The following is a 144,179-nucleotide window of genomic DNA, read 5'->3' as shown; positions in this document are numbered from 1 at the left end:
ACACTTGACAATGCATCTCAATATATTCATAGTTAAAGAGAAGAATGTAAATATAATAATGTGAAATGTGAGTATATTTTTCAGGATTGGTGGTCTGCATACATAAAATATCCATATGCCTGTATACATTCACACATACACGAACACACACACACACACACACATTTTGTAGCCTTTTTGCTGCATTTTTCTGGACATGTTCCAATTTATTGATTTATTTAAATGCAGGATCCAGAATGAACACAGTAGTTGATAGTGTCTGATCAGTGCAAAGAACTTTCTGGTTCTAGACGCTATACTTATTTTAATATTGCCCAATCAATGAATCAATCAATCAGTCAATGATTTTATATCACATTTAATAAATAATATATATATATATATATATATATATATATATATATATATACTCTTTCTCAGGGATTCAGTTATTATGTGTTCATATTAAGTTAGGATTCATTTCCTAGACGTCAGATTCCACCAACCTACGCTCCATTTCTAATCCTTTCACAAAATAAAACTGGTGTATATGGCTTCTGACCTTTAGCTTTATAAATATCAGGTGAGAAATGTTTCTCCATTTCTCCACCCTATGCTAGTGGAAAACCAGAATCCTATTCACATAAATATTTACTGATGACATTAATCTTCATTTGATTAAAATAAACAAACCCCTTAGTCTCCCTTTCTCAGCGGAATGAAGTTTTCACAGCGTTAAATACATCCACTGAGTTAGAAAGGTGAAGGCATGTTAATTTCTATGACTGACAGACTTGTTAAAATTGATTTTAATTGCAAGTTTTCAAAAACTACATTAAAAATTAAATAACCACTTGTTATACTGGAAGAAATATATTCTCTTTAAGTCTAGACATTTGAAATCATGTATTCTAATGGGTCTCAGGAGCATTTGGATATTTGTAGGAGCACTTTTGGTTGTCACAAGGAATATTTGGTACATAGGTGTCCCACCAGACACTCAAACAGGTGAAGAAAAATATGTATGTGATTACCTAATCCTAATTCTAATAACACGCCCTGGGTTGAATAGTGTCTTCCAAGAATGCATGTCTATCTGGAGCCTGATTCTGTTTTACATATAAATTAAAAGATGTTTACAATAACAAGGAATGAAACTATCACACAAATCAAAGGAAAACTGTGTCCTCGTGTGTTAATATCTTTACCAATAGCGGGCCCTCATTTCAGAAATTTACATCTGAGATGGTTTCTACACTCATGACTTATTAAGTCACCAATAGGATGGACTTGCATTTAAGAGCTCTTTCATTCTCAGCAGCTATCTCAGTGGAGGCATCTCACTATACATTGTGGAAAAGACTATTTATTTCAGATCAACCCATTTTTTAAAGTCACTTTTCTTTATTTCTCCTTTTTTACATTTAGATGGTTATATTGATTACTGATTATTAGAATTATATGTGTGAGGTAGATACATTTCACATTGCATTGTATGATAGCAAAGGGGATGGTTTACAGAACATTTGCTATGTTAAAGAGGTATTAGGTCACAATGGTGCCATAGGTCTATATTGCTCACTCCTATGGTGGTTCCAAACCCTGAAATGTATTCAAAATTTCTCTAGCATTCTGGTCAAGGAACTAATTATCAATTCACCAAGGCTCCTGGCTTCAGTGTTAAGTTTTTACTTAAATTGAATTAAATGTGTCTGAGCCATTTTTCTGAGCTCAGTCCAATAGCTCAAATGGCAATTCTTATAACTACATTCTTTTTTTGCTATCCCAAAGCGTTTTTTCTGGGGGTCCTGCTTGATGTTTGCCATTCCAGTCCTCACCTCTCTCTTTACCTGGTTCCCTATGGAGAAATAATTCCCTATATGCTCTATTTGCTTGAAAATTATCATTGAATATTTTCTAATTCTGAGTTCTTTATTGTTGGGTAGAGTGGACATATGATCATATTTGCGTAGGACAGAATGGTATACAACTTCTATAGATAATTCAACACATGTAATATTTTAGCATCTTTCTTTTACAACCATGGAGCACAAGTTTGAAAGACAGATGTCTGTGCCTCCCTTCTTACTGAAAAACAATGAACAGTATAACTTCCTGAGGAATCAAGAGACCTTTAGCGATAAAGAGTCTGACCGCGTTTGATGTTTGACTGCTGACATCTCCAAACTCTCATCCTTCCATCTTCCTCTCTTGCTCCACAACCGAACATGTCAATAAGAAAGCCCATGAGCTCTCTCATGTAGCACCAGCAAGAAGTTCTAATCACATGCCCTGGGTTGAACGGTGTCTTCCAAGAATCCATGTCTATCTGGAGCCTCAGAATTAAATGTATTTTGAAATAGGGTCTTTACAGATGTAAATCGGAGAGGGGCATGGAACAGACTTTCTCAAAGCTTTCATAATAAACTAACCCTACTGCCACTGATATCATGTCTAGCCTCCAGAAATGTAGAGAAAAAGGTTTCTGGTGTTTATGCCACCTGGTTTGTGATAATTTGTTACAACAACCCTAAAAAATAATATGACATGCAAGCCCCGGTCCATGTATGGAAAACCTTATCCTGGGTCCAGCACCTAATCACAATAAAATCCAAAGCCAGAGGGAGCCTTCCTCGCCCCCCCCCCCCCAACAAGCCCTTTTTGGATTTGCTTGGGAGCCTGCTCTGTTATTTCCTGAAAGCCTCATTAGGTAAGCAATAAATCTCTTCAAACCCTCTCGGTGTACATGTGGCATCATCAGCTTCAAAGTCTGAAACAAATTTTGGTTTGGAGGTCCATTTCACTTCCATTGGAAAGATAATATTACCTGTCTTTTAAGTCAAGTTCTCCCACTGAATGACTATACACATTTAGGGAAGCAGGTAACATTTGGGAATCTGTCCCCCATTCAAAAATGGGTAGGTTGGACCATAATCAGGATCACCAAATACTAGTACAAGCACTGCACTCTTTCCAACTAAGCTTAATGGAAGCTACCTTTACTTCTCCACCAAATACTCTAGGAAATTACCCCTAATATTTCTGTCCCCAGGAGTCTTTATAAGTATGGATGCCCATCACTAGTGGTTTACCACTAAAGCACTTCTGGCTATTATTTTATTTTGTCTTGGCAAATATTTCCCCCAAATATTTCTCCCTACCACTTCTACTTTAGTGTCGATGACATGGTCTACAACCTAGTCCTTGCCGATATGTACTTATGCTTTCATGCTGACCTACAATCCTCAACATAGAGAATTTCAACATTCACTAATGTGTCAGTAATTGTTATTTTAACCTGGCTAGCTGCAGGGTGAAACACTAGTGGATGCACAGAAATTGACAGTGCTTATGCAATTCTTCTAATGCTGCATAATGGTGGTGGTTACTATTTATTGTAGGTGGTTTACGTTTTGTGCAAAAATGGGCTGTTATGAGTGCATTAGACAACAAATGCAAAAGTCCATTACACATGTAGCATCTTCAGACATGAAAAATTGAAGTTTAAAAGAAACATATGTGAAAGGAAAATAAAGAGAGAACTGAGAGCTAAGCTGACTCTGTCTTCACAATATGTTCCCCATGGCTAAGCTGCAGGGCTGACCTTCTAACTCCTACATTCCAAGTCTGCATTCAGAAATAATGAGAGGAGTTTCTTTGTGTGACCTCCTCCATGACTTCTATCTCATTTTATGTGCAGGTAAAACTAACAGATATTAACTAGATATAAGAGAATATAATCCTATCTAATAATAGACAAACATGGTAATTGAGCGTACCTTCGCTATGCCTCCCATTGGCTAATCAGCGAGATATGCAAATTAATCGCCAACAAAGATGGCGGTTAATTTGTATATGCAGGCGCAAAGCGGCGGAGCAAAGACTTAAAGGCGTCTCTGGCCGCAGCAGTGAAGGCTTGAAGGTGGCTCCGGCCGGAGCGAAGGCCTGGGTCCCGGGTGCCGGAGGAAAACCGGTGCCGGCAGCCAGGGGAAGGGAAGGCCTATTGCACGAATCTTTTTGTGCAACAGGCCTCTAGTAAATAAATAATTAACAACATTTTAAGAAAAAATCAACAAGGTAAGGAGTCGGGTTTCTTTCTGCTTTTCTCCTGCTCAACAGTTGTAGACATAACCACTAAGTTACCTCTCTGAGTCAAAAATTGCTCCTCTGACAAGAAGCAGGTAGACTTGAAAGTACTATAAGACCTTGTACAGTTCCCTGAATTTCTTTGATTCAACTGGTGTTATATTGAGATCATTGAGGGATAGCATGCAATAAATATAAACCTTCCAGCCCAGCCAGCATAGTTCAGTGGTTGAGCATTGACTTATGAACCAGAAGGTCAGAGTTCAATTCCCAATTAAGACATATGCCCAGGTTGTGGGCTTGAACCCCAGTGTGCGGCATACAGGAGTCAGCTGATCAATGATTCCCTCTCATCATTGATGCTTCTATCTCTCTCTCCTTCTCCCTTGCTCTCTGAAATATAAATATAAATATAAATATAAATATAAATATAAATATAAATATAAATATAAATATAAATATAAATGTATATATATATTAGAGGCCCAGTGCACAAAAAATTGTGCACTTGGGGTGGTGGTGTCCCTCAGCCCAGTCTGCACCCTCTCACAGTCCGGGAGCCCTCAGTGTATGTCCTATTGATGGCTTAGGCCCGCTCAGTCTGGCCTCGCTCTGTGAGAGGCAACTGGGCAGCCCATCAGGGGATGACGTTGCCCCCATCAGCATGCCACTGCCGCTGAAGGCCTCCCTCTGTGGGAGGAGACAGGGCAGACCCATTACTCCCCATTGCAGTACCCACCCTCTGCCTACTGGCAAGCGCCTTGGCTGGCCTGGCACCGCCTGCTCGCTGGCCCTGCCCCCTGCCAACTGGTCATTCCCCATTCAGTTGCTTTGCATATTACTCTTTTATTATATAAGATGCCTTTCGCCGAAACCGGTTTGGCTCAGTGGATAGAGCGTCGGCCTGTGGACTGAGAGGTCCCGGGTTCGATTCCGGTGAAGGGCATGTACCTGGGTTGCGGGCATATCCTCAGTGGGGGATGTGCAGGAGGCAGCTGATCGATGTTTCTCTCTCATCGATGTTTCTAACTCTCTCTATCTCTCTCCCTTCCTCTCTGTGAAAAATCAATAAAATATATTTAAAAAAAAAAAAAAAAGATGCCTTTCCTTCAAAACTGACTTTCATTGTGAAAGATGAAATAATACATTAGAGTTACAAATAAAAAGATAAAGAAATATGAATAAGCTTTTGTCATTTTATACTAGACTGAATAGAATTCAATGTTACAAGCAATCCCTGCTACTGATGATAATTCAACCTGCTACTGATATATATTCAGTTACCAATGTGCATTTAAGAAATGGTGATAGTGTCATTTTCTATTATGCATTGATCATTTAGAAAACAACTTTGCAGTCATTAAAGTTTGCGTATAAGGATCCTGACACTGACACTGCATAAATTTGTCATTGGGAGGGAAAGCGTAATACTATCTGAGACCTTTGTAACACAAAATGTGGGATACTATAAGCAAACCATTTTTCTTCAATTGACAATGTCATTCAGAGATTCCATAGTTTATATAGAAATTTACACTTCACTATTGCATGTACTCAAAAGGTTTATTTTGCCCTCTGAGGAGGTTACTTCTAGAGTGTGTATGTACCACTGGTTCTAATTAAGTAAAATGAGGCTACAATTTTCATAATTTCTTCTCTGTTTCTTCTGCCCTTTTCATCTATTATTGAATCTGGACAACATCCTCTTAGGCAGTGGGCTTTCTTTGTTTTATTCCTCCAATTGGAAACCCAAGGTAGCCAGCATGAGCTTGTTAATGCATGAATCTGATAATTTATTCTCTCTAATTAATCTCTTTAATGGTTCTTCCCAGCCTGGAGATAATGGGAACACTTTAGTACAACACAAAGTTGATTTTATCTAGCCCTTGTCTATACCTTTAAATTTATCTTTACCACTCCCTCTCCATCAGCAATACTAACTACCTCTAGTTGCCTAGATCAGTGGTCGGCAAACTCATTAGTCAACAGAGCCAAATATCAACAGGACAACGATTGAAACTTCTTTTGAGAGCCAAAGTTTTTAAACTGAAACTATATAGGTAGGTACATTGTTATTAACTTAATTAGGGTACTCCTAAGGCTTAGGAAGAGCCACACTCAAGGGGTCAAAGAGCCGCATGTGGCTCACGAGCCACAGCTTGCCGACCACGGGCCTAGACACACCATGCCGCTTCATGCTAAATGACCTTGCACCTGCTGTTTATTCACTGTTAACCCAAGGCCTTTCTTCCCATTGCCTACCTATCATTAGTTAAAATCCTATTATGTTATGGAAGTCTGCTATAAAATCTTAAGTCAAATTGCTTTCTTCTTCCATATCATGAGGTACTTTTATTAATGTTTGTTTCACATCGAATATAATCATGACTGTATCTGTTTACATGTTATATGCTGCACTACAAGCCTTCTTCTTCTTCACTGTCCCCAATTCCTTGCTTAGTGTCTGGCACACAGTGAAATTAGTTGAATGGATTTATAATGGTAATAATTAGCATTTGTTGAGTACTTAACATCTGTCAGTCAATGTCATCTATTCTGAGATATTTCCATGTATTAACTCAATTAACCTCCAAAAAACTTTGAGATAGGTACTCTATTTTCAAATAATGATTATTATATGAATATTATTCAGATAAGGATTCTGAAATTAAGGACTTTTCCCTAGGCCACAGCTGGGAATCCAGGCTATCTGGTTCAAGGGCTTGGGTTCTCAGAGATCACGAGACTAAGGAAGTGTAGGAGATTTGATACAAGTCCATTCTAACATTAAACAAAAATATAATTAGAACCAACCTCTTACAGTTTCCAATCCAGTGAACTTTATCATAATATAAATTCTGGCATCTACTTAATCACACATTAAACAAATTTCTTGTGATTTTAAGCATTTTATTTCACGCAGATCTTTTTAAAATAAACTTTTAAATTTTAATAAAGTTGTATTTTTATGGTTTTCAACTTCAAACTTATATGATAAAATCAACTTTCCCAATCAGAAAGCATTTTATTGGCTATGGTTCCATGTAAGTAAGTAAAACATAATGACTGCACGGCCCATAATGACAATGGATGTGAGGTCAGGTCTAGGATTTTAATACAAAGAATTCTATGAAGAATCACAACAGCAGGCATGGGACCAATTCCCACAAATTTAGGTTTCTGCCTTCTGCCTTCTGGCCCACAACATACTCCATGCCTATAACAACTAGACTTGTCTCTTGGCCATGAAAGCAGACAGATGGAGAAAGATGAGTGGCGGAGCCAAGCCCCATTCCAGCTTCCTGTTTCTGGATGGCTCCTGAGCATAGAGGCACTGTTTCTTCTCTCCACTGCAATCCATACTTCAATTCCAGAACCATCCCTTAGAGAATGATCTAAATTAATTAACCCAGATTCGTTTTGTTTAAACTTCCTTTTTAAGTTAACTTTAATTTGTTACATTTAAAAAAATTGATTTCAGTGAGGAAGGGAGAGGAAGAGAAAGATAGAAACATCAATGATGAGAGAGAATTGATCAGCTGCCTCCTGCACGCCCCCTACTAGGGATGGAGCCCGCAACCCAGGCTTGTGCCCTGACCAGGAATTGAACCGTGACCTCCTAGCATGTAGGTCGATGGTCCACCACCCAGACACACCAGCTGGGCTTGTTTAAACTTTTTTGCTAAGGGAGGCAATAGAGGAGAGCAGAGCACTGGATTTGAACCCAAGTTGCACTGCTTTCTGAAGATGAGCCTTTGGGCAAAGTGCTTAGCTTCTCTCCTGTTTGTAAACAGGAAACACAATATTCGTTCCCTGGAGCATTTGTATTGTGCTTAGCTAACAAATAATTCTCTTATAGCAAATGAAACCCTAGCAGTGACTATGTTTACTGATCATTTCAAAATCAGCTCACAATAATCAGAAACCCCCTTATCTGCTTAAACTCACCTTTTCAAAAAATCCATCTGAAAACCTACCAGGTACTAATTCCTCTATTCGCTTTTTAAACATGACAGGGTGATGGTTTTCTATCACTGGATTCTGGCTGCAGGAGCTTTATATCCTGTTTCAGGATCTGCCAAGATCTGCAGGATCTTGTTAGCCAGTAAGTGACAAATCTCCGTTTCCTCGTTTGCAAAATGAGTTGGAAAGATAGTCACTAAGTTATTTTCTGCTGAAAAATAAAAATGGCTTGATAGCTTGATATGCCCTGTTCTCTTTGTGTGTCTATTGGGAAAATCTCATGAACTCCTTTGGTCTCAGTTTTCTCATCCACAAAGTGGTGATAACAATTGTGTCTACTTCAGCTAGTTGTTTTAAGAGTTAACAACAACAACAACAAAACACTACGTGAATACGAGTGAAATGCTTAGCATGGTACTAGATTATAGAAAGTTTTCAATAAGCAATAGTCAGATCATGCGTAGGAAATACTTCTTAAAAAAGTTAACAGTCTGTCCCCTTTGAAGGAATAGCTCTCCTCTTTGAAGGATACATTCAGGTACTATCTATACAAGGTTGCCAATTACATCATTTACTAAAATCAAATTATTCTGGACAAACACTTAATTGTATTGGAGTAACTAAATTAACCGGCTGCTTTGGAATCACAGAGATCAGCTTTCCCAGGTTATCTTACAGGGACATAGATTGTGTCTAATATTAAGAGCAATAGAAAAGAAACAGGAAGTACCCCAGGCTGACATTGTTAAATATATTGCAGATTCTGTGTTATAGTCATAGATATTTTACAGTTAAAAATAATCATAGACATCATTTAATTAACAGGTTACAACTTTCCTGTGACTTGACTTCTAAAGTCTTTTAAGAAACTATTTATTTCATTCATATAAGGAATCTATAGAAAAATATACATGAACAAACAAAACAGAAATAGGATTATCGATACAGAGAACATACTGATGGTTTCCAGTACGAGGGGAAGAGGTTTGGGGGAGACTGGGTGAAAAAGGTGAAGGGCTTGAGAAGCTCAGATAGGTAGTTACAAAACAGTCATGGGGAGGTAGAGTACGGCACAGGGAATATAGTCAATAACTAAACGACTATGTAACCCAGGGATCCTCAAACTACGGCCTGCGGGCCACATGCGGCCCGCCGCCAAAAAACATTTATCCGGCCCGCCGGGTGTTTTTGCCGCCATTATGTGCATAGGAATTTGTTCATAGTTTTTTTTTAAACTATAGTCCAGCCCTCCAACGGTCTGAGGGACAGTGAACTGGCCCCCTGTTTAAAAAGTTTGAGGACCCCTGATGTAACCATTATGTTGTATGCCTAAAACTAATAGGGAATAATAGTGAATATAAACTATAATTGAACAAAAGTATACCAAAATTAAAAATACAAAAAAAGCCATCAATGGGCAATGGCAAACGAGTTACAGAAAAAGACAATTCAGAAAATGTGGAGGTATGCAAACCATTGTCTCTATTATTTTAATTTCCATAATCTTTAGTCTATTCCAGCAATAGGGACTCTTATCGACCTAATTGTCTTTGCTTAATTACCCAACAATGAAAATACAGTTCTTGGCCCTACACTATTTTTTTGCCAGTTATTTAGGTTCTAACAGAAGTCTAGGATGCCTGAAGTAGTTCCTATGATCCATAAAGTGATAGTATCTTGGGGTTCACCACCTTTATTTGCAATTGTACCAAGTGACAAAACTTTGATTTCTGAATAACAAAATACATTCCTTCTGCTAATTGAAGGTTACACGAATGCTCCACATACTCCAGAAAACCTGCTGAGATGCCATCTTATCCCAACAGTGTCCTGGCTTCTGGATAACAAGCTGAACATGAGTAGCACGCAAGTGTTAGCTGTCCATAATAGGAGGTCACCTCCGCCCTGGATGCTGCATAGGGGACACGTGGGAATGCATGACTCATGAGAGGTCTAATTTTTCAACAGTAGCTTTGGAACCTTGCTCTTATCCCCACAGAGAAGATAAAGAAGCTATAGCCACTTCCTATATTATAAAAACTAGCAAACTGTAAATAATTTCTCCTAAATGGTAAATTATTTTAATAAATTGAAATTTCATTTTATTTTGTTTTTAAACTTTTTTATGAGCAGGTGCATATGTGTGTATCTGGGGAAAGATATTGTCTCTCTACATTTCAGTATATCCAAAGCCACTTGAATATTCAAATGTAAATTCATTCATTCATTTAAAAATAAAAAGTACCTGGGAAGCTGGATACTACTCTATTTGGTCCCATCTGTCAACCAAAAGGTAGAGAAATGTTCTCTGATAAAGCAGGTTCCAATCTCTTATGCTGAAAGCAGGGTAAAATATCTGTTTAACCTACAGTTACTTTTGTGTTGTAGAGAGGGTTATAAAACTTGGTTAAGAAGTTGTCTTCATAAGTATGTTTGAATTAGACTCCAGTTGACTTGGTCTCCCATCACTAATTCCAACTGGATTAGTAACCATATTAAGGAAAAAAATAGTTTTTTGATAGTTTGTAGCAGCCCATGGTCAAAGCAAACTCTGTAAATTTGGTAATGAAGTGTATGCCAAGAATCCTGCTCTAAAAACAAACTACAACTAATCTTCCTTAAGTTCCACACATCGTCCTCTATGCACTACCCAGATCCAAATACACTAATTCTTAATCTTGTTTCTAGCTTAGTTGTGCCAGAATCATTCTCTTTAAATGACAGCAACTTGGGACGGCTTTCCACCCAAAGCCTCAGCGGAACATTCCTTCTACCTAACCCAGCCTAGGTATCTCCATCTACGTGCCACATCAGCATGAAAGATACATACCTACCTGCAATTTTCAAAAGATAAAACAGATGTGGTTTCCTTTTTAATATAACAAGGATTATTATCACCTTTCTCAATTCCATGTCTTTCCTGTTTTCATTTGAGTTTCCAAGATCGAACACCACTTTCCATTCCTTAATCATTCACACTCAATATAATTCAGTTTCCCTTTTTAAAAAACAAACAAACAAACAAACAAACTTTCAGCTCAACTGTTCTAATTTGCCATATTCTAGGATCGGTCTGCAAATTGCTGAATATATCTCACCCTCTAGGGTTCCATTTTAAACAAATTCCTACAATATAACAGTTTGATATTAAAACACATATTATGATTTTCAGAATTGGAAACTCTGGGAGTCCACAGTTAAATGTCTTGAATATGCGTTTATCAAGACATTCATCTGAAAATGAATGTCTAACTTTGGAATGAAGTGAGTCTTCAGCAGAGTGAAGTATGCCTCATTTTGTAAAATATAATTTTTAAAGCATTCCATGCTCAGGGAATACAATTCTGGCTAAGCTTCTGGGGGGTGGGGGAGAAATACATTGTGAGCTGCATTTGCCTGCAGAGGAGGCTACACTGATACTAACACCTCCTTCCAGATGGTGCAGGGAGAGGAACCCACCCTTTGGTGTTTAGGACAAATGAGAGTCGGCCGGGGAGCATCTCCCAGGGAGAATAGAAGTCCTTCTCTGCCTCTATATCTCCATAGGGGCATGTACATGCTATGAAATTTAAATGTGAAGAAACATTTCCCTGAATTTAAATTCCTTTTCAGAACTTCATCCCTATCATCAATTTTTCCTCCTATAGGAAAGCTTCAGTTCTACTTCCTGTCACAGAAGGAAGCTTGGCGCCACATGCTTCCGGTACTTTAGTAATGATGTTCCAAACTGGGCATCGAGAGCCATTTGGTGCCCTACTGCATCTTACTTTTTTAGACATAAAACAGAGGCTTCTAACCTATCCAGGATGTTGGGCGTCAACCCTGCTAAGGAACGTAATGGCACTTGAAAATTATAAAGCCTTATAGCAACTGCAAGATTTTATGATGGAAATAGTTATTTTCCACAACTGGTTTTACCATAACCATGTAAAAGGTACTGTGTGATATTAGAGAAGATCATAGGATATACAGTCTAAAAAAAAGACTTCTTTTAGAGTATAAGCCCCCAGAGAAAATCACTTAACCATGTTCTAGGCTATTGTGGTAAAAACACAACTAAAGAAAAGAATCTGGGCTTTCATCTTTTGACCTTTATAACCATTAGCAAGTTATAATTAAAGTATCTTTATCCTTTACTATTGACTTCAGAAAATACATATAATAAAGGTTCATTTTTATAGGAGAGTGTGAAAATCGGTTCAGATTTGAGTCTGATTATATCAATCTATCCTTCAAATACTGTTATTGACAGTTGACCTATTGAAAATAACTCATACAACTTAACAAAAGGAAGATAAATAACCCAATAAAAATATGAGCAACAGACTTAAATAGATACCTTTTGAAAGAGGACATAAAAAAGACCAAGAGACATATGAAAACATGTGCAAAGCTACTAATTATCTGAGAGATACAAATCAAAACGACAATGAGGTGCCATTTCACACCTGTCAGAATGGCTACCATCAACAAATCAAGAAATGACAAGTGCTGGTGAGGATGCTGAGAAAAAGGAACCCTCGTGCACTGCTGGTGGGAATGCAGACTGGTGCAGCCACTGTGGAGAACAGTAGGGAGTTTCCTCAAAAAACTAAAAATGGAACTCCCATTTGACCCAGTGATTCCACTTTTAGGAATATATCCCAAGAAGCAAGAAACACCAATCAGAAAGGATATATGCACCCCTATGTTCATAGCAGCACAATTTATCATAGCTAAGATTTGGAAACAGTCTAAGTGCCCATCAGCAGATGAGTGGATTAGAAAACTGTGGTACATCTACACAATGGAATACTACGCTGTGGTAAAAAAGAAGAAATTCTTACCATTTGCAACAGCATGGATGGAACTGGAGAACATTATGCTAAGCGAAATAAGCCAGTCAGAGAAAGATAAATATCACATGATGTCACTCATTTGTGGAATAGAATGAACAACATAAACTGATGAACAAAAACAGATCCAGAGACAGAGTAGCATTGATCAGACCATCAAACCTCAGAAGGAAAGTAGGGGAGGGTGGGGGTATAGGGGAGAGATCAACCAAAGGACTTATATGCATGCATATAAGCCTAACCAATGCACACAGACACCAGGGGGATGAGGGCATGAGGTGGGTTTGGGGGGTGGGAGGTCAGAACACATATGTAATACCTTAATCAATAAAGAAAAAAAGTGAAAATAATAAAATGGGGGTGATAATTATACCGACTTTACTGTGTGATTTTTAAGATTAAATGAAATAATAATCAAAAAAAGAAAAGAAATCATTTGGGGTAGCTATTCCTTTTGTCACAAACATTATTTAAAAGGTCTACTGGCTCCTTTGTAAGCATTCTAACCAAATGTTTAAGGAGATACTGGTTCCTTTGACCACATATCCTATAACTGCCTAGGCTGGATATTTCATATAATGTGGCTTTCACCATCTAGGTATCTTTCCACAGACCCTACCTACTTCTCAGCCGTTTTCCTCCCAACTAAGGCATGCTTCCATTTGCTGAAGTAACTTTTACAAATGAAGAGAGTGCTAGGCACCCAAGGATACATGCTTCAGGAAACACACTTTCTGGTGACAAGAATGGATTCACTCGAAGTCACACACACTTACTTATGTAGTCCCTCACCTGTGTCGCTATATCTTCAATGGAGAAAGCTGAGTGTGGGCGTTTCTCACCCACATGCAAATGGAATGGCAATGACTTACTTGAACTTTTTCTGAATCATCTACCACTCACAGCTCTTTACATTATAGAGTTTAATAGTAGGGCACCATTTAACTTTAATCGATATTATACAGACATCTTTATCTTCCTATACAGATTTATAGGCTATGTTACAATCCATAGTGATATATGGATAGATGAACATATAAAGCATCTTTTAAATTTTAGTTAATGCCCTGGCTATGTGGCTCAGTTGGTTGGAGCATCATCCCATGCACCAAAAGGTTCTGGATTAGATGACTGGTGAGGGAACATACCCAGGTTGTGGGTTAGATCTCTGGTGGGGGCACATGTACCGGAGTACAGGACACATCTGATCTCTCTCTTTCTCTCTCCCCCTCCTTCTCTCTAATAATAAATAAAAATTTTCGTTAATGTATTTGAAGGAAATATATCAGATATCAAATTAGCTCATCTCTCTCAAATCTTTCCTCAATACTGAAATCACCAATATCTCTCATGCATCATTTTAGAGCAAGATTTCATTGCACTTTTTTTTTAACCACCAGTTGTAAACCTCATTTAAGAAATATCATGAATATTTTTTCAAAAAGGAATAAGTACAAGACCACAATAGGGGAAAGCATACACTAAGGCCAGATATGTTGTGGAGATCTAGACTTTAATACAGTCCCTTGCTTTTAAGACTTGTTTGGTTCATAGTCAGGGTCACATAACCACCCCTTTTGCCATTAGCCAATGTTCATGGAGATCTTCTTATGCAGCAAGCATTACGCTACACCTTTACATAATCAGAATGATACTATATGAAGTACATTCTCTCATTACTACATAGTTCACAGATGTTATTATTGTAGCTGCTAATACCACATCTCAGAGAGGTTAAATATATTGTGTGGTGTCACACACACATGTGGTTAAGCTGGGATTGTAACTTCAGAGCTGCTATATAACATGTCAGTATTATCCAATTGCCAGCAGATATTCTCACCATTACTCTCACTGAAACACACCTAAATTCCATCTTCGGCTGCTTGCCTTTCAGAATCCAAAGTGGGCTCTGGCTACCATGACCCAAGCGTCGGTGATCTTAACATTCCCGACAGCATCCCACAATTCCAAGCGACTTCCCTGTGTAACAGATAGAGCTGTTTATGACATGGCATGTGCTTTATACCTTCCTAGCCCACCTGTGAATAATCTCATTTTCCCTGGGGGGAGGGGAGCACAGTTTCTGTGCAGCTTGGAACAGAGCTATTTAAAGGAAATTGAGTAATTTCTCAATGTGAAGTAAAAATGATATAAAAATTTAATATAAGTCCTTTAAAAGGAGAGAGAAAAATTCACTCCAGGGAACAATGGGAGAGTTTTCTGGCTCTCCTCATCTCTCTTTTGGATGTCTGGTGTGCACAGTCCAGTGCTGGGAGAAAGTGACTTTGGCTTTCACTCTCTGGAATGAGCAGACTATTGTCTGCCTGTCTGATGTCCTTTCCTGGGCTCTTATCACAGTTAAAAACAGGGATGAGGCTGATTGGGGGTTTTATGTGTGCCGCGTGTTGGCCAATCCCCACAAAAGGTTGCTTGCCTTAGAGATGTGCCCAATGTTTGAGGGCACGTTTCTCCTAAGCTGCCAGGGAGATGGAGGATGGAGCAAGCCTGGTGTGCCAGTCATTGCCTGAGCTGTTCTGGGCTGCAGTCAGTTTGAAACCGATGAAGATGTCACACTAGTAATTTCAATAGGTGACAGCTCAATATTGACCCAGACATATGGCTGCAAAATGGGAAAGGGAATGGCTTAACCCTGGAAACTCTTTAGTGCTCTTTCCACCGATACTGGGAGTTGTTTACAAATGGGAACATTCAGAAAGGTTTGAGCCTTTCCTTCTTCATTTCTCTTCTCCCCTCACCACATCCTGATGTTTTCCTAACACATAATGGTTGCATGAGAATTACCTTCCGGATATAACAACGCAGTGTTAGGAAAGGAGACTCACAAAAATGTCCACTTGGAATAGCACTCTGGAAGTTATGTGTGATCATGTGACCATATCTGTCTTCTATTGTGTGCCGGTTATATTATGTACATGAAGCATATTTGCCCCCAAATGTAATTTATTTGACCTTCAGAAGCTCTGCCATGATCTTTCTGGCAGCTATAAAGTATGATATATTATTACTATTATTATTATTCACAACTACTACTTAACACAAAACTATCAACAAAGCCTCTTAGCAAATATCATTTCTATTTAATATGCATTACAAATACTTGAGGCAGGTATTACTAACAACATTTGATCAAAGAGGAAATTGAGGTTCCGAGAAGCTAAGTTCCTTGGACAGGGTTACGTAGTTAGCAAGTGGCAGCCCTAGAGCTGTACCTCAGATCTGTGGACCTAATTACTCTGCTGTCCCTACTACCACATGCTTCTTAAAAAATATATTTGTTAAAAGGATTTGTGTTCAAAAGAAGACAACTGTGTACTGGAGGGTGAATTTAAAATTAGACTTTTATTTTTAAAGCTGGCCCAGACTCAGAAGTGAAATATTTTGTGTGATCTTCTGGGCTAGAGACATATTACTGAATTGCTAAAAAGAACATCTCAAAAAGCACAAATGCAGAATGATTCAGAGAAGCACATGTGATCCAGAGACCTCAACTCAAGCTTCTGAAGACTTGCTGGGGTCAAGACAAGAGATTGATGAGACTTCCTTGTGCTTCTTTTTCCATTGGTCCCCACATGTCTGTCTATATTTTCCTGGCACCAGAATGAGCTCTGGTTATGCAGAATGAAGATGAAAGGCAGGCAGGGGTAGAACGAGGCAGTGGGGACATGCAGAGGAAGACAGTCTGCCTTTTAGATGGAGCCTTAAGTAGCGTTGAGAGCAGTAGTAACTCCTGTCACCTGATGAAGCCGTTGCAAAGCCTCACAGATAAGGCCCACCAAGGGCCTCCCATTGACTTGGGCACCATGAAGTGAGGGATAGCACCTTACTTTATCTGTGACCCCAATGCTCAGGATGGTGTGGGGTACTTAGCAAGTGTTGCCCCCCCTCCAGTCGTGACTCTGTCGGATCTGAGCACTGATGATACTTTTGTAATGAAAGCCTTCAGGGGAACATATCAATTAAACAAGCTCTTTGGAGGTACGGAGCATGGTGCAGTGCTTAAGAGCACAGTTTAGAAAGGAAGTTGGTTTTAACCCAGATTCTGCTCCTCCCTCCCTAATTGACATCCATTCCCTTTATCTTTGCCACAGCTACTTAGCTCCCTTTTCTCAACCTCTTTATCTTCTTTTTCTTCTTCTAATGCCCTTTACTTTTCCAATTCATAGTCATATTTATTATTAGAATGGATATAGGAATGAACAAATGAATGAATGATCAGGTAGGGTCCACAGAATGGTGCAAGCAGAAAAAAATAAAAGTCATCTTTGTCTATTGAATGTGAAGTATTTATATAATGCGAAAGGAGTAGAAATACACACACACACACACACACACACACACACACACACACACCCCTACCATAAGTTTTTCAACAAGAAGTCTTAATGAAAATTATGGCTTGGCCTAATTACATGCCTGAGCTTGAGTTACCTGTTATAAAAATGAGGGTTCTCATCATGATTCTAACAGAAATAGCCAAATAATATACAATATAAAGTTATGAGAAAATTAGACTTTTTATGTTAACAGTACCATTGTAATTAACCTAGTTACTAATAATAAGAAAGGAGGAATGGGGATATCAAATATTATAGGCATGTCATTTGGGCAACTTCGCCAGGAAGCTACAACTTTACACTCCCCAAGGGATAGTACAAAGGGAAGGTAGATACAGGCCCAGTAAAGTTGGGGGGACTAGTGTAGGTGCTTGCTGCCAGTCACACCTGGGAACAGAGGTCATTGCCTAGAATGGGCACGGTCACTGCAAGTATGCAGAACTTTGAGATATGTAGTTCCCTGAATAAAGAAAGCTCACTCTCTTGTGCTCTTGGTTCATCTTAGAGTGTAGTGGTTGTCTCCTGGCTTGTGGGGCTCTCTTGCTCCTGTTTCCTGACATCCTCCCATGTGGTCCATGGCCTGGCCATGCATACCCCCCACAGAATGGACTAATAGACTGCAGCTAGCCTGCTGCTGAACTGGACCCACTGCAACATGCAATGGGAACTCTGGCTCTGATTTCAGCTCTACTGAAATCCCAGCTACACTTCTTCTGTAATTGGAGTGAAGAAAATGGGGCTTTGGAAACCCAGGAATATAATTCCATGCACATAAAAATCACTCATCCTCCTGAATCATAAAACACTTTTTCTCAAGATATCACAAGGACCCCATACCCAGCACCCAGTAAGGAAGAGAATACCCCAATTTCTCCAATAACAATACTTCTATAATGATTGATGTCTATTTTACATGAGCACTTTATAGGCATAAAATCAGTGAAGTTATAAAAACCAAATAAATAGAGAAAGAAATGTCTAAATCAAAAGTCCATGTGTAGACTAAATGCAATGGGTACAAACTTGGTTAAATATGGCATCTATAAATGCATGTCTCCCTCTTCCCTCCTGTATACATTGGTGGGACCAATATTGTCCCAGGTCATAGTCACACTTTAACAACCTTTTATTGCTCACAATTAACTGCCAGGATGTAGGTGTTTTTAGTTTGTTTATTTTTTTCTGGAGTTCAGGGCCAATGACAGTGTTAGTGCCAAGTAAAAGGTTTAGAATGAATGCCTGACCAATAAAGGGCAGATAATGTTGAAAGCAGTGCAAACTAAGTGTCATTTCCATAATAATTCCTAATTCTAAGTGGTACTAACCTAAAGGCTACTGAATATGTTTTTGCCTTATAATAAAAGGAGTTTGATTTCTTACCATTGAAAACACTGCAAAGGGTTTATAAATTTATTGCAGATGAAAGGAAGTTGTTTTCAGGGTTTATAGATTTTTTAATAAATATGTTGTTTTCTCAAATAATCTATGAAAAACAGATGGGTCAAATATGCGAGTCTTATTAGTACTCTGCAGATGGGGAAAAGTGCAACTTTCTCAAAATTTATTATGTTTCTGCCAGCATGTAGACAGTTTATTTTAAAAACAAGTGCCTTATTTTTAATGTGTGTGGCTAACAATAAAATCTGGATTCTATTTCTTTAGATTCATTTCTTTTTACTCTAGCTAATTTAAAGGAAAAGAGAAGAGGGTGTCTGTGGCTACATACACCTGAAAGTGATATAATTTCACAATGTTACCCCAATACATTTAATACATTTTTTTAAAGAAGTTATTAAAGTACTACAGATGGAAAGGCTTTTGTCTTTAAGTTACAGACTTGTTCTCATGGCCTAGGCAGTATTGCAAAAATATTCCCAACACCCCTACCCCTGGAAATAAAATAATCATAAAATAAGTCAAACTAAGAGCTTTAGCAGCCAGCTAATATTCACCAGTCCTTTCTTGTTTTGCCTATTTCAGCCTGGTGGTCCATGATAAAACTCACGACTCTGAGCTCTAGCACCCTAAGTGAATGCCGGTTATTGAAATGAATTTAAATCTCAATTATAACTAAAGTTCATAGTCTACGTGAAGATTTTTCTTAAGCCTTTCCTAATACATCCCAGGCTTCTGGCTTATGGGCCTCATTACATTTCTCAGCTGCCCTAGGGACTCTCAGGCTTTGGAGAGCTAAACAGCATTTATTGTTCAAGTCTGGCTGAAGAGGCTCACTTTCAGGCAGGAGAAAAAAATGTACACAAGCACCGATAAATTAGTGAATGTAAAGACACTATAAGACCTGCCCATCCACATGCACTGACGATCCAAGGAGCTCATCTTCAGTAGTGGAGAATCAGGAGAAGTTTCATAACAATGAAATTCACCCAGTACTGGGGAAAGGCTGAATTTAGAAAACAGAAATGGGGAGAAGGACATTCTGGGAAAAAGAATAACATATGAGCAAAAAGCTTATGTCAGGTAAGGAGAGTGTGCCATGTGTTGTGTGTCAAATAAGTAGCAAAACATTGACCCCTCTGACCTTGGGGCAACCTAGCAGGGTCTAGGGTGGCCCTGTTCCCAGGTCAAGCACAATAATCAATACCTGACACTCACTGCTCCCTTAGGTTATGTGAGTGAGACCAAGGAGGTGCTCTCAGTAGCCAGCTGCCAAGACATCGGCAGCCACTGTGGAAAAGTGGTACATGGAACTATGAAGTGAACTGCATGGCAGGAACCCGAGGCCCTCAGCCAAGGGAGCATGGTTATGCAAGGTAAGTCTAGGTGGAATCACTCCCCCCCCCTCCTTTTTTTTTTCAGGAAGAACAAGTATAATGAGGGCTGGGAAAACTGAGCTATCTTAAGGCAAATTATGAATGCAAAGGATAATAGCATCTCAGGAAGTAAAGGAAAACTGACTAAATCCCTAAAGTAAAAGAAAACCAGAAAATGGAACACACGGGGCAAGCTCAGGATAGAGAAGTGACACTGAGACTTAAACTTTCAAAGTGCCCATGAAGGTCCCTAATGCCTCCGATGGGCAGGTCACAATCTAGCAGGAATCGCTTGGAGAGGTGACCGTCATATATGGAGTATAGCAGAACCCTTGGCATCTTGAACTGGAGAGTGGAAATGAGGCCTCGTAAATGTACAGATGAGATACTTCTTAATTTGCTTAGAGTCAAAGACTCACTTTATTCATGAAATTGACCAGTTATTTCTGGGAATCTCTGGGGTGTCTCACATTGCTCAGAAAATATCCACTCTCTCTGTCTTCTTGATCAAGGCACTGTGCTACAGCCTGCACTTGGCAGTGAGCACCCGGAGAATGCTGCTTAGAGGGACAACCACCCCTTTTTTGATGGCCCTTTAACATCTCCCATTGACAATGTCACACTAGCATCTGAGATAGAATAATCATTGACTCCTTATTCCTGCATTTGACATTGACAACTGGACTCCCACAATATTGTGGCTCACATCCAGAGTTAATTACTCTTTGATTTCTGTTCTCTTTTTTATTTTTATTAATTTCAGAAAGGAAGGGAGTGGGAGAGAGAGAGATAGAAAAATCGACAATGAGAGAGAACCATTGATTGGCCACCTCCTGCATGCCCTCACCCTGGGGATCAAGCCTGCAACGGGAACAAACCATGATCTCCTGGTTCATAGGTCAACGCTTAACCACTGGACCACACGGGCTGGGCTGATTTCTGTTAACAACACTACAGACATTCAGTGGGACCAACTCCAAAAGTTCTTCATCCACTTTGACTCTTTCTTCTATCCCAAGAAACTGTGTACACAAATATACATCAGCCTCTTCTAAATGTTAATCCTCTCTTTCACATTCTGCCTTTAACCATCCCACAAATTATATTACTCGAAATACATTAAAAATCCAAACGGTTCTTAACCACTTGCACCTCTATCATTATAGTACATAAAATTATCATCTTTCACATATATTATAATAGACTGATAATTGTGCTGGGGTTCTTGTCCCAGCATCAAGAAGGGTTCAAGGATCTGGAAAAGGCTGTACATAGATGACATAGGAATCCAGAGACTAATAAAGAGTCCGGAGACGAGATATAATTTTGAAAGGCTTTGGGGGTCAGAGGACCTTCAGCTAAAGGAATTGAATACTACCTCCTTGTCTAGGACCCTTGCTTTTATTAACACAGTTTGTCCTAAGGCAAGGTGGAGATAATATACTTCAAAGGGTAAGGTTTCAAAGGGTACAGAAGCATTGTCAGTTTGGGGGAATTAGCCTATGGCTGTTCAGGTGTTTGGCCAGTAGGAGGCAATAACATGTAGATTAAGATGCCCTTTAACTGTCTGGCAGCCACAGTCAGTTTCCTATTCAGGTTTAGGGAAATGCCTTTAGCCATTCCCAACAGGTGACTACATGTGTGACTCAACCCTGTTGAGTCCCCAAGTCTCATCAACCTTTTGATGAAACTCTTGAAATTATGACATGCTGGAATTGGTCTACGGCATAATTGTCCTCTGACCTTTCACCTTCATCTCTCTTCAATCTATATCCTACCCCACTCCTCCCACTTTAAGGACTTCAACTCTCATCTCCTTCTCCCTTTCTTGCTTCTATTTAGCTATTCCATAGACTTTGATGTTCCTCAAATGCACTTACTTCAAGGTCTCTCCATTTGTTTCCTGGACCTGAAAATCTAAATCTTTGTTCTCAGTCTCTCACCTCCTTTTGGTCCCTTTCATCTTCTTAGTGATGCCTCTTCTATCAGTTTAAAATTTCAAGGCACTGCTATGCCAGAACTATTTGTGTGTTTTTTTCCTAATTTATATTTTTCTATAGAACTTATTATTATTCAACATAGCCTTTACTTACTATTTTGTTTTACTTAGTAGTTTATTGACTGTCTCTGTTCACTAAAATATGAATTGATAAGGATCAGGGCCAGAATTTGTATTTGTGTAGTTCTCTGCCATATTTCCAAAGTCACAATTTTCAAGGTGGTCAAGACATGGAAACAATGGAAGTGTCCTTCAACAGGTGATTGGATAAAGAAGATGTGGTACATATACAGTGGAATACGCTCAGCCATAAAAAAAGACAAAATATTGCCACTGTGACAACATGGATGGGCCTAGCGAATATTATGCTAAGTGGAATAAGTCAGTCAGGAAAAGCTAAAAACCACATGACCACATGACTTTATTCATATATGGGGTGACCAAATTAATATAAAAGTGAAACTTATGGACACAGACAACAGTGTGGTGGTTACCAGAGGGAAGAAGTGGGGGTAGCGGAGGTTGGAGAGGGCCTAATATAAGAAGACAGAAGATGGTTTGACTTTGAGTGGTGGGCACACAGTGTAATAAACAGATTTTGTTTCACAGAAATAAATGTATGCTTGAAAGCTCTCTTGATTTTTATTTGCTAGTAAAAGCATGGGAACTCCTGAGAAGGCATTCTTACAACTTTTCATCCTGCAGGTAACCTACCTGAAAAAAGTAACACTTTGTTAGCATTACTGGAAAAAGACCTACCTCTAGTTTCCACCAAAATCGTCAGCTAATTAGCCAACAGGAAATCGGGCAGCATGATATTCTTTTTCCAAATCACAAGAAACCAGTTACAAAATTCTTAACTGGTAGGGACGAGAACCAGCTTGTACCAGCCTGCAAGAGAACAGTCTGCACACCTCTTCCCACCTATGTTCAGTGACATCACACTGGTAAGTAAAATGAGCCATGGGGCGGGGGTGGGGGGGAGTATTTACACCACAGAAACAGGAAAAACACTACAAATCAGAGCTAGTTTTCCTCCTCAGAGAGCTGATTTCCCAGCATACCATTAGCTCTACCTTGTTCTTTCCAAGGGTATGAAATAAGCAACCACTCATTCACCAATCTGTTAGTGCCGTGCCTTCTCTGTGCAGGACACTCCATGTAGGGGCTGATCTCTGAAATAGATGCGTCCCAGTAGGTTGAAGAGAATGCTTGTTTCGAATTGTATTAGTGCCTTCAAAATTTCTGGTTTATGGGTTAGTGGTTTTTTTTTTTGTTTGTTTTTTTTTAACAGTAAACATGCACTGTGACATATTTTGCTTTACTGCAATGATATGTCATTATATTTGCAACATGAACATGGAGCTTAAAGATGTAAAATGTGAAAAACCAAGCATAAGGGATTCCCATGATATTTAGCACTTTTGTCACTGGAAAAAAATAAGTTGAGAAAATTGAGGTCCTGCCAATAAGACAATTGTTTTACCTAGTGGGGAAGCCAGGAAAAGAGACTGACACAATAAGAACTGATTTTTCTCTCAAATGGTGCTTCAGGTATACCTGAAATTTTTTAATTTAATGTTTGATAAACTGGAATATGGCAAGAAGATGCAGTCTCTGATTATATTCCCTGTGATTTCTACTTATCACCTCTCAACCCTCAACTAGGTCATGTGAAGGAGGCTCAGAAAAATTGACTAAACCTTCTATTATACAGTCAGAGAAGCAGCAAAATCACATTCAGAATGATTGTAATAAGAAGTAACTGCCACTCATTTATACATATCTTTATTCTCTCTTCCTTCACAAAGTGATTATAATCTTAATTTGTTTCTGAGTTTCTACTAATGACTTTGTTTATGACAATATCAAATGTATCTTTAAAAGAAATTTAAATCTGAATGTAATAAAACTTTTTAAAAAACTAACTTAATACAAGGCAATTTTTAAAACCCGATAACATCGGAAACCTTAAAACCCACAGAGTTTTACATGAATATCGATTGTTTTCTATGTTGGGTACTGTATTTCACCCTGACCTTCTCAACTGTGGCAACTATTCAGTTTAAATGACAGACACAATTCTTCCATAAAGTGCTAAATTCTTGGAAGTTTTAAGAGTATAAGTTCTGAGTCTGATTTTCTGTATAGAAAACTTATTAAAGTGAATTTCCATGAAACAAGATGTACCAAGCATAAATATAGCCCATTTCAATGTGCTATTCTCATTCTTCACTGAGAATTGTGTAAAGTACAACTCAACCTACTTTAAACTTCACTTTCTATTTATTTATTTTATTCCACGAGGCACCAATGGAAAGCTCTTCACCCAAAGTGCAAACCTTTTAGGATGAAGCCAACCTCACAAAAACCAGGATGCTTTGAAAAAATAAGATCCTATAAATATCCATGATTAGAAAGCCCTTTGACTATACCCTACCTTATCAAATACACAAAGTTGATGTCCTCTAAGTATCTATGATGTAGGTCAGAAATATGTCTTTCATCTGCCTGTGATGAGCAGAACTCATATGTTTTTGCAAGCAGGTCCCTGGCCTTGCATTAATTAAGCAAGGCTTGTTTCTGCTCCATTAAGGTTCCTCGCAGCAGGGTTTAGGAGGCTTTCCAATAGGGCTCTTGCTTTCTCTAAGCCGGGCCTCCTCCGGTCCAGGAGTGAAGTCCTGAAGCGTTTGTTAGCTATGCTTCTGACTTTCTGTCAAGGGCTTTTTATATCTGTGGATGAAGTCCCTTCCTTGGGTAATTGGAAAGCCATTGTTTATGTGATGCCCAGCCTGACAGACTTGATAGACATAGATAAGATTCAGAACTCTGCCTTGGGCTATATTTACCTGTAGACTTAACAAGTTGTGAAATCATCTTGCTGCTATTTTTATTTATTCATTGCAGTTTTCTTAACTATTTTTGCATGTGGTGGGACGGGTGGGATTGACATTTGACTCACAGACCACCAGTCTACATACACATATGGTCAAACATCCTGCCATTGTGGCTGACATTTGAGGTCAGAGCATATATAATGAGATAAAGGGGGCAATTGATCTTAAATATTTAAAAGTACTGAACAATAATTTTTATCTTTCTTCTGATTCTACCAAGGCCAGAACAATAAATACTTCAGTTCATTTGAAGGGATAAGATTTGCACAAAGACCTGTCTAACTTGGTTTAAAAAAATGAACTGTGTGAATACTTTATCTAGAAATATTAAAAAACTCCTTTTCTTCAAGAAATTTGGAAAATATGAGACAGATTACTTCCCAGCAGCTCAAATGCTCCCTCTCCCTCTGCTAAATCTCTATAGCAAGTTAGGTATGGCGAGTAATGGGTTGCAAGACATGGCCTTACTCTGAGGAGATGAAAGAGGATTCTCTCCTATATTATAGCTATGGCAGCCTTTCTATGTTAGCATCACTAATGGATTTTATGTAACTTGATAATTAGCTCTGTATCCCACACATATGCTCTTCTCAGTACCTAGAATATTATTTAACCTGTAGAAGACAGTTTGTTAAATCAATTAATTTAGAAATTATGTCTTTATTTGTTAATTATTTTTATGCCCCTACTATGTAAAACAACCATCTCTTTGAGATGGGTTTGCATGTATACCTACCCTAATGAAGGGAAATGGTGATTAAGGGACTCCATTAATAAAAACTTTTGCTCTGTGAACTCTCATTAAGAGGATAAAAAGACAAGCTGTAGAATGAGAGAACGTATTTGCAAACTACATATCTGTCAAAAACTAGTGCATAGAATACATAAGATATTCTCAAAACTCACAGTAAAAACAAAACAAAACAAAACAACACACCAAAAAGAACAACAACAAAAATAACAATCTAATTAGAAAAATGGGCCAAAGATATAAAAAGGCATTTCACTGAAGAGGATATAAATCTGGTAAATAAGCATAAACAGTGATGTCAAAATGTCAAATATCACTAGGATTTAGGGAAATAAAAATTAAAATCCTAATGAGATAATTAAGGGGAATGCTTTTGACATTGGTCTTGACAATATACATATGTGTTTTTGATATGACACCAAAAGCACCAGCAGCAAGGGCAAAAATCAACAAGGGGGGACGCAGCTGAGATTTTACACTGGCATAGTCACTCACAGGCCTGGCTGGCTGTCAGTTCACATTCTGAGGACCCAAGGCCAGGACACAGTGGGGTGGCACTCAGATGGCTGGCATATGCAAACGTGAAAACCTGTGGGGCTAAAACCAGTGAAATCTGTAGGGGCCTGAAGCAGCTGTCCTGGTTTCTTTAGTGGCAAAAGCTGGCATGGTCCTCTGCAGAGCGGGACCCTGGGAACCCTGGTTGCTCCCACAGCACAGGAGAAACAGTGGCCCCTGTCTGGCCTCCTGGTTCCTAGCCTCTCTGTACATATCAGCTTTGCCAGGCTCTGTGTGGGCTGAGACCCAAGAGGGTCCTTCATGCAGTGTCCCTAAATACTGAGGAAGCTCGCAGGCCACCCGCTCTCCCTTTCCCAGCAAGGGGAGCTCTTTCCGCCTTTCATACTGCAAATCAAAACCACAATGTAATGCCACTATACACCTGTTAGAATGACTGACTACTTTAAACAGACAAGAGATAGAACATGTCAAGTTATGTAGAGAAAAGAGAACCCTGGTGCACTGAGGATGGCAATATAAATTGGTGCAGCCACTGTGGAAACCAGTAAGGAGACTCCTCAAAATTTTAAAATAGAAGTATCAGGTGATCCAGCAAATCTATCTCTGGGTATTTATGTAAAAGAAATGAAAGCACTATCTCAAACAGATATCTGCACTACCCTGTTTATTGTAGCATTAGTCATAATAACCAAGACATAGAAAGAACTTGTGTCAATCAACTAATGAATAAATAAAAAAATATATAAATATATAATTTATTTTATTATATAAATACAATAGAGTATTTTTTAGTTCTAACAAGAAGGAAATCTTGCCTTTGCAAAACATGCATGAACCTTGAGGGCATTAAGCTAAGTAAAATAAGTCAGACAGAGAGAGACAAATAAATACCACATGATCTCACATGTGGAATCTAAAACCATTCAACTCAGGAACAGATAGTACAATAGCCCCCCCTTATTTAAGGGGTACATCCCAAGAGCCTCAGTGGATGCCTAAAAGTACAGATAGTACTAAAACCTATATATACAGACCTATGATAATACTTAATTTATAAATTAGAATAAGAGGTTATCAGTATGAAATGAAATGGAACAATTATAATAACATACTGTAATAAACATTCTGTGAATGTGGATTCTCTCTCAAAATATCTTATTGTATTGTACTCACCTTTTCACTTAAAGAAAGCAATAATTTATGGCTTCTCTTTGACATACTTGCATTACCATCATCACTACTCTTGTGCTTTGGGGCCAATATTAAGCAAAATAAGAGTTATTTAAATACTGTGATACTGCAACATTCAACATGATAACTAAGATGGCTAAGTGATTAATAGGTAGGTAGCATATACAGTGTGGATATACTGGACAAAGGAATGACTCACATTCCAGGTAGGGTGGACTAGGACAGTGTAGGAATTCAACATGTAATTCAGAATGACATGCAAATTAAAATATTAATTCTTTATTTCTGGAATTTCCCATTTAGTATTTTTTGGATGATGGTTTACCATGGATAATTGAAATAGTTGGAAGGTAAAACTGCCGATAAGGGGGGACAATTGTAGATTGATTGTTACCAGGAGCTGGGCTGAGAGGAATGGTAAGTGAAATATTGGTCAAAAGGTACAAACGTTGAATATGATGAATAACTTCTGGGGAATTTAATGTATAGCATGATGGCTATAGTTAATAAGACTGTAGTGTATAGTTGAAAGTAAGAGAGTAGATCTTAAATTTTGTCACCATAAGAACAACAAAATGACAATTATGTGAGTTGAAGCATGGGTTAACTAACCATATTGTGGTAAACATTTCACAATGTAGACATGCATTGAATTATCACATTTTACACTATAAACTTACACTATTTATATGTTCATTATAGATTAAAGCTGGAAATAAAAACACAAATATGTGACCTCCATTTAATACAGCAATTGCAGTTGCAGGAAATGGATTAAAATTCTATGCCCACACAAAAACCTGTTCATGAATGCTTATAGCAATTTTTTAAGTATAATAGTTCCAAACTGGAAAAAAAATCAAGACATCTTTCAATAGGTACAAAGCTAAACAAACTGTTGTATATCCTTACTACGAAATACTACTCAGTTGAAAGAGAATGAATCAACTGCTGATGCACCCAATAACTCAGGTGAATCTGTTGAGAATCACACTGAATGAAAAAGAGAGAGGGAGGAAGAAAAAAATGGAATAGGAAGTTCAGAGAGAAATAGAGTTGTGAGGAGTTAAGTTCCCTGTTGCTCATGAAAATGGTACAAACAGAAGTTGCTGTTTCCTTCTTGTTTTTAAATTTTGTTTCAGCTTTAGTTCACATTTGTTACCAGAACAATTCTCTTTTCACTTGGGTTACTTACATGAGTCTTTCTCCCTCTAAACAAATAGCCTAACTCAAAGAAGACAATATCCACCCTCTTGCGTCCATAGAAGAACTAAGATTGAAGGCAAAGGAGTGAGACCCAAACACTTAAATAAAAACACCTTCAAGTGGTGTTTTTGTTGGTTCGTCTTCCTCTTGAGTGCTGGTACCGTTTCTTTATCTTCCCATTGCCTCCTCATCTTTAAGAGCCCTTAACATGCCTCAAAACACCTCCAAACCTAGGTTCTTATGTGACTCTTGAAACAAAGGGATCTCTCAAACACAGATAACATGGGTCCAATTTAGCTTCATCAACATACTGTGATGAAGTTGTTACAAAACAAATAAATAAAAAACTTTCTGGAAGCTCTGGAGTTGGGAATTCAGAAGAGATCACTGCTATACATTCAACCCAGTAGAGGCAAATATTAACAGGAAAATGTATGCGCAATTTCACCTGCCAACGTCCCCAGGTTCTTATAACATTAAAACAGCATGAATGACACAAGTACAATTTCCCAATGAAAATGGCAAGTACAAATGTCTCCCTAGCCACAGATGAAGCTTAATGTCACTATAATTGGATGTGTGTGTGTGTTTTTTTTCTTTTCTCCTCAACACATTGAAACCACACAGAAGAATAAACAGGAGATTTCCATGTCATAGACCTGGACAGGCCCTAGGTGCAGGCTCAAGTGGCCTTGACTGGTGATGGCACATCTAGCTACAGACGATGCTGCCACTCAGGCCCAGCTCACAAATTGCCCCCTGTTGCAGTCACTCAGACTTTCATTCTTTCCAACCCATTTGTTCAGCCAAGTTCAACTTTCACAACAGCCCAACAGAAAATATGTCTGTGTTGTCACCGCATCAAGCTTTGGAACCTCACAAGCTGGCTACCTTTCCCAAACACTTTGTTTCACATGAATGACCTAACTGGTGCCCCAGTTTCAAAAAAAAGGCAGAGGGCATCACTCTTTGTCCGTGTATTTCATCCTGAATCCAGGGCAGGCCACTCTGCCACTCTGTCCCCTCCAGGGGCAGAACAAAGAAACATCTGTTCAGAAACAGCTGGACTCACGCTCCTCCGCCTGAATCACCACTAGTAAAAGTTTTATGAGGTGGGTACCTTCTCCCCCCGCATCCTCCAGCTGTAACTGACTGAAGCCCAAATGAAAAGAAAGAAATGTCTAGACATTTAGCCATGCATTGGCATCCACATGGGGGCGTTAGGGAGAGAAGAGCAACTCTCGGCTGTATCAAAAGGATATTAAAATCGTCTGAAATGTAATTAACTATCCCACAGTCAATGAATCTTTGAGGGATTCTAAGGGAGAAAGTTACATCTCTCACTTACCTGTGGCAAATTGTTGGTGGGCCAGTTTCCCTGTTTGCTCAACTTGAATCCAGTCACTGTATTGAGACTCCAAAGTAGTTTCAGGATGTTTCCATATTGGTGATCTAGATACGTTATCTCTCTGCATCCAGTAACTCCTGTATGAAACAGAATAAAAGGACACAAATATATGGTAAGGGAAGATGATTTGACTTGGGGCTTACAATGCAATATACAGATCACGTATCACAGAATTATATGCTTGAAATCTAGATAGATAGATAGGTAGATAGATAGATAGATAGATAGATAGATAGATAGATAGATAGATATTAGAGGCCTGATGCATGAAATTCATGCAAGAGTAAGCCTTCCTTCCCCCAGGACCCAGGCTTCCCTCGCAGCCCCAGCTTTGTTCAGTAGGTCGTCTGGAAGGACATCCAAAAGGATGTTCGATCTAATTAGCATATTTTGCTTTTATTATTATAGATGTCAATGCAATAAATTAAAAAATAAAATGATGTACTTAGGAATATGTAATCCTCAATAAATATTGGATAATCAATTAGGTTTTAGTTCCCATTACTCTCACTAAATAATATTTGACCGTTTCTATTATTTTTTAAATATAAAACTGTATTGAATGTTAATGTGGTTTTGCATCTGCAATTACATCTAGCAGAATGTTACATTTTTAATAACCATTTATTTGAAGTTTGCTATATATAAGGCACCATTAAGTGATTTACATGATTATGTAATTTATGTGGGGAAAAATGTTGTGTTTCAATGTAAAACCATACATTGTCCATAGTACATCCTTCTGTTTATATGATTCTGATTCCATAGAAGAATTCTACAGAATTTACAACTCTGTAAATTGTAAATAACTATTAGCAGTACAAAGTAATTCTTCACTATAGACAAACAAATTGTACTTTGTGCAGTCAAGGGTCAATAGATTTCCCTCTCCACTGTGGAAGAAGCCAGTTTTACTTCCATTTGTATTTTAATCTCAATATTCCTGATTTATAAAATGTGCATTTATTTAGTTTTTTCTTTTATTTAGTTATAACAATCTTGATTCTCTCGTTTAATGAGCTATGTGAAATCTTTACTACCTGTTCATTTTATATTTGTATGTGTATTATGATTTTACCTTTTCTGAAATGATCTTTACCATTCTTAAAAAAAAAAAAAAACTCTGACAGATTGTTTAGTACAGATTGTTTAGTACATTTTAAAGCCAAGTCCGGAGGCTCAGCAAGGTCCTGTGACTGGCCTGAGAGCCACAAACACCCATTGGGCATTCCTGACTGTTAGGCACTGTGATAGATGCTGGGGATGCAAAGTTGAACAAGGTTGTCTTTATTGCCAAGGTCAAGGAGACCAGAACAGGTCAGGTGCTTCTATAGACATCCAGGACCTAAAGCCATTTCATAAATCACCACTGGTCAAAACGCACCACATGCTATATGAAATACTGAACTCAAATAGATTCAGTGTTATGCCCCTTACTACTTGCACTCATTCTGTGAATTCTAGATAACTAAATTCAGGAATCCAGTAGATGTGTGCAGAGAAAGATATTCAACTGTGTTCTTTTAGTCCTCAGAGTCACCTTGTAAAGTAGGCTTTCTTCCCATTTTTACAGATAAGAAAAACGAAGCTACAGAAAGTGATTTACAGTAGAAAGAAATAGAGGATCACACAGTTCATGTCCTCATTCTATAGATGGAAAAGCAGAGCTCTGGGAAACAGGCTAATTCTCTTGAATCTCTTGTTTTGTTAGGAGCAGGTTCTGTCTCAAATTTCATTGTTTCTATTTACTTTTGCATTTTTTCACTTATCTGGGACTAGTATTGTAGGAAAATGGGGCACAAACCTATTAAAATAAGGGAGACAGGTAAGAGGCAAATTATTAAAACTTGCTCAAAACTATCAGAATGCACCAAGGGCTCTTTCCAACCTCACTCACCCAGTTATTATTCATCCAGCACATCTGAGGTTTAATGTCTGAATTAATTTTTCTTTCTGCTTTGTTGTTATAATTGTATATGCTTATTTATCTCCTACCTATGCAATACCAGGAGACATTTTTAGTATTTCATAAAGAAAGTGACTACCATCATCCACAGTAAGACAAAGGCAATCTCAGAGGTTAAATGTCTTTATGGCTGGATTTAAATCAACTCATGCTATTCTTTCATAACATCAATTTGAAATGAGAATAGAAGGATATAGCTGACTGAGTAATAAGACTATGGAAAACACACTAAGGATCAGTAAATCAATGGACTCTGTTCAGTTGGCACAAAATTCAAATGATGGGGTTTGTGTGACACAAAGAATACACTAGAGAAGGGAATCACTTCACCACGCTCCTCTGTGGCCCATAGAGTTTGAAGAACTCAACAGAAACCCACAGATCTGGAGAGCTTTGCAAGTAAGTCACCTTTTGCTCACAAATTCAGGTACAGGTTCCCACTGTCAGTACCCACAGGAGGACAGGACTGATTTCTTATTCTCCCAACTTGCAGAGTAAGGCAGAACATCTTGGCAGATCTCAAAATCTCCAGGCTGAGTATATTGCTTTTCAAACACTTGTAGCCGTGTAGTCTAGAAACTTTTGGAACCACATGATCGTTAAACCATTTAATCAAGCAGATTCCAAGTTTGTGTATTTATTTATTCATTTATAATTTATATTTGCTATTGAATGTATTACAGATTCCCCCACATTGAATCCCTGATTTCCACTCCCACCCCTCCCCAGGCTTTAACCACACTATTGTCAATGTCCATGGGTTATGCATATATGAATATAAATTATTTGGTTAATCTCTTCTGGACACACCCCCGCCTTCCATCTGAAATTTGTGTTTGTTCTTGCCCACCTCACCCTAACTCTTCTTATCTTTCATCCGCTCCTCTATTCTCTCTTCTTTCTACCATTTTTGTTTTCTCTCTTTTCCTAATTTTTCTCCTCTCCCTTCACACAAATAGTACTATAAGGAACTTATGGTCATAGATATCTGTCTAATGAATAGGCTTCACTACATCACCTCTCAATAAGCAGAATGGACAGAGGTTGCCTGTTAATAACATCCTTCAAGGGTAAGAGTGCTGTAACACATACGCAGCAATGGATCATTTTTGGTTGGATAATACATTTTCCTTTGATGAACCCAGTTTTTATGTCCCTTCATCCATTCATGACATGCCGTTCACCTTGAGCTCACTTGGGTTAGGCCTTCACACCCTCCAGAGCCTTCCCCTTAGAAAATTTAAAACCTTCCGTTCCTTTCTAAGGCATCAAAATTCAAACGGAGTTGTGTACTATGTAAACCCATGCTAATTTCAGTCATTATGCAGATGTCCAAGTATATTGCAGGTTTCCACCTAAAAGTGTCATTTCCCTCTAGAGTCAAAGGCACTCAGGGAGCTATTGATCCCTTTTCTAAAATATAATCCACGCATCATGAGGTGACCCAATTTTTGAACTCCTGTTATGAAAACAGGATGCCCTTAGGGAGGCTGGTGAATTGAGCAGTGTCAAATTGCAGCTTATATTTAAAATGAATTGATGGGGGGAAAATTCTACGGGAATTTAAATTTTTAATGACTCATAATCTTCCACTTTTGTGCATTTTAAATATTTCTGATTTTGTTTTCCTTTAACAAGCTGTCTACCTACTTCTGAGTGGCCAGAAGAGCAGAGTAAAAGAAAGTATCTTCCATATAATTCTCAAGGCAAAGAGAATCTACCTAAAATTAATCATTTTTAAACATGTAGAAACTGATGGTTAGTGAAGATACAAGGTATGACCAAGACTATACAGTTAATAACTGTTTAGCAAGAGTGAACACCCAAGCCTATGCCAGTTTCCATGTCCTTTTTCACTTACAATAGATATTTTTACTTTGAAAATGTTAGTTTAATGATTGGTCCAGGCTAAACTTCCCATGTACAAATATCACTATGTGTTTAAATGTGACTATGTTCAACACAGAGTACGATGCTGCAAAGTAAAAGATGTTCCATCTAGAAAAAATAAGAAAACTCCCATATACCCTGTAGCCAATTGTATCTATGATACTAATATAACTGGATTAAGGGCAGAGAGCATGGATAAGGTATATTCAGTGATAAAGCCAGATTTTTCATGTGAAAGGAGTATACAAGTAGTTAGTTTTCAGGTGTGTTCAGTCACTGTTCCAGAAGCCTGAATCAAATAACTAATACTTTCTGGAAAAAACCACAACACACAATTGAATTATATCATCAGAATAAGGGAGTTATGTTACAGTGGACACTAGACCAGGAAAACCATTAACTCTTCCTTATATGTGTCCTGCATGTGCTAGGAAGAGCTAGGTTTTTATGGTCAAACACCTACCCGATACCCCTGCCCACCATCCAGGCTTGATAAGAGCCGCACCTGAGGCAGCATAAAACTTAAAGACTCTGGTTAATAAATTGTTTTAATTCTACTCATCTCCTTCCCAATTGGTAGCAGATTTATCTTAGGGATCCATTCTAACAAGGGCCCGACTCTCTATTTTCAATTGTGCATTTTGCCACATGATTGCTGTTGATTTTGCAGAATAGACCCCAGAGCAAGAGTTAAGAGGAACGGAGGCACTGATTCTCTCCTCATTCTTGGAGCCCAAAAGAAAGTTATACTCCCACAGGTTCAGCATCAAGACCTGCTGTCACTTCCTGCACATTTGACCAGCCTCTTTCCAAACTGGAAGTTTCTGAGTGGCCATGTACTGTGATTATTTCCCCAAGAACATATTTTCAAGATCTGAGTATGGACATATAATTTATAGGGAAAGCCAAAGCAGAGACACTAATGCTAAAAACAGAATCTTTGGAAATTATATACCAACACATAATAAATTTAATATAGAATCATAAGACCCAGATTTCTAAGCATAAGGAAGAGGGAATGTATCATCTTCTAATATTGTTTTACTGGATATAAATGCACAAAGGGCTCTTTATTACATTTGTGTCATCAGCATTCCAAACTTCAATGGGACTTTTGACATAAGCATACAATCAAGAACTGAGTTATTATATTTATAACGGCACTATCCTATCTGTGTGTCTTCAATCAGAGCTATGATAAAGTATCACAATTCATATAACTCAGTAAAAATGTGTTGGTATATATTGATTTTGAAAAAGGAACTGATGTCAATATACATCTTTCATTTATTCTCACAATCTATTTCCTAATATGTTTTGAAACAAAATTTAAGTTTAAACATGCTTATAGTATTCTAGTAGATGTTAAAGCTCACCTGCCTAGAAAAGAATCAAAATAAGTTGTGCAGGGCAAATGATTATGCCACATTCCACAACTGTGTCAGCTAGGTTTTCAGAATAAGCTTCACTCTGAGGAAAATCATAGCTATTTTGTCATCGGTATGGAGTGAAGATATATAATATACACAGTGAAGATATGCTTCAGAATGCCAGTTACCTCTACCAGGGGTGGGCAAACTTTTTGACTCGAGGGCCACAATGGGTTCTTAAACTGGACCGGAGGGCCGGAACAAAAGCATGGATGGAGTGTTTTTGTGAACTAATATAAATTCAAAGTAAACATCATTACATAAAAGGGTACGGTCTTTTTTTTTTTAGTTTTATTCATTTCAAACAGGCCGGATCCGGCCCGCGGGCCATAGTTTGCCCACGGCTGCTTATCTGCTAAGGAGAGCAGGTTGTGATTGGAGTAATGAGGAATGAGTTGTACCTAAAAAATTATATTCCTTTCCAATATTGCATTGGCATACCTGAGTATTTGCATTGTCTCAAAAATAATATTGTTATCAAATTAGGCGAGCTAGTTTTAGAAACTATTCCTGGGCTAAGAATTAAAACTAATTATAATCATAGCATCTGTATTTAAATGCACTAATAGTGCAATAAAAAAACAGTATCTCCCCAAATACATTTAACATATGCCCATGGTTGTTATTGGAGTGTCAAAATGAAATAACTTTAAATTAAAGATAGAAAACGATATTGGAAAGAAATACTCAACTGCGAAATTAGGAGACTTTAGAGATTTAGAAACAGATGGTAATCGACTACATTTCAGGCTTGTATATGCTATCTTAGCTACGGGTCAGTTAAAATAACCAACTTCTTCCTGAGGGACCCCCACATATTATGAAATGCTTACTCCAAAAATATTTAAGAATCTATAAAAATGCTAAGAACGGAGAAACACCTTCAATTCACATTGCCATCCATGTTTTTTGCCAAACACTTAACTTTCCTTTAGGCCTAAGTGTTTACCACATGAATGATTCCAGTCACAAATGCAGACTATTTAAAATATGGTTGCAATCACCACAAAAATCAGAGTTTAGCAAAATTAGTATTTTTCAAACCATCACCATATGTTAGGGCCAGAGGCTCTTTGTAAATTAACTATTTAATATTTTGCACAAATACTTTATGTACATGGTAAGAGAAAAAGGAGCAAACTTATTGTTTTCACATTCTATGAAGACCTCTTTTTTAATTTCATTTCATTTTTATTAAATATACTGTGGTAACTAACACTGGTTAATAAGATTATATAGGTTTCAAGTGCACATTTCTATGATACATGATCTGTATATTGCCTTGTGTGCCCACCACTCTAAGTCAACCTATTTTCCACCCACCACCCTTCTTTCCCTGGTAACCACCATACCTGTAAGATTTTGCTTACTTGTTTGTTTATTTGTTACTTTCAGTTTTATATCCCACATATAAATTCAAACGCCCAATCACCTGCTCACTATATTAGCATTACACCCTTAGTGTAGCATTTTAAACAACACACAATTTTGGTTTTATTTTTGTTTTCTATTGACAAACCACCCAAGACTAATCTAAAAATCCATGTCCCACCAATGATTTAGATAAACACAATTGGTCAGTTGAGCTCCTTGAAACTGAGTCCCTTGGGGTGGGCAAACTCTGAGGTGACCTCCAGTGAGTCAAATCTCTGTATAACCTACTTCCCTTGGATGTGGGCAGAATCAGACTTGCTTCTCGTCATAGAATAGGACATAGGAGATGCAACAGTCACTCTGTGATTGTTACATGATGGACGACCATTTCTTAGCTGCTGCAGCAAGAGATGCTCCTGCTGGGCTTGGAGGCCTAAGCTGCCACACGTGTCTGGTGGTCTGTGAGAAGGCCCTGGGAGAGCCCTGGAGAGGAGCTATGGTGCCCTCTAAAAGCACAGGGCCACTCTCAGCTCTCAGCCAGGGAGCAATGAGCACTTCAGCCCTAAAATCACAAGGAATTGTGCCAACCATAAGAGTTGGGAAGAAGATTCTGAGCTTGAAAAAGCAACACAGCCCTGTCAACAAGTTAATGGCAGCCTTGTGGGACAAGGAGTAGAGGAACCAGCAAAGGTGTGCCTGGACTTCTGCTCCACAGGACGCTGAGCTAATACATGCATGTTGTGTTAAGCACCCAAGTTTGGGTAACCTATTATGTAGCAATAGATACCTAAAACAGTGACCTGGCTATGATTAAGTTGGGTAATCAGTGGTTCTGGTTCTGAGTGTGCAACATAATAACCCACACTAGTTTTTAAAGATCCCCAAAGGGTCCTAGCTGGTTTGGCTCAGTGGATAGAGTGTCAGACTGCGGGCTGAAGGGTCCCAGGTTCGATTCTAGTCAAGGGCACATGCCAGGGTGGGGCATGCAGGAGGCAGCCAATCAATGATTCTCTACCATCATTAAAGTTTCTATCTCTCTCTCCCTCTCCCTTCCTCTCTGAAATCAATAAAAATATATTTAAAAAAATAAATAAAGATCCCCAAAGGATTCTTCTGACACTGATCTAATCTTTAACATCCTTTTAGTGCTATATATGTTTATAAATGACAGTTAGCATCTAAAGGCTGCTGCACTTCCTAGTACAGTAAATAACATGATATTGCTGTAGCTTTAGAGGCCAATTTTTAAAAACAATGAATTGGTTGTGCTTGATAAATGGTTATATCACTGGCCATCTTTCAAACCATATCTCCTCAACCAGTGTGTAGTCATTTATTTTCCTTTGAAAGAGAGACCCACATTTTAAATGGCCTTAAACACAAATACTGGCTTCAAAGAAAGTTTGGAGGCCCGGCCAGTGTGGCTCAGTGTTGAGAATCAACCCAGGAACCAAGAGGTTACCAGTTCAATTCCCCAGTCAGGGTACATTTCTGGGTCTCAGGCTTGGTCCTGGTAGGGAGCCTGTAGGAGGCAGCTGATTGTTGGTGTTTCTCTCTCAATGTTTCTCTCTATATATCCCTCTCCCTTTCTCTCTCTCTCTCTCTCTAAAAAAAAATCAATAAAAAAATATAAACATAGTTTGGAGTGAAAAGGGCAATTTTTATTTTTATTTTATTTTATTATTATTTTTTGGTCTCAAAAACCACAACTTTCCTGCTGGACAAAATCCTCATATTTTCTACTGACAATTTTTTATACCAATATCTGAGTAAAGCTCTGTGGCTCACCATCATCAATCTATAATGAGAGAGGAAAATATAGGTAAGAGAGGAGAAGCGGGACCTTGGAGAACTTTCAGCTATAAATTAAAGTTTGATCTCTCCTATATATTAAAAATAATGGCCCAATAGAATAGAGAGTAGAGAGTTTTTCTTTCTTCCGTTCACTTCTAAAGCTAAAGTACTGAGGAGAAAAGTTGCAGAAATAGTGGGACTAGATAAATTGATTTTTGCTTTGTCTTCAAAGAGGGGTGACAGGAGCAGAGCATCCCTGGTAACTTAGGAGAGCGTGTACCTTGGTTTCATGCACTAACCTCTGTCCCTCTGGTTCAACCGTATGATGGCTGTGTTTAAAGGCAAATAGAAATCTGAAAAGATGTCTGGGTTGCTGTCCTTTCAAAGGAGGTCAAATCACATTCCTGGCAGATTTCCTGTAAGGTTATTTATTATGTTGATGAAAAATACATGAGTCAATAAATGCACCATTTTTCCCCTTCCTCCTAACCATCATCCCCAGGTAAAATTTAAAAAAAAAAAAATGTTATGTACAGATCTTACATGTATTTTTAAGTTCAGAAGGCAGCCTGCTAGAAAATCAAGAAAAGAGTTTTCCTTTTATTAATGCAACAAGAAACCAAAAATTTAGAAGAAAAGAAGCAAAGAGTTTGCAGTCTCATCTTCAAAGCCAAATCATTTGGAGACTCATTTTTCCTTCCTTTTAGATTTCAGGTCAGTGGGTCTGGGTTTGGGAATCTTCAGATAGTAGTTTCAAATGGAAAGCTTGGTAGGTGTGGCTTTTTTGTCTGTCTCCCCACTTTCCAGCACTATCCCTCTCTCCACTCCCTCTGACGCCTAGTCCTACTCTTGTTCTGGTCTCTGTAACTGCCTGTGGAGTAAAGATGGACCTTTCTTCAGCACTCTTGCGCTATCCAATAAACAACACCCTTTACTGTGTTTCAATCAACCTTTGAACTCTCGATAACTCCAAGAAAAACTTCTGATTGGAGCATCACATTTCCCATTCTGATTGGGGTGCACCAGTAGGCACTTTGATGAGGGAATATCATCTGCTACTGGAGCTTCTTTTCTGCTCTATAAATATTTATGCTTAATCAAAATTGCTGCTAGCTAAACTTTCTTTTCTAGCTATGACACAGAATCTAACATCTCTCCCCAGGATACTCTCACTTAACATTGCACTGATTATCGAAACAGTGGATATGATCTCTCTCTCTTATAATAAACTCAACCAACCACACCATATTCTCATTGTCGCTAAAACATTTGATTCCCTTGTTAATAGCTTTAATTGTTGGTAAGAACAATATTTTCCAGAGCTTTTCATTTTCATCACGATCAAAAAGATGTGTTTTGTTTCTTTTTACAGGAAACACACTTCCCCCCAGAAAACAACAATAAATAAATAAATGTTACTTCAAAACCACGCAGGATGTACTGTGCATTGTAAGGAATTGAGACCACTATATCGTGATGTGAAATTTGTGGTTCATTATCACCTTCATTGGATAAGGACTTTATCCTATACTAATGTGTCTTCTCATCCATAAAGAAGATTTGTGCTTTGGTCAAAAAGTCAACATTTCTCCACTTGGGGATTGTGTATAAGAGACCTAAGCATAAGTATTGCCATTTGGAATATATATAAAATTAGCCCTACTTAACTGATTTCAATTTATTGTTAATTCCATGATGATCTGAAGTTAGACTAAATGTCAAAAGAGTTTTGATATCTTAGAATGAGCACTGGATTTGTTGAACAACTTGATTTCTTTTTGTCTTTCTTTTGAAATTTTTATTTATGCATGCATTGGTTGCCTCCTCTATGTGCCCTGACCAGGAATTGAACCCACAACGTTGGCGGATTGGGACCACATTCTAACCAACTGAGCTACCTGGCCTGGGCTGAACAACTCATTTTTGATTAGTATAACCCACCTTCCTTGTGACCTGTGGGTTTATGGGCAAATCATTCTTCTGGGTTTCAATGTGCACATTAACAAAATTGTATTTAAATATAAAATAACAGTAAAATCTATTATATTCTGAAGAATGATATTCAAAATAGCCAACAACTAGTATGGCAGGGACACGGTCCAATCAAAATAGATTTTGACATCAAATTGCCACGGAGCCCCAGGTGAATAGCAGTCCTGGGAGAAGGAAGCAGATAAGATCAGAAAAGACAGTAGACATGAAGATACTTCGTTACCTATGAGACATATCTAAATGTAAGTAGTATGATCATAATATTGGTTAATAAAACCTGTGCACACTAGTTTACTTACAACCTTGACATTCTCCATGAATTTCAGTGGAAAAGTATTTAAAAACATAATGGTGGAAAACATGATGGGATTATAACAGTGATTTAGTTGTTGCTGGAAGTTTAAATAGTGGGTATTGTTATTATTCCCATTTCATAGATGAGAAAACAGACTCAAAGAGTTTAATTCACAGGTCCAAGCTTACACAGCTAATCAGTGGCAGAACCAGAATTCAAGCTCAAGTGTGTCATAATCTGTACTGTAACCTGGGCTATAAGGGTATGATTTTTTTACTCAAATTTTGCAGCAAATTCCAAAAAGTAATAGCACATCTAAGGCAGGGCTTCTACCTTGCATTACTTCTCACTTGGCGTCACTGTAAGATGGGTTTATGTAATATTTAATAAAACATCAAGTTCACTCACTTGCATAGTACCTAGCCAGTGCCGAAATTTAGTCATAGAGTGCTGTAGGTGGGGAGGGAAAGCCAGGTTGCAATCACAAAGCAACCCTAGAGAGCATTGCTGGAAATGGCCTACAAATTTCCAAGGAAAAGAATCAGAATCTATTAAAAAATTTCAATATTTTCTTGCATTAATATTTCTCATTTGAAATAACAGCTTTTTGACTTTGTATCCAATTTTGTAATTATAATATTATGGTTTGTGTTTTCCTTAAAGAAAGCCTCTAACAATGTTACGACCTTTAAGCCCTGGGGGGAAGAAAAAACAAAACAGATCTGCCATAGTCATCAGTATTAAGTAAGGACAGAGATAGGACAGTAGGATATCTAGAAAACCAGTTACCATGGTTTTCTCACTTTCCTCTCTTCCTTCTCACAGTTCAGGCCTCAACATTACATTACTCTCTAATTTACTAAATCTAGGTTGGTTTCCCTTTCTATGCATCATTGTCTTCCTCTATCACAGCATTTTCACAATTTACCTCATATTACTCTCCAGCTGCTTGGCTATATGCAACTCAAAAACAGGCTGTGTGTGACTTCTCACCATTTTATCATCACTGCCAAGTTCAGCAACTGACACAAAGCAGGTAGGAAAAAACTCAAGGAATATTTACTGAATCAACAAATGTGTGTGCTTTTTCTCTTTCCTTTGATGCATTGACAGAATTTTCAAGTGCCCTGCCAACCTTATTGAAAAACAGATTTATTTTAATTTTTAAAAAAATTATAGCAGTATACCCTTAAAAAAGAATTCAGTCCAAATTTCTGAATTTGAAGGTGAGTGTGGACAGGAAACACATACTATTCATGTGAATAATCAATGCAATAAAAAATCTTTAAAATATAATAATATGGATTTAGATTTCTCTAAAAACAATTGTACCTCTATCTCACCAACACAAATCTCAAAACTCAAAACTTGCTAAACATGCATTTACAAAAACTAAACACATTCTTACAGAACGATATATTTCCTAAAGAACAAAATGTAATGCACAGAGAACTTTCATATCATGACAACCCCCCTGTGTCAGAAATTCAAAGGAGATCAAATGCCCCCCAAAAAACTTGTGTCAGGAATTCAAGGAGATCAAATACCAACTAGAAGATGAAGATTGAACAGTCTTAACTTTGGGCTGCTCTTCAGGGAGTAGCATAAATCTTTTATGACAGATTGTAAGATAGTTTGCTATCTTGCTGCATGCCTCTCTGGGTTCTTCTGAATCAATACTTGTCCAATCCTTGCCTTTGGTTTCATAAAATCATAGCAACATAGAAGGCAGGGTCAGGTGGAAGCCCAGGGATTAGCTAATTTAACCTTTTACACCAGACATTCCCTTCATTGTAGCCCTGAGAACTGGTATAGTACCTCACTATGCAGACTTCCAGATTTGAGACAGCTTCAATTATTGGAAAGGTTGTTTTTTGTTTTGTTTTGTTTTGTTCTGTTTTATTTCTCTCAAGTTTCATCAATACTTGCCTTCCTATAATTTCCTTCTACTTGAAAGTATTTTGCCTTCTGAAACAATGAAAGACAAATACCGCAGCCCCCTTTGCTACATGACAATGTTACCGAAATACAATCTGACTATCAGGGATCTTCTCAAGGCCTTTCTTCAGACTATATTCATCCAATTTGGTACCAGTTTCATGTGATTCTCAGACCCTGATTACCTTGAATTATTTTGGTTTAACACACCTTAAACAAGATTGTTGGGTATGGTTACTTACACATAGGCCAAATAATTAACAAACTTTAGGAGAATATGTTACCAAAATAATATCAAGCCTATGACTATTAATCTTGAAAAGCATTTTTGGTTATCTCAGTCTTGCCTGAAAATATATAGCCCTTCAAAATAGACATACTTTTTAAATTTCTTCTAAAAAGGTGGACATGGGGATTAATGGATGATGAAGATGTCACAAGGGACAGAACCAAAGCAGGGAGCTCTCCCTATTCCTGCTTAATAGATCTGATTGTTGTGATTCAGCCATAACTACCCTTGAGACTTATATTTTCTCCTTTTCTGAAAAGGGAGTTTTCTTTCTTCTTTACTTTTAATAGTCTATTGGTCTTTAGAACACATACAATCATACCTGATCCTATAGAAAAGAACTACCCATTACTCAGATTTCCTTGACTATGAGTGGATACATTTACTAGGCGCAATTTTGAGTTTGGGGGAGGAAGTGTGTGCAGAGATGTTTGGGAAGCAAATGTATAAATCGTGGCATGGTCTGCTAGTGGCCAACTGCATAATCTATTTCCTCATATTCATTAAGAAATCCCAATCTTTAGCAGTCTCTTTGCTGCTCAGTTAAAACACACACACATGCACACACTTTCCAGCCTTTGTGCACCAAAATGTGTCCATTTGGGTAGAGTTTTTCTGTGAAATTTCAAGCACATTTATTTAAAGGAAGAAATAATATACTCTGTGCTTCCTCCAATCAGTGTTCTGAAACACAGCTTTGATATTTAAAGTTTCAGCTGTTATTTTGTTGTTGTTGTTTTGTTTTTTTAATCCTCACCTGAGGATATTTTTCCATTGATTTTTAGAGAGAGTGGAAGAGAGAGGGAAAGACAGAGAGAAACATCAATGTGAGAGAAACACATGGATTGACTGCCTGCTGCACGAGCCCCAACCAGGGCGGGGACCATGGAAGAACCTGCAACTAAGGTGTGTGTCCTTGACTGGAATCGAGCCCAGGATCCTTTGGTCCTCAGGCTGACGCTCTATCCACTGAGCAAAACTGGCTAGGGCTCACTTGTTATTTTTTGATCATGAAAATATGGCACAAGAACCAGGGACACTTAAACAGTGAGTTGGAAGAAGTCTGTGTCCCTGATGATGTCATAGAGCTGTCGGGACAACCTTTCAGTGATAGGGATATAAGCCACTATCTTGGGGGAGAGGTGGCTCTGCTCATCCCAGAGGAGCACAATTCCTCACATAATAGTTTCAAGTGCACTAATAGCATCCCATGGTATTTCTAAATGATTATTTTCCTTTTATCATTGACCCCAATATTAATTTTTTATATATTTTATTGATTTTTTACAGAAAGGAAGGGAGAGGGATAGAGAGTTAGAAATATCGATGAGAGAGAAACATCAATCAGCTGCCTCCTGCACATCTCCTACTGGGGATGTGCCCTCAACCAAGGTATATGCCCTTGACTGGAATCGAACCTGGGACCCTTCAGTCTGCAGGCTGATGCTCTATCCATTGAGCCAAACTGGTTAGGGCCCAACATTGATTTTAAAAGGTTTTAAATGCATGTATTTTATCTCATTTCATTTAAGCAAGCATACTAGAAATAAACTTACACTAATTGTATTATTTACATGACATGTTTTAGTATTCCTCATGAATTACATATCGGCACTAAACATGCAGATAGCCCCACTTGGTGGTAAGTGAATAGTGGGCTAGAATATAACATTTTATTGAAATTATAAATGCATAATAAAGAATCATGAAGGAAAACTTTCTCACCTCCCTGCCCCCCGCCAAAAATAAATATATGCAATCACAAAGGTATAATGAATGTGGGGTTATCTGCAGCTTCAGATTGATTGTTTCCTTTCATTTACATAACTGAATAACTACACAATTGTTAAGTATCTGCAGTTTGTTTTTCCATAATGAATGAAAAGGGTTTATATTGAGTAGGTCTTTTTCCTAAAACCTGTGATAAGAGAAAATAGTAAGAAGCAGATAAAATCTATGATTACAGTTTGCTTTTCCCTTATAAAACATTTTATGATCAATGTTCAAGAGCTATGGTTCGTATCTCCAAAAGAGCTTTTATATTACTATGTTTTCACTGGAAGACTCCAGGGGCTCACCTGAAAACCAGTGCTGAAGGTGGGAGGTGGCGTTTGACAGCCAACCTCAGGCCATTAGCTTATTTCGAATCTGACCCATTCTTATGTTCTTGGGTAACACATTTCCCATTACTGGACCTCACTTTGGAAAACTACAAAATGAGGGAATTTAAAGATAATTGTTTGCTATCAAATCTATTGCCTAAAGCCATGCTTTAAAATAGAAATATGACATGAGCCTCCTGTGTAATTTCAAATTTCCTTGTAGCCACATTACAAAATAGGCAAAAAGAAACAGATGTAATCCATTTTAATGACATATCTTATTTTACTCAATATATCCAAAATAGTATCATTTTGGCACATAGTCAATATAAAATCACTTATGAGATATTTTAAATCTACTAAGTCTTGCCCTAGCCAGTTTGGCTCAGTGGATAGAGTGGTGGCCTGTGGACTGAAGGGTCCCGGGTTCGATTCCAGTCAAGGGCACATGCCCGAGTTGTGGCTCGATCCCCAGTAGGGGGCATGCAGGAGACACCCAATCAATAATCCCCTCTTATCATTGATGTTTCTATCTCTCTCCCCCTCTCGCTTCCTCTCTAAAATCAATAAAAATGTATTTTTTTAAATAAAATAAAAATCTACTAAGTCTTCAAAATATGATTTACAAAATGTCATTTACATTGACAGTACATCTCAATTTGGCAGGTTACAGTATTGGACTGCACAGGTCTGGTACAAACCAGCCATTGACCATGAACGATGAAAAATCACCCACATTTTCAGGTTGAGTAGAGAAGGACAGAAGAAACAAGAGTGGCTGGAAATCTCAACCTATACTTCCCTGAGTCCTCAGAGCAGCCTGCCAGAGGAGATAGTAAGAGCATTTTCTAGACAGTAGAGCATGGGCATATTCAAATCAAAGCAGATATGGGTCTCATCAGAAGAGACATCATTCAAAACAACCAGGGCAAGAGTACATGCATACTAGTTGGATATAAGCCATACCTGAGTATACTTTCAATTTAAAAAACCAAGTCACAAGTGTTATTAACTAATCCTTTGATAACTACCTGCTCCAACATAGAATACTCTCCTTGCGAAATGGTCTTATATGTTTTTATTTGTTTATAATATAATAGCATACAGAGAAAAGGAAGCATAGACTGTAGTGATTCTCATGTATATAAGTCCTTGGACTGGCAATCATGTAGTAAGGCAGGCTTTGAAGCTTATCTTTATGGGTTTTTACATTTGCTTGAGAATAACTTAATTATCTAATTCAAAAGGAGGGAGAATTAATAAAAATGAAGAATGAGCAAAAAGCACTTTAATAGGCTTCACTGGGCACAGAGTAAGGTATTCAATACATTTTTGCTAAAGGGATGAATAAGTGTGAAAAATTTTCTGAAAGAAATGGTTTCATGAACCATATGCTGGCCAGAAAAAGATTAAGTCCTTCGATGTGTGTCTAACCACCAGCAGCAGCTCTAGGTGGAGAAGGCAACATGTCTACCAACCTGGCATTGATGGCTTTTATACATTACATTTGGGGGAAGAAAGATGGAAGTTGTTTGGAAAGAATTTGCATTGGCTACCAACAAGGGGATGGAAAAAGGTGAAGAGGGGCAGTTCTATGATAAGTACATGGAGTGTAAGAAATAAATATTTACTGATTTTTTAAAAAAAATATTTATTGTTAAAAGTATTTTATGTCCCCTTTTGTTCTCTCATTGACCCCTTATAGCCAGCCTCTGCCCCCACCCCTACCCCAGGCCTCTTCCACCCTGTGTCCATGGGCTATTCATATATGTATACAAATTCTTTGGTTGATCTCTTCCCACCCACGCATCCACCCCCGCCTTCCTACTTTTGATTGGTTACAGGAAAGAGTCTGGAAAGTTTATGTACTCATATTTGGGATGTGGAGGCATCTAGAGGTCTGCTAATGTCCTCCGGAGGTAGCTTCAAACTACAACATGCATTTGTTAATGTGAGAAATCTTTTGTTAGTTGTCCCCAGCTATTAACTGGATAACAATTCCTGTCTCTATAACTCTCCTGCTTCTATAATTTAATTTAGAATATCTCAGAATTTTTCTGGGACATATATATACATCTAGTATACACACCCCCACACACATACATACTAGAAGCCAGGTGCACAAAATTTGTTCATGGAGGGGGAGGTCCCCTCAGCTCAGCATGTCCCCTTTCCAATCAGAGACCCCTCAGGGGATGTCCCACTGTCAATTTTGACAGTTAGACATCCCTCTCACAATCCGGGACCACTGGCTCCTAACTGGTCACCTGCCTGCCTGCCTGATGACCCCTAACTGCCCCTTCCAATGGCCTGGTCACCTCTTACTGCCCCGCCCCCACCGCCAGCCTGGTTGCCCCCCTCCCCCCCCCCCCCCCCCCGCTCTGCCTGCAGTTCAGTCTTTGGTCATCCCTCACTAAACCCCCTGCCGGCCTGGTAGCCCCACGCAGCCTGCTTTTCAGTCATTAGTGTTACTGTGACGGCATCCCGGACAATTTTCATATTCCTCTATTATTAGTATATATATATATTCCCTTCTAAATGAGACTCTAATTTCTCTAACAGTCATGATAACATTTTAAAATTATTTTATGCCCCTATGCTCCAACATTCAGCACAGTGCTAAGTAAATATCATTGCTTAATAAATAAGGCTTGATGAAGACACACTGCTCTTCAAGCAATGAGATCTACACTAATTGTACCAAATAAACACTCTGCCTTTTCAAGCTAAAACTCAAATTGCACATCAATATTAATATATAAGAAATGTTAAACCTTGTCTTTGTTGCTGTGATGGATGCATGCAAATTATTTCACTTACCAAGACGAAGCCTGTATATAATTTCATATTCAATGTTATACAATAATGAGGGCTAAAACCTAAATTTCCTAATATGTAAATGGCTTGAAAATAATCTTCATATTTATTCATTAGCTGTTACAGAGACTACATCCCAACATTATTTTTTTGTATAGAATTAAACTTTACAAACAACAAGAACATCTCACTCAATAGCTAATTCAGACTAAGATCATTATCTTATTATAATAAATACCTGGATAAGCAATGTTTAAATAAGCATAGTCTTGTTTTACAGATTATTTTTCCTGAGGAAATTGTAATCACTATTGTTCCACAATGCCTGGCAATGAACAGAATGTTTATGAAGAGAATTTGAATTCTTTTCAGTCATTCAACAGGTTTTCCTGTGAAGCATTACAAATCCCTTACTTCATAATCAGGTTTTTAAAACTCAGAGCAGAGGAAAAATGAGCTATTGGGTTAGATGTTATCCCACAGAGCTATCCACACCGCACAGATCACATTTATGAAAATGCATGCCCAACCTGAACATTTTCAAACATATTTGATTTGATAGAAATGTTTCAAGACACTTTCCTTTAACTTTGCTTATGAACATAGTCAAAGTGAGTGTAAGGAACACAGCAAACTCCTAAAGAACGGGGTTGGGGTGGGAAATAAACCTTCTCTTTGCTTTTATAATTATTTTTGGGTAGACCGACTTCGCAGTTTTTATTCCTTTAATGACCCATTCATTCATTCCCCAAACATTTACTGAGTTAAGAATTCAGGAATTAGGTATCGAATATTGAAAGCCTCAGGCTATTATGCCCAAATTGCTCACAAGGCAGAGGGGGAAATCAGAGAAGTAGATGACAATAATAGAGATGGCTTAGGGCTCCCATCGCAGTAACCACAGGATAGATGTCATGTAAACACAGAATGCCCCCCAACTCAGTGGGGAGGTCAGGGGAGTGGAATGGGTGGAAAACGTTTTATAAGAGATGACACAGAAGGCTGTAGAAGAGACCGATCTGCACTGGACAGATACTTAGGAGATAAGTTTGATTAGAGAGAGACCAGTTTACAATCTCACACCTAAGGGATCATGGTGACTTCTTATTGTTCCCATAAGGAACCCAATGAGCAGAAGCAATTCAACTTGCAACCTGAGTAGTACAAGAACGCCATAGTTTTCTAGGAGAGGTTACATACAGCATCTTCGTCAAGGAAGTGTAACAAGAAAAAGGAAAATAAAAAGATTATTTTGTTCTGGAATTTGTCACCTGTGGATATTCTAATCTATAAGTGATGCAACTGTTCTGGTAAGTTATGTGTTTTTCTAATTCTAAAACTAAAAAGAGCCCAAGACTAAAAACAGTAGAAATCTGTGTTCTAGGTCCTATTCTATCTTTAGTTTAGCTATATACACTGGACAACCAAAGTTCACTCTTTGTGCTTTAGTTTTCTCATTGGGAAAGTATAGAGCTTTGCCTAAGCCAGTGAACCTCAACTGGGGACAGCAGGAAATAATTTTAATTGTCAGAACGTGGGGTAGGGGTTCCACTAATTTCTACAGCATGTCCCCACTTCAATTTACTCCCAGTTGCCCATAACAGAACTATGCTTATCAATACACCTTTTACTGGCTCTCCTCTATTTCCTATCTCACTTTCCATTACCTCATATTTCCCTATATTGTCTCTCAAATAAACTATGTGTACACAAATCCTTGTCTCAGGGTTTGCTTTAGAGGAAATCTAAACTAAAACACATGAGCCTCATTGCAGTGTTTCAGTGGCTTCATACTTTTGGTATCGACTTATCCATTTCCTGAAAATTATGGTTGATGTAGTAGGTTATTCACAAACAATATTTATAGAAGAATGAAGTTCAAAAATGTTGAATATTTCTCTCAGTCTTTCCTTTATCACAAAAGACCTAAGATTAGAATTTTGGTTTGATTTTGTCACTATTTACATATTACTGTTGAAACTTTTCCTTTCTGAAATTTCTATTATCATGGAGTTTGAAAACCAGGGGACCCAATTATCTTTAATATTCTCTCCAGCTCTAAAATCTTTTTACCTCTTTAAAAGATTAAACAAAGTTGGTTTTGGACACATATATTTTTTGGTTGATTAAATGATCCCTTTTCTTATCAACAGTTGCATTTGCAACACATGTAACAAAGGTGTATACATAGCAAGTGACAGTGATGGCATTTGAACTGTGGAAATAAATGGAGACCACCCAAATGAGAACAAGCAATGCATTGCCCATTGTATGTTGGCATATTCAATCCCCCAGAACCAGGTAATTTTTACTTCAATGCTCACTCTCCAAATAATAATCTACTTTTCATAAAAGAATATATTACCAGGAAAAGTATACCCCTCCTAGTATGACATTATAAAATTAGTGTAATTATTCAGAATACTGCACTAAATATTTAAGGAAAGGTAAGTATAACATATGTGGATATCCTTTTTTTAAGCTTAGGAGAACAAATATAGAGAATTGTAAGATGGAATTTGAAGGAAAATAATATGGTCGAAACATGCTGATGTCTCAAACCATGCGTTCTTTGAAGGAGCTATGAATCTACAAAGGAGTCTCAAATTAAACGGCCCCAGTGGGCAAGTGGGAAGCACTAATGAATGAAACAAACAGGACACAAGAAAACAGAGTGTGAAAACCGGCAGAACACCTGTCTACAACTTACGTTCTTCATCAGCTTCAGTCCAATAACACTGTCGCCAAGTGTGACCATTTTATATGACATTTGATCTTGAAATGCTGATGAGTTATTTTATAAACCAAAAGCTTATCAAAAATAAGCAAACAAAACTTGGTAGTAACAAACAAACAAAAAACAACCTTCGTCTGAGTCTCATATCGATCACCAATCAATATAAACCAACGCCTAGAGAAACAACCCAGAATGCACATAGGGGATGCATCCGGAGCTCCCCCCTTTACCAATGCTGGGATAACCAGGTTACCCAAGCTTTTCCCTTTTCCATGTATCTAATTTCCTTTGCAACTCCAGAGCTGAATTGGACCAGGAGATAGAAATCAACATATGTTCTTTTATGTAAACCTCACAGGAACTCAGGGAGATAGGTATTATTATGCCTTCAGGCATTCATGAAAGTGGAGGCAAAATACAAACTACTGTGCAAGAGGATATGGAAATAACTTTACACTAGTGTGCAGCGGAAACGTGGAAGAAAGAAACAATCAGTGTATAATGAGGTTAATTACTTTACTTGCCCTCTGAGGTAGGGAACTTAGCGGAACCTTCAAAGAAAATGACTGGGAATGGGTCAATGTAGGGCTTGCCTCAAGTTACAAGTTTGGAAAACTTGAATTAGTTAAAATATGTATTAACATCAAACATGTACACTCAGAAAAAAACCAAAAACTTTAATGGAGGTTATACAGAACTCTCCCAAAATATACAAGTATTTCAAGTAAACTCTTTTCTTACTCCAGAGGCTGAGAATACCTATTTCAAAGAACTGGCCTATTAAAGAGATAATTTTCCAATTTGGAAGCATTTGACAGTCTTTTGTTTCTCCACTGACTCTGCAGAAGGACAGAGGTTTTCATAAAGATAAGCCATAAATTTACTTTTCTTAGAAGATTAAAGTGACCAGCCCCTGCCTCTTTAAAAAACAAACAAACAAACAAACAAACAAAAACAGATGCTTATCATATCTATTTGCATCTTTGTATCTGAGTCTCCACGCAGGTGAATTATGATTTAATCTCCCACTCCCACACTTATAATCAGGGACACAGAGTTGGCATTATTGTCCCTGAGAAAATGGAACCAAGAGAGGATCAGCATACAATGCATCATTTCCCCAGGCATTCAGCAGAAAGTGAACGCGTACTGACCAATGAGTGGAATAACAGCTTTGTTGACAACGTCAGTGGAGGTGTTCAATCTCCAGGCAGAGGGGCGGAGGAACAAAGAGAGATTAAGCACAGTGTCTCTCCTCACATCTCCACCAGTTCTCCCAGCCCATAGGTAGGCAACTTCTAGCAGATTTCATCTGATTTGGAAAGTGAGACCTTTGTAGTTCTCTTCCTCTGAAAAATGCAAGTCACAGTTCAAAGAACTTAGGGTGGAAAAATATAACAATGCAGAAGTGGAAACAAGGCAAAGAAAGTTAGAGATAAACTTTGAATCATCAGAGGATAAACAGGTGGAAGGTGAAGCTCTTCATGGCAGAAAGCATTTCTAAACAGTGTTACAGAATTTACTAGGAGACCGAAAAATACACAGGAGTACCCGGAGACACAGGAAAAACCCATTTATTTCCAGATGTTTCACATGTACTAGTACAGTGACTCAGGGGGTCAGTTCTCCAAATCCTGAGCAAACCAATATGGAGGAAGCTTTCTCTTTATAACCTTTGTTTCTTTGTCCCCCAAATATGGATCAGACTTCCGGACCTTTCTCGGGCTTTGCAAAAAGCCCCGTGTGTTGGGATGGGGGCGATGAGAGCACACCTAAAGGCCTGGCCTGGTGCCAGCACAGATAACCCCCTCTGGGAGTTGTGTATTGTTTATGGTTTATCGCTTCTGTAAAATGTATTTAGGTAAACAGGTCTTTCAAGACCAGATAATTAAGGAAGGGGCAGTGACTAGTAGACTATAGGCTAACAGGAATGTGCATTAGGGATACTTATTAACTAGGTGCAGAGTTAGGCTGCTGGTCTCCCCCCCAAAAAAAATGTTTTATTTTCCTCATCAACAGAAGGCCTTGAAGAATTCCCTTTGCTCATGGGATGATGGTCACACTATTTTAGGAAGTTAAGGGACTTCTTTGCAGATAGATCACTCCAAGCAACACCCCAAACCACATTTTTTCAACTTCCTTTTTCATGCTAATTGTTGATAGTTATGTGAATTAATGAGAAAGGGCTTCTATCTGGATTATAGGAATAGCTTGATGCTCACCTATGACACCACACATTTGCTTCCATTTCAAATGCATCCACACTATGGGAATGACCTTATCTACAAACATGATACATACAGAAAGTAGTCATACAGCCTTTTTGTGGAGAACAGATGAAGGCAAAATGCCCCATACCAAGCACAACTGTGGGATTAATACATAAATTGAAATTGAAAATCTTCTATCACATTACCGCCAAGGGACTATATTGTTATCTTTATAAGTAGCTAGTTATTAATAATAGGACAGAAGTGAAGGGAAGGCCAGATATTATAAGCATTGCCATCTGGGCAGCTTCACAGAGACGCTGGAACTTTACACTCCCCAGGGAACCAGGGCCCATTCCCTGCAGGTCTTCCCTTGGGAGAAGGGGGCCACCAAGGGGAAGATGGGTGCATGTGCAGTGACACTGAGTCACATAGGGAAGGTGGCTGTCAATCTATCCTAAAACAGAGATCATTGCTAAAGGGGGTGAGGACATTAAAAATGCTCAAAAATCTTAGAAGGTTAAAATCCTAAGGAATTCTCACTCTCTCTGGTTCCTCTCTTTTTCCTCTGGTTTTGTTTCTGCTTCCTTGCATTCACCTGTGTCCCTAGAAGCTGCATGGCCCACGGCCAAGAGGACCCCACACACAATAGACTGATAGACTGCAGCTGGGAACATGAGTTACGTTAGCCTGATGCTGGATTGGACTGTGCAAATATTGAGCAGAAACTTAGGGCAACTGCTTTAGTTATAGCTCTACTGAAGACACAGCTTGACTCCTTCCGTGGTATGATGGAGGGTGGGAGGACCTTGGAAACTCAGGGGTTTAATTTCACACAAATAAATGCTACTCATTTTCCCATGCAATTCCTTTTCTTGTGACATCTCAAGAAACCCGCTTCCACAGGAAACCAGTGGGAGGCACGGAGAGCTCCGCACAAATAACAAGGTGACAATTGTCTTTGGGTGATCTTGTAGGAGTTTTATGGAAAGTGATATGATTGTTTTCTGCAACACACACACACACACACACACACACACACACAAACACTGATATCTCAGTTAAAGATTAGACAAGTTGGTTGTGTGGCATTAGAGAAAAGCTAGTGAACCATTTCACATACGTTTTATAGAGAAGTGAGATACAAACAAAATAAAATCTAGATGGCTGACTAAACTCAACACATCTCAAAGTTTGGGCAGAGAGAATGCTAAAGACATGAATATATTTTTATAGAATGATTAGCATGCTATTTGTACAATGTTGACAATAACAGGCTTTTTGTTTTCAAAGGCAGCCATTCCTGAGCTAAAGATGGCTTAATAGAATGGAAATTTACCAAACGCCGAATAGCACTAAAGAAAGCAAAGTCTGTGTGTGTCTGTAGGGAAGTAAATAATTTATGGACTTTTATATTGCTCCCCTTCCCCCTGAAGGATACAAGATCAAGGAGTTCGTTAGTTGCTAAATATATCTAGTAAGTTCCTGCAATGACTTAGAAGAAGAGGTGAGCCAGGTGAGCACAAAACCCTTTGGGAAGAGAGATTATTGGCGAGAGTTATCTTTGAGCTACATAACCAGAGATACAGGTGGCAGTGCCAGCTATTGACTCACACTGTGTCTGTGGCAAGTAAAGAGGAGTTCATTCATCCTAAAAAATTCTTTACATCGAGGAAGAGGAGGGAAAATAAAAGCTTAATTGAAATGACACAATGACATTCTCTGTCCTCCACCCAGGATTGAGCGGTTGACATTGCCAAAAGCCCTATTGCATTCAGACATCCTGTTATTACCGTTCTGCTATCAATGCCAACATAGCAATTCCAAACACTTTATGCAGCATCTTGATTTGCCCTGCGGGGTGTAAGCTGCTGACATCTAGTCATTCTGAGACCGTGAAAAACAAAACAATTGCATTTGCTACCTGGGAGAAGGAAGGCAAATGCATACAAGCTCTGTTACCTTCTGAAGCCCTTTCTGGCAACGTACCGATGTAGCTGGAAGTAATTGAACCAGAATCTCGATGTAAAATAGCCCACCTGCAATCTTCAATACCAATAGGTCTTTATCAAAGGGAATAAAAGCAAGAATGGGGTAAACAGAACATCAGGGAAATTTGTTTCACCCATTAGGTGAGGAATTTCCAAGGAGAAAGAAACAGCCATCCACCCAGGACTGGGGCTGTGTTTGAGAAACAAGCAGTGACTATGAATCCTTCCTAGCTCTTTCATTCTTACCCTCTGTGGAAATCATCCAGCACATTTTCATCACTTTGTTTTATTGAGTTTTCTAAAATAAATGATCTGAAAGTAGCAATCAATTACAGTCCACCGATGAGTATAATTCAGAGGAACTGAGTTTCTGTTTGCTAGACATAATAGCCGCTAAATGCTGCATTTGTACTATAAAATACACCTATATGCATTACCCTTAAAATGCCTGAGAATTGTGTTGCTGTTGTTGTTTTTTATTGACTCTCATGGCTATACAGAATCATTATAGAAGTCAAGTTCTAGGAGCCACAGGGCAACAAGGTGTGTTAGGCTAATGGGGACAATCTGTTTTAAAGGGACAGCACAGTCCCAGCAGCAAATAAAACATGTGTAATGATTCACGAAGCATGACAGCACAGGAGAGTCATCTTACAACAGCACCCTGCACACACTGGGTAGACTTACTTTTGTTTCATCTCTGTTCTCTCGGTTCTTGGCTTTTGGAGAAGACTCCTATTCTGCTCAAGGCAGAGAATCAAGGAGAACATTTCTTCCTTGTATCTTTCCCTCTACTCGCACATAAACCTACTTTCACGAAAAGAGTGTGAAAAGGAAGACAAAAAAAAGAGAAAGGGAAAGTTCTTGGAAAGAAGGGAGAAAAAGTGAAAAAAATATAAGAGGAAATTGGATGATAGGATACCAAAGGCAGAGTTTGATGGCTGAGTTCCTTAATTAAATATCCCCTATTCACTGGTTCCTCCCCAACACACACATAGCTCAGCAGACAGAATGAAGTTTTCTTATTTTACCTCCATTTAGTACAAGTCTTGAAATTTGCAGAGCTTTGAAGTATATTCCCAAGAGGATCTTGCACTAGAAACTGGTACGGAATAGATGGTCAATTGCCTTCATTCTCTTTAAAGCCATAGATCTATCTCAAAATTGACCAGAAATGTCAAATCATCTCTGATAAAATACACCAAATGGCTTAACACAGATTGACTCAGCCCAGGAGGGAACGTGTCCCCACGTGATATAAAAAACATACCAGCATTTTTTAGATCATTTAGGTTGAAAGAGAACTCAGTTTATCTTACACAATCTTTTCATGATGAAGATCCCAAAACTAAGAGAAGTGCTATAATTTGTTCAAAGACACACAGCAAGTAAATGAAGGAAGTTAGAATCCAATCTAGTCCATTTTCCCCAATACCATGCTGCCTATTTAAGTAAATTAAAAAAAAATGGTGCAAGCCCTATAAGTGTAGTCATTTAATGTTTTAGAAATAATGCCTTTACAGTTAATAAATTTATTCAAATAATAACAGCAATTATGTGCTAGGTGCTGGTGATACAGGCAAGAACCAAACACACAATGGCTATCTACATAAATGTTATTCTAAGAAACAGTGACAGAGCTAATGTCCATGGGCAAAAATGCAACCCACAATCCAACTATTGTAGTTTGCAAGCTATTCACACCACACCTACCACTGTTACAAAGATATCCTATTGAGGTGCAACAGAGTCTCAAATAAACAGAAAGCGATAAAATTTCTAATAATTTGAAATTTGTTTTTAAAAAAGGTTCTTTTTAGGAAAAAAAATATTTTTTTTAATTCGGGAAATTATCCAATAGCTCCTATTGAATGCCTCCATTTTTTCCCCATTTGGAGTTGATAGGAGGGTTGTGTTTCCAATGTTTTAATATGTGGGAAATGATTGAATGTCTTATATGATTGAAGATAACTTAGCTTAGACTTACAGCTTGTGCCTAATGCCAAATAGATTAATCCTCAGGAAATCCCTCGAGCCATCCACTCTCCTGTCATGACATTTTGTTTAAATATGAGACAAGTCTTTGGATATTTCATGGTTGGGAAAACATCAATTATAGAAACACACATTGGTTTTTATTGTTCTTTTCCTTTTATTGTAAATTGCAGTTGCCTTCATACAGGCATATAGTATGTGAAATAAGAATGATTAAAAATATAAAATCTTAACAATATAGCATTAATGAAAGAAATGCCAAAATAAAAATATTTTTGTTAACATTACTAAGTTAACTTTATATATCAATCTTAAGTTTGCAATGTAGTTTCACATTTTTATCTTATATAATGATCACACTAACTCTAAAAGGAAGGTATTAGTATTATTTAGGGAGAATAAAATGTTATACAGAGAGATTAAGTTACTTGACCATGATTAAAAAGCTAGCAAACAACAGATTTAGTGTTTACATTGCCTTGGGAATCCAATTCAATTGTACTTTCTACCAAAACAAGGAACTATATACTGAATTCATTTGATTAGCAGTTTTGTTACTTAATTTGATCATTCTTCACACAAAACACAATATCAGTATTTAAGAAAAAGCCCTAGAATAGGAAACACATATTATTTTTATTTATTCACCCATTTACAGATATGCATCTATCCATGCCAAAACCAAGTCACTGGCATTGTTCTGCCCAACTCATGCCCCTCAGATAACTCCTAGAATATGTACTTTCATTTTTCCTTGAAATAGCAGACATATTGTTTTTTTTTTAGTCCTTTACATTATGAATCTTTCCCACTATACGATCAAGAAAATATTAATCATGTGGCTTCACCTTCCCATGAAAGTGTCTAATTAAAATTGAACCAGTCCCTGTGGTAAATGTAAAATGATTTAATTATCGTCAAAATGATCGCAATTGAGTAGCTTCTGTTTCAAAGACTCACTCTCCCAGTGTTAAGAAGCTCATTAAATACAATTTGCAGTAATGTACTGCTGTCGTGTTTCCTTTCTGAACCACAGTGTTATATTAAAGTTTTTTTTCATTATTTCCCTGTAGGGCAGAATTAATGTGACACATCATGTAAAAGAAAAGCTTAAAAGAGACTCAAGGACGCTCTGCCTTTTTATTTTCTCACTAGATGCTAATGGTGAGCAGCATGAAAAATATTCAGTAAAGAGTCCACAGCCTGACCCACAAAGAGAGAGAACAGTCTAAAAACGTGGTAGGATTGGTGCGTACTCTGTACGTCTAAACACTTGTATCTATTCTTATATGATTGCAAGCGTGTGGACATTGCCGTACAATGTTGATGATGCGTTTTGGTTTGGGTGATTATGTTTTCATAGGCAAATGTTTTTCATGGATATATGAGCATTACAGTTTTAAGGTTCTGTTCAAGAAAGTTTACTCTCCTGGAAATGTGGAATTAGTATTTTTCAAGAAAAAAATTCCTTTTCAATCTAAATTATCCAGTACTGCAAAACTGTATAAAGGAGTCACTCCACTTAATAATTTGTTATTTAGACCAATTGAATAGGAATTTTAAAAAGCATTTTTTAAAATATGAAAATATTTTCTAGTTCATCTCTTCACAAAATAAATGTACTAAATGATTTCAGTTTCTGAGGTAACTATTAATCCACAACTAGAAATAAAAAAAAATAACTTAAGGTACGATAGATAAAATAAATATATTATTTGCATACTTGAAATAATTGGTAAAAATAATACACCCAAATCTCTTTAAAAAATTGATTCTATCTCAACAGTCAGACCTGAAATATAAAATGATGCCACACTTATTTTGCAAAACATGTTACTGTTATTCAAAAGCTGTCACAGAAAGGAAGAGTATTAAGCTGTTGGGAATTTTCAAAGCTATTGAGATCCATATATATCTCAAGATTGGTTACTCTATCAAAAACAAAGACCAAGACAAAAATAAAATGTAATCTAAAACAAAATATAGATGCATCTATGCAGCACCAAAACTATAAGTCTTTGGTTAGTTTCCAAGGCATTAATTAATTCCATTAAATAACTGGTTTAGATTTTGATAAAGAACAAACTGTCTTACCAAACTTTAAAAAGGTTACTTTTGAAGATCATTTAGTAACCTCTCTTCTCTTTTCTTATTCACTTCCTTCTATTATCATCATAATTAGCTAGCTGGTTTATTAATCTATTTATATAAAAGCCCAGCAACTGGAATGGCAGAACGACCAGAACAACCAGAAAGACCGGTGGCTCTGATGTGCACTGCAGCAGCCAACCAGCCTGATCAAGGCCCCAATTGCCCCCCTCCCCACTTGGTTCAGGCTGCCCCTGATTGGCCCCCAACATCTTAATCTGGGGTAGGGCCGGCTGGCCAACCACCTGAGGTCCCTCCTTCGCACCAACCCAGCCAGATAGGATCCCTTTGGGATGATCCATCTGGACCCCACCGATGCATAAATTTGTGCACTGGCTTTCTAGTATTAATAATAGAAAGAGAGCAAGTTGAAAGCCAGACATTATAAGCATGGTCATCTGTGCAGCTCCACCAGGAAGCTACAGCTTCATGCTTCCCAGGCAGGCAACCGTCTGTCCATTCCCTGCAGGTCAGTAGGGCAAGGGCTCAAACAAAGGTGAGATGTGCACATGTGCAATGAAGGTAGGGTGTTATAGGGAAGGTACTTGTCTGTCGTTCTAGCCTGAGAAACAGCGGATTAGCTAGGGGGTGGACCACCTCAGAAGCTATTGAAATCTTGGAAACTTAAAATCCCCAAAGAGTCCCCCCTCTCTTGCTCTTGCTCTTGTTTGTTCCTGCATTCTCTTGCTTGGTGACCCACACTCACCTGTGCACTCACCTGTTCTCTCTCCGTAGACATGTGACCTTAAATAGCTGCATCATTCATGACCCTGCAGATTCAGACTTCACATGCAGGATGCTGAACTGGACGGGACTTTAGTATGGAGCTGAAAATATGTGCAGTGGCCTTAATTCTGGCCCTGCTGAAGACAAGATTGGGCTTCTTCATGGTGAAAGGAACAAAGATGGGACCCTAAAATGGAAGCCCTTTAATTTTATATCATCAATAAAGCTTTCCAATGGAGCTCCACCCTTCCATGGGGGCCTCAGGAAATAATTTTTCTTGTGTGCCACAAGAACTCCACTTCCAGCAATAATAATTCTTCCAATGTTTTCGTCCTTCCTTTATCCCTACCTGTTTTTAATTGTAAATGTTTGCTTTTAATTATGCAAGTTATGTAAAAAAAAAATCCTCTGCAGAAAGATTAAATCAACTACTTCTCTTCTAACAGCAAGATGGTACCCATTTTTCTACATATTCATCAACATAATTTATTCCTAATCAAGCTGATTAGTGAAAAATGAAATATCGTTGCTAATTTAATTTGCACTTATTTATTAATGAGGTAAGGCATATTTTATATGTGAATATTCCATGTATACTTGTTGCTTTTTATTTGTGTTTTATGTTTCTTTAATATAGATTTATTGATTTCAGAGAAGAAAGGAGAGGGAGAGAGAGATAGAAATGTCAACAATGCGAGAGAATCATTGATCGGCTGCCTCCTGTACACCCCACACTGAGGATCGAGCCTACAACTTCCACATGTGCCATGACAGGGAATTGAACCATGACCTCCAGGTTCACAGGTCCATGCTCAACCACTGAGCCATGATGGCCGAGCTATTTCTTAGTTTACTGTTATCTTTTGTTCATTTTGTTGAGAGAATTATTTCTCTCAACAATTAACTTATTACTAATAAAAATATATTCTACCTATTATATTTATATTGTAAATATTTTGTTCCACGTTGTCAGTGAACTATGTTTTGTTTTGAAAATTTTATTAGTTTGTATACAATATTATATTCGTTATATTAGTTTCAGGTATACAATACACTGATTCAATATTTTTATACCTTACTTACAATGTGATTACTCCACGAATCTAGTAAAAATCTGTCACCATGCAAATGTATCACAATACTACTGACTATATTACTCTTTACCTTTTCATTCATCCCCCCATAATACCTCCATTCAGGTAACTGGCCTGTTTCTATGAGTCTGTTCTTCTTTTGTTTATTCTTTTGTTGTTGTTGTTTTAGTCTTTATCCGATTATGTGTTTTCCATTGATTCTTAGAGAGCAAGAGAGGAGGGGGTGGGGAGACAGAGAGAAACATCAAGGTGAGAGAAAAACATCAATTGGTTGTCTCCCATAGGTGCCCTGCTTAGAATCGAACACAATTTATTAGTGTAAGGGAGGAGGCGCCAATCAACTGAGTCACCTGGCCAGGGCTGTGGACTACCCTTTGATGAATGATATTTCCTCTTACTTTAAAATCCTCTATTCATATGTATTACTTTGATAATCCTCAACATAGTTTAAACTTCTTGAGGATACAAAATACAGCTTATTCAGTTTAGTATAGTGTCTAATAGGTAGAAGGCAGCTGAAATAAGTTGAAATGAGTTATTTTCTTTTTAAAATACCATCCTATGTTTTTCCATTCCCACTTCTAAAGATATAGTTTATCTTTTATTTCTAAGCAGCTAGTATTATAGCCAAATCATTAAAGATACTCAAATATTGATTGACTGAATGTTTAAATTTTAATTCTATACAATGAAGACTTGATTTGCTAAACCTACCTATTATTAATTAAGGACCATCAAATAATTATACACTTTGATATTTGTGACTGTGTATGATCTATTTATTTTATTTTATTTTATTTTATTTTTTTTTAATTTTTGCTTTTTTTTTTTTTTTTTTTTTTTTAAATATTCCACAATGAATTCCAGGAGGCTTTCAAAACCTCAAACTATAATCCTCATAATTATCAATAAACATATGAAGAAAGTGAGGCACAGCCTGATTCAGTGATTTAAGGCAGAGTATGAAGTTTGCAGGTGACAGGGCTGGGCTTTGGACCAGAGAGTTTGGCTTTTCTTTGGATGCACTTCCTCACTTACCTCTATGCTGTACTGAAAAGACAGAGGCAGAGAGATAGATGTATAGATATGGTTTTCTCATCTATACAACAGAGGTGATCTACCCAGATAGGTGCTATGAACATTAAATGAATTAATGCAGGAATAGTCTTATTCCCATTTCTTTCACATAGCAAGGGCTTTGTTTGAGATTATTATTATTACTAGGGGCTCAGCATGCAAAATTGCACGAGATCCAGATCCGGCGCACTGTGGGACACAGCATGAAGTCCTGTCGGCACCGCGGGACCTATCAATGCACCTCCTGGTGACCGGTCTTTGGTCATTACAGCGTTAAGACCACTGGGTTTTTATTACATAGACTAGAGGCCCAGTGCACAAATTCGTGCACTGATGGGGTCTGGCCAGCCTGCGCTGATCGGGCCCATGGGGCCGAGCCGGCTCAGGGGAAGGTCCCTGGGTGGTTGGTGAGTTGCCCCCACCCCCTGGTTGAACTCATTCGAACTCCCAGTCTAGTGGACAATTTGCATATTACCCTTTTATTATATAGGATGACTTTGGTATCTTAACAATATATTTTCACCATGGTTTATATAATAGCTTTCTTCATCTTTAATATCTTCTCTGACTATTTCCCAGGCCAATTCCCTTTTGCAACATTTCACTCTAAGCATCTGCTTCTTTGAAACTGCTATATTCTGCTCAATCTAGTCATACAGTTTTCTTCAATCACCTTATGTACTCTCACATCTTCCAACAAAAGCAGCATCAAAGCTATCATCTCCAGAATTCACCTCTCTCCTACATGTACCCTCATATCTGTAGCTCCCTATTGTGCATCTCCACCTAGGTATCTTTCACGTGAAGTTTCTCAACACTAAACTCGTTATCTCTGTGCCCTATGCCTGCATCCCCTGGTTGGAAAAAAATTGACAAATCTGCATTTTAAAATGTGATGAGAGCATTAGCAAGTTCTGAATAAATTAAAGTAATATACAATTTAGAAATGAAAGTGTCTAACTCAGTGGTTCTCAATAGGGGACCATTTTACACCCCAGGGACATTTGGAAATGTCTGTTATCATAACTTGAGGGAAGATGCTACTGGCTGGTATGTAGTAGACAGAGGCCAGGGATGTGACTAAACATCCTTTTATGCACAACACAGGCCCTCACACCAAATCACTATCTGGCCATAAAAGTAATAACACCAAGTTTCAGAAACCCTAGTCCAACTTTACCAGCAGAGTCCAGATTTGGGGAAGTGGTCAAGTAGCTGTGAAATACCCCTTTATTTATATACAGAAGAAAAAGAAGGAGGAGGAGAAGAGGCAGAAAAGTAGGAGAAGGATTCTTGTGTTCCTTTCTGCTCTTTGGGTATAGAAAGACAATATTGCTACTGGCAAGGAGCAATATGAATAATGAAATGATTGTTTCCAGTTTTGTTTCCTTATCTGCCCATTATGAGCCAAATGTAGAATACTAGTAAAAGGAAGGAGAGGAGAGTGTTGAGTAGGGGTGAGAGCAGCAAATAGAGGGAGAAACTGTAAGAGAAAATAGAGAGAAAGGAAGAGGAAGGAAAAAAAAAGAGTTGTTTCTCTTCAGTCAAGAGATGGGGTGTTTCAGAGTTTCACACTTTGAATGACTGAGGTAATTGTAGCATTTAACTAATTAGGAGACAACCTGTAATTTAAGAGAAACTCCAAGTTTAACAGACAAACAAGGCAAAAACAAGTCCTACATAATTTATGTGGCCTTAGAATATGTGTTTTATTCAAGCCTGGATATGAGCTGCTCTTAAAGGAAGCAATGGTTGACAACAGTTAATAGTCAGCCCCCCAGGCCTCAAATTGTCTTCTGAAGTTGATTATTTTCTTTTTCTCTAATTTTGCCTAATTTTGTTGATATTCTGTGTTTTAGCAATTAGTATTACCAAAAAAGAGCTGATACCCATAAAGAATAACTGAATAGAAATGTATCTGATATTTATATTCTCAGTTATTTATATTTTTTATATTTGAGAATTTCAGTGAGAGGTCTTCAAATTAAAAAAAAAAGCACAAAGAAATAAAGAACAACAGATTAAACTTTTCACTCAGGCTCATGACTTGTGACTCATGTCTGACTCTTCAATCATCTAGTCATTTAGGTAACTGAATCATACAACTCTTCCTAAAACCTCATCTCCAATGAAGGTGGGCTTTGGTCAAATACCTTGGGGATTCTGCAAGTAGAGTGGTTATAGAGGTTAGCAAGGAAGAGCCAGAAACCTGGAAAACAGACTCTGATGCGTTCTGACTGCATAACCTTGGTCAATAATCTCTGTCTTACTTTACTGAATTGAAAATTAGAAGTATTAATAACTCCTATATCATGAGGATGTTGTGGGAATTCAATAAAATAATATAAGTCAAGCACTTAGTTTAGTGCATGGTACATTGTAAATGCTCAATAAATGATAACTGTTTTTTTTTTTTTAATAACATTGTTTGGAATATTACTATATATACTATTCCCCCAGGGAACTACATTTTGAACTTAAATATATCTAATTATTTCTATAAGTATATACATGTACATGTGTTTGTGTACATACACACAACAAAAACACACATTATCATAATTCTTTCATTTTATTTTAAAGACCATTAACTTTTAGAGTACACCTGAAGGCCATTTATATATTTTATCATGATAGGTTCTGAATGAATATTTATGCTCAACTGCTAAAACACAAAATCAATTTATGTTATTTTTATAGAGAAAACAAGTTAAAATTAAATAATTTCAAATATATGATATGGAACTTAATGGTTCAGGAGAATGTTCATGTAAATATATATATACACACACACATATATATACTTGAGGCCCGGTGCACAAAAATTTGTGCATTTGTGGGGAGGGGGGTGTGGTCTCTCAGCCAGGCCTATGCCCTCTTACAGTCTGGGACCCCTCGGAGGATGTCCACCTGCTGGCTTAGGCCTGCTCCCAGGGGGATCAGGCCCAAGCTGGCAGTCAGACATCCCTCTGGCCCCTGGCAGCCCTAGGGGGATGTCCACTTGCCAGTGGAGAGCAGGCCTAAGCTGCAGTCAGACATCCTTAGCGCTGCTGAAGAGGCAGGAGAGGCTCCCACCACCACTGCTGTACTGGCAGCCAGCAGCCTGGCTTGTGGCTGAGCAGAGCTCCCCCTGTGGGAGTGCACTGACCACCAGAGGGCAGCTCCTGCACTGAGCGTCTGTCCCCTGGTGGTCAGTGTGTGTCATAGTGACCAGTCATTCCCAGTAATTCTGCTGTTAGGATCAGTTTGCATATTACCCTTTTATTATATAGGATAGAGGCCTGGTGCATGGGTGGGGGCCAGCTGGTTTGCCCGGAAGGGTGTCCCGGATCAGGGTGGGAGTCCTGCTAGGGTGCCTGGCCAGCTTGGGTGAGGGGCTGATGGCTGTTTGCAGCTGGTCACACCCCCTTCAGGGTGGAGGTCCCCACTGGGGTGCCTGGCCAGCCTGGGTGAGGGGCTGATGGCTGTTTTCAGCTTGTCACCCCCCCTTTAGGGTGGGGGGTCCACTGGGGTGCCTGGCCAGTCTGGGTGAGGGGCTGAGGGCCATTTTCAGGCTGGCCAAGCCCCCCGGCGATGGAAGCTCCTAGCCTCTCCTCTTTTTCTTTCTTTTTTTTTTTATTCTGGGATTTATTTACCTTCTATAATTGAAACTTTGTAGCCTTGAGAGAAGCTCAGAGCCAGCCAGGGTGGGCAGGAGGGAAGCCTCCTGCTCGCTCAAGCTCCGTGACCACAGCCGGCTGAAAGCAGGTATCTGGGGTTTATTTACCTTCTATAATTGAAACTTTGTTGCTTTGAATAGAGCTCAGAGCCGCCGCGGCAGGCGGGAAGCTTGGCTTCATCCATCATTGGGGCAACCAAGCCTCCTGCTTGCTCCAGCTCCATGGCTGCCAACTGCCATCTTGGTTGGGTTAATTTGCATATAGTCACTCAGATTGGCTGGTGGGTGTGACTTAAGGCATAGTGAAGGTACAGTCAATTTGCATGTTTGCCTTTTATTAGTGTATATATATATATATATATATATATATATATATATATGAACAATGAAGTGCCTTTGCATACATAGTTAACAATTTAATCATATAATAATCCAGTTTCATCAATTGCATAGTACTTCTGTTTTACTGATAAGAAAGTCAAGTTGTCCAATGTATCACAACTAATCAGGTGGTCTCAGATTTGTTTAACATCTAAGTCCATGACCTTAATTTTTGCTTACTCACAGCCCAAACAGGGACTATCTTATCTTCCATAGTTATTTATTTAAATTGTGATATAATAAGTATTTTAAAACTATAAGTTGGCTATTATAAATTAGGATGTGGGTTGTGGTAAAAAGAATGTTATAGAGGCAGTGGTCTTAGTATTTACAATAAATAGGTAGAATTTTTCTCAACAGAGGATAGGTTGATTTATGGGCTATTTTATGGACTTAAAACAAAATGGACTTATCTGGACTTTGAAATTTTGGATTCATTTCATTGATACTATATAGGCATGTTCTGAATAGAGAAACCAGGGAACTCTAGGAGTGGAAAAAATATATCTAATTGGTGGACACAAAATTTAAAAACAAGCAAACAAACCAAACACTGAAATTTTATCATGGATAGTAACTAAAGATATTCTCCCCGTTGGGTAAAGTTTTAAAAGAAAAAAAAATGGGGCTTAAAATTTTTGAATTTATATGTTGGAAACATAAAAGTGTGTTCTAATGAGAAGCCTGAGAAAGAATAGCAAATTAATCACATTAGGAAAATGTTGCCCTTTGCATTTCCTTGCTCCTGGGAACTTAAATGCTGAATTTTAATGTTGCATTAACATTTGCAATAAAAGTTAAAACCCTAAAAGTAAAATGCAAACTTTCTTGCAGAGCAATGTGGTAATTGTACAAAATAACTACATATAATAATTCAGGAGGTCTAAAGGGAAGGATAAAGTGTTGTCACCTGAATTTCCAAAGGAATTTCCAAAGGGGGTTGATGAAGTTACTGACCTAATTAGAGTTTGCTATGATAGCAAAGATAAATGCTGCACATTTGTCTTGCTTGATTTGACAGATATTTTTTTCTGAAAAGGCCTGTATCTACAGCCATTGTAAATATTTCCTCAACTGCTACATTGTCTTGGATATATTGTATTTTTATTTTGGTTCAAACAACACTGATTTTTATTTATTTTATATATATATATATATATATATATATATATATATATATATAATTTTTTTTTTTTTTTTTTTTTTTTTTTACCTAAAACACTTTGATTTTCACTTACTGGATTTCATCAGTGCCCCATAGACAGCACATTTGTGTCATTCATATATAGGAGGCTTAAAGAAATAAAAGTCAAAAACAGGTACTACTAAATATTTTTTAAAGAAGTATTAAGTCTGGGCTTTTGTAGCCAAAGGAACATGTGAGGATAAGAGAAAGAAATGATCATAAATAACTTTTGAGTAACAGGCATTTTTTTTTTTTTTTTTTTTTTTTTTAGGTATCACAGAGTCTAAAAAATTACCCAGGACCAACTCTACAACAACTTCCAAAGCAGCAGGAAAAAAAAAAATAAAATATTTCATACAAAGCTCTTTCTAGAAAAAAGAATTCACAATATTTACAAGAATGATACTGTGTAATTCATACATTAACCTAAATCTAAAGACTACCAACTGAGCCCAGTCCCCTTTGGCAAACCACAGAATTGGGAGATAAACAAATGCTGTGTATCAATAGTCTGGGTCTGCTAGTTACATAGCAAAAGCTAAGTGATCTATATCATCTTTGTTGTGGTGTCATCTTGTTTGACTTGCCAAATTCCTCAAGTTTTTATAAATGTACTGCCTAAATTGATGGGGGGGGTGGGGGAGAGAGGGTCCGAGACCAATGATTACTATAAAACTACAGTGAGTAAGAAGGTATGTACCAATAGGACAATTGATCCCTGGAACAATATAGAGAGACCAGGAATGAATAGATGTATTTAAGGAAACTTGATTTATTATGACCAAGCTGTTATTTATTTATTTATTTATTTATTTATTTATTTATTTATTTTTTGGTGGATATAATTTTCAATAGAGGTGTCTGGGAAAATTATTTTTTCATCTGGAAATAATGATACTTTGCCACAACATTATACTATAGAGAAAAAATAATTCCACATGGCTTAAATATTGCTAACTGAAAGATAATCTTCAAAATGTTTAGAAGATATTCTAGGCGGGTACCTTAATGACCATGAGCAGGAAAGCATTTGTTAACAGCACACAAATGCACATAGGAAGCACAGCCCATAAAGAAGAAAGTAGATGCACTCAACTATTTTAAAATAATAATGATCTATGAATCAAAAAATATTAAACTAGAGTGAAAAGAAGAGAACATATACTATTCTCAAAAGCTATTTTTCAAAAAATAGTGTTTACTCATTAGTAATAAGGGAATTTTAATTCAGAACCTTAAGACGATGCCATTTCAATACATCAGACTGGTAAATTATTTTTGAAAAACCTAAATGATACCAAATATTGGCAAATACATAGATAAAACAGCAACAACATTGTCTCAAGTGGTTGGGAGTGAAAAATAGTAGCACTACTTTGGAAAGACGTTTGATATTATGAAGCAGTATTAACTGTGCCCCTATTACATGACTCAGCCTTTGCCCTCTGAAGCATCTAGGAAACTCTTGCATGAGCAGCAGCGGATGTCACTATAAGAATGCACATAAGCGCAATTCGTAGTAGCAAGAACCAGAAACAGCACAAAGCCATTAAGAATAGAATGGAATAATATACAGCAAAGAAGATAAATGAGCATTACAGTGAATTACAGACAAACCCTAGAAGAACTTGTGCATTATGAGCCCACTTTTATAAAATGCAAAAACATGCACAAAAATTCAAATGACATTCAAATATATGCAGTAACACCTTCAAACAAAAAGAAAGAGGATAATAAACACAAAATTTAGAACGCAGGTTACCTAAGTGGAGGCAGGATATATATGGGCCCCTGGACAACACCCTTGGCAGATAGGGTGGTAGATCCATAAACTTGTGTAGTTCTATGATTCTTTATATCTCACACACGCTATAAACATTCTCTTATATCTACTTGGTGTTAAAAATGATTACTTTAAAAAAGAAAACATGTCATCAGTTTGCTTATTGGAATTGATCACCATGGAAGCAATTTTCCATGCCAGTGCTTCTTCCTGCAGGTCCTAGGAAAGCTCCTGACTCACATTTGGGCCTCTGGTCAGGGGGTCATAACAGATGTTTGCCGTGAGCTGAAAGGAAGCTGGATGGATGCCAACCACAGTGCTTATGACATTGCTCTCACCCAGGCAGAGACATTAAAGTCAGCCTCTCAAGAAAAGCAGCAGCGTGCTATATCCAATAGGTCACGGATTCCTGAGAGTGTCAACGCTATACTTCATAACTGCCTAAAACCCATATTGAAAAAGCAACCCTCCTCTGCCCACTTCTCCCTGAGAATTTGCCAAACCCATTAACCTTTTTATTCTAAAGAGAATGATTCCCCTGTAGGTCCAGAGAGCCAGGAAGAAGTTTGTGACCGCTGTTCTCAGAACTGTAGGGAGGACCGACAGAATAAGAATGAGGATTGTGATGCTTGGCTGTGCCTACTGACAGGGAAGCAGGGACCTGCAGGAGCAGCTCAAACTTGAAGGTTGCTGTCAATCACACTGAGAAATGAGCCATGATCTTGCCCTTTTTTCTGCAGGGTTGATTCTTTTAGCAGCTTTGCTCTGACCCTGGAAGATTCCACCTCATTCACAGCCTCTATATTTTGATGACGGGCATCACCGGGTTCTCTGTAGTTCTCCGTGGACTTACAAGTTTTATAAATTACTTGGCATTCATAGGAATGCAGTACTCAGTGGGGACATATCCATCTGTTTGTTTGTTTTTTTCTGGATTACTTATCAGTCATAAAAACAGAACCATGCATTTCTGCCATGCTTCAGAATTTATAAGTTTTTTCAAATTTATGTGTTTATCTTTTTCAAGAAAACTGTGGCTCAATTTTTTTTAGAAGCTACTTTCATCGACCTTATTTCCATTTTGTTTAAGAGTTTGTGGAAGAACGGCTCAAGATCACTCAGTGGTTGTCCCTGCCCATTCAGTGGCCTGAGCAGTGGGGACTGCAGACCAGCCTTCAGTAGAAAACTGCTGAATACACACCTGCAAGGACACCTGCAGCCTCCAGACCTCATGGTTGAGTAGCAGGGAACCCAGAAGCTTGAGAAGCCCATTCACCCTGAACTTCCTCCATGGTCAGCATCTTTTAAGATTGTCACACCAGATAAGAATCAGAACTGGCCTGGCCAGCTAGGCTCAGTAGTTGAGCATCTACCTATGACCCAGGAAGTCATAGCACAAGTTCAATTCCAGATCAGGGCACATACCAGGGTCGCAGGCTCTATGCTCAGTAGGGGCCTGCAGGAGGCAGCCAATCAATGATTCTCTCTCATCATTGATGTTTGTATTTCTCACTCCCCCTCCCTTCCTCTCTGAAATCAATAATATATAATCATAGCTAGAAGTTAAGCTCAGGTCTTTTGAAGTCTCAGTGCTTCAAGCCTTCTCCATTACATCACAAAGACTCTTCAAATTACACATTTGATGAAAGGTTTGAGGAGTGGAAAATTATACCTTATATGCTGTGATTTAAACAGTTGAAGGTAATGTTTTGTTTTGCTTGAGGATAGATTAGGTGCCAGTCACTGTGCTGTATACTTTCACACATGGTTACCTATTGTGTCCATTCAAGCCTCTGATTTTTTTTACAAAACAGCCCTCCACACTAAATAATTACTTATCCCAAATTGCCAGCAGTGCTGAGGTTGAGAAATCTTGGGGCCCTGGGCAAAGGAGAGATAGAAGCAAAGTGCCAGGATTTGACCAGGAGTAAAAAGATTGCAAACTTTTAATCAACCGCTTACTGGCTGATTAGCTGTGGCTCCAAAGGAAATTGCTATATGTGTGAATAACCATTGTGGAAATTAGAGGACATTTAAGTCACCTGCCAACTTTCTAAGTGATGAAAGAACCAAGTAAACCACAAGCAAAATAGCACCAAAAATAATGTCACCGCTCCAACTTAAAGACTCTTTCATTTTTATTATTTAACACCAACAACAACAAAAAGTTCAGACTTCCAGAAAAAAAAAATCAAACTAGCAAAGGCATACTGTTATGTTTAAACTAGAAGCCCAGAATGTGAAATCGAATGGCCCTGCCCAATCACATGGCCTTGCTGTGCTCGCAGCCCCACCCACCCCTGCTCACAGCCCCACCCACCTGTGCCTGTCTTTGGTCCTTGCGGCATTAAGGCCATGGGCTTTTTATATATATAGATAGGCAGGAATTTTCTGATACCACTGGTAGGTGTTGATCAAATGGCTGCTGCCTCCCCTTACTTCTCTCTATTGGTCTGAGGATTAGGAAACTGACGGGCACTGAACCTTCACTGGAGAGGGAAAGAAATATTCATTTCCTACCCTCTCATTTACTTCCTTTCTCTTGCTCCAAGCCTTGTGTTAATAAAGTATAGAAGGAATAAGGAACTAGGACTATAGATACTTGCATGCATCCTCCTTCCCATATAAGACCTATAATTTTCTGAAATTTTCACAAATGCGTTACTTCTTTTCCCTTTTGACTGCCTATGTTGAAATTCACAGAAACCAACAAAAGACATCATGAAGTCTCCAGCAGGCATCCATTTATTTGGACAGACTAGGGAGGCTATTTTAAAAAGGGCAGTAATTCCTTCTTGCTGACAAAAGATAAAGGCTTACAATTCCCTGCTGAAATGTGTACAATACCTTACATATTGCGAACATGTAATCATCTTTTGGAAAAAAAGGAGAAAAACACCAATTGGCAACACTTTGCCATAGAAGCGAATGTGTTCCTGCAAATCGTGAATATTTTGTAATTCTAGTCTTCCAACGGAAGCAGGTGAAGGTTAATTGTTCAGCCCAGACAATAGTCCAAATCAACTTAAAACGTTAGTAAAGTTAGAAAAGTTGCCGTAATTAAACTAGTCTTTTCTCAAGTAAAGTTTGGCTCCCCTTAGATCTTAGAGTTGCACCTACCTGCATTAATGTGAGGTCTGTCATATTCCAAAGAGGCACAGAACGAGCAATTTGATTCCGTCTGTCCTGAATATTACTGAGGAAATCTAAGCTTCTGTTGGATGGTGAATATCCTACTACTGAGAATATACCAAGACTGGCTGCAGTAATTAAAGTGAGCAAAATTATGTTCCTCTATGCAAACTGCCATGTTTTTATATTGCTCTCCATCCTCCCACAGAGAATTATGAAGGGACATTTGCAGTAAGAAACAATATTTGTACACTGTCATTTGGGAATCATTATCACCCTTTAAACCACAGTTATCGGTGTCAGTGGTAGAGCTGGTGGACACTGTGGCCTTTGAAATCTTTCCCTGCTACAATAAAGACAATCCTATTCCAAAAGACTAGTGAGGTCACATTTAGATTGTATTAGGAATCAGAATTTCTTAACTATTCACCTTCTTTCCTATAATAAAAAATAAAGAACTAAACCATTGTAACCTAATTAGGTCCTGGAGCCCTGAGGCGAGATTGGAAGTGGGTGATTTGTTCTTGGATTCCCCTCTTGGTCCAGCCCTGATCTTTACTCTGTTCCCTGATTATCCCTCTGTTTTCATATTTAGGTTGGGACCCAACCTCACAAGGCTCCCATCCCCACTTCCTGCCCTTCACATACTTTCATCTCCTTTTCTCATTAGTTGGAGAGCTATGGTTGCCTAATCTCATAAATGATCACACACCAGAATTACAAAATCTGGGCTAGCTTCATTATGCTGCAGTCTTTAAAAAATAACCTCCATTGGGTTCTTTCAAACATAAACCTTTTTCCTTTATTTCATCCTTGGGAAACCAAGTTCAATCAGAAAGGAGTGTGGACCCCCAAGGGTTGCCAAAACTATCAAGGAGATCCAAGAATGACCATGCCAAAACAGCTCTGGTTTGATTCCTAAACTGTAGCCACCATTATCTTATAAAAAAGATTGTTTGAAAAATTAATACACTTGATTTTTGCCTTCAGGTTGCTTAAGAGATATAAGTGCATACAAAAGATAGCAGTATAAGAAGATACCTAAGGGGTCAAGTGAAACATGGAGATTATATAAAACCAGGGTTTCAGACAAATGGTACAGGGCATGGCTTTGGGAGGTCAGGGATCATTTTATCTTCATCTTCCAGGTAGCCGAAATTTGCTTATGACCTTGGTTTAGGGCAAAGGAAATGATAATCTTATGTCATTTTATAGAGACCTCAGAACAGTAAGAATTAGAATCTTTCCAAAGGAATAGGTCAATCATGAAGAATGAGCCTCATGTTTAATTCATAAAAGAAAAACTCTGTGATTTGTAGTAACATGTATAGGTGCTATTCACAAGCAAAGGAGTATAATCATATTTTCATGGGCAATGTCTCAAGTGATACAAGAGGGATTCATTTCAGCTTAAATTAAAATAATTTAACTCAGTAGCAGCTCTACTGGAAAGATACACATGGCCGGAGGAGAAGAGACTATTAATTATGGCAAAAGAGGGAATTGACCCTTTAAAACGGGAATTCATTTCTCCCATTGTCACATTCAGTGAAGAAGGCAAGGGGCTCTGTTTTTGATAGAGATGGTAAGGATGTGATGGAGAAAGGTGTGAGAACATCATTTACTTGGTCAGGGCTGCGAGAGCAGGTGTTATTACCTGATCCTTGCCAACATATCCCAATAGCTTCACTTCTCTTTTCCTCATTGGTACCATTATGGCCACCAACTCTAGAGTCCCCTACCCTTGTGGTAACCAGCAAAACAGGTCCATAGAAGGAAGAAAGAAAGACTGAAACTCTGGTAACATTTTGACTCAAACTGGGTTCACAGAAGAGAATGGCAGAGGAGATGAGGATACCCTGGTTAGCTTAGTGTGTGTGTTTCTCTATATCTTCTTAAAACCACAGAAATTTCAAAGGGAGACACATTGAAACACTGCTGACAACAGCTATTTCTAGAGTGTATACATGTAGCTATGTGTGTATGGGCAGGGAAATGTTCTGAGTGAGAGGCTTTTGTTACTTTATAAAAATGTGTGCCTTTTGTACTATTTGACTATCATGTACATATATTACTTCTAAAACAAAAATAGTGTTATAAGTAGGTTCAGTCGATTCTAAAAGAATTACTCTTGACATATTTTAATCTAAGTTCATGTATTTTAATACACACTAGCATCTGTCGCAATGTCTAATGCTGCATAAATGTTTTAGAGATTCATTAGGCCAAAATAAAAGTATAAGGACTAAGTGAAATACAAAAGAAGCAAATTGGTTGGCCTTCTGTGTCAAAACAGGACTGACATACAAGTGATGTGTTTTTATTCCTTCCCACTTCACTCTTAAAAAATAAAATCTCAGTCCAGACCATTTCCAACTTCCCTTCTGGCCTTAGACTTATCACCTCTGCTGCAAGTTCCTGAAGTTGCCCGAACTCCATGTTTTCTGTTTCTGATCATTCCACAAAGCCTGTACTCAGAAGCCTGCATTTCATCTGTCACTCACCACTCGCCTGGCCTCTGGTCAATGCCCAAGGCCAAGTGATTTTCTCTCTGACAAGTGATTTTCTCTCTGACAACCCACTGGTATTACATCCTGGACTCTTCAAAACCTACTTCCTATGGTGCTTATTTCTGCCCAGCACATCGCTCTGCAACTAGGTCTCCATTCGTGATCCTTCATTAGTAGGTAAGTCCATGCTCTCCACCACCCTACGGTGAAACGGATGCATCACCTAGGCAGACTGGCCTAGTTGAAAGGGCACTGACTTGCTGGTCAGAAGAAACTGGTTACTTTGTGACTCCCCCACTTTACAGTTGTGGGAACATTGGGCTGACTATTCAAGTTTCTTAAACTCTAGTTTTCTTGCCAATAGAATGGGCACTATGAAATGGCCAATTGGGAGGACGACCCAAGCATTACGGTACAGATTTGCTTTTCGCTGCCTTCCACAAGGGTGATAACATATTATTTTTCTACTTATTATTCTTCAACAACTTCCTTCTGTGCTTTGAAAACAATAACCAGAAACTTTGCACAGTCTCCAAAGTCCTGCCACTGTCACCCCACTGCCTGCCCAGCCTCATCACAGACCACTTCTCCAATCAGAACACGAGCTCGAACCACTGCTTCAAGGTTCCTCTCTTTCCTTTCACTCTGTCCATGGCTGATTCCAGGTCAACCTTCAAATCAGCTTAATGCCACCAGCCTGAAGGTTCTATCTTAATAGTTCATTCCTGTCATTTTTATAATTCTACTACTTCATTTGTGCACATCTATGAAATCTACATTTATTATTAGGAACTAATTTTTTTTTTTTGTTTTCCTGCTATTCTCTACCTTCCCAATCTGATTGTGATAAACACTGAGTTGTTTTTTTTCTTCCAATACATACTCAGCATCTAGCTCAATGTTTTTTTTATGGAACTATCCATTAAAGACTCAGTGAGTAAATCAGTGGAAATAGGAATACTTTAACAGGGGGTTATAGTGCCCAATTTAAGCAATATGTGAATAAGGCAACACAATGAGATGTTACATGAAGCCTAGCCTATGGATTTAATCATAATCCTTCAATTATCTATGAATTCAGTTGTGGAATAGGGAAACGGAGCAATGGCAGCTATAGAGAGATGCTGACTATGACTTTCATCTAAGGGAGTCATGCCAACTGGTCTTAAAACTTCCTTCAAATAAAGAATGGCTCTTCACCACTTTCACCTTTTGTTCCTGACACTGTAGAACCCCAAACGCTATGCATAAAATGGCATATCAATATATTTTTGAAGGAGAAATAGATGATAAATATATTTCCATAGAAACATAGGCTTTCATGAATTTTGAGATAGAAGAGACTATGAAAGACATATATATCACTTCCCATCATTTATTAGATAAACAAACCTAGAGAAAATACATGACTTGAATAAATTCACTCAGAAAATTACTTTAAAAAATAGTACAAGGATCCAAGTACTCTAACATCTACTCTATTTGTGCGTGTGTGTGCATCAGAGCAGACTTACACAGATTTTGTTGTTTGATTTTAGTTTGTTTTCATATTTGGAAGATGAAATACATTTGCCTTATGCTATGAATTATTGTAAGCATTTTAATACCTGTGGATAATTGAGTATTGGCTTCACTCAAAGTGACTTCATTCAGATTTGTCACAATCTCTACCTAAAATGCAGTCAATAATTCTTTGCTTAATATTATGTTTATTTTTCACTCTTTCTTTATGCAAATATTTTCAAAGATATGTGGCCTTCATGCTTTACTGGCAGGAAACAAATACTCTTTCAGGTAACTCAAATTTCAGCTTACTCAAGGAGGTAAGATAACTAGATGAAAATCCTCCAGAAAAGTAAATACTTGTCTCTGAAATGCAAGCATCTGCCAAAAATCTCAGTGTTTTAAGCCCTGGTTTTCTTTTTGAATGATGGTCTCTCTAGTTCATTTTCTGCTATTGGCTTTTCTGATTCAGTTCGTCTCCCCAAAGCGACACCAACTGAAATCTTAGCCAGCCATGATTGAGTTTGCTCCTTCTTTGTGTTGAGACTAGGATCTGTGGGAGATCGCACATCTACAGAAAGCATGCAAGGAGGAAGAGATCACACATAATGAAAGATCTGGTCTGATTTCTGCCTTGCCCACAGTCTGAACCCACATCATCTTCTTTACCATCACCATCAACTTCACCATGATGACTTTGGGGGCTCAAATACTAACAGGTTGTTTAATATTTTTGAAGTTAACAATGTCACAATTAAAATGGGGCCTGCAGCCAGGCCTGTGTGGCTCAACGGTTGAGTGTTGACTTATGAACCAGGAGGTCATGGTTCAATTCCTGGTCAGGGCACATGCCTGGGTTGCAGACTTGATCGAATCATGTAGGAGACAGCTAATCAGTGATTCTCTCTCATCATAGATGTTTCTATCTCTCTCTCTCCCTTCCTCTCTGAAATCAATAAAAATATATATTTAAAAATAGTCATCCAAAACACCACCGAACACCCAGGGTTGTTTTGTATATTAGATAATTTATGCAAAGTACCTATCACTCTGTCTAGCTTATTACCACTGTTGGTGGGCTACTTTAACCATTTATTGAGCATTTGTTTGGTTGAGGCATTCGTATTCCATTTAATTCTCTCATCAACTACTTTAAAGGTGGGGATTCTGAAAGGGATATTTACCTTTCCAAGGCTCCATAGCTAGTAACTGCTGACACAAAGATCTGAACCTAGGCCTGTCTGGCTCTGACAGAGTTATGGATACAGATTATGTTATTATAAGTATCTATCACAAAACCTTACACCATTATCAGCATTATAAGAAAATATATTCCTTTAAAAATTTCTCTCTTAAAGTTGATTTTGGACCCAGAGGTTGAAACCCAATCCCTATCCATATAACCTGAATCTCTGTCCAATGAGAAAATTGGGCTTATTGTATATGAGTTTCCTAAATCATACACTATATCTTTTTTATTATGATGCAAATAGTCAAAAATAAAACTCGTATACCTTGGGCACAAGGATAAAGTTCAAATTCTTTATTCCAGACTTAATTTATCTCAGTTCTAATATTGGTACTTGCCCTGGGCCACTAACCCACTGATAAAAAGACTTACAATAAATGACCATATCAGCACTTGGACGCTGAGAAGTTAGGATCTACCCCCTTCAATGCCCATTCCCCATTCACACTGTGAACCCAAGACTACCCCCTGTATCCGAATTCATACAGCAAGTAGTAAAACCCAATTGACAATGGAATTAAGAATTACATTAGGGTCTGGAATCCTTCACAGATTTTGAGGGAAATCAATCAGCATAGGTAGTTTTTGGAGGAATACTGTCACATGGAAACAGGAACTATTATCACTTTACGTAGTGAGAAGTAGCCCATAAATTCCGCACCGTGACACTTCTGAGAATATATTAAAACAGCTTTATTGCAATTGCATCTTTTATAAGAATAAACTACCAAGCAAAGGAAATTAGAGGATTAGTTTTAGCATCCATCAAAAATGATAATTTAAAAAAATGTAGTGAGGTAAGTAAGATCAAAGAAATTCCTGATTTCATCTTACAGTCTAAGGACTTGAGAGTCTATCATTCTTTAACCACCAGCAAACCCCCCCCCCCCCAAAAAAAAAAAAAAAAAACCAAACATGAAAAGCTGTGACATTTGGCAGTGACAATATGCTTGGGAATACTAAAAGACACTGAACTGATGTCATTCTTAGAATACACCCCCCCAGATATTCTTCAAGTTGGTTTCAGATATTAAGATATCAAGATTTTTTTCTTCTTTCTTGCCTCCCCTCCCACTCTCTATACACAGGACAATCAGCAATGATACATTTCCATGGAAAGATATATACTTTGCCATCAGCTATAGGAGTTGGTAAAATTACCTGCAGAAAAGATTCAACAGAATCTAACAGTTAAACACTGGCCCCTACACTAATGCATTTCAATTAGAGAAGAAATTAAATACTCACTGCTCCACTTAATGTCATTCATTACATGAGAGAATTACACTACACGATGAAATATTACTAACAATTAGAGAGCCAAGCTCTTGTTAAAATTGAAAACAAAACCAAAAAAAAACAACCTTCTACAATGTACAAAATATCTTGATGTCATTTGGATCATCTCTAAAGACAACCAGACAACACTATACAGAGAGTCTGGATCAGTCACCTGATAGCCAAAGCCCAGCTTGGAAAGAATATTAGAAAAGGTTTGGGAAACATTGATAGTCTGTAGTAGAGGCAAGGGATATATAATTTGAAGACACAGAATCATGGAAAATTATAAGGTCATTAATAACTGTTCTTTTAAAAATGAAGATAAATTTCTCCTCATGGGTACAGAATGGATGCCTCCCTGGGTGTTAACTGAATAGCAGCTGGCGTTTTTCTTAGGGCCATCGCCATTAGCACTCTATCACTAATCTTTTGACCCTTATTTGACAGCCATATAAATGGACTGTGCTAATGACCTTTCTAGTTGATCAAATAAAGTCAGAGCCAAAAGCTCTGATAGGTTGTCCATACAATCTTAGACTTAATAAAACAATCCAGCACATCAAATCCTAAGTAATTACGGGAAGGGGAAGGAGAAGGAGCCACAATTGCATAGAACCACATTGGTGCCCAAACAATACCCTTAATTCTTTGTTCATTCCAGTTGAAGGAATATGCAGAGAATATATGTGCATCTACCCCAACACACACACACACACACACACACACACACATCCGGGTGTGTTTTTCTTAAATACACCAAGACTTGAGGCCTTCTAGATTTCACATTATCCTAGAAATACAATAAATGCCCGAATAGCAGCATTTTACATAGGTCAACTCCACTATAATTCAGAACTTAGCATACATCCAAACTGGATGCAAATCCCAACTTTTTTTTTTTTAATATATTTTATTGATTTTTTACAGAGAGGAAGGGAGAGAGATAGAGAGTTAGAAACATCGATGGGAGAGAAACATCGATCAGCTGCCTCCTGCACATCTCCTACTGGGGATGTGCCCGCAACCCAGGTACATGCCCTTGACCGGAATCGAACCTGGGACCTTTCAGTCCGCAGGCCGATGCTCTATCCACTGAGCCAAACCGGTTTCGGCCAAATCCCAACTTTTAATGCTCTTTGTGTACAGCCCATTTAGGATGGTTGAGTAGACACATCCCTCCCTAACTTTTCTGTTTATGCAAAACCAGAAGACATCCTGTTTTGGAGCTACTCATTAATCCAAGACTTTCTTTTTTTTTTTCTTGTTAAAAACATTTTTTTAAAATATATTTTATTGATTTTCTACAGAGAGGAAGGGAAAAGAATAGAGAGTGAGAAACATTGATGAGTGAGAAACATCGATCAGCTGCCTCCTGCACACCGACTACTGGGGATGTGCCCACAACCAAGGTACATGTCCTTGACTGAAATCAAACCTGTGACCCTTGAGTCCCCAGGCTGACGCTCTATCCACTGAGCCAAACCAGTTAGGGCAATCCAAGACTTTCTATTTGGCACAGAGCAGATACAAGGGTGGGCAAGAGTAGGTTTACCATTGTCAGTATGCAAAATGTTTTTTTCATGTATTATTATATATTAATTAATTATTGTATTATAGTATATTAACTATAAACCTACTTTTGACCACTCCTGTATTGCCTTATAAATTTTGCAACATATTGTGATACGCACAAAAAACAAAATTTTCAGTTTGTCCCCTAACGAAGATTTTTCAGAAAAAACTTAGTTAATAGAATATATTGTTTATAGTGTTTTTAATCCCATCACAGTTTAGAATGATGTGATTACCCCCTATTGAAACCTCTGTTGATTACCAAATCAAATAAGAATTTCTGCTGTCCATTACAAACTGTTTTTATCAGGTTTCATGATAGAATTTCAAAGATAGAATTCCAAAGGGTACATAGAAAACTCTTCTTATATAGGAATATGGAATCTTTGTAGTTTAGAATTCCATCTGTCTTAGTTACTCGTAGCTAGAATCACCATATTTTCTCCCTGACAATACATTTTGGTAAAGAAGAAAAAGGCTAAAGCCATAAAGGCGCATTATCACTTCACAAGGAAGAGATAAGCAGCAGAAACAGATGAAATTCAAATAAGCCAATATCTTGTTTCCATGATAATGTCTCTCTCTGGCTTTGAAATCACATCAGAACAGCTACTATACTGAGTGGTTCTCAAAGGCATCTTTGAAGCATCATTGAGCTGTTTTTGATAGAAAGCATCTAGTAGGGTTAGACTCCTCCGAAAGAGCCATTTGCAGCTAAGGACAGGACTAGTTCTTCCAGTTTCCGGAAGGATAAAAACACAAGTAGAATGCCTTGAAATCTTCTTTTTTCCTTCTTCTTCTTCAAATACATTACAGTTGTTTTTTGTTTGTTTTTTTAAAGTAAGGCTTAGTTTTTTAAGTAATTAAGGCAGCTTCCTTTGTCAAAAGCTACTAATGGCTCTTCATTCTATAACATTTTGCACTAGGTTCTGTTAAATAATGATTAGACGTGTAAGTTGGTGTCATCAAAAAGAAACAATAGCAAGCGGATGGCACACCCTAATAGATTGAGCGGTTCAAGTGCTCCAGAGAAACTGAGAAAGCTGTCATTTGCCATCACATGTGCCTAATTATTTTTACAGCTGATGGTTATAATCCTTGGGGTAAAGAGAAAGTGCTTTTGCTTATCTATTAATTCAGGGTTTTAATGTTCTAGGATCTGTTATTTCCTGTTCCAGTCTGTGACAGTTGTCTGTCCATTGACTAGTGCTATACTGTTATACATTTGAGTGAACACAATTTGCTTTTAATTTGAATCTCTTCGTAAGGCGGGCATATAAAAACCATCAAAATGATTTTTTTTACAATGTCTGAGTACAGAGTAGCCTGTTCCCTCCCTTAGAGCCTCCTGTGTGTCAGCAGCAGAGCCCAATGGTGCAGATATTATAGCAACTTAAGGAAGGAAGAACGCAAAATGGCTCTTACACATATCATGCTCTGCACTGCTTATCTGAATCTACAACTTGGAAAAGGTGAAGAGGGTCAAGGTCTTAAAGGTCAATTTTGGTCCATTAGGTTCTTTGATAAGAACTCATAAAGATTAAAATATTGTTTAATTACAGTTTTCAGTTTAGAAAAAGCTACATTTGATATAGCTCCTTGGATTCAATACACATGTGTTTCTTAGTGATGTCAATAACCTTATAAATGATGTCAATGACAAAAACATCTGCAGAAGTTTACAGTTCATGAAAGTTTATTATGACCAGGCACTTTAACCATTGCTTCATGTATATAATCTCATAATTCATAAGACAATTACTCTTGCAACCCTCTTTGTATTAGTGCCCTGCTGCTCTTGTTAACAATTTATCACAAGCTATTGGCTTACAAAAATAGTCACTTATCTTACAGTGCTCAACATCAGAGATCCCAAATGGGTCTCACTGGGCTAAAAGCAAGGTGTTGGCAGAGCTGCCTTTCTTTCTGAAGGGTCTAGGGGAGAATCCACTCCCTTTCCTATTCTAACTTCTGGAGGCTGTGAGCATCCCTTGCCTTATGGCCCCTTCCATGTGGCCGGACACATTTACAGGTTCAGGGGATTAATTGCCGGGGCATCTTTAGAGGGTCATTGTCTTGTCTACCAAACCCGCCAATCTCAGTGAAAGTGAGATTTTTCAAATAAAAAGCCTGATCACATCTTTGCCTGTCATCATCCCTTTCCCCTTTCAAACTCTTTAAGTCTCCTTGTTACTGATATGAAAACAAAAGCACCTAACATGACCTTGAAAATCCAGGAAAGTTTAGCTCCTTCTCATTTTTTTTTTCCTTAGAATTCCCTCCACTTACATTGGTGCAGTTACACTAGTCTTGCTCTGGACCTGTGACCTAACACATGTGGCTACGTAACAAGCCTTGGAATCTGCTGTCTCCTATCTGGAGTGCTCATCCTACAGAACTTTGCATGATTAGCCTCTATTTCTTCTGCCACTGCCAAGCATCACTTTCTCAGGAAGCCTGCACTAACTCCAAATCTCCCTAATGTTACTTAACTTATTTATCCCATATAATAAAGAGGTAATATGCAAATTGACTGCCACACCCTTGGACAAGATGGCCACCCCCATGTGGTCAAAGATGGCTACCACAAGATGGCCAGCAGGGGAGGGCAGTTGGGGGTGACCAGACCGACAGGGGAGGTCAGTTGGAGGCGATCGGGCTAGCGGGGGAGCAGTTAAGCATTGATTGGGCTGGCAGGGGAGTGGTTTAGGGGATATCAGGTTGGCAGGCAGGGGAGTGGTTGGGAGCTAGTGGTCCTGGATTGTGAGAGGGATGTCCGACTGCTGATTGGACCTAAACCGGCAGTCAGACATCCTCTGAGGGGTTCAGATTGGAGAGGGTGCAGGCTAGGCTGAGGGACCCCACCCCCCGCATGAATTTCATGCACCCAGCCTCTAGTCTATCTATAATTTACTTACATATATTTCTTTAGTGCTCATTTTGTGCCCATCATTTCTCTCGATGTGGAATATAGCAGGTAACACAGCAGACAAAGCTCTGATGTTCACAAAGCTTATGATCTGATGATGGAAGGCAGATAATACATAAACAAATATTCAAGGTCAGATGGATTAAGTGCTTGGAGAAAAAGTAGCAGGATAAGAGGTGAGAGAAATGAGCATGGGGCTACTGTAGACAAAGAGGTCAGGGAAGGATTCTGTAATAAGTGACATTTGAAGAGAGACAGAATAAAGAGAGGACGGGGATCCTTGAGGGAGGATCAGCCCACGCAAAGGCAGCAGTAAGTGAGAAGGCCCAGAGATAGTGGGAGTTTGATGCTCCGGCAACAGAACTCTGCATCATTGTAACTCTAGTGATGCTAATTTTACTTAGTGGTATTATCATTTGAAGAATCTCTGTCTCCTTAACTGGACTTTAACCCCCATGAGAAAAATTATTTTTTCTGCTTTTAATTACCATAGTTCCATACTGTTTGTCACATTGCTGCTCTTTTATTTGTTCTTTGTTCATTAGTTTATTTTATTTATTAGATTCCACATATGAGTGGAATCTATCCCCCATGCGATACTTGCCTTTTTCTAACTGGCTTATTTCACATTTTTGATCCTCATAACTGTCTGTTGGATGAAAAAATAATCAACTCTATGAACAAAGTGTTATTCTGATTCATATATATTTATAAGGAAAATGACAATTAGAGTACTTACTAACTTTCCAATCAATGGCAAAGCCATGCCCTAAATCCAAGACTATTTGTCACCGTAGTCTATGTTCTTAACCACTCTGCTCCATTGTCTACTAATTTCCCTGGAGATGATTAACATTAACTTTCTCTCTTAATGAGAAAAAATGAGTTCAGTATCTAGACACATTGATTATCAATGACAATGTTTTCTTACATGAATAGAGGTATAGCTGCCCAGTCTTCTCATAACCATTTCAAAGTTTGTTGAGAGAAGTAAGATGATAAACATGAAAACAATAAGAACATGGTAAAATATTTCTGTAGCCAGCACTGTATTGCACATGGGATGAGTAATGAGTAAAACTACTAAGATGTTTATGGTCCTCTTAAAGGCTTCATGGCACTATGCAGACAGTGGTATAGTGTGCCTAGGTATGCATGGCAGGTTCTTTTTTTGCAGCTCATTCCTTCATCAGGAAATTACTCTTCCCTCTAAAAGGGAGAAACTACCTTTTATTTCCATATCATGGAAGGAGCAGAGAAATAGTGGGACATCACTCCCCATAATGGGGATTGAGTGGTTTTTTAGAGCAGAGAGGTGAGAACATGGAGAGAAATTCAAAGAATACTTTGAAAGGCAAATGCACAAAGTATTGGTCTGAGTATACTATGACTAACTTTGATAGCTGTTGTGACTTAAAGTGAACCTTAAAAGAGATTGAATACAGTTTTAAACATATTAATAAGGGCTATGATGCAAATGAAGGCTGAATTAGCATGCAGCATCTTCTGGTTGCAACAGACAACAAACGGTAATTTGGAGAATGTAGGCTGAAAGAATCTGCCCCAGAACTGCTGAATATATTTTTACTAAGAGTTGTTTTTTGTTTGTTTTTTCAGTTCTTTACCAGGGAGGAAATGTGTGTTTACATAAGAAGTATAATAAATATTATTTATTGTTTATTGTAGATAATTTTTCTTACATTAACCCCATTTAAATTATTTGTGGCTCTAATTCCATTGTGTGGTTTAAGTCATTTTCAATTAAACTTATTATTGTTCTTGCAAGGAAAGTTTAATTGGGGATATTGTGACCACTGGTATTACTAATCAAAATAAATGATTATTTGCAAATATACTTTACTTATGCAATTTAAGAAGGCAATCTATCTGCATGGTAGAAATCTCAGACTTGTAGAGTGGTAAAAATGAAAAGTAAGTCCCCTTCTGATATCCTGAGCTATTCTGTTCATATCTTCAGAGCCAGTATTTTTAAACAGTACCTTATACAAATAATTCATCTATATTTATTAAATATATATATATATATATATATATATAATATCTAATTTAAAAATATTTCCCTTTGCTATTGTAAAATGTACCATAGTCACCATATTTTGTGATTGTTTTGTGTACATATGTAAACATAGTACATTAAGTTTAAATAATTAAATTAGTGAACTATCATTTTCAAGAGTTTTATACAGGTTTGATTTCTTGGAGTTTTCACACACACACACAAAAAAACATTGTTTTCTAAATGTGATAATTTACAAGTTCCTTTCCAACTTTCATAATTCATATAATTTTTATTTTTTAAAATTATTTTTATTGATTTTAGAGAGGAAGGGAGAGGGAGATAGAAACATCAATGATGAGAGAGAATCACCAATCTCCTGCCCTCTGTACGCCCCACACTGGGGATTGAGCCTGAAACTCAGGCATGTGCTTTTGACCAGAATCAAACCCAGGATCCTTTAGTCCTTCTACCCACTGAGCAAAACCACCTAGGGCAATTCATACATTTTTTTCTCTAATTTAGCTGGCTAATATTCCAATACTAGGCTAAGCAGCATTGGTGATAAAGGGCATAGTGGCATAATCCTGACTCTAATGCCTTAATGGAGATGCTTCTAGTGAGCACTACTAAGTACAGTGTCATTCCTCATTGAAATAGGAGCCCTGTGTGTATCTGAGAAGGAACAAGAAAATTGCCTTCTTTTAAACACACAGCCTTAATTGATACATAATAGGAAGACAGACACAGTCAGATGCTTTATATAAATTACAAACTACCATGGTCCACAAGTTTACCTCAAGGGATTACTGGGTATTGGGGCCCTTGTCCAGGGACACAGGGTCCCCTGATATTGGGAGAAGTTTCCAGCCAGTGACCTGCTGAGGGATCGAGGCTACAGCCACAGGTCAGGAGGCCACTGGTCTTCCTAAAGCCACACACTGTCACAGGATGAGAATAGAGAGGCCAGAGACTAGGGTCAAAGCATCATTCACTTTATGATTACACACAATAATATCTAAATATATAATGCATATTTATTTATTAGCATAGAGATGAACAAAGCAGTCTCTTAGGAGTTTTCCTTTCATTTCCTCTGTTTGTATATTAATTTCTCTGCTTCTGTTTCTTATTTTGTGTATTTGTATTTCATATCGGTTTTCCATGACTAGGTTAGCTAGTGATTTATCATGTTCACATTTTTTACCCATGAAGACCAGTTTTTGAATTTAACATTTTGATTCGTTAATATCTGAAGCAGCACTTCTTTGCATTTTTGTGGTATATGGGACTGTTGGTGACTATGATTAAAATGTATGGTCCTTTCTTCAGAAAAATATATATGTTCCCACATTCTTTAAAAATTGCATGCAGATTTTTGGGAGTTTATTTATCAGGCTGACATTTAATCATGGATCACCAATTAAAAGCCCTATTCTCAAGTATTGTCAAATAGTACATCTGTTGGGTTTACAAGGTAAAGTTCAGCTCAGCTCTGGGTCATTGCACATTTTAGACCTGGGGCCACCCTATTCATAGTTTAGGATTCTATTACAGCCGCTGCTGCTACAACAGAAGGCTTCCAGGATAGATGTGTGCCAGGCACTATGCGAGTTCATTATTTGTTATCACCAAAAACCTAAGAGGAGTGCACAATCAACATCACCATTTTACAAAATGTAAAACTAGGACACAGAAATATCTTCATTTTAGGAGAAAATGACCAAAAATCACATAGCTAGCATATATTAGAGCCAGAACGCAAACCAGCCACTCTAGCAATAAAGGTGATAGGTATTTAACAGAAGAAAAGTCAGAATAAACCCTATGCAGGCTCAACGCTTTCTTAATTATCCCATTTTTAAAATTTCCTTTTCTTTAGGGGCACGTGTTCTAAACTGGGGGATATTTTGCACCCCAGGGAACATTTGGCAATGTCTGGAAACGATTTAAGTTGGTATAATTACAGGGTGGTACTACTGGCATCTGGTAGGTGGAGGCACTAAATGATGTTAAATATTCTACAATGCAGAAAAGAACTAACAACATAGAACTAAACCGTCCACATGTCGATAGTGTTGACATTGAAAAGCTGCTGTAGAGAAAGCAACCATACCATGCCAGTTTCAGAAACCTTTATTTGGCAGCAATATGGCAAAAACAAAATGCAAAACCAAATCAGGAAAACCCCATAGAATTTTAAGAAGTATCTTAAGATTACTTCTTAGAGGCTGAATTGTCCCCATGTCATAATCTATATATTGATGCCCTAACAGAATATGACTGTATTTGAAAATAGGGCCTTTAAAAGAGGTAGTTAGGGTGGGCCCTAGTCCCATCTAACTGGTGTCTTTATAAGAGGAAATTTGGACACCCAGAGAGACATCAGGGTTATGTGGACTGAGGGACAGCCATGTGAAGAGGCAGCAAGAAGGTGGCCATCTGAAAGCCAAGGAGGAGTGGGAGCATAGATTTTCCCTCTGGTCCCCAGAGGAAACCAACCTTGCCGACAACCTGATTTTGGACTTCAGCCTCCAGAACTGTGACAAAGTAACTTTCTGTTCAAGTCACCTAATCTCTAGTACTTTGTTATGGCATCCCTAGCAAACTAATACATAGTTAGGGCTATAAATTATTTTCAAGAAACTTTAGCACTCCCAGTTTCTCTTTTTCTTTTTTTTTTCTTATTCCATTGCTATGCTAACTAAAAATGATTTACCTCTCTAGTGAAGCTGGTGTGTAACTTCATTTATTATGAGGCACTAGGTTAGCTTAATTTTCTTCTTGGAGCCAAATCCACTTTTGCTTCCCTTTTCAGGCTGCCATGGACTTCAAAGGTCTTCAAAGCCCACCCAGCAGTGCTCTGTTCTAGGAGCCTGCGGTGTGGACAGGTGAGGCTGGGGCTGGGCATTTTCTTCGTATGCAAAAGACTCATTGGTATTTGAATACATTTTCAAAGCTGCTCTTTTTCAAAGGGTGAAAAATCACTTATCTCAAAAGTTAAAACAGTCAAATGAAACTCCCTCAAAAGGCCCACCATGGGCTTCGCTGATATGGGATTTAATGAAGCATCCGAAGGAAGGTGTTTTTTAACCATTTTTTTAACGTTTTCACCAACATCATTTAAAAGCTGGTTTTAAACATCAGCATTTCTCATTCTAACCATTTGACATCAATGGATGATGGTTCATACAAGAGTAAGGTCTGGGCTTCCGTTTTATGTCCTTTTCCTCCTATCAGGCTCGTGTTCATGCTTTCCTAGAGCTTAGCATAGTTGGGGGGAAGGTTGGAGGTGGTTGAGATGAATGCAGCCTCATATATAGGCAGCTTCAGTTTTCCTGCTGTTGAAGTTGGTGTTGAAATTGATGCCAAAATTGGTTACACACGGATTTCTAAAATGAAATGGGTCCTAGATCTCTTCATGAAGATAACAAAATGACCAATTTCTACAGACTCTGCTGACGATGCATCACATTGCATCAGACACTCTTCAAAATACACTTGTTAGTTTTCACATGAAAAACTGAGTTACAATATCATACAGTCTCAGACTGGTGAGCATTTTAAGTACACCCTTTCAAGGCATAATAAAGGGCCAGCTTTGGGTCTGCTGCTGTATCCTATATAATAAAAGGCTAATATGCAAATTGACCAAACGGCAGAATGACCGGTCATTATGACATGCACTGACCACCTGGGGGCAGACGCTCAATGCAGGAGCTACCTCTGGTAGTCAGTGCACACCCACAGGGGGAGCTCCGCTCAACCAGAAGCCAGGCTGGTGGCAGGAGACTTTTTTGTCTCTGCAGCATTGCTAATTATGTCCGACTGCCCGCTTAGGCCTAAGAGGGCAGTCAGACATCCCCGATGGCTCTTGAACTGCGAAAGGGTGCAGGCCAGGCTGAGAGACCCCCCATGAGTGCACAAATTTTGTGCATCAGGCCTCTAGTATTAAGATAAGGAATCAGGCCCTAAACCAGTTTGGCTCAGTGGATAGAGCGTTGGCCTGCGGACTCAAGGGTCCCAGGTTCAATTCCAGTCAAGGGCATGATCCTTGGTTGCAGGCACATCCCCAGTGCGGGGTGTGCAGGAGGCAGCTGGTCGATGTTTCTCTCTCATCGATGTTTCTAACTCTCTATCCCTCTTTCTCCCTCTCTGTAAAAAATCAATAAAATATATATATTTTTTTAAAAAAAGATAAGGAATCAGGAAAGATTGCTGTGCTTCTGTTTTCCTTTGCACTAATTTGGTTCCATATAAAAACAATAACCTTCCTAGGGTAAGAGTGGGATGATTTGTAGAGAAATTCCCATTCTTGGTATTAAGAGGGCTCTTAGATACTGGGAGTATTTTACCACTGCATTGATTTGGGGCACTTAACAACTTTGTTCAATTTCCAATTTGTCACCAATAAGGTGCTTGAAATATCCAGTGACTAAGCTAATGGTGATGGATCATTGTCAAGGTAGGATTTCTCTAGAGCATAAAGAGACATTTTCCAAGAGGAGAGTACACCTGGGGTTGTCTATGTTTTCCAAAGTTTGAGGAGAAAGAAAGAAGAGCCACGGAAGGCTACCCTCTTTGGAATTTGTGCTGACATTGACTTATGACCTGACCTATGGAGAAATGTAACAATCACTCCGTGACCTGGCTTGTCACACCTTGCAGCACATACACAGTGATCAAAGTAAGTAATGCATTTCTATGAGAATCTAACTGTAGCTTAATCACCTCGGCTGCAACATTTCTTTCTTTCTAGTAAGACTGCAGGTAGAATCAATCACCCAACCATAGTCATCTGGTAAACCAGATAATGTTATTCAAAACAATGTACAATCCTGACACAATCCACAAAACTACATGGATTTAGGATACCTTATGTGATTTCTGTGATTTGTAAAGATCTGAAAAACAGAGATGGTAGAGACTAGGCACTTAGAGAGTAAAAGAGAGTTGTCACTGGTTCCTTCTTCTTTGTTCTCTCCTTTATGATCAATAGAGAATTAACTAAGATGTGGGTCAAAAACTACATAAATAATAAAATTATATAGTTCCTATTCTCTTCTTTATCCTAAAGTTATCTCTAGGGAAGGATAAGATTAACATGTGTTTGCACAGCAGGTCCTTTGTTTAGAGTTAAATATTATTCTACTAGAAGCTTGGTGCACGACATTTGTGCACTGGGGGTGGGGGGGTGTCTCTCAGCCCGGCCTGTGCCCTCTCGCAGCCAGAGGAGTCCTTAGCACTGGTGCAGAGGCAGGAGAGGCTCCCACCACCGCCTTTGCACTTGCTACCTATGAGCCTGGCTTCTGGCTGAGCAGCGCTCCCCCTTTGGGAGCACACTGACCACCAGGGGGCAGCTCCTGCATTGAGCGTCTGGCTCTAGAAAGAGGAAGTTTCCTTAGTATTAAGTAAATCCCAAAGCATTGACACACTTCCTAATAAAGTGAAGATATACTGGTTTCTGGCAGAATAAGTCAATTAGTAAAAATATCATGGATATTAACATGAAGACAATGATAAGGGTGTGGATATAACAAAAGTGCTACCTTATAGAGTGGCTATCTATGGATGGCCATTGGTTAAAGTGAATGGTGAAGGTGAATCCTTTTAAATATTCTATGTGAACCATTATTTTCAAATGAATATAAGTTGGAGTTACTATAGATTTTAGACATATCACAGCTATTCACTAACTTTGCTAAATTAAGTAAGTTACTAATCTGTCTCAAAGCTTGCTTCTTTTTCTCAAAAATCAATTTTTTTTTAATTATTTTCCTGACTCTTTTGGTTATGGTAAAAATCAAATAATATCATATAAATAAAAACACTATATAAAGTGAAAGTGCTGTTATGATTACCATTCTTATTACTAAATTATTTCTAAAGCTTCAATTTCTTAAGAGTAAGGACTCTCAAAAATGGCGACTAACAAGTTTCTATCAATAATAACTTTAAATGTAAATGGATTAAATTCCCCAGTCAAAAGGCATAGGGTAAATGAGTGGATAAGAAAACATGACCCATATATCTGCTGTCTACAGGAAACCCACCTCACAAAAAAAGACGCACACAGACTGATGGTGAAGGGATGGAAAAAGGTTTTTCAGGCCAATGGAAGTGAAAAAAAAGCCGGGGTAGCAATACTTATATCTGACAAATTAGATCTCAAAGTGAAGGACATAAAAAGAGATCAAGAAGGCCACTTCATAATACTAAAGGGAGCAGTCCAACAAGAAGAAATAACTCTGGTAAATATATATGCACCCAATATAGGAGCACCCAAATACGTAAGAAATCTTCTGGAGAAGATCAAGGGAGAGATCGACAGCAATACAATCATAGTAGGGGATCTTAACACCCCATTATCTCCACTGGACAAATCCTCTAAACAGAAACTCAGCAAAGAAACATCAATCCTAAATGACTCACTAGATCAGATGGAATTAATTGACATCTTCAGAACATTTCACCCCAAAGTCACAGAATATACATTCTCCTCGGGTGCACATTTGTCATCTTCAAAGATAGACCATATATTGGGTCACAGACAAAGTCTCTTCAAATTCAAGAAAATTGAAATCATATCAAGTATCTTCTCAGACCACAAAGGCATAAAACTGGAAATCAACTACAACAAAAACAATCCAAAAAAATCAAACTCATGGAGACTAAATAGCATGCTATTAAACAACGACTGGGTCACCAGTGAGATCAAAGAAGAAATAAAAAACATCATGGCAACAAATGACAATGAAAACACAACAATCCAAAACCTATGGGACACAGCAAAAGCAGTCTTGAGAGGGAAGTTCATAGTTCTACAAGCCTACTGCAAGAAACAAGAAACAATGAGAATAAATGACCTAACTCTACAACTCGAAGAATTAGAAAGAGAGCAACAAAAAAAGCCCACTGTAAGCAGAAGGAAGGAAATAACAAAGATCAGAGCGGAGATAAACGACATAGAGACCAAAAAAACAATACAAAAGATCAACAAAACCAAGAGCTGGTTCTTTGAAAGGATAAACAAGATTGATACACCTCTAGCCAGGCTCACCAAGAAACAAAGAGAGAGGACCCAAATAAACAAAATCAGAAATGAAAGAGGAGAAATAACAACAGACCCCATAGAAATACAAAGGATTGTTAGAAAATACTATGAAAACTCTACTCCAACACACTAGACAACCTGGAGGAAATGGACATATTCCTAGATAAATACAACCTTCCAAAACTTAACCAGGAAGAATCTAAAAATCTCAATAGGCCAATAACTATGGAGGAAATCGAAGCAGTAATCAAAAAGCTTCCAGCAAACAAAAGCCCGGGGCCAGATGGCTTCACAGGGGAGTTTTACCAAACATTCAAGGAAGACCTAAAACCTATCCTCCTCAGACTATGTCAAAAGATCCAAGAGGAAGGAGCACTTCCCAGCTCATTCTATGAAGCCAACATCACCCTAATCCCAAAACCAGATAAAGACAATACAATGAAAGAGAATTATAGGCCAATATCCCTCATGAACATAGATGCCAAAATCCTCAACAAAATCCTAGCAAATCGGATCCAGCAGTACATCAGAAAGATCATACACCATGACCAAGTAGGATTTATCCCAGGGATGCAAGGATGGTACAATATCCGCAAATCAATAAATGTGATACATCACATAAACAAATTGAGAGAGAAAAACCACATAGTCATATCAATTGATGCGGAAAAAGCATTTGACAAAATCCAACACCCTTTCTTGATAAAAACTCTCAGCAAGATAGGAATTGAGGGATCATACCTCAACATAATAAAAGCCATATATGACAAACCCACAGCCAACATCATAATCAATGGGCAAAAACTAAAACCATTCCCCCTAAAAACAGGAACAAGACAGGGATGCCCCCTCTCACCACTCCTGTTCAACATGGTACTGGAAGTACTAGCCATTGCGATCAGACACGAAGAAGAAATAAAAGGCATCCAGATTGGAAAAGAAGAAGTAAAACTGTCCTTATTTGCAGATGACATGATACTGTACATACAGAACCCTAAAGACTCCATCAAAAAATTATTAGACTTAATAAATGAATTCGGCAATGTAGCAGGATACAAAATTAATGCTAAGAAATCCATGGCATTTCTTTACACCAATAGTGAACTTACAGAAAGTGAAACTACAGAAGCAATCCCATTTACCATTGCACCAAAAAAATTAAAATACCTAGGAATAAACTTAACTAAGGAGGTAAAAGACTTATATGCTGAAAACTACAGGACACTGAAAAAAGAGATAGAGGAAGACATAAACAGATGGAAGAATACACTGTGTTCATGGATCGGTAGAATCAACATCATCAAAATGTCCATACTACCCAAAGCAATTTATAGATTCAATGCAATCCCCATTAAATTACCAACAGCATACTTCACAGATCTAGAACGAACGTTCCAAAAATTCATCTGGAATAAAAAAAGACCCCGAATAGCTGCAGCAATCCTGAGAAAGAACAAAGTAGGTGGGATCTCAATACCAGATATCAAACTGTATTACAAAGCCACTGTTCTTAAAACAGCTTGGTACTGGCACAAGAACAGACATATAGATCAATGGAATAGAATAGAGACCCCAGAAATCGACCCAAACCACTATGCCCAATTAATATTCGACAAAGGAGGCAAGAACATACAATGGAGTCAAGACAGTCTTTTCAATAAATGGTGTTGGGAAAATTGGACAGATACATGCAAAAGGATGAAACTAGATCACCAACTCACACCATACACAAAAATAAACTCAAAATGGATAAAAGACTTAAACGTAAGACGGGAAACCATAAAAATACTAGAGGCATCCACAGGTAGCGAAATCGCAAACATATGCCGAAGAAATTTCTTCTCTGATAATGCTCCTAGGGCAATGGAAACTAAAGAGAAAATAAACAAATGGGACTACATCAAAATAAAAAGCTTTTGCACAGCAAAGGAAACCATCAACAAAACAACAAGAAGACCCACTACATGGGAGAACATATTTGCCAATGATACCACCGATAAGGGTTTAATTTCCAACATTTACAGGGATCTCATGAAACTTAACAAAAGGAAGATAAACAATCCAATAAAAAAATGGGCAACTCACCTAGATAGACACTTTTCGAAAGAGGACATACAGAAGGCCGAAAGACATATGAAAACCTGCTCAAAGTCACTAATTATACGAGAGATGCAAATCAAAACGACAATGCGTTATCATCTCACACCTGTCAGAATGGCTATCATCAACAAATCAACAAACAACAAGTGTTGGAGAGGATGTGGAGAAAAAGGAACCCTTCTGCACTGCTGGTGGGAATGCAGACTGGTGCAGCCACTGTGGAGAACAGTATGGAGCTACCTCAGAAGACTAAAAATGGAACTCCCATTTGACCCAGTGATCCCACTACTAGGAATATATCCCAAGAAACCAGAAACGCCAATCAGAAAGGATATATGCACCCCTATGTTCATAGCAGCACAATTCACCATAGCTAAGATTTGGAAACAGCCTAAGTGCCCATCAGCAGATGAGTGGATTAGAAAACTGTGGTACATATACACAATGGAATACTATGCTGCGGTAAAAAAAAAGGAACTCTTGCCTTTTGCAACAGCATGGATGGAACTGGAGAGCATTATGCTAAGTGAAATAAGCCAGTCAGAGAAAGATAAATACCACATGATCTCACTCATTTGTGGATTATAGAGAACAACATAGACTGATGAAAAGGGACAGATTCAAAGACTGAGAAAGAGCAATCAGGCTATCAATCCCCAGAAGGAAAGTAGGGGAGGGCAGGGGTAAGGGGAAGAGATCAACCGAAGGACTTGTATACATGTATATAAGCCATACCAATGGACATGGACAACAGGGGGATGGGAGCATGAGTGTGTGTGGGGGGGAGGTTGGGGGTTAATGGGGGGGATGAGGACACATTTGTAATACCTTAACTAATAATAATAATAATAATAAAAAAAAAAAGAGTAAGGACTCTCAAAGTTTTAAGACTGACCCAGAGTTGTCAATCAACTGTAATACTGTGATCTCCTGGCCAGTATGGCTCAGTTGTTGAGTGTAGACCTGTGAACTAGGAGGTCATGGTTCGATTCCTGGTCAGGGCACATGCCCAGGTTGCAGGCTCCATCCTCAGTAGGGAGGTTTCAGGAGGCAGCTGATCAATGATTCTCTCTCATCACTGATGTTTCTATATCTCTCCCTCTCCCTTCCTCTCTGAAATAAATAAAAATATATCTAAAACAAACCAATGTAATGCTGTGATCAAACAGACTGTGTCAATCAGAAAAGAGTCATGGTGATAGAAGGGTCACCATAGTTAGAAAGCGAACTGCTATTATGCTTCTGTTCCACCACCTATTCCCACATCACACCTTAGAGCTATAATGGTATGAGTTGCTTATGCAACACTTGATTGAGAAAAATAAACCATTCAAAATTACAAATGGCAATACTATGGGCATCAAAATGATACAATGGATACAGTATAGACCTACGAGTTAGGCATTCCCACATGGGTCTTTATTAGCAGAGTGACTCAGTTTCTTCACCTTTAAAATAAGGCTTAGATAGAATCCCTTCCTTAGATGTACTTCCAGTTCTAATATGCTGACTCTAAAAAAATTCAAAAGATACACATCCATCAAATAAAAGGTACCTTGAGTATTCTTTGGCAAGAAAGGTGGTATTTGCTTACATAAAAATTATTTCCTGCATCTGAGTAACTCCAAATATAACATATCATTTTACTATTATCCTAGAAGTGTCATTTATGACCTTTATGAATGCATTTATGTCACTGGAGACATCTTTGTGGACTCCCCATACATAGGAATGAGAAAGAAAATTCAGAAAAGTACAATGGTTAATGAATGCCCGTATTTTACACAGCACATTCCATTTCTCTCATCTCATTTCTAAGATGACAAAGCATTTCTCTTCCATAGAAAAGATCTTGAGAAGGGTAAGAGATGTGATTACTCTAAAGCAATTTCCCAACAGGAGGGTTTCTGAGGATGAAGGCTATTTAATATGAAAAGGAGAAGATAAGGCAGATAATCGAGCTACATTAATGACAAATGGCAGACAGGGGTAAAGTCTTTTTTGTTTGACCTATTTTAAATATATGAAATAGATAAAAAGTGTCATCACCAAAGCCCTGTTCCTAAACAATGTGATAACAAATGGCATTTAGAGACTGTTCTTTGAAATTGACCCTCATATAGAGTTCTTAAATGTGTAATAGAGTAAAAGAATGCTTGATAAAATCAGAGAGCTGGCAAATTGAAAACTGACTAGAGGTTCTTCTTTTGTAATACAAGGAAGGCCAATGAATATGCAGATTGTCCTTTAAATTTCATGGAGGTGGGAAAGGTCTAGAGCAGTGGTTCTCAACCTTCCTAATGCCGTGACCCTTTAATACTTTAATACAGTTCCTCATGTTGTGGTGACCCCCAACCATCAAATTATTTTCGTTGCTACTTCATAACTGTAATTTGCTACTGTTATGAATCGTAATGTAAATATCTGATATGCAGGATGTATTTTCATTGTTACAAATTGAACATAATTAAAGCATAGTGATTAATCACAAAAACAATATGTAATTATGTATGTGTTTTCCGATGGTCTTAGGAGACCCCTATGAAAGGGTTGTTCGACCCACAAAGGGGTCGCGACCCACAGGGTGAGAACCACTGGTCTAGAGAGTGGAAAGGAAGAGAGGAAGTAGAAAAAGGTAGATAGTGAAATTGTAGAGGGATTGTAAATGAAAAAAAATATATATGCATACTATGTGAAATACAAAAATATATAGAAAATATCAACCAACTGCCAACCGACCATCCACTCATGATGAGTTTAGGATACACCTCCATCTTTCACAAGAGAACAGACCACTAAAGCATGGCATTCTGCATTCTCTACTTGAGTTTTAAGTTGGCTGCTTGGCCTATATCAGAAGATGTAGGACCCATTTTAAATAATGAACCCTCACCTTCAATATAAGAATGCTATTTCAGATTTGTCATAGTGTATCCTATAGCTAGAATCACAACAGGTAACCCTGAAGATATTCAGCCTGACAAAGTATCTTAGATATTCTAGTCTTGAACTACCTCTTGCCAATTTTCCTAATTTATTAACTGTGTCCTTTATGTTTTTTGTTCTAATCTATTGGATCCTAACCAATAGAAATGAAAATCTTGTCTTGAGAAACTGGTTCTCCTTATGCCAGAATAGCAATAGCTCTTAATCCACACTTAAATGTACCTAATTGCAGAGTAAATAAAGTAAACACTTAGTAAAGTAGAGATTGTTGTAGCCAGGCAAATGAAATGGCAAGCTTTCTGTCCTGTAATTAACAAAGCCATCACTTAAGGTTTACAGTGGAATATAAAAACACCATTTACATCTTGAGACAAAAGAACCATTAGCTTTCAACCCCCCTTTATTGCATTATTGATTTACAATCCTTTAGTTTCATTTATTCTCGCCCAAAGCCTGCCTGCCTAACCATTTTTTTTCTTTTTATTTAAAGTGGGTATTACAGATTTTTGCTTCCAAATAACAGCCTCCCAACCCTCTTTTTCACTGTCAGCATTCAGTTTGTTTCATTAATAACACCTTTCATTTTCCTTAATTATGCTTTTGGCATATTTACTTGCAGACAGACACCTTTTCCCGAAGCACAGGAATATTTTGTCAAGTCCCCTGCTTTGAGATCGACTCACTGGGAACAATGACCGCTGCTGCCTCCTGAGGCAGCTTTGAAAGCAGGTCGCCACATGTATTCTGGCTTCTGCTTCAAGCTCTGTCCTGGCTGCTCTCATGTTCAGATAGATGAGACTGAACATGGCATCACCTCCTACTCTTCCCTGGGCCACACCTGGAGGTGGACAAATGTCAGGAGGAGAGAGGGAGCATCCACATAAGTGTCAATGATTAAAAAAAATACAGCATCTTTATTAGCAATGGCAAAACGACTTAAATAAAACTAAAATACTCAGCTGAATCCAAATTTACTATAGTGCCTGTCTTCTACTAGGGTGTCCTATTGCACTTAGTAACTGGCACAAGAATCAGCTCAAGAAGGCTTCGTTTGGGCAAACAACAAAACTGGGAATGCCAGTTCATTTAAAGCCTTTTCTAATTGTGTTCTCGATAACAAGGTCTGTTAATAGAATTTGTGCATCTTTTATAAACCTGGGGGGTATTATTCCTACTCATTAGACATGATTAAAAAAAAAAACAGATAGGATTTTAGTGTTGACAATTACAGTAGAGACTTTACACAGATAGTAACACACACGCACACTCACAAATATGTTTATCCATTTTGGTGTGTGTGTGTGTGTGTGTGTGTGTGTGTTTATAAGCTCAGAAAACCAAAAAGTCTCAGCTTTCATAGAATTTATCTTCTGTGATATTACAGGAAACTTTGTGTATTCCAGATAAAGTAAACAATACATATTTACCCAAAAGTTTCACTATACTGCATTACTTTTTAAAAAATCTTTGTGGAAAGTATTACATATGTCCCCTTTCCCCCTGCCCCCTGCCCCCACTCCGTTGAGTTCTTCTAGCCTGCTCAAGCCCCAGGCCTTCACCACACTATTGTATGGGTCCATGGATTATGCATATATGCATACAAGTTCATCGATCTCGTCCCACCCACCCACCCAATAGCCCCCACCTTCCCTCTGAGATTTGACAGTCTGTTCCACAGTTCTGTGTCTCTGGATCTGTTTTGTTCATCAGTTTACCAGGAATTATTTTTAGACACTGACAAAGAGATAATGTTACAATGAAGACATTTGTCCTTCAATCACTTTCGATTGTTTCAAAATCATAAACTGAGCTGTTGGTTAATCACCACCTTTAAAATTTCAGCCATTCTTAACACTAATGATTTTTGCTTAAATGGCACCAAATGACCTTTGCTTAAATAACTGGATCAAGTACTCTATCACCTGAACAACATGGCAGGTGTAACTCTATAAAGAAGACATGAGTTTCCAGGTTGTTCCATGGTTTTACAAGAGATTACTTGTTCCAATGACACCACCTTATTTTTCTTTTCTTAATATTATTTCTTGTGGAAATTTTTATTTTTTCTCTAGAAATTCTACTTTTGGTTAGAACATTTTTGAAATTCTGTGTGTAGAGAATATTCAGCATGTGGTGTGATTATCTTTAATATCACATTAAGGATTTTTTTTTTTTTTTTTTTTTTTTTTTTTAGAATCACCTCAACAACCAAAGATGAATGGATAAAGAAGGGAAGTACTCAAATTGGGCAAATTCACTTGATTTCAGATTATATGTTCCAATTTTACGGTAACAATATATGTTTGCACATGTCTTGTAAATCAATTCTAAAGATAATTCCAAAAGAGGAGTCCCAGAATTATTTTATAAAAAGTGATAGTAAGACTTCTTGATAGAAGTGTCTTATAAACAAATTACTAGTGCAACATTAATTGGACACATACGGCTATTTAAAAAAAAAAAGCACATGGTTTGCATATTTTATCAGAGGATTCACTGGAAGCTATCTTTTAGTTTAAAGAAGAAACATTTATCAAGATTCTAATCAGTTAAAGATAAACGGAAACACATCTATTTCACTGAAGCCTAATCCTATGATTTGTATTCATTTAAAACCTTCTTCTCCTGAGTTTCTCCCTCGCTATTCACAATGTCTACCTTCACATCTCACAGGATTTACAAATAGTGAAGAACCACCTTCAAGTCTCATCTCAAACCTTTGAGCAGCAGGCGAGTGGCCACTGAGCAACTGCCCAGGTTTACCCCAGAGAAGGCTGAAGAGTGCAACTCTCTTATAAAACGGGTCAGGAAAACAAGGAAACACAGGCCTTCTCTAATAAAAATCTGCCCTGCCTCTCTCAGGGGATTGCTGTGGTGCTCCAGGGTGATGATGGATTGGAAAGGAGTTTGGAGAGCAAACACAAAATAGTCAACAGAAGGCAGCCATAACATGACTTAATCCGTCTCTCTCTCTCTCTCTTTTTTTCTGCTGCAATTAGTCATGCGGTAATAGTAACATTTCTAAGAATCATGTTAAGTCAGACTTACTGATGTTTCATAACCACTCCCATTTTGCCTCTCCCTTGCTCTTGTTTTGATTATATGCAGATCGGATTATTTTTGTTACAGGAATATATGCCTTGGTTTTAAATAAAGTGAATTAATCTGAAAGGTTCAGTCTGTAATAGTGCATGCTGTAATCTTATATGGATGATGACAGTTATTGTGAATATTACACAACTAAAGGCCCTTGGGCAGTGTTTAAAATATCACTGATCTTTAAGATGAAATAGTGCATGTCTTTGTTGTTGTTTTGTTAATCCTCACCCAAGGTTATCTTTCCATTGATTTTTAGAGAGAGTGAAGAGATGGGGAGAGACAGAGAAAGAGAAACATCAATGTGAGAGAGACACATCTATTGGTTGCCTCCTGCATATGCCCTGAATGGGGCAACCGAGGTATTTGCCCTTGACCAGAATCAAACCTAGGACTCTTCTATCTGAAGGCCAGTGCGCTATCTACTGAGCCAAACCAGCTGCGGCAAATAGTGCCTGTTTTTTTTTTTTTTTTTTTTTTTTTTTTTTTTTTTTTTTTAAGGTTTACTCAATGGCTTAAGGATTTAACACATTACAAATAATAAAGCAAGGATTGGAGGTAGGAAAATAGAAGGCAAGAAAGTAGAAAGGAAGGAGGAAGGGAGGAAGAAAATTTGACTATTTGGGATGGAAAAAAATGCCATCAGCTTGCAGAAAAAGAACATTTTAAAAACACCTGCCAAGTTTCAAAATAATGAGTCTGCCCATTAATTGCAATGATAATGTATTTGAAGATTTAGAATTTAGTGAAATCAGCTACAATTTTATAATTATCACACAGTTCTACAATCTACATTGTTATGCTAATTAACACATTTCTGTCTGGACAAGATAAGAGAAGGTGCCCAGGAATGAATGCAAGTCTATGAATCACAGGCTGAATTCTGCTAATGTCAGGCGAGATTTATGAGTAATAAGAAAAACTGGTATGAATTTCAGCCCCATCATGTGCTTGTAGTTACAGCATGTCCTTCAAGTTTTCAATTTCCAGTCTTCTATTTTGCAAATGTTTTCATTCGTTTCCAACTATCATAAATTATCTATCAGTTAATTTAGCCAGTGAATTATTTAACAGTCCTCTTTTACTTTAAGAGAAATGATATTACTAAAGGGTTTTATTGGAGATTATTAGCGATGTCTCTGACATCGCATTTCTGGGTACAGGTTACTAGAGAAATAATCTGTAATCATCATTCCCTCTTTTCCCTAATATATAATTTAAAACGTTTTCTTATTACTGTACACTTTTTTTAGATAGGTTTACACACTGGACACAGATACTGTCACTTGGGATGAAAAGCAAATACTTTACTGGAAGCTCCAAGACTTTATTCACTGCCCTCTGGTGGGATGGAGGGAAATGACACCTTCTCAAATGACTAGACCAGAGGTTCTCAACCTGAGGGTCACGACCCCTTTGGGAGTCGAAGGATCCTTTCACAGGGGTCGCCTAAGACCATCGGAAAACACATATATAATGACATATTGTTTTTGTGATTAATCACTATGCTTTAATTATGTTCAATTTGTAACAATGAAAATACATCCTGCATATCAGATATTTACATTACGATTCATAACAGTAGCAACATTATAGTTATGAAGTAGCAACAAAAATAATTTTATGGTTGGGGGTCACCACAACATGAGGAACTGTATTAAAGGGTTGCGGCATTAGGGAGGTTGAGAACCACTGGACTAGACAATAAAATTTCAACAGTTCCTAGGAAAACAACTTTGAATTTTATTCAGATAATTGTCTTTCAGCCCCAAATGATTTACCAGGTTCTGTCCACAATTGGCTGGTATGTCTAGAACCATGGTCGGCAAACTGCGGCTCATGAGCCACATGCAGCTCTTTGGCCCCTTGAGTGTGGCTCTTCCTAAGCCTTAGGAGTACCCTAATTAAGTTAATAACAATGTACGTACCTATATAGTTTAAGTTTAAAAAATTTGGCTCTCAAAAGAAATTTCAATCGTTGCACTTTTGATATTTGGCTCTGTTGACTAATGAGTTTGCCGACCACTGGTCTAGAACAATGCATATTCACCTTAACCTTATGCAAATCCCTCCAGGCTACATCACCATCCTATTTCATCCTGCCCTGTACAGAGGAGGTGAGCAGTGGATATTGGTGGAAAGAGCAGGAGCTAAGAAGAAAGGAACTTCCACCAGAAATCAGGGTTTGTGGTTTGTTTTCCTTTCTATCTTTCTTTTCTTTTTTTTTTTTTTAAAACTCTCACCCAAGGATGATATTTTTCCATTGAGAGAAAGATATCAATTGGTTGCATCCTTCTCACACCCGGACCAGGGCCTGGACTTGGGAGGAGCCTGCAACCAAACCAAGGTATGTGCCCTTGACTGGAATCGAACCTGGTATCCTTTGGTCCGCAGGCTGACGCTCTATCAACTGAGCCAAACAGGCTAGGGCTTTGGTTTGTTTTTCCATTTTTACAGAATACCATGGCTCTCTACCACATTCTATAAATTATTCTTTCTTATTTCTATTAATTTTTAATAAAATGCTTGTTAATATCTAGATATAAATTTACATGAAAGATGAATGACCAACTGGATGGTTTCTGAAAGCTTGTATGATATTAGTTGTGATTCCAGTCTGTTTCTCTGTGATCGAGTGAATTACTGGCCACAAATATCCATCCCCCTGGAATTTGGCAATTTACAAAGATTTTATTAGAGGAACCTAATTTAAACTTTTTAAATTGAATTTATTGGGGTCACATTGATTAATAAAATTAGATAGGTTTCAGATATAAAATTCTACAATACATCATCTATATATAGTATAGTGTGTTCACCACCTCAAGTCAAGTCTCCTTTTATCTCTATTTATTCTCCCTACACCCTCTTTTACCTCTTTCCACACCCTTTTCCCTCTGGTTAAGGGGGGGATAAAAAGACAAAAAGCACCCAACTATCTCTTTTAATTAACATGATTCTCTGTACTTCAGTTATATTTCTGGAATGTAGCTGCCACTGTCAGTTCACATTTCAACTCAGGAAAACCTCATCCTTTGTTGAGTTCACGTTCAATGTAAGCACAGACATGCACAAATGTCTTTACAAGATGAAATAAACAAGTATACTAAATACTAGTCAATCACGTACATTAACTAATTTTCACATGCAGCATTTATTGACTCAGATATCCTCTGAGGTGATGACGTATATGGGACAGACATTCTCTAGTTCTTGGAAACACACAACCAATGTCCACCAAATGTTACAATACAAACACAAGGCGTCCTATTAGCATGGGTATGGGATATATTATTAACCCAACAGGCAGCAACAGTCAAGGACGTGCCAAAAAGTATTCAAATAAGAATTATATGTGTGCCTAGAATTTAAAATTGAACAGGGATTTTTCAGGTTGAGAAAAGGAAAGATTTTTTTTTTTTAAATCCTCACCAGAGGATATTTTTTCCATTGACTTTTAGAGAGAGTAGAAAAGAGAGGGAAAGACAGAGAGAAACATCTATGTGAGAGAAACACATCAATTGGTTGCCTCCTACATGAGCCCTGACTGAGTCTGGGCCAGGGAGGAGCCTGCAACCCAGGTACATACCCTTGACTGGAATCGAACCCAGGACTCCAGTCTGCAGGCCTATGCTCTATCCAATGATACAAACCAGCGAGGGTGGAAAGAGAGACTGAAAGGCATATGATAAGGCCCTAAATTTTTATTTTTATATTTATTTATTTATGTATTTATTTATTTATTTTTGTAAAGAGTTTTGGGAACCTCTGTTTTTTGCATAGCATTATGACATAATGTTAAATAGTAAGATGCTATTTAATGGCTTTAGAATATTGCCTTGTGTATATATGATATGTATGTCTTTGTATATTTCTTTACTTGCATATCTTATTTCTTTTGTATAAGTTACTAGAAATTATAATATTTATTTTATTTTTATAATGTAATACTTTTATTTTATTTAATTTTATTTGTTTTAATTTAGTGGAGTGACATTGGTTAATAAAATTATGTTTCAGGTGTACAATCACATCAACTGTATATTGTATTGTGTGTTCACCACCCCAAGTCAAATCTACTTCCATCATCACTTATACCTCCCTTTACCTTCTTTTACCTTTTTTCCTCTGGTAATAACCATAATTTTTCTGTTTATGAATTTTTAAATCCCCTTTTAAATAATTCATAATATTGGAGTAACATTAGAAAATAAAAAGTATTAAAATCATATCTATAATAATGGAAGATTACACTGGCTCTTACTATATAATAATGACAGAAGTAGTGGTCATGGAAGGGGTCCATGATGTGAATTGATAGCACTACATTTTTACCTAAAAGAATATTCCAGAAGTGGCCTGGAGAAGAGTAGAGGCAGGGGCAAAGTAATTACAATGGCAGTGTTTGCCAAATAGCTTCTCTTTGGAAGGTATTGTTTGCAAATTAGAATTGTTGCAATATATGATTTTATTTTCTTACTAGAGGCCCGATGCACAAAATTTGAGCAAGAGTAGGCCTTTGCAGTCCGGCTTTGTCCAGAAGGTTGTTCAACAGGTGGTTCCGCTGTTTGGCCATTCGGTTGATTTTCATATTACACTTTTGTTATTATAGATAGTTCTAGATAGATTTGAACTCCATATTACTTGTCAGTTTAAATACAAAGATGACTTATATGATAATTACCTAATTCAATTTGTGCAAATTTGAATCCAATTTTGATTGGCTGAGGTGACTCCAAAATTCCAACTATAAACACTTGGAAACTGAATTCCGACACTTAACTAAAGAGCTAATTCCTTTTTTGCTGTGTCTGCACTGGCTGCATAATGCTGTCTGAGTTGAGTGTGCAGCCAAAGTCCTCCCATTAACTTGCTGTCTGGACCAGAGGAAGCCAAAGCGATTTTCCCTCATGACCACTTCAAACAGGAGTAATGACAAGAATACTTCATCAGGAGAACACGCTGCATTGTCCTAAAATCTCCATAAGACACATCTTTCAGAGACTGAGGCCTATGCATTTAAGTCCCACATCAACAAAGCTTTCCATTTAAATACTCCCTGATGAGAAAACACATTCGTGTTTTCGATTTGTTAATTATAAATAGGCAGACTACTAATGCCTCCTTAAGGCTTCCAAGACATCCTTAGAAAATTAATCATAATGGATTTTTTAAAAACTTTTGTTTCTCTCCAATGGTTAATTACAGCTCCAATGAGTCTAATAAGACTATGCCACAATACTCGTATTGATAGTCCTTAGAATCGCATGAAGCCAAAGGCTCAAAGTATTTAATCAGTGGTCTGGATTTGTTTGGAAACTTACCCCAATACAATCTGAATTTTGTCTCACAGGCGCATTTGATGAAAGGCTGTGAGAACTTTCATTTTCCTTGTTTCAGATGAGTATTATTTAAAGACTAGAGGCCTGGTGCACAAAATTCATGCATGCAGGAGGGGGGTCCCTCAGCTTGGCCTGCACCCTCTTTTAATATAGGACCGCTGGCTCCTCACTGCTCGCCTGCCTGCCTGATCACCCCTCACCACTCGCCTGCCTTCCTGCCTGATCACCCCAAACCATTCGCCTGCCTGTCTGATCATCCCTAACCACTCGCCTGCCTGCCTCATTGCCCCTAACTGCCTCTGCCTGCCTCATCGCCCCTAACTGCTTCCTGGCGGGGGGGGGGGGGGGGGCAGCCTGGGCAAGGGGCCATGGTGTTCTACATTTTCCAAACAGGAATGTTTAATAGGCAGTCTCTAAAAACTTGAACTGGAAACTTAAGAGTAGAGTGGTCAGATTTCAGGCATCAGGTGCTAATAGCAGGATTTCTATCCTAATTAAACTCTAATTCTGAGCTCTCAACAGTCTGGACAAACTGCCCTTCACTATCTCCAAAGTTTTTTATTTGCCACTATCCCATTTTCCTCCGCTTCAAGCCAAGGTAACAAAGGAAACCTCTAATTCTGATCTTCCTCGCTGCAAGGGAACAGTAAACCTCAAGTGGTATTTCCTTCAGTCATGTTGCAATGTCCAGGGCCTCTAGTTGGAGAGGATTTTCCCGTTCTTTGGCGTTGGTAGCTGTTTACTATTTGGAATCAGTGAAGTTTCGGGAGTACTGCCACTGCCATGAACATGTTGGCCCCAAGTGCACTCATGAAACAACCACCCATTTAGTCCAAGGCTGGTGCCATCCTGGTTCACAATGAGAAAGGTACTGTGCTGAGCCGTTTTCCAATCGGATCTTCCTCTTCCTTCCCCAGCACACTCCACACCTACTCTGGGTGACCACCCTAACCCCACAGACCCTGAAAACCTTCCCCCCATTTCTTTGACTTTCCCGCATCAAACTCGCACCCTCCCACGTATCCTAGGGGTGCCCCTAACCCAGTGGTTCTCAACCTTCTGGCCCTTTAAATACAGTTCCTCATGTTGTGACCCAACCATAAAATTATTTTCGTTGCTACTTCTTAACTGTAATGTTGCTACTGTTATGAATCGTAATGTAAATATCTGATATGCAGGATGGTCTTAGGTGACCCCTGTGAAAGGGTCGTTCGACCACCAAAGGGGTCGCGACTCATAGGTTGAGAACCTCTGTGCGGCTCCTTGGGGAATGGGTCAGCCTGGGCGAGGGGCTGTGGTGTTCTGGTCTCTGGTCATTCTGGTCATTTCACCATTCGGTTGCTGGGCTTTTATTATATAGGATCTTTTCTTACACCCCCTCCAGAATTTCTTGTTTCATGAACACTGGTATAAGGGAATAAAACACATATGGCTACATTTGGGTAATAAAGCAAAACTCTTTGGTCTAGGAGAGCATTAAGTGGTGCTGTTAATGAAACTTAATGACTTTAAAACAGTCTTCTATAGTAGTGTTTTGTCTGTCTTTCACACATAAAAAGTTAGGAAGTTATTCTATCAAGTAATTGAATTACTTCTGCCTGTTTTTATATCTTGGGAGTACAAGAAGGGTTGCTTCCAAAAATATAGAGAAAGTGATGAAAAAGGGCTAGGGCTCTTCAAACTGCATTAGTGCCGGGAGCCGGTCCATGCTTGCTGTTTCAAGGGACCTGGCATATATAGCATACTGTTCTTAATATGTTTGCTCACCTTCTTGGCACTATGTGTTTTAACCAAGGTCTCTGAGAAAGGTTGTTTCCCCAGGTAGGGATTTTCCCCTGAAGTTAGGGAGGGAATAAAACCTCTTAACTAAGTGCCAGGCGGGTAATTAATCACTTTAACTACGAACAATCATGGTTAAGCTACATAATCTTTACTCCCTGGAATGGAGATAAGAAACGCCCTAACCTTTGTAATAGAGATTGATAGGATTGAATCAACTGGTATAAATACAGATGTAACAAGACAGCAAGACTCAGAACTTAGAATACAGAACTTAGAACACAGAACTTAGGACACAGAACTCAGAAGACAGAAGGAAGAAGACAGAACCTACACAGAACCTAGAGACAGAAGAACTTCGCTGGAGAGAACATGGCAAAAGATCCTGGACTGAACCTGACTACAGAAATTGGCAAGAGAACCTGACTAGGACCTGGTGACTGAACCTGGCTGGAGAACCTGGACAGAACCTGGCTGGAGAACCTAGCAAGGGAACATGGCTACAGAACCTGGCTGGAGAACCTGGAGAACCTAGCAAGAGAACATGGACACAGACCCTGGCAGGAGATCCTAAGCAGAACCTCTCTGAAGATCCAGACCAGAACTTGGCTGGAGATCCTGGCTAGGCTGCTGATCAACTGAACGCTGTTTCCATGTCATTCCTTCTTCGCCGACTCCGTCCACACCTTTGGGGACCCCGGACCTGCTGGGGCCGGACCCCGGCACATTACTATCCCCACACACGGGCTCTTTGCTCTAGATACAACTTTGCTCTGTTTTCCATAAAATTTTATAGTCACTATCAAACCATGTAAAAGAAATATTGCTTGTGCTAAAGGTTGAGAACCAACCGAAGAGATATGTTCTCATTGAAAGCTTATTTGAAAAGTGAATATTCAGGTAATGTGTCTTTTGTTTATGAAACACACCTGCATAACATAAAGTCAGTCTGCTGATTCATTGTGATCTAGAGACGGGAATAGAGGGCCGGGAGAGGGGCTGGAAGAAGGAAGATAAAGCTGCTCCATGAAGAGAGGTGATTTTCGCATGTGAGACAACCTTCTCTTCCTTCTGGGACAGAGAATGGGTCGGGTTCAGTAGAATCTCTTGTATAGTAAACTGGTTAGTATTCTGTTTGTTATAATGGTCAGACAGAATGTGGTGATTCAAAACATGGAGATAAGACTATGTAACCTCATGAGTCTTGTTTAATCCGATAAGAAATCTCTGTTTTTTTTTCCCTTTGACGACTTTGGTGAGCTAACTTTTTTCACCTTTTCTCTATCAAATGCTCTACATCTCTGGGCATTTTCAGAGTTTGCACTTATGTAAGAATCAAGCATTAAGCAATAAATTATTTTTTTGGCTTTTTTGCCACCAAAGATATTCTAGCCTCAGTCCTATTCCGGCATTTGATTATGGGGGGTAGAGGATGGGTGAATATGACATGCTTTATTATATTTATCTTCTAAAATAATTATAAGATTAATAGTGATGCTTTCAAGAAGAAATCAAAGAATGAATGACATGAGATTTTCCTTTACTGTTAAATTTATTTTTCACCAATGATATTAGGTTTGTAAGGTAAGCAGACAAGTGGGCTGATGGGAAAAGAAGTTTGATGATTTAAAAATGATGATGATTTCAACTTTTTCAGTTGAAATCAACTTTTTAAGTTTGATGATTACAACTTTTTAAGTTGAAAAGAAGAGGTTTAAGAATATTTGAGTTATTAGGTATTTTATCTCTCTCGAGTTTGAAAGAATCAACCAAAAATGCCCAATATCAAGGTATTTTTCAAAAACACTTAAGAAATAATGTAATTGTTATTATTGTTTAAAAGTTTCAAAGGCTCTAAAAAGCAATTAAAATATACTCCTCGGTAAGCTTTATTAGCACCTGCCAATTAAGCTTATTACTTCACATATGTAATGTCAATTGTTAAACATTTTTGATTAAGCAATTGGAAGAAAAGTAGCACAGGATTTTGAAACTATTAATGTATTTTATAGTGTCATCATGGTTATCAAAATAGCAAACTTTATTAATGTAACAGGTCATCATAATTTGAAAATCTGTGCATGTACTAACTTATCTAAACTTCCTAAAAAAAATAAACAAATAGGTCAGTGCCACTATTGTCCTCATTTTGCAAGTAAGGAAACTGAAGCAGAGTAATTAAATAGATTCCCCAAAGTTATACACTTAGGAAGTGAAAGAGTTGTGATTTGAATCCAGGAAGTCTGGAAATAAAGTTTATGATCTTAACCAGGAAGTGTGGTACTTATTTAAAGGGGAATCTGTCAAAATATTTTAGAATTAGGTACATATTAATGGTGAGAATATAGGTATTTTTCAATTTCTTTGTGTTTTTAAGGACTTTTTACATCGTCTATTTTAAATACAAATAATACTATAATTAGAAATAAAGTACCTGGAATATATAGTTGACTCTTGAACAATTCAGGGGTTATGGGCACCGAGCCTTCTGCACAGTAGGAAATTCACATACAGATTTTCATTCCCCCCAAAGTTGACCACAGTAATTCCTTAGTATGCACAGGGGATTAATCCCAGGACTCCCGATAAATACCAAAATCCAGGGATGCTCTTAAATCCCTTATTTAAAATGGCATAGAACAATGCATAGAGGCAGTCCTCTGTATCTGCAGATTCCCAACTGTGGATAGAAAATGCGTTTGTTTGTTTTTTTTGATCCATAATTAAATCAGTGGATGTGAAAACCAAAGATACCAAAGGCTGACTGTATGTTTACTGAAAAAAAATCCACATATAAGTGAACCGGTGCAGTTCAAACTCATGTTGTTCAAGAGTCAAATGTATTTTAAAAACACTCTTACATCCTTCTCTATTACCTTACATCCTTCCCTATTACATTCATGTATCTTTTCCTAAATGAGATCTCTAACATGAAAATAAAATCTTTAAAAAAATAAAAGAAAAACCTTTCTTTGTCTAGATATACAAGCTTTCTGTATTAATGGCTGGTGCTTTTAAGCCAACAGGGCCCTGATATATTCTTTATCAGGGATATGGCTCACAAATCAGTCCCCTCAGATGGCATCATCCGGTCCTAGAGAGATGGTGGGAAATTTAGTTGGATATATAAAATTACAAATTATGGAGATTTCTGGCTATACGTAAAGCCATTAAAGTATAGATATACATAGAGCAGATCTAGGTCTTAGAGATTATCCACAGTTAGTAGATTAGAAAGAGAAAAAAAAGAATATCTTATCTATAAAAGACAAAAAAAAGGGGGACCAAAGTATAAAAAATTATTTTACACTACTCTAAAAGGCCGTACTTTTCAGGACATTGACACTTAATCTTGATCCTGTAGCTTATATTAAAATTACCTATAAATAAAATGTTGGAACTAGATTACCATTTAGCTTGCCCACAAAGAAAAATGTGTTTAGATGTTGATAAGATTCTTAGATAGAGGTTCAATATTTCCTGGCTACAGAAAATGTATTATACAACATTACACTCCATCTAAATGACAAATAAAAAATTAGAGCATTACCATTTTTATTTAGCTAAATTCCTTAAAATGTATAAGAGTAAAGCCAGAGCTAGAAATACTATTATTAATTAGAAGCTTCTTTTGTTCAAAAATTGCCACTTGACTGAACAACGGGACCTCTATAGGGTCTACAATCTATACTCTCAGCTCTTCACACCTACACATGCAGTAGTCAAATTCCTTATATGAACGAGTCTTGGTTCTTTAAACAAAGGGCTGGGGTGCGGGTCTGCATTAACAAGACGCTGACTTATAAAGCACATCAACCACAAAAGTTTAATGAATCACTTTCGTGCCTGCCCTTGACCTTGCCAAGAATGCAATGTGTGCAGGAATCAAGAAACCTGTGAGGCCATATGCTGTGGGTCAGCCTTTGACTAGTTTCCCCCATCCAGCTGTCACTCTGACAGTAGCATTACATAAACATACATTTTTTTATACATGTGCAGTTGTTCTGAATTTTGGTCACAGGGGAACTTTGCTGAGAAATTGGGTATTGGAGTTGTTCAAAGTAAGTTAATTTTCAGATTGCAAACATAGGATTTGGAAGCTGTGAGTGTTCTTAGGCACTATCCTTCTCATTTTATGTTATCTAATTTTCATTAAAAATATAAGTAACAGATTTTTATCTATAAGAATATATAAGTAACAGTATCTAATAAAATCAATAATCAGACAACAGATACACAATAAAAGTAAAATTTTCTCTCTCTCCATCCCCAGAAATTACTGGTATTAGCAATTTCTTTTAACGTGCTTTCAGAATGTGTACATACTTATAAACAAATATAGAGTTACATAATTTTTGAAAAACGAAATCACATTGTTCACATGATTCTGTTTTGTTTATATTTAGCAATGAATCCTAGCAATCTTTGCCTATCATCACATATGACCTTACTTCACAGATTTTAGGGACTATGTAACATTGTACTGCATAGAATTACTATAATTCATTTCATAGATATCCTTTTGATGGGCATTTTTAATTATCATCTTTTCTGACTATTTTATCACAAGCAATTCTGTGATGTTTAGTTTTGCATATGTTAACATTATTTTGTGATTATAAATGTGGATTAAAACACTAGTCAGGAAAGTTCTATGTTATCTATTTGTTTTCAATAGAAGCAGCAGCAGAGTTAAAAGATAATAATTTTGTAGTCACACTGACCTAGATTTGAGTCCCAGTATAATCACTTATTTCCCTGAGTGTCTTTGGGCACAACATTTAAATCCCTTGAGTCTTAGATTGCCTCTTTGTAAAATGATGACATGTCCCATACAATTAAGATTTTGATCAAAACCCAGTCTTAACAGGTTTGGTTTCATTATGCTAAACTTCCTTAAATCAATGGCATGAGTAAGTATTTTAAATTCATAGCTAAGAGAGATTGGGAGACTGAGGAAGAGAAAAATCAACAAAGTCTAAGTGCAGAACTTAGACTTCTTCTTTTTTCTAATTAATTGCATTGATGTTTTCTAGGTCCCGTTCTTCTCTGTTTTGTCCATTAATTATGAGGGTGTCTTCCCCTTGTCTGCCCAATGTGGATCAATGACTGAGAAACTATTAGGGAAATCTACACAAATACTAAGAAAAGTCTGCCTGGTTATGTGCTAGATCCCCAGTACGGGGTGTGTGGGTCTCTCATCATTAATGTTTCTATCTCTCTTCCCCCCTCTCCATTCCTCTCTGAAATCAATAAAAAATATATGTCTAAAAAGAGATTCCTTTCTATTGGGGAAGTTTTGAAGACAGCATTTAGCCAAGGAGAGCTCCCACTGTGGACAAAGATGTTATACCCTTGACCAATACCTATACTCAATGAAGTGATTTGTGTGCAGTACTCATAACTGTGTCCCATAAGAATCAAACACCTACCTAGGCATACATACAGTTCCCTCCACCTGGTGTTTTTCCTCACTGATCCAGTTCAATAACTCAAGGACAAGCTGAAAATCATCTTCTCCATACAATCTCTTTGAAATTTCTTTCAGAAGGACATATCCTTCTTTCTAACTCCAATACCAATTTATGGCAATTATCTCTTTCTTACACTACAGTATAAGTATATTTTGATTTTTCCAAAATAATTAAACCTCCATATAGTTATGGACTCCATATATTTTGTTTACCACTGTATTCATAGAGCCCAGAGGTAGAGATGCTCAACAAAGATCTGTTGTATATATGGGGAAAAAAGTGTAACCTTCTTGTTCATATTCTCTATGGTTTTGTCCAATACATTTTTAATCTCTCAGTAATTTTTGTCAAAGTTCAATAAATCTTATTTTAAACCATATGCTATTACCATTTTTGAGGTCACAAACAGTTGAGTAGTATATGTAATTTCATTTGGTCCAACATAAAACTTATGGGATAAATAGAATGATAGATGAATGAAAACTCTCCACAGTTTTAAAATATGGCATGTCTGAATTAATCACATACATAAAGATTATTTTATTTTATGGCAAGTTATTGAGAGGTCAAGAAGGGAGAATTTGAATTATGAGATGCCACTCTGCCACATGGGGAAAATATATTTCAATACATCACAGGCCACAGGGAGGATTACACTACAGACTACATATCCACCAGGCTTTTTCACCACCACATTCATTCTTCTCTGCACTCACAGAAATGAAATGTCCCTGTACCCAAGTAAAACAATAATCTTGCATCTTTTTCTGCCCTTCCCTGGTGAGAATTCCAGCTAGGAGAAATTATCTTGCTACATTCCATTGTCAGGACAGTGTCGGTGAAGTCAGGGACTACACACCAATTCGGAATTCGGGCCAACTGTACACCTCAGGAGATTGTCTTGACTATATGTCAGGTATATAGTAGTTGCTCAAAGGATGTGTATTGCACACATTAGCCTAATAGTCTCAGATACTACTAATGAGCTGGGTTTCTCTCTGCAGTACTGTCAACTGTCCTTAAAATTTTTGTTTGTGTCAAAGCATCACTGTATAGAAATTAAAGCATGCGTTTTTGAGGGTGAAATATCAGTTCAAATCCTTTTTTGAAATTAATTGCTAAATTTTACTATCTCCCTGGATCTTCAAGTTCTTATTTGTAAAATGACAAAAGACTAATTTTATCTTATAAGGTTATTTTTTCTGTTTTAGTTCTTTAAGAGAAAGCCAACGTAACAGATTCTATGATATAGTGAGTTTTTTTTTAAGATTCTTAATTAAATCTTTATTGTTCAGATTATTACATTTGTTCCTCTTTTTTCCCCCCATAACTCCCCTCCTCCCAGTTCCCACCCCGCCATCCGCCCTCACTCCCCACCCACTGTCCTCATCCATAGGTGCACGATTTTTGTCCTATTGTGAGTTTTTAATAAATAATCATGAAAAAAAAAAACCTTTCCATTTCACCCCTAGATTATTTCATATTTCCTTGGACTGAGGACAGAGGTGCACATATACTAGATGCAGAAACAGGCTACTAAAACCAAAACATTGCATCTAAACCTAGAGGTTGTACATATTGCTTTGGAAGTAGTAGTAATGAAGGAGTTGCAATATTATAATCAGTCTGCAACAGGAGGAAGAGGAAAAAGAGGAAGAGAAAGCTGTTATTTCTTTGACCTTGATATAAACCAGCAACAATTTCAGAATCTTGCATAGATTGATAATTACATAATATGTCTAAGTAAAGATTTGGGATAGAGAATAGAAAATATATAGAAAATGGGATAAGTATGAAGAACATTTTAAGAATAAGTCCCAAGTCCTGGCCGGTATATCTCAGTTGGCTAGGCATGATCCTGAGCACTGAAAAGGTTGTTGGTTCAATTTCAGGTCAAGGCACATAACCAGGATGAGAGCTTGAGTCCCAGTAGGGGCTGTGCAGGAGGCAGCCAATCACTGTTTCACTCTCACATTGATGTTTCTCTCTCTCCCTCTCGCTTCCTCTTTCTAAAAATCAATAGAAAGGTTTTAAAAAAAGAATAAGTCCCAGAAAATTAATATCCAAATAATAGCAGTTGTAGAGTGTGAAGAATAAACATGGAGGAAATAAAATTATCAAAGTATTAATTCAATTTTTCAGAAATGTAGCACATTAATGTCAAAATTTAATGGCCACTCACAGTACCCATTACAGTGGTTTTAGAATGCTCACACTAAAAAATATGTTTTTGTGAATTTCAAGATACTGGGGGGAAAACATTTAAAGAGTTAGGAAGAGAAAAGACAATGAACACAAAAAGGACTCAGAATTTTAATGACATTGGAATTCAATAAAATACTAAAACCTAGGGTAAAAATGGGTCACTGTCTTCAAAATTCTGAAGGAAGAAAACAATGGTTTCCAATTTAGAATTCTATAACCAGCCAAACTGCCAAATAAGTATTTCTATGCTATGTGGCAGGCACTGTTGAAAACACATTACACATATTAACACATTTAATCCTTCAGCAATTCTAGAAGGTAGATATTGTTATCCTCATTTTACTTATGAGGAAATAGAGGAATGGAAACATTTAAAAAATGTGTCCTAAATTCACACCCTTGCTATGGGGGAGAACCAGACTTTAAAACCCAGCAGACTTGGTCCAAACATGACATCTCGCACCTTAACCAAACATAAACTACTAGCCAAACAAAAACCCGGCCCAGATCAGGTGTTGTTTTATCATACTAAACATAAAACCGTTCCTCAACTAAATCCAACAGAATGTCTCATCTATCTGTAAATAATTACTTTTGAAATAATTATAGATTGCCTTTATGATTTGTTTTGTGGGTGTTTTTTGTTTGTTTGTTTGTTTGTTTTTTGCCACTACCTAAAAAAAAAATCAGGTAACTGATCAAAACTTTAATTATTACATGCATTTCCTTCTAGTTCCCTTCCCTATGTTTTTTCCCCTAATTTTACTGAAAATACTAAACTTTTTAATGTGCTCCAGTTGGTTATAAATTTGATGACTATGTTGATACGCTGATCTCATCCTTACCCTGAATTAAAATGCAAACATATTCAGTAGAACACAAAATATTTCAGTAGCACAATAATATTTCTATAGCTTTGGTTTAAAAACATGCCTATAGAAATGTGACTTTCCAGTGATCTAAATATTCTTTAAGCCTGGGATGCGTACCACCTAATTGAAGTAGTTTCATAACCAGCCTTGTTCTTCACATGTTTAATGATACAACTCAAAGTAACACATCAGTCACTTGGCTAATAAGCATTCTCTGAAGCTCATGGAAATGGGAAGAAAATGCTCCTTTTATTCCTCCACTGTGCATCATGTTCCCCAAACATGTATTATTATTATTATTATTACCCAGTTGAACTAGTCTAATTTTCAGTTGGATAAATCATAAGCCAGTTGATTCCCAAGCCTCCCAAGTTATTACTTCATCCAAAGATTTTACAACAGAAAACACTGGGAATATTGCAGATGACTTGAAGTTATTCCTCTCTCTCTCTCTCTCTCTCTCTCTCTCTCTCTCTTTCAAAAGGTTATCAAAGTATAAAAACTCTTATATAGTTGAAAACTCCCATAATTGATTGGCACTGCATTGCACTGATCAAAAGAAACACTTAAAACAAACCCATTAAAAGGCACAGTTAAGTCATTATATAGTACTTCTTTTTCTAGTTAACAGGATATGCAAGTGACTAAATGACTTTTGGAGGTAGACATTTCTAGGTTTAGACACCCAGGATCTAGCTCCCCTTCTTGTCATAATAACACCCAGTGGAAGCTGTATCCCCTATTTTGATTTAGTCTCAGAAATCACACAATCTTGCTTCCACTGCAGTCTATGTTCTAATGTAGTCACAAAGACCTGCTCTTTCTCAAGGAGAGTGGAAATACAATGTCTCTTAATGGAGCAATACACATTTCTGGAAAAGCAGGTGAGATCATAAATGTTACAGTCATTTTATATAAATTTGCCCAAATCACAATATACAATTATGCATGAGTCACATATTTGTATGTTTTTTTAAAAAAAGGTCATTTTACTTCATTTAGTCCCAGAATGTGTGCATCTGATACTAATTAGATTTATCATTATTTCTCAGAAACATAGCTCTATCCAAGTAGAGAGATAGGCATATTTCAGATGTGAGTAAACCCAGCTTTGAATTGAAAATTTCCTTTGATAATATACATGATTGAAAAACAAGAAGAGACTTGTGTGTTGTTGAAGTTGGGTAAGATAAACAATTTGTCTGTTTTTTCCTTGAATTCATCAAAGATAACTGTGTTTATATTATATTTTAATGACCTAAATGGATGCTTTCATTTTCTATGTCATTTCTTATTAAATTTATTGGAGTGACATTGGTAATAAGATGATATAGGTTTTAAGTGTACAATTCTATGATACTTCATCTAGATATCACATTTTTGCTCACTGCCCTAAGTCAAATCATTTTCCTTCAACATATAGCTGACACCCTTTACTCCCTTACCATCCCCTTCCCTCATAACTATCATACTTCTGACTGTCTATGAGTTTTATTTTTCTTGTTTGTCCATTTGTTACTTTCAATTTTATATCCCTCATATGAGTGAAATAATATGGTTCTTAACTTTTTCGGTCTGACTTATTTTTTCTTTGGACTTTCTTTCAACCACTTAAAAAAGCTAAACAAACAAACAAAAAAACTCGATGTGATTGTTTTCAGAATATCCAGCTATCTTTCAGCATACCTCCCACAGTCTGTTCAACAACTACTCCCACCCTCACAGAGCTTTCTCCAATACAATGACACGTTGTCAATAACAACAGGACTCAATTTCACAGTCTGTTAGAGGTACATTTCAATTGGTCTTGAAGAAAACAGGACATTTCATTTTCACACTGGAACCTGCTGGTGCCACTTGTCCTGTGACAGGCCACAGGGAATGGCTCTCACCTTCTGGCTTTTATCATCACCCAAAACCCTGTGATCATAAATGTCTATCTGTTATGACAGAGGGACATAAACAAACTGTGAACAGAGCATTGGTTTCATTAACTTCTGATACCTCTCTCAGTATTAATGGGATTGACTCAGAGAGAAAATTCCACCCTTGCTTGACCTTATTGCTTAAGAAACAAATAAGATCTGCAATCCTAATCTTTCTCTGACAGGACAGAAGTCTAAAGACAGTGCCATCCCTTTCTGTGACAGTTAAAATCTCCATGCAAAGAGCAAACAGAGCCAACTTTTGAAGTCATCAATACTGTCAACTTGTGAGGACTGCAGGTCTCTAGCCCGAGTTTTATTGCTCCTTTGGAAGATATGGTTCCAGGTAATTCAACATTCAACTCCCAACTTTGGAAAATCAACACATGGCAAGAAACACAAAATGTTACTCTGTACAGGACCTTAAGGGAAAGCTGTACTTTAGATATCACCATACAGCTCAACCCCACATTCAAAGGTACAGATAAAAACCTTTGGTCCTGATTATGCCAACACCATGCCTGTGGCATTGTTTGTGATTATCTGGAAGAACACAGGCAACACACACATCTGGGTCTGAATTTCATTTCTGCTAATTCCTCGGTCTATGATCTTGGGCAAGTGACCTCTCAACCTGCGTTTTGACTCCTTATTAATAAAATGGAAAGAATAATAATAGCTGTTAGGTAAATTTGTTTGTGAGAAGGAGAGGTGATAATAAAAATACAGCACAGTGTTCAGTGTTCACTAGGAAATCATCATTGAAATAAGAGTAATCAATCAAAGTAATGAAATTATGCTATACTCTATATCATATTGTATGTTATAAATCATATAATATCTATATTATAATAATATTATGTCTTTATTATTACTATTTCCAGACTACTAAATATTATACTTTCCTTTTTTAATATTTGTATTGATTTCAGAGAGGAAGGAGGAGAGAGAGAGCGAGAGAGAGGGAGAGCGAGAAACATCAATGATGAGAGAACATCATTGATTAGCTGTCTCCTGCATGCCCTACACCAGGGAGAGAGCCTACAACCCAGGCATATGCCCTGACTGGTAATCATACTGTGACCTTCTGGTTCATAGATTGAAGCTCAACCACTGAGCCATGTCAGCCGGGCAAGATTCTACTTACTATCTTGGCTTTGAACAAAATGATAATGACAATTAAGAGATGCTAAATGTATCAGCACTTTCAGAAATATATGTTCTTAACCCTTATTTACTTATTAATGTTTTAAGCATTTATTTTCATGTGCCATCTTTCTTTACCCACCACCCAAGTCAACCTGAATTCTTACTCTCCACTTTGAACTCCTACTGCATCTGAAGTACATACAGTCAGTTCTTACTTAACATTGTGGGGAGTTTCTTGAAATTGAGACTTCAGGTGAAAGAGCACATAACAAAACCAATTTTACCACAGATTAATTGATAGAAACCTAATTGATATAAACAAGAATTAGGTTCCTACAGCATATTTTGTGGTCACAAAAACATTACCAAACTTCCAAATAAAGACCTAAAACACCTCTAATATTCAACATTGAAATAAATGGGAGCTATACATACATTTAAGAAAGATTAATAAAAACAAGAAAGAAAATTATTTTCTGGGCTGCTTCTTTCAGTTTAGGGTTAAGGGTGGCGGGATCCTGTCTTGGACGCTCAGGTACAAGGAAGGAACCCACCCAGAGAAGATGCCCTTTCATCCTGGGGCCTCTGAGACCCACAGCCATGCTCACTCATACCACGTCAATGTAGCCATGCCAACACAACTAACGTGCACATCTTTGGGATGTTGGAGGAAACTGGAGTACCAACTAAAGCCACACAGACATAGGGAGAGTGTGAAAACTCCACAGAGACAGTGGCCCCAGTCTGGAATGGATTTTTCCCCATCAATGTTATTAACAAAAGGTGTTGAATGATAGGGCATTATTTGAGAAACTTATAATTCGATTATAGTACTTAGTGCAGTCTGTAATTTCTGTTTCACTGCTCATGCTTTATTTTCTTCTCTCTCCAAAGCTTTCCTGAAAGAAGGAACATTATCTGTCCCTCCAGACACAGCCCACCCTGCCATGAATCACTGAGCAGAGCCGGGAAAAGTCATGGGTCCACCCTGACTCCACCAATTTCAAGGGCGATCTAGTGCTTCCTGACAATCCTATCTTTCTGGTCCTTTCACTTGTTAGAGGACTGTTTCATACCTTCTTTTCTCTCATCAAATTTCTAAAATTTTCTCCAACCTCTTGGCTGATAGGTATTTCCTCTTTTGCTAAAGAGGATCCAGCGGAAAGAACTTTTCCAGGCTTCCACCACAGACACACATCACGTGGCTATGTTGACCCATCTATTTCTCTAACACCATACCCTCCACTTTTGTATCACTTCCCAACCTCTCTCATTCTTCAGGGACATTACTTAAACACGTCTCTCTCTTCTCCTCATCGACGCTATTCTCTCTGCTGGATAATCCCCAGTTCATGTACAAACATACCTTTATAGTTGTATCTTTGAAAAATTCCTCCCTGGACTCCATTGCCCTCCAGCTACCATCCCATTTCTCTGCTTCCCTTTATAGCAAAACTCCTCAAAAGAATTTTCTATGTCCTCTATCTACAATGAATTCCCTCCCCTTCTATCTCATACTCATTCCAACCAGGCTTTCTTCCCCGTCACTCTACTGAGCTGCTCTTGTCAAAATCAAGAAACCTTGCTCCATAGAAATAACCTACCTGTAGCATCGGATACCATTTCTCTCTCTCTCCTCCTTGAATTGTTTTCTAAACTTTGGTCTGGGAAGATTCTACTTTAGAAACTTTGCACTCACAGTTCCCTCGCCTGGATTTAATTTTCACATAGATGTCTGCATTTCTCAGTATTGCTTTCTTTCATCTTTGTGTTCAAATGTCATTTTCTTACTGCGGCTTTCTTTTTTTGTAATTTAAAATTTTTCTACATTTCCCCACCTTCAAGCCCTAATTATTTCCCTCCTCTGCTGTATTTTTTAAAGCAATTTTTGCTATAAAATATGTATTTTACTCATTGATTTACTTACAATTTGGTGCTGGACCCTCATCAGTTCATTATTTATACCTTTGCCCAAGATCATCTCATTTTGTTTCATAATGTTAAATAATATGTATGTGCTAATGACTCCCACATTTCTTCAGCCCAGATCTCTCTCTGAGACTCATTTATTAGTATTTCTAATTAGATGACTAATAAGCATTTCAAAACATCTCGCATACCACTCCTAGTTCTTACTTCTCATTTTGGAAATCTGCCTCTTTCTTCAACTTCTACACCTCAGTAAGTGGCACCTGGTATCTGATGGCCTATACCAAACCCAAGTAATTCTTCATTTTTCAATTTCCCTCATCCCCACTCCCAATCAATCAACATGTCTTTTCAGTTATGTTTTCAATATATATCTACCTAAATCTTTTCAATGCCACTGTAATCACTCTAAACCACATGACCACTCACCATCATGGTTTGTTTATATTGCTACCATGGCTACCTAAGCGATCTCCCTGCATTCCTACACACTTGTTTATAATTCAGAGTAATTTTGCCATACATTTATATCAGATAATAACATCATCTTGCTTAAATTCTCCAGTGCCTTCCAATTTCATTTATACATAACAAGCAGAATAAAACGAAGAAACAGGATAAGCTCCAATCTCTTCTCATGTTCCCAGAGGCCCCGCATAATCTAACCTTTGCCACCTTTTTGCATTGTGTTCTCTGTGTTCTAAAACTCAGTTTCCTTTTAGCTCCCTGAGCATACCCCTTTGATTCTTTCCTCTGGGCATTTGAGCTTTTACTTCCTGCATCAGACACTTTTTAAAATGTCTCTCTTTTGCTCAACTCCAAACATGATAGAAAAGATGACTTCCTCAACTCTATTGCCTAAGCACCAAGTCCTCTTCTCCTTCATGCATCTCTAAGTCTAGTCACTATCCAATTCCTTGCTTCATTTTCTTCAGAGCAGCTGATTACCTGACACATTCATGCTTATTATACTTCAAGCTTATTACATTCAATAACTGCCAAACTATCCTCCCTTACATGAATGTAAGTTCACCCTTGACTATACTGCTCACAACTGTTTCCTTAAAGCATACAACACATACATAAAGGCTACCAAATATACTGTGTGTGACTATTTTAGTGGCTATCTATTTTAGGCTGGCTGCTCATGTCCCTTGGGTTTCAATGTCCAAGTATACAAGATAGATTAGATAATACACACTTTGCTAGAATTCCAAGATCACATAAATAGATGCCATTGTAAATGCAATGGACCCTACAGAATACATGAATAATTATTAATAAAACAGTTTAATTCCAACATTTATGCACCTTTTCTTTCTTATTTCATTTTCCATCCTTATATCCTGCATAACAAGTATTACTCCATGTAACATTTATTTATATTTCTTTGTTAGCATATGTCCTAACCTTCCAAAGTTTATTAAATTCCACAAATGTCAAATGTAGTGGAAAAAATGTTCACTTTTATTATGAATCCAAACTTGTGGCAACTAAAAATAATGGAAAGTGCATGGGTTTTGCCCAGCTGGCGTTGCTCAGTGGTTAACATTGACTTATGAATCAGGAGGTCATGGTTCGATTACCGATCAGGGCACATTCCCAGGTTGTGGGTTCAATTCCCAGTGTGGGGTGTGCAGGAGGCAGCCGATCAATGATTCTCTCTCATCATTGATGTTTCTATCTCTCTCTCCCTCTCCCTTCCTCTCTGAAATCAATAAAAATATAGTTAAAAAAAAGAAAGAGCACGGGTTTTGAAATCACATATAACCAATCACAAATCTTACTAGTCATGTGACAGGCCTCTGACTCAAACTGTCTGGCTCAGTTCTTTTCATTTATAGAATGAAGTTAGCTTTATACATTTTTTAATATATCAATAGATGATGAGAGCTTAATGAATACCATTACTAATAATAACAATAATAGTGATACTAATAATAAAATAATGACAATACCTTATGAACTAGAGTTCAGGTTAAGCAAAGAAACTAAGCCTTCAGTGTAGTCATTGCTCTCTGCTGAAGTGTTATCAAATTCTTACTGCTTTCACGGAGCTCGTTTCAGAGCACCCACATTGGGAAACTAAATAAATACCTTTGCTCTATGATCCAAGCCACAAAAATATGAAGGTGATAAGGCATTACAAATGAAGAATAAGACTCCAATGGCAACCGTCCCAGCACACAATTTAATCTTCACTCATCATAAAAGCAGCTTCTGTGGATAATGCGAAACTAATTGCCAACTTTAAGATAATCAAAGACTAAAGCACCAACATGCAAGAGAAGCCTTCAAGTACCTATTTGTTTCCAACACATCTGTAGAGGAGACTGTTCTCTCTACAAAATGTTTGGGCAAAGAGAGGAGAGGGGGAGAGAGAGAGAGAGAGAGAGAGAGAGAGAGAGAGAGAGAGAGAGAGAAAGCAGGAAAGGAAACAGAAAGCGTAGGACAAACCCCTAGATTCTACACAGGGAGAGAGAATATATAGAGTGTGTTATGTATTTAATAAAGCACATTATGTTTATGTAGAGTACATTTTTTCATGCAATCTTCTTGAAAAATTATTTGAATTTTTAAAATTCCATAAAATTTCTCAAAGCATTTACTCAAGGTAGCAAAGCTCATCATTTCATACAGGGTTAAATTTTATCAACATGGATGGGTAGAATACCATGCCAGATTACCCAGTGAATATTGGAATCCATAGCACAACTCCTTCTTTTTGCATTACATTACATGCCCTCTCTACTTCTTTAGTCACATTTGATATATATATATATATATATATATATATATATATATATATATAATTTCTGATTACTTTTGGGGTCAATAATTCTTCTGGATGTTTTTCAGAAGAGCTCTGGTTACTATCCATGGAAGGCTACCTTATTCTGTCAGCCATAATTCTTTTATTTCTTTTTTTTAAGTAACCTATTTTGCTCAACAGTTTTTATTTTATTTGTTTATTTTTATACATTTTTATTGATTTCAAAGAGAAAGGGAGAGGAAGAGAGAAATAGAAACATCAATGATGAGAGAGAATCACATTACCTGCCTCCTGCATGCTCCTTACTGGGGATGGAGCCCACAACCCGGGCATATACCCTTGACTAGAATTGAACCTGGGACCCTTCTGTCCTCAGGCCTATGCTCTAGCCACTGAGCCAAGCCAGCTAGGGCAGCGACAGGAGTTTTAATGAGACTGGCCCTCCTTGGTAAAGACATATGCCATAAATTATGAGCTTTGGGAAGAAGAGGAAGCCACAAAAAAAACAAACAAACAAAAATCTCCTATAGCTACCATTCTGTCAAGTTCAATGGGAATGCCATCAGCTTAGCCCAGAGTATGACCTTCACCTTCCTCATTAACTGAACGTCTATGCAGGTGTCAGGTAAACATCAAGAAAAGAAGCTTAATATAAAAGCATGACTTATCAGCACCCCTTGATTATATGTATTCTGATAAAGAAACGACTTACGTTTTTACTGCCCAACAGTGACAGTAATAATTACATATCTTTCTTTTTAGAATATAGGCTGCTCAAAACTATTTAATGCAGTTGCACCAAATAAGTAACAGTGGATGTAAAGGAGTTGCTCAGTTGGACTAGATAAGAGACTTGGGTCCATCTGGTGAAGCAGTAAGTAAAGCTCAAAGAGATCAAAGTTGAGGCCTGCTGCCACTTTAAAAGTTCTGCGCATACTGATTTTCATCTGCTTCTTTTGGGAGTGCAAATGGCAGCTCCTTATCTCTCAGTCACTAGAGGGAACCAGGATAAACTGGAATGTAAAAGAAGAATATTGCAGTCATTCTGCACCTGTGTGCCAACAGATTGCCTGGATTTCACTCTCAGCTCTCCACTGAGATCAGAGAGCAGCAGACACAGTAGAAGGTGCCCAAGTTCAAATGTGAAAACCACAACCAGATGTCCTTTCCTCTCATAGATTCACAGCAGATATCAAGAGGCTCTTCACACACTGCTCTGACTGAAGTTTTTCCTTTTCTCAAAAAAGATATTTTTATTAATTTCAGAGAGCAAGGGAGAGGGAGATAGAATCATCAATGATGAGAGAGAATCATTAATTGGCTACCTCCAGCACGCCCCAGCCTGGGGATCAATCCTGTAACCCAGGCATGTGCCCTGACTGGGAATTGAACCTGTGACCTCCTGGTTCATGAGCCGATGCTCAACCACTGAGCAACACCAGTTGGGCCCTTTTTTTAAAACATTCATCTGAGAAGTGGATGTTATTTTGCATACAAGGAGAGTTCCCAACGGTAGCCTTTGAATTCACATCCTGATTCATCTATAAGACATCTATATATATATAAGAGCCTAAGTGACCGAGTGACCGAACAACCAAATGACCAGTTGACCAGTCGACCAGTCACTATGATGCACTCTGACCCCAGAGGGCAGACACTCAATGCAGGAACTGCTCCCTGGTGGTCAGTACACTCCCACAGTGGGTATGCCATTCAGCTGACCAATAGGCGCCAGGCGCAGGGATCACAGCTAGCAAGTGCGCCTCTCCTGACCAGGACTGACTGGGCACGAGCCCACAGCAGGAGCAGCAGGGCCGGGATGAGTGGGAGTGGCAGGCAGGGGCAGCAGGCGGCATTGGACTGCTAGTTTCAGCCTGATCGCCACAGGTCATGCCGAGGAACCCCACTGCTGCACCAATTTGTGCACCAGGCCTCTAGTCTATATATATATAAAAGCCTAAGTGACCATTATGACCAGACAACCCGACAACTGGACAACGGGCCAGTAGCTATGATGCGCACTGACCACCAGGGGGCAGATACTCAATGCAGGAGCTGCCCCCTGGTGGTCAGTGTGCTCCCACAGCCAACATCCTGTGGCTGGCCAACCTCCCACAGTCCATGCCCCCTACCCGGCCAGCCCCAATCAGGACTGAGTGAGACAGCCCCGATCAGCCCCAATCTCCGGCCAGGCCAAGGGACCCCACCCATGCACGAATTTGTGCACTGGGCCTCTAGTATGTTAATGAAATTGTTACTATGCTTTTCAGCCACATTTCTATAGAAAGTCACCATTGTTAGCCTCACACCGATGGATAGAAAAGGGCTGTATACATACATGCATACAAGTTCTTTGGTTGAGCTCTTACCACCCACCAACCCATGGACACAGACAATAGTGTGTGAAGGCTTGGGGTTGGGGGTGGGCTAGAATGGGTCAAGTAGGGGGGGGGAGGACATATGTAACACTTTCAACAATAAAGATTTTTTTAAAAATAAAGAAGCTAAAAAATAAAAAGAAAAGAGCTATATAGACAATACCTCTAAATGAAAATTTTTCACTGTTAAGGTAAGTTATAGAAGACCATCTAATTGCAAATATTTGGGGAAATGTCTAGACTTAGAAAACAACTTGGAAATGACTTTAAAGTAGAGAGATCTATTAGAACTAGTTTCCATAGGGCGATTTGACATTTTTTTTATCAAACTTCTTGCAAAATATATTACAAACAGTGTTGGTTGTAAAGGTCTTTAAATGTCTCTTCACATGTAAGTGGAATGCATGTAGCTCCTTTATGATAATGTCTACAAGGGAAAGGCAGGTAATACTGAATGGACCACAGGGCAGCAGCTGATACACTGCTTTTCTTTGATTCTTGTCTACACTGGTTACCTTAATGCAAGACTAGCATAATGGCAGCTGTCTCTGTCCCAAGATAAATTGTAGTGGTATAATGAATGACAGCCTAGAGCTAGAACAGCCAACCTGATCAAGCTTTTGCCTCATTCAGAAAACTCGCCTGCCAGTATGTCTGCATACGCAGAAAACTGACACAATATTTATCTAACTGAAGGGGAATCCAGGTGGCAGCTATCTGAAATATCCCTTTTCTCAATTACTCTTTTTTCGAAGTAATGAAAGAAGAAGAAAAGCTTTCTGAGACCAAGGATGGATTCTCTATATAAGGGAAAGGGCAGGTAATATTTCAGGTACTTCCAAATCACCAGGATCCTGAATCTCAAAGACCCCTGCTAGGTAAGATGCATTGCTTCTTCAAGGTCTGTATGGCAGAGTCCACTTTATTTGTCTCAGTAGAACTACCCTTTGATGCAAGAATTGCATGGTTTAGTTTGACCTGTAGCATTTCCTTGGGGAGACCTAGCATCTGTACCTTGATATCATCATACTCCCACTCAAATTCTGCTCCATCCCCTGAACACTTTTATTCAGTAAATGAAAAGCATCATCCACTAATTAATCCAAGTCAGAAACCTGGGAATCCTTATGTTTATGATTAACTAAGTTTTGACAAAGGTATCAAGACCACTGAATAGAGAAATATAAGATTTTTGATAGCTAGTTGTGGGATAATTGTATGTCCACAACATATACTTAAACTGTTATCTCACTAATTACAGAAATGAACAAAAAATCAATCACAAACCTAAATATGAGAACTGCCACTAATAAAAGTTCAACAAGAAAAAAAGAAAATTACCTTGGGTTGGGCAAATGTTCTTATATATAACACCAAAAGCAGAGCCGATAATATAAAAAAATGAGATAAATGAATTTCATTAAAACATAAAATGATTGCATTTCAAAAGATAATCAGAAAACAAAAATGCAAGCAACATAATGGGAGAATACATTTTCATAATCACCTATCTGATAAGAATTTGGATAAATAACACATACAACTCAATAAGAAGATGAACAAAAATTTAAAAATCAGAAAGGGATTTGAATGAGCATTTTACTAAGGAGCATTAGTTATATGAATAACTAATAGGTACATTAAAATATCATCTTTAGTCATTAGGTAAATAAAACTAAAACCTCAAGGAGATATGATAGCACACCTTTTAGTGAAAACAAAACAAAACGAAATAAAACAAGTTTTGATAAACATTGAGAAACTTGAATGCTTATACATTGTTGGTAGGAATGTAAAATGATACAACTACTTTATTATTTATTTATTTATTTATTTATTTATTTATTTATTTATTTTTATAGCTACTTTAATCCCCACCCATGGATATGTTTTTTTTTTTTAATTTTATGTTTTATTTTAGAGAGAGAGAAACATCAATGTGTGAGAGAAACATCAACTGGTTGCCTCCTGTACACTATCGGACCAGGGATTAAACCCTCAACCTTCTGGTGTATGGGACAACGCTCCAATCAACTGAGCTCCCTAGCCAGGGCAATACAGCTACTTTAGAAAACAGTTTGGCAGTTATAGTGTTAAATCCAAACTTACCACATGACCTAGCCACTATACTATTAAGAATTCAAAAGAATTAAAAATGTGTTTATCCCCAAAAAGTCATGTACCCAATATTCATAGCAGCATTATTCATAGTAGCCCAAACTAGAATGACTCCAAAGCTCATCTCCTAAAAATTTGATAAACAAAAATGTGGTATAGCCATAAAATGAAATACCACTCAGCAGTAAAAGGAACAGAATAGTGATACATGCTACAACAGGAATGGACCAGAAAAACATTATACTAAGTGAAAGAAGCCAGATATAAAAGACTACATATTGTGTGATTCCATGTATATGAAATGCACAGAAAAGGCAAATTTATAGACACAAAACAGATTTGTGTTTGCTTAGGACTTTGGGTGGGAATGGGGAATACCAGCAAAAGGCTCAGTGTTTTGTTGGAATTCTCAGATTAAAACCTCAGCTCATAAAAACAAAAGCATTCACTATGCTAAACCACCCAGATATGAATGATTAATGGCTGATCAAAAAGAATAAACAGTCCATTATCTCATCCTATATAATAAAAGACCAGTAACCATAACAGCAGAATGACCAGAAGGACCACTCGACCAGTCACTATGAAATGCACTGACTACCTCTCGGTCTCTCCCCCTCCCTCCGGGACAGGCTCCTATTGCTGGATGGTGAACGGGGAGCTGGGGTGGGTGGCGGCGGTGGGTGGGACAGGCGAGTGGGTGGAATGGCCGACTTCTTGGGTTCTCCCCCCGGCCTATAGGCTCTGATTGCCACATGGTGAACAGGGAATCGGGGTGGGTGGCAGGGGATGCGGGAGGCACCAGGCCAAGGTCCCCACCGCACTGGTCACCCCACACATAGAGGGCGACTGCAGCAGTGGTGGGGCCATGAGCGGGTGGGACCGGCTAACCTCTCGGTCCCTCCCTCCTGGCTATCAGGCTCCCATTGCGGCAACTGGGGAAAATGGCCCTGATCGCAGGCTAGTCCTATGGACCCTAAAGGCTTCTAGTCTTTAATAATAAAAGCATAATATGCTAAGTAGACCAGATGACCTTCCTGGAGGAAGCCAGGTCTGCAAGGGAAGCCCGGGTCCTGGGTACCTGCCAGCAGCCAGAGGGAAGCCTGGGTCCCAGATGCCAGAAGAAAGCCGGTGCTGGAAGCCAAGAGACCTGGTGTATGAAATACACCAGGGGGAAGTCTATCAGCCCAGCCTGCACCCTCCCGCAGCCCTGGACCCCTCGCTCTTTACTACACGCCTGCTCAATGCCTCTTACCTTGGCTCGCTGCTCCTTAGCACTGCCACAGAGGCGGGAATGGTTCCTGCCACTGCCACTGTGCTCGCCAGCCATGAGCCCGGCTTCTGGCTGAGTGGCGCGCCCCCCTGGGTGAGTGCACTGACCACCAGGGGCCAGCTCCTGCATTGAGCGTCTGCCCCCTGGTGGTCAGTGCGTGTCATAGCGACAGGTCATTCCACCATTCAGTTGATTTGTGTATTTGGCTTTTATTACTTAGGATATATTTCTTTATTGATTTCAGAGAGGAAGGGAGAGTGAGGGAGAGATAGAAACATCAATGATGAGAGAGTATCATTGATTGGCTACCTCCTGCATGCACCCTATTGAAATTGAGTCCGTAACCCAGCTGTGCGCCCTTGGCCAGAATCAAACCTGGGACCCTTCAGTCCACAGGCTGACAATCTATCCACTGAACCAACCCGGCTAGGGCATTATTATCTCATTTCTTAAAGGAGACTGCCCCAAATCAGTTTTTTTGCAATTACTCACCCAGTCTGTGGTTGGCCGAACTGGAAAATAAATAAAATTAAATGTCATTCAGCAATAAAAAGGAATGGCTGTCATTATGCAAGCTATCAAGATATGGATGGCTTAATATATGCCTATTTTCCTTTTCCCTGTCAAATTAAGTTCTGCCATCTCAAATTGACTTTTAAACTCACTCCTTCCCCTCTGAGACAAAAGAACTTGGCATTCACAGCAGTCATATACAGACTATAACAGCAGGTAAAATCGCTTTAAATATCTAAATGCTAATTAGTATAATGTATAATCATCCCAAAGTTCACGGAAGCTGAAGTATGTCACAACACATAGATGGCTTCGACCTGGCCTTTATTTTTTCCACCTCCATTTTCTTTAGAGAATAGTATAATAACGCAGGGAAGTGTTTCCTTTTCTGCCTTGACAAAAGACACGTCATGTCACATTAAAGAGTCTGCCAGAGTCCACTTAGTGCAGACACGTGAGGAATGGATGCCACAGAGCCAGGAAAGGTTAACAGTTTCCAGGAATGAAAGAAACCAATTGTATTTTTGCAAAAAAGAAAAAAACAAACACATTTAAACAGCACCCTTCTTTTTTTTTTTTTTTTTCTTTCGCCTACTATACCTCCTTCATATTGTTTTGTAATTTTGGGGCCCCACATCTATTCAATGGGTACAGAAGGATAAAATAAGGAAAATTGCTGAGTTGATGAGGATTCCTTTTTGTGTGACAGCCCCTTACAAAACCAGGAGCAGATTGATAAAGGGGAAAGAGTCAGTTTCCCTTCCAGGTAGAACTAACTGTTTGTTCAAGAGAAAACAGTTCCTTTCTATTTAGCCAGACTGCTGTCCCTCAATTTCTCACTAAATCATGAAATTGAATGTTTTTCCTGCAGATACAGTTCTTTGCAGTCAATATATAATCAATCCATGCTAATATAGTCAAACTATTCTTTCCTCCTGCCTTTCTACCCCAAATCCCACTAATCTATATATATAAAAGCCAAGCAGCCAGAATGACTGACTGGTTGCTTCGATGCCCACTGAGGCCCCAGTTGGCTCCCCAACCCTGATCAAGGGTGTGGCCAGCCAGCCAACTGCTCATGTCCCCTTCCCCCAGCCCGCCCAGCCCCAATTGGTCCCAATTGGAGCAGGCCGGTCAGACCCCACCCGTGCATGAATTTATGCACCGGGCCTCTAATATTGGCAATAACAGCAACGTTGGACATTTTTGCAGCCTGAAGGGTTCCAGAAAGATTTCATCAATTACTGTGAATAGAGTTCTGATGAGCTGCAACTACTTTTGAGGCAGAAGGCGAATAAGCAGAAGTACCATGTTGCAAAAAGAGATTATGCTCAAATATATGTGCCAGACACCCCCTCTTTTCAAATCTGTAATAATCACTCATACCCACACAGAAAAAATTAGGTCTTCTACTTTAAAACACACAAAATATATTATTGGAAGTCTAATGATATTGAGCTGTCTGAGACATTGAAAGGATGGAATTTATATTTCCTTTGGATTCCATTTTGGAGATGACTATTAACCATCTGACTTACTTTTATACCAACTGGGGGAATGAAGACACAACAGGGAATTTTAATGTTCTTGACATTTTAAATGTGCCCATATACTTTAAGAGGCTGGCTAGAGGTCAGGAAAACATTTGAATTTAGAGGATTTCAAATTAATAACTAAAATATTCCCCTAGAAACAGAAAACAAGAATTTCCATATCATTTAAATAACTACTTTTGAATCCCATTTTATTAAAAGCAGAACAATAACAATGCCAGTGGCAGAAACCAAAACACGTGTGAGATACGAAAAATTATTCTTCTTAGAAGACTCTAAAAACTATATCTTACTAAAAATTTATGTAGCATCTTCAGATAACCTGCTTATTCATATATAATTCAATAATAACAATATGCAATAAAGTCAACATACTATATCTTGATTAACTCGAAAGCAATATCTTAAATGTATGAACTTACCCAAGCTGCACAAAAACTTAGTTTCGCTCCAATTCAAGTATTTAAATGTTTCTAAAATTTGAATATTCAATTGAGCATGTGTAGGAGACTGGCTGCTGAACTTATTTGCTTAAATTCATTCAAGGCTAATGAATACTTTTTTTTTTTCAATCTTAGCCTGTGAAACATTGGCTGTACTGATTTATATTCCCTAAGGAAGCCAAAGGCCTTCTCTGTTAAAAGAGTATCACGTGTAGAGCTCCCATAAGGCAGTGTTGCTTATTCTTACTCATTTCTATAAAAATCAGACAACGTATATCTGTTAAATAGGCTGGAGGGAAAGATAAAAAGGTTTTAAGCTCCAGGGTAGTAGGGAAGACAAAAATCTTTGTAATCATCTTCTTAACAGATGTACATTTACTCTTTAAGGCTAAATAAAACCTAACAATTCTAAAATCTGTATAATACAGTTATAAATATAAATCTACATGTAAATTCCAGTTTACAGTTCCCCAGAGAGACACAATAAAGAACTCTCACAGTAAAGAAGACTTATAAATAATCTGAGGATGTTTTAAACTGGAAAAATAAATGACCTAAATTTTTTCTCTTTTTTTTGTGTGTGTGTGTGCAATGAAATGTGTGTGTATGTGTGTGTATAGCAGTTAAATATCAAATTATTAATCGCCCCAGTTCCAGAGGACATACTGTATAGGTTTTCAAATATTTCATCTATGAGATGAATAAAGTAAGTACTATATATGAAGGATTGAGTAAGGTGAGATGTAGCATCTCCTTGATAAAGAGGCATGACCTCTTTCTAGGGAAGGTGTATTGGAGCTCAGCAAAGATTATCTGCTGTATTGCTGGACTTCTAAATTTTTTGAGATTTTAAAAGCATTACATTCATTTTAAAATCTGAAAAAATACAAGTCCAGCAATATAGCAGATTCACAAAATATTATTACTTGATAAATGTTTCTAAATCCAGTACCTAATAGAAAATTTGCATATAGTCAAAATTATACTTGAAGCTTGTATGTTTATGGCTCTTTATTTTGTGTGTATACACACATACACACATTAAAGAAATGGCAAAATATATAGTCTATAATGTTTGTATTATATACACACAAACACACACATATTTATATGTGAGCATTACATATTTTTATTGGACTATAAAATTACACCATTTAAATTATCCTAGTATAGTGAAGAGACTGTCTTGGCTCCATGGTATGTTCATGTCTCCTTTGTCGAACATTAATTGGGTATATTGGTTTGGGTCGATTTCTGGGTTCTCTATTCTAGTTCATTGATCTATATATCTGTTCTTGTGCCAGTACCAGGCTGTTTTGAGTACAGTGGCTTTGTAATACAGCTTGATATCTGGTATTGAGATCCCACCTACTTTGTTCTTCTTTCTAAGGATTGCTGTAGCTATTCAGGGTCTTTTGTTATTGCAGATGAATTTTTGGAAAGTTCGTTCTAGGTCTGTGAAATAGGCTATTGGTATTTTAATGGAGAGTGCATTGAATCTATTGATTGCTTTGGGTAGTATGGAAAAACAGATCCAGAGACAGAGCAGCATCAATCAGACCATCAAACCTCAGAGGGAAGGGAGGGGAGGGTGGGGGAAAGGGGGAGAGATCAACCAAAGGACTTGTATGCGTGCAAATAAGCCTAACCAATGGACACAGACAACAGGGGGGTTAGGGCATGAGTGGGGGTTCGTGGGGGGGTAACGGGGGGATGAGGACACAAATGTAATACCTTAATCAATAAAGAAATTTAAAAAAAGAAACACTTGAAGAAATAATTATCCTAATATAGTGAAAATAGTGAATTTATATTAGTATTATGCAACTATAATGCAAAAAGTTTATCTTAAATAATTCCCTGATTTCTATAAAGAATACATACTAGTTTGCTAATGTCAGGAATATTTCAAAGTCCCCAGGCTCACAGAAACATGAATTGACATGTTATATGAGCAAACTGTTTAAAAATATTTTGTACATTATGTTTTAAGCTGTACTTTAATGTCATATTTACATTTTATACCTTTATTCTGAATGGAAACATTCAGGTTTTTGTATTAAATGATATGGATATGGAAAAACTTTATGCAAACGAATATGTCATATAAGCTCAGAAAACTACTGATAGGAAAAAATTTCCCTAGAAAGCCTAGTTCTTGTTCTGGTCTGCTACTACCTACTTGTCTGCCTACAGCAAGTTATAGATACCCTCCAGGTTTCATTTCTTCATTTACAAAATGAATAGTCTGAACTAGATAATTAGTCTTTAAAGTGTGCTGATGACATATTACCAAAGTTCTTAAGATGACAAAGCTCCATTTCTTCCTACCTCCCAATGCTATTCATAAATCTACACAGAAGCCATAAATCTAAATACTTGTAAAACTATACCAAAATAATTATTAAAACAATCTATTTTCTATCATGTAACGTGCTTTGTATTCAACAAAGCTGAATTTTCCTAGTCATATCCTGGTTTCTAAATATAATAGCGCACAAACAAAAATCTTGGTTGGAATTCAACACTTCCTGCGGTTTATTCGCCTGCCTGAAGTCTCAGCCTTGTTTACATCATAATTGGTTTCTGTGGAAATGATTATGTCTTCAACAAGATATCTGAATTCTGCTGCACATATTTTAATGGGAAATAACATCAAAAGCAGTATAATAAGCAGAGCAAACTTAGGCATTACTATCTATGACATTGGGGGTGGAGAAAATGATAGTTTTAAAAACTTCGGATCATCAAGTGATACCAATATTTCAGTAGTATGGACAGATAGCCACAAAGCAAGCTGAAACTTTGGATGGATTCTTCTTCTTGCCTCAGAGACAGGAAGGTTTGCAGTCCCTGGAAACTGCAGAGCAGGAACATTCTGGAATGCTTTTGCAGAGCAGCATATGGTTAGAAGGTTGCTTGGGAATATTAGTAGTTTCTTTGGCAATATAGTAAATCAAAGACCATGCTACAGATTTCTTACTGAATATAGTTAAAAGCTTCTCAAATGATTTTATTGAATGGTATTTAACTTCAAGCATTTTGGAATATTTGGAAATGTATGCAACACATTTGAAGAATATTCATTTGCCAAAATTAAGGCCATGTGAACAATATTCAGACTATTTTGATCTGAGTGAAATAAAGAAGAAAAGAAAAACTATTTTTGTCATTCCTGTTATTCATTCATCAAATAATTAATCATTCTCCAGATAATCAGAAAAACATATGTTGATGCTAAGCCCCAAATTTATCAATCACTGTTCCAGGTTCAGGGGCTATAAAAATAAAAATGGTGTAATCTCTATGCTCATGGTATCACTCTATACTGCAAGGAGACATAGAGATAAGCTAATAAAATAGGCAGTAAGATCCTTTCTGTTTTTCCCACAAATGACTTGAAAAACACTGAAAATTAAATATCATTGCTTCTGGAAATGTGTAGGGTTAAGTCTCACTGAAAGATGACTAGATCAAAGAGGTAACTGTTGAGCAGGGTCTTGAAGGATGACTAGGTGTTTGCCCACAACACATGCAGCAGATCCCAGCTGATGTTGCTCAGTGTCAACCTATGAATCAAGAGGTCAGGGCTCCATTCCTGGTCAGGGCACATGCCCAGGGTTATGGGCTCGATCCCCAGTAGGGGGCATGCAGGAAAGCTGATTAATGACTCTATCTCTCCCTCTCCTTTCCTCTCTGAAATCAAACATATATGACATGCAGACGAATAAATTGCAGGTATAGGGGCCTTAAAGTGTAAAAAAACCCACGGGATTGGAACATTAAGGGCAAAAAAACCCACAAAAAACCCAAAACAAAACCCCCAAAAACATCAGAGATGCTTTTGCTAAGACTGGAAGTATCTTTTTATGGGAAGAATAAATATAATAATTTATTCAATAATGGAATGGTATGTGGAGGAGTAATACTCCCTGATGAAATGTAGAATAATGTAGAAATGTTAAAAACATGTTAAGGCCATTACTTTAGAGTGTTTTCCATCTTTTCCAACACTTTGCTTATATGTGTACTACCAACTGGTATCTTGTGTCCCCACACCTGCTTTAGATGCTAAACAAAGCTACAGTGAAATCAATGAACTCCTGACTCTCCCTGATGTCCACAGTCCAGTCAGTGGTGGGCATCCCTCACTCCTTTCACTATTCCAAGTTTTCTGTGTAGAAAAATTGCTCACACTAAACCAAACTTATGTTGCGAGAGCCAGTTTTAAATGGGAGCCCTCTGGTGGTGTAGAGATTATGTACTAAGTTCATCAGCAGTAACCACTTCATTGAAAATTTTTAAAAAAAGCTCAAATTGAATGGGTATAAAAGAAAAGGGATATGATAGCTCACACATGAAGGAGATCATACTTGGACAGGGTTCAGAACTGATTGATATAGGAGTCTCCTCCACCCTTCATGCTGACGTCCCCATTATGAGGCATGAAATGGACTGAATTGTGTCCCCTTGAATTTAATATGCTGAAGCTCTAACCCCCAATGTGAGAGTATTTGGAAATGAGGCCAGATCTCTCATAATGAGGTTAGTGCCCATATAAGAAGAGATACCAGAGCTTGCTCTTGAACTCTCCTTGCCATGTAAACACACAAATAGAAGGTATGCAATCCAAGAAGAGAGATCTCAACAGAGACCAAACGTGTTTGTACCCTGACTTTGAACTTCTAGCCTCCAGAATTGCGAGAAAATAAATTTCTGTTGTGCAAACCATCCAAGCTATGGCATTCTGTTAAGGCAACCTGAGCAGACTGAGACAAGGCTGATTCATCTTGGTTTGAAAGCAGATACCAATTTGATTTATATCTTTCTTTTGTTCCCATGGGTCCCACAAACAAGACGTTTATTTATTTTCCTAATATCCCCCACCGTGGTACCAACTTATGACAAAGAGAATGAAATTATCATGCTTGAAGTCAATTTATCTGCTGCAGCTGCAATGTTGTGGAGAAAAAAATTATAATGTCTATTCTGAACTACCAAGAAAAGAAAAACTGGTTGGAATCACCAATATTGCCACAAATAGTACATTTATCTATCCCAGAACATGGGCAGCAGGGACAGAAACACATGAGAAAGGAATGCCTCAGCAAACTTGCATTTGGGCCCTTGTATCTCACAGAGACTTTTTGTTGGGTTCAGAATAATAATTTTTAAGCATAAGATGACTGTTTATAACATTATTTTTGCCTTCCGGTAAATGCATAAATGATAAAATTGATTCTCACAGACCCGTGGTAAGAGAAAGGATTCAAATATTTTCATTATTATCTAGTCCTTTAATAACCAGGTGGGAATTAAATGAGGTTTTTGAAATAGACTCCTCAAAGGTCCCTGAGCAGACATAACTGGTGCCATGTTCTTCCTGCCCCCCACCCCCGACCTAAGGGTAACACAGATTAAAGCAATTATTGTTCATTAAAACAAACAAAAGAGTAATTAATAACTGTCAGACTCTGTTCTAGGCACTTGGAGATCTAACAGTTACTACAAATCAAGAGAACATAGAATTATTATGTTTCATTAAAAAATCCCACAAATGAGGTCTCAAAATACTATTTGGACTTAGGAGAGCCTAAAGGACTCCTGGTACAATCCCAGTGAACAATGAAGGCCAATCTCATACATCAAAATGCAAGTTAGTAACAATGAAGGTTGGAATTCATTTCTCTGTTTGCTATTAATTATTTTTCACACTAGCACAATATATTGAAAGAAAAATATTTCTTGATTGCTACATTTATTATTTATAAAATATTCATAAAGCTTTACTAAAAGTCATTTGTCATATATGCCATGCATTCGAAGGATAAAAGTAAGAGATTGCATAAATGCTTCTTTGTTACGGAGATGGCTTAATAATGGATGCAAGCTAAATACTATATGAGGCTGTCACTACTGTTCTGTCCTTCAGATGCCCTGAAGGTCATTGAAATGAACAAGGTTCCTGGAAATAAGAATCAAGTGAAGCAGCCCTTTAGTAAAGCACAATACATTTGACTCTCAGTACGGTTATCTAAATATTGATTGATATTCCATCTTGGGTGTTGTGGATTTGGGATTTAGACTGAGAAAGAAGCTCAACAAACATGCAAAGAAAACTAAAAAATAATCCTATCTAATAAAGAGGGAATACGCAAAATGACTGTCACGCTGTCACAAGGATGGCAGCACTCATAGCCACAAGATGGCGGCACCCAGTCCTCTCAGCCCCGGTGGAGTCCCCCAGTCCTTTCAGCCCAGTCAGGGAGGCGGCAGGTGCACAGTGTGGCCGGACCCACCCTCAGTCCCCCAGCTATCCAGGGCCGGCCCAAGGCACAGGCAAGCCTCGGATGTCAGGCTGCCCAGCTACCCAGGGCAGGCTCAAGGTGCAGGCAAGCCTCAGATGGCAGCTGCCCAGCCGCCCAGGGCTGCCTGAGGCTCAGGTAACCAGGGCTTGCTGAGGCTTGCGCTGCTGGCAGTGGCAGTAGCAGAGGTGTGATGGGGGCGTCACCTTCCCCTGATCGCCAGATTGCCTCCCACCCCCGAGGGCTCCCAGACTGTGAGAATGGGCAGGCCAGGCTGAGGACCCTCTCTCCAGTGCATGAATTTTCACACACCAGGTCTCTAGTTAACTAAATAAAAAGACTGGGCAACACAGCCTCAGATTCTGGAATTTGAATACACATACATCCTTTCCAACTATATCCTCATAACATAGATTACCTGATTAGAATGTAACATAGGGTCTCTTAGAACAGTAGAACTTTTTTCTTAGTTTCTAGTAAGACTATTTATATATAGAAAATATTGAAACTTAAAGGAAACATAAACATAGACTTCATTTAGCTCAACCCTCATCCCATTTCTTTCCCTTATATAGCAGCACTTGTTAAACTATCAAGGCCCATTTATTTTTCCCATTATTGCAGATTGCCATTTTCATAAAATATTATAAACATGAATTAGTAAAATAATAAAACAGAAAACAAAGACATACAAAGTGCAAGACAACACATTTTATTATTAGATGCAAATAATATAAAACTATTTGATCAAATCAAATTGCTGTAACATTTCTAAACACCTGCATTTAATTTCTGTACTTATGTTTGTAGGGACTGATTTTTTGTTTTGTTTTGTTATTCCTCACCCGCAGATATTTTTTCCAATGATTTTTAGAGAGACTGAAAGGGAGAGGGAGAGACAGAGAGAACCATTGATGTGAGAGTAACACATAGATTGGTTGCTTCCCACACACACCTCAACTGTGTTTGGGGATCCAGTCTGCAACTGAGGTATGTGCCTTTGACTGGAATCAAACTCAGGACCCTTCAGTCCACAGGCTGATGCTCTATCCACTGAGCAAAACTGGCTAGATCTAGGAACTGATCTTAAGTTCACAGACTGTCACTGATCTGTGGTCTGTACTTTGAATAAGGCATCTGTAGACTACCTCTCTGAATATGTGTGGTTGCTGCTTTTAGTGCCATACATGACCCTAACAAAGACAGGGACTTACTAAGGACAAAGAAAATGTGTTTTAGAAATCTACTTGTGAGAAAACAAGCCAGATTCTAATTGTATTATCTGTATATTTTATCCTTAATCTGAAAGTTCGAGACAATAAAAAATAAGACATGAAACATAAATGAAAGCTATAGATATATAAAGGCATAAAATGTTAGTATTTGAAGATTATATGGTTGTATATTTAGAAAATACCAAAGAATTCACTGAAAAATTAGAATTAAAGGAAATATTGGTATGTTGGGCCAATTAAATCATAAAAAATGTCAATAGCTTTTCCTTATATCAGCAATAAGCAGTAAAACTATAATGGTAATTAAACCTGCCAGTGTGTATTCTTATTACATTTCATCTTGATAGATTCGGCACACTGCTCCATTTGGTGAAGAGATTTTTGGTTCTTAAATTTGTCATCCAACATATTCCATATTCATAGCCCTTTATTTACAACATTGGAAAGCATGTCTCTACAACTTAATTCCAGTTATTGTATGTCCAAAAAAGAAAAATGGAGCAATCTATAAAAGGAGGCATTATTTATCTCTAAAATAGCACACTGAGGGATCCGGCTATCTGGTTAGTTCTTTAATGATTCCACAGTGCTCTGGCTTCAGGGCATGTATTGTACTCCCAATCTTCCCCCACATGCAGGTCTCCCTTTATATACGGGTCAATGAATTGGGCTATCAGGGCTTCACCACTGAGAGAAAAAGGATTCAATCTCATGCCCTAGGAAGGGCAAAGCTTTGTATGAAAAAGAATATATTTTTATAGTACTAATTATATTTGCCCTAAGGGCTGACTCATTATGTGGGAGCAGGTTAGAGAGGTATTAGGTACATCATAAGTTCTGAAATTGTATTACCTGCTAATAATGGGAAAAAATTCTAGAATTGATTCCACACATTATTGGAGGAGCATTGAAGACTCTTAAAAATACTGCTTCATGTTCCCCTCTGCAGGTCAATTTTTCCTAAGATAGAAATCCATTTCATATTTCTAGGATACCTTATATTATAATACAACCCTTAAGTGGGATAGGGATGTGTCTCATAGGTGTTAGAAATAATAATAATACAATTTTAAAGGTTTGACTTTGGATTAAGACTGAAATTTGATTGCCAGCTCCAATATTTACTAGCTATCTATACTAAGGAAAATTTTACTTTCTGAGTTTTACTTCCATCTGTACTAAAAAAATAAGTGGAATAATACCTACCTTAGGAGTAAATGAGATAACTTATTGGAAAAACTTCATAAATAGCTATTATTATTATCTCATCCACCAACATGATCTTTATCATCATGCCCATCTCTACATACACATCTAGCTTCTCATCATCACAGTCATTTCATAATCCCACTAGCTGTGTGATTTGGAATAATCCCTTGGTTTTCCCAGTTTCTATTGCTTAAAATTTTAAAGGAAGGAACTGAGGTAGACTTGTTTGTATTTATAGTTGTTAGTATAAAAATTAGATCCTCACCCTAACCGGTTAGGCTCAGCGGATAGAGTGTCGGCCTGCGGACTCAAGGGTCCCGGGTTCGATTCCGGTCAAGGACATGCACCTTGGTTGCAGGCACATCCCTAGTGGGGGGCGTGCAAGAGGCAGCTGATCGGTGTTTCTCTCTCATCGATGTTTCTAACTCTCTATCCCTCTTCCTTCCTCTCTGTAAAAACTCAATAAAAAATATATATTTTTTTAAAAAATAGATCCTCTATTTAAGAATCATGTACATTTAACTGTACCTAATTGATACAATTCACCTATGCACTTAGGAATTCACCTAGTTGTTGATGTTGTTATTTTTTTTTATGCCTACTCACCTGTCTAGTCAGGTATGACCTGAAATTTGATAAACTCTTCACTAGTTATTTCAAAGACATACTTCAGGCCCCAAATTTTGAACCCATAGTTATACAAAAGTAATCTTCACTATACTAAATAAACAATTTTGTTTATGGCGTTCATGAAATTATATAATGCTATGTAGTTACTAATGATGATATTTTGTATCTAGTATAAATCATGCTGTAATTGGTCCTTCCATGATAATAGTAATATTTCCATTTATTACTATGGGGAGGGTAATAGCTAAGGCTGAAGAACTATTTTTATCTCTTTGATAGCCAAAAAAAACTTGCATATCGTGAAGATGATCAAAACTATGGAAATTTCTAACATTCAAGGGAGTGAAATGACCAAGAATTGGGAAACATATTCACACTTTCATGTACACATCTGTTCATTTTCTGTCTTAGAAAGAATATATTTTAGATTTGTAAACAAAAAAATAATACTATCAAAAATGACACATTTAATTAAATGCATCTAGTGCCAAAATGTCCTCAAAGTTTGGCTGCTTTTAAAAATTTACTGTGGAAAGGATACTGCAGTAGTAGATAAACCAGCTGGTATTTTTGTCATTTATCTGTGGGCTCCAATGAAATTAGAAATTCTATCTCTTTTGACAGTCTAATTTTTCTCAATGTATAGTGTTTCTAGAATTCTAAAATGGAATTGAGGGAGAAGAGTATTCCCACCTGTTTTCATTTTCTTGTGTTTAAATGGCTTTTCAGATGACTTTGGCTAATTGAAACAACTGTTGAAAATTTGCTTGGCATTTTTAATTCTTTCTCAATATTTTCAACCCTGATGAAAATATTTTGTCTCAGGAAATATCTTCTTCTGCGATCTGACCACTCAACACATGAAAAATATATATTCAAAATCTTATTTGATCTCTTCACCCATCTAGGTATTTTAACTGGACTCTGCCAAGGGGAACATTCCCAGTGTTCCCATTTTTATCCTTTATGTAAGCTCTGTTGGCAATGGACATAAACTACTTTTTTAGACCTGCACATAAAGTCCGCTCTATTGACCCAAGAAGTTTGTTTATATAAGACCAAAGGCCTGGTGCATGAATTTGTGTATGGGAGCAGGGGGATTGCGGGAAGTTGGCCAGCAGGCCCTGAGGAGGGAGCTGGCCCTCAGCCCCCCTGGGAAAGGAGCCACATCGGCCACCACCCACCCCCAGGTCCCCAGCCCAGGCCAGGCCCGAAGGCCCCAGTGGGGTCAGAAGAGGAGGTGACAGTCGCAGGGCCAGGAGTAGAAGAAACAGACACCGGATGCCGATGGCCGGTGGCCCCCAGACAAGGGAGAGGAGAAGGCAGTTCCCATCTCCCTTCTCCTCCCTCCTTTGCCATCACGCCACCACCCCAGGGAAGGGAGATGATGGGAGCGAGACAAACCCTTGTGTCTAGGCCTGACTTTCAATAGATCACAGCAAGGGAGCTGCTCTGCTATGTATGAAACCCTGACCCAGAAGCAGGTCTCTATGAATGGTTAGCACCAGGGGCTGATGGGGGCCGGCCGGCCAGGGGAAGGAGCCATGAGAGGTTGGCTGTGGGAGCACACTGACCACCAGGGGGCAGCTCCTGCATTGAGTGGCTGCCACCTGGTGGTCAGTGCGCATCATAGTGACTGGTCATTTGGTCGTTCTGGTCATTCGGTCTTAACGGTTGCTCAGGCCTTTCTGTAGATAGATAAATAAACACACCACTGGGAACATATGAGTAGCAGTAACACTTGAGAGTTGTTTGTGTTTCTTCTTTTGGAATTTTTTTTTTTTAAATATATTTTATTGAGTTTTTACAGAGAGGAAAGGAGAGAGATAGAGAGTTAGAAACATCGATGAGAGAGAAACATCGACCAGCTGCCTCCTGCACACTCCCCACTGGGGATGTGCCCGCAACCAAGGTACATGCCCCTTGACCGGAATCGAACCCGGGACCCTTCAGTCCGCAGGCCAACGCTTTATCCACTCAGCCAAACCGGTTTCGGCTGGAATTTTTTATTTACAATGTTTGATGCTAAATACAGTTTAATGTAATATCAATGAAAACTCCCTTTATGCTTATTAACTGATATTACACTCATTATAAAAGAATAAGGGCCTCTTCCTTAATCCAATCAGTTGTTCATTCCTTCTTGGTGATCAGAAAAAAATAATTTTTTTTTCAACATTTTAAGGGAGGATATAGGAATGAAAATGTGTTGTAAGAGTTGACTTAAATATTCCCCTAAAATATATTCCAAGAAAAGGACAAATGGGTAGGGGAGACCATCAACTTTGCTACTCATGTATATATTATGATTGTTAAGCATTTTTGTATTTTCCCTGTCAAATATACATGTGCAGCATCACATCTGAATTATGCCAGGATTTTTTTTTGTTGCTTTTTACATATTTTCTATCAAAAAGCTTTTCTATTGTGTTTTTAACTTCCAGATGTAAGATATAATTTGCTATAATCATTTATTACCTATTTCAAATCTCTCTCAGCCTAGAGTTAAGACATGTCATCATTTAAGATGAAGTGAACTGGCGAAGAGGCACGAAGCAATTTGATTCCCCAAGAAGAATATTCGTTATTCTTGACTCTTTTATGGTTATTAGTTGTCTTAGGGTGGAAAGAATCCTTGTTGTTAAATGATTTCCAAAACAGTTAAAGGCTAAAGTGATGACTTACTCACAGGTTACTGCCTTACCAAGTGGAATAAGGGAAGTATGTCCATATGCTCACTGTTGAAGAGAAAGGGATTAGGTTGATGGCATCTATTCTGTAATACACTTAAAAATAAGTTTTGTTCAGAATCAAAAAAGTTGGAAGAAATCATGATTGGTTCTGACAGTTGA

Source organism: Myotis myotis, unplaced genomic scaffold (genome assembly GCF_014108235.1).
Source record: "Myotis myotis isolate mMyoMyo1 unplaced genomic scaffold, mMyoMyo1.p scaffold_m19_p_10, whole genome shotgun sequence".
NCBI classification, from domain to species: domain Eukaryota; kingdom Metazoa; phylum Chordata; class Mammalia; order Chiroptera; family Vespertilionidae; genus Myotis; species Myotis myotis.
This window is presented reverse-complemented; position numbering follows the sequence as displayed.